The sequence below is a fragment of the Leuresthes tenuis genome, unplaced genomic scaffold (genome assembly GCF_036924035.1).
Source record: "Leuresthes tenuis unplaced genomic scaffold, fLeuTen1.0.hap1 SCAF_8, whole genome shotgun sequence".
Classification (NCBI taxonomy): Eukaryota; Metazoa; Chordata; class Actinopteri; order Atheriniformes; family Atherinopsidae; genus Leuresthes; species Leuresthes tenuis.
In genome coordinates, this window is record NW_027325362.1 from 15,744,834 (window position 1) to 15,868,173 (window position 123,340).

The following is a 123,340-nucleotide window of genomic DNA, read 5'->3' on the forward strand; positions in this document are numbered from 1 at the left end:
TGGAAGACTGGTGGGAAAGTGAAAGTTGGCCTCTGGAATAGATAAAACTATATACTTGAGAGCCAAGGGTCTATTAGCTGCTTTGCAACCCAACCCTTTTCCAACCTCTGATATCAGCTCTGTCTCAAAGAGTCAGTAGAGGAGTCATGTCAGAGAGGAAAAATAAAACTTTGTGTATTGTGCAGGCCAGCAGGGAACTTTCAGGCCATTAAGAAAAGGGAATGAGCAATAAATAGAAACGCAAAATGAAGGTGTTTTTCTCTCTCTGTTTTATTGCGTCTTCGTGTGCCCTCTGTCCTCCACCACATCCTCTGTACTACCAGCGCACTCTTTTATAACAATCAAGGGAACCAGCCATGGAACCAGCCAAGTTCCTTGCTGCTGCCAACCATGTCCCTTTCCTGTCCTTTTCAACAACTCTTCTTCCTTCCTGACTCTTGTCCCTCAGCTCAATTGGCTTCCTCCATCGGGCATTGTTAATTGACAAAGTGTGCAGCAGAATATCCTCAAAACAAATGCATGCAGTGGAGGTGGAAAAAAAATGTAAATCTTTCTTTTAATTGCATATAACTTGTGTAAGTTGTTCCTGTTTACCTGAGCTAATAGCTTTTCAAGTGGATTCAAGTTTATGTGTAAGTGACAGTGGTGTAATATGTGGTAATGAGCAACTGTGCACTTTTTTTTGTCATTAATAAATTTTTTGGTGTCACGCATAATTTCTGCCAGACTATAAAACAAAGAAGTATGATTACAATACGATGAATTGAATTCCAATTGGCTTGAATTGGACTATATCATTTAATTGCCTTGAGATGACATTTGTTGTAATTTGGCGCTATATAAATAAACTGAACTGAATTCAACAATTCAACAATTAAAGGTACTGAAATTTAAACTTTGTTTAGTCGGTTTTATGTTGTTTGAATAGCTTTAAGAAAATTAAAATGGCTATCTGAGAAATGGATTATTTAAATGAAAATCATCTTTGAACTATCACATTGACTCGATCTCGGTTCAAATAGATAGTCAGCTCACCCACCGACTCAGATCAATATATAGCACCCTGGGAAAAATTTAGTCCTAGCTACATGTTTTTGGAAGAAACTGTATTTTTAAAACCTTTTGTCATAGATATAATCTGATCTTTTACATTAATATGAAACATCCTGTAATGTCGTTAGATGCTTTCAATATACATCTGCCTCACTTTTCATTATTTTTGAGGACCGTGTAAGCTTAAAAATAACTTATCTTAAGCCACTCTTCCCTATATTGCTGTATGTGCTTCATATGGTGTCTATTGCTGATTGACATAGTATGTCTTGGTCAGCATTTTCTTGGAATAGAGATTTAAAATCTCAAGAATTTTGTCAAATAAAGATCAAATAAAAAAGAAACCGCAATGGCTCGAAACTTGGTACCTTAAACTTAACAATAAGTTTACTGAGTTGCCATTAATGCTATTATGTTAAGTTCAACACAAAAAAAGGCTTATATGAAAGCTTTTACCAAGTTTAATTGCCCAGTACCCACCAATTTGTGAAAGAATCCCATTGAACAATCATATCTTGACAGTGTCTGCAGCCTGTCACTGTCTTTTGATACATTCTAACAAGAGAACAATGAAATAAGCTGACCAAAGGCCAAACTTTGTCCAAAATTGATTACACTTTATGTTGACATAAGCCTGATGAGGCCGCTTCCTGTTTCACTGTAAGACTCCCAAGCCTGTTTCTTTATTGCTGTATAACAAATCATTTGTATTTGACCTCTGCTGAGATTGATTTTGTTTTTTAGTGCTTTTTTGTCATTTGAATTATCTTTAATCATAGTTTTGCAACAACTGAACTTTTTCATGCAAAACCTCATGACTCCCCCAATCATTCACTATTCCCCTGCAGTTCATGTTTAGATGCAAGTTCCTAAGGTCATGCCATTTTATTGTGAATTTTCAGTGCAAGCCATTGTGTTTCCTTCATCAGGACAATTCTTTATTGTCCAGAACAAGTTTTTCCTCTCTCTGTAATATCCTGAGGGGAGCCATGAGCCCGGTTAATGGAGGTCTTGCTATCTTGCCACATGTTTGTGATGACCTGGAGGGTCTGTTCAGAGTGGACATGCAGGGGAACTCCTAGCTGAGGACAATGAAACACGGTGCATGTCAAAATGGGAAGACTGGGACCATCAGAAGAATGTAACACATCTTTCCACAGTATAAACAAAGTCATTCTTGGAAGAAGTTGGCCGCATCTCTGCTGTGTGTAAACACAGATTCATACTGTTTTTCTCAGCTGATCACATTTCCATTAACGTACTAATAAGACTAACTACTAAGATTTTGACATATCTTTAAAGTTGTGCAACACTTTGTGAGGTGCAATTTTAATATCTTAGATGTTTAGTCAACGCACACTGATGCACTGTGCAGTGAACATTAGATTTAGCGATAGCTGTTGGAGTTTTTGTGAAACGAAATAATTGAAGAATTTCAACCTTGAGGACTTCGAGAAGAGGAAACACTCCCAGCGTTTACTTTCTGCAAGGTCAGCAGAATGCATTACAAAAAAATTTGCTAACGTCACTGAAATGCTCCCTTGGCATCACAGGTGGATGAAAATAAGATTGCAGAGGCTTCCGCAGAGGGAGAGAGAGTAAAAAGCTCATTAGAGTGAGAGGAAAGAACAAAAACATAATTAGAATAAAGATTTTACCTGCATGTCATTGTCCTGCAGTCACCTCTTACTTATCACAATTTGACATTGACATTGATTAACTGTGATATTGATGGTTTGTCCATGTCAGTGTTTGAAACTTAATCTAAAAGCCATATTACTCTAACCATTTAACAACATGATACCTGTGAGTAATTTTTGATTATTTGTGTATCAGTTCTTTCACGTAATCAAGTAAACATTCTACACATGGTTTTTCCAGCCCACAAACTCAAGTCTTTGTATAAACTTAAGGGGGTTGTATAGAAAAGCTCTGTTGCCGTGCAGACAAAAAAACTTAATTTGTTTTTCTTTATCTTCTGAGCCGAATGTTGATACCTTCAAGATCTGCAGCTGTAAGCAGGGGATCACAATGGCACGATGTTGAGTCTCATGTCTTCGTTTGCAGAGGACCTCGGCCACTTTATGCCAAAACTGTTTGAGATGAGAAACTAATCAAACACGTCTTGAACAACCATGACGAAGAAAGGGGGAACTATTCCAGCGAGTCTGTGCTTACAGAGAAAATAAATCTCTATTTATTATTTCAACTTGATCTGTTTTACACACAGTTGCACTTTATCAACATAACTGTGTGAGGTCTCACCTGCTCCTCAGCTCTCATAGCTTGCATCTCCTTGAAATGAGTTTGACAGATGATTACTAGTAAAAAAAACCAGCTGATTTAACATCACTAGCATCTGCTGTGTAGATGGAAATATTTCTAGTTAAACTGACAAAGTTCTGCCTCTCGGAGAAATGAAACAAAGATCATTCTTTTACTTGGTGTGCTCGTCCAGTGTGATGCAATGCATGATTCTTGCTCGGTTTGTCACTTAATAACGATTGATTGAAGTAGTTTTCTGAATTTTGGCACAGTCATATTCTTATCGCTTCAGAGGGTTTGCATATGGTGCTCATAATATCATACAGCTTTCAATGAGATTTTGCTGATAAACTCCTTTCATCAAGAGAAGCATTACCGCTGTAATTGCTTGATGTCCATTGAAGAAAACTTCCAAACACATTTATCGTAATGAAAAGCCGTAAGAACAAAAAATTGGTAGTTTGCCACCTGAGCTTGGGTGCATTTAGGTCTGGGATAAATTGGGTCAAATAATGATATAATCTAGATCCCCATATCTATTTCTTTAGCAGTTAGAAAAGTTCCAAAAATATTTTAAAATTAACCTATGCCTCTCTAAAAGCCTCTATAAACATACTAAGCTGTGTTCTAACTGGCATCATTTTTGGACGCTCATCAAGCGTACCGCATTCACTGAAGAAGCTACCAAGTATGACTATGACTGAAATCTAGAATTTATTGTAATTTATTTCTTTTACATTAAATACTATTTTCTGTTTCATTTTTACAGAATTGTTTTCATTCTGTTCCTCAGGTAGCTCTGTTTCCTGATGTGTCCTGATGTTCTGATGTCTCATATCCATAGTGGTCATTCACTCTTGGCCTACTGTTGTGACTGACAAAATTTGGGGATGTTTTTTTAAATGATTTTATAATTGTTTAAAATAATAGCCCAAGATCCTGCTATCAGCCCAGAAGTTTATTTTGGGAGAATCGAAACAGAGCCAGTGAAACTGTTTCCCATTGATTCCAGTCCTTGCGCAATGTGAAATGTTACTGTTTTAGCCAGCAGTCTATTTTTTACTGACAGATGGTATCAATCTTCTCATCTAACTCTCCTCCAGACAGCGGTGAATACTTAAGGTCGCAAATCATAATTTTGACATTTTGATTTTTTTTCTTTTCTTTTCTTTTCTTTTTTTTTTTAGCACATTGCACAACAAATTTCACACTTAATTCACCAGCAGAAGTGAAGTGTGTCTTTCAAGGGATAAATGCCACTGTGCTTTTGGTTGACTATGTGACCCAAGCTTTTAAATGGCGCTCCCTGTATGGAAAAGATCAGCAGCATGTTCATGTTTTCAACATTGACATTAATATCCACGAAATACAGACAAGGAAAATATATGAAACTATATTAATGACAGTTACATTCCATTAATACCTCTCCTCTAAGCATAAATCACTTTTAATTGGGCATAAAACAGCAAAAGATTTAGTGTGTGTTATTTGTGATAAGAAGGTTTCTTCTTCACACTTGTTTTCCCGTGGCTTGTTGTTGATTCAGCTGGGGTCAGTCAAGTGCTGCTGGTAGACAGAACCTCTCATTTGTCCTGCTGTTATCCACCAGCAGCCCCTAAAACCTCTTAAGCCCGTCTTTATTGTCCTTAACACTTATTGAAGGCCACACTCTGCCTTCCTGTGCTCCTCGCTGTCCCACCTCCTCTGCCCTCTCTTTCCCCTTTTCAGCTTCCCATCATCTCATCCTCTTTATAAATGCATGTGTATCTTTTTGTTAAAATTCGTGAGTGCCCTCTGTGTTTTAAGAGCCCCTCTGAGAGGTTAGAGGTCAGTGGAGTTTCGTTGTCCCGTGATGCCAATTCCCCCAGAAGCGTTTGGGGCTCATAAGACTAAACATTTAAACATCCTCTTTAATGCAAGCAGTTTGTATCAGCCTCAGGGATCAAGTGGTGTGTAGATTTTTACTGGCCTCCTCAACCAAATGTTTTAACGTTGGATTGTGATTCAACACTTTCTCTGATATATTGTGTTTGTGGTATGTTTAATTACCACCCTATGAGCCACATCTTGTTTTGATGCTGTAATTTCAATATGTAAAATGAACCTCACTGGCTAATTACTTCCAACTTTGTTAACACAACCAAGCAGGCAATTTGGTTTATTTGTTTACCTGATGTGAATTCTTACTTCTTTGTTTTTATTCAACTTTGGCCAGAATTTGCAGTCTCAGGCTGCTTTTGTTTTCAGAGTTCCAGTTTTCCTTTCTTTGAATTGGTGCTATGAGTCACTCTACCAGCATGAGCTGTCAACGCTTCAAACTAATCTGATTTAGTATAAGTCAAACATTTTGTGCCCCGTGATTTGTATCATTGTGACTTTCTTTTAGAAATATGATGCATGTTGTCATATAAAACATTAAGATGTTACAAATCGGCACAAATATGCAAAGTTACCCAACTGATCTTCAGTAAACACCCCGAGCAAACCTTTATCCCTGTACTTCCCAGTGTGACCTACAGGGATAGTTATCACCTGACGTGGATGTTTGCTTGGTTGTCTTAATGTTACCACAGTTTATATTTGTTGTACCAGCATCAGCCTGTGGCACTAAACCAACATCTGCTGGTGATGTTTTATTGGATTATGATGGTCAGTGGCAAAGGGCCTCTGGTGATTCCTCTAGACTTAGACTTTGGTGACAGATAATAGCCTCTGTCAGTGAAAGACAAATAAACATCCATCCCAGCACCCCCACAGTTACATTTGAAAACAGATCTCCTCTCTCTCCTGGAGCTACAAAAACAAACTTAATATCTGTTTTAACAGATACCATTCCTCCCCAGAGAGCTCATTCTTCTGTAGCAACGGTGAATCCTGTTCCTGTGTTCCCCGCAGTCAAAACTGCAAATACCAGACTACACGAGAAGCTAGCGCAGCATGTTACATGTGGACATTTGGCTTTGTAATGAGACTATAATGGGAGACAGCATGCAGCACTTTGAAGTTGTACAGGTCATTTACAGAGCAGCAACATGGATGCCTCAGTGATCTGTCGTCGTTAATATTGGCACCTGATCTTCATTTACTTTGAACCCTTGTCCTAATTTACACAAATGTGTTTTTTTTTAACACATACATTTGTCATTGTTCTAGCTGCAGTTTTAGGAAGCTGAAAAATTACCTGAAAATTCATTCCAGGGTAAAAATGTTAAGACCTTACGGCGTAGTGTCAACAGGCCCCTGGCTTGTGATGTCAGAGTGTGAGCTGTCATTTCCTTTATTTACAGGAGCCACTTATCGCAATATAAAATGTGATGCTTTATATCTTCCTAGGAGAATTTCATACTTCCCAGTAGTAAAGTTCAACTGAAACACACCATCAAGTCAGATTTCAAAGGAATCTCACGAACCACAAGCTCAAAAACTAGCATTGTAGTCTCCTGAGAAATAAATGGTGAAAACCTTAGTAATACTCTTCATCAGTCATAACAGTTACCTTTTTTTTGTAACTAGTACTGTCCAATAGTTATGCTATCATAACACCACAGGGTACGTTTTTAGCAATATTGCTAAATGCTAAAGTGTTCAGTTATCAAATCACATGGATTTTCCAACTCTTGCTGGAATGCTGTCAGTTTGAGGGTGACATGTTTCCAGTGATCAGTACCTTACTACATTCCTTTGTGTGCGATACCTCACTTCTTCATACCTTCTATTTTCTTAACTTTACCATCTGACTTCCCTGGTTGATGGAACACATCATTGTTAATGCAGGCCTATCAATCTGAATATATTCATTGCTCTTTGTACCGGTAGCTTCTTGAGCAACTGTCAGTGGGATTAAATGACTATAGTTCACAAATATGTTAATTAATTGTTTAAAAAAGACAGCAAAGTTTGTTCACATTACTACATGAAACATGCTGTTTTGGAAACTCTAACTTGTTAGCACACATGGATTTATCAACTTTTATTGGAGCCACGACAGAGGGTTCTTTGAGATTACAGCACATCACAAGGGGTGAAATCAAAACTATAGCAAGATTTCACTTGTGAAAGTATTTAAAATCAGAGAGCAGTATACTAACAGGCATGATATTTCATTACAGGACCCTGTTACAAGAAGGAACCCCAATCAACTTCCCCCACAAACACTAGTTGACAAAAGTTTCAAATTATTAAAAGGGACGATATGGAGATAACACAGTCTTCCGTCCTCAGGAAACTATGTTTGCTCTACAAAAGACTCGCTTTACTTCTCTTGTTACTTTTCAAAAGGAAACTAAGACTGAAAGCAGCCAAATGTGGCACTAAATTGATATCTTTACGGCTGGCTGGTAAAAGTCGTAACATTATTAAAATGGTTCTTGTACAGCACAGGCATTTTACATCATCCCTGACCAAGAATTCAAAGTCCACATAAAGAAATTGTATGGACTGTAGTTCAAGATATGTGATAAACTTTGGATTTTTAGATGACAAATATTGCTTCATATCTTCAACAACTTATTTACATAGAAAGTCATTAGAGCATATAAAGGTCTTCTTAGTTGGGGTTCTTTTATTTTTGCTCTGTATTTTAGGTAGGTGAGGAAGAAGACCAGCCAATAGTTACAAAATGGGATTCTATAGATGTTTTGGTCATTGATTAAACTCATTATTATAGTTGAGTTGCTTTTTTTTATGACATTGGAGACAAGGCAGTCAGTTTTATATTTCATCAGAATTTTTGTGAATGAAACTAATGTTTGTTCGAGCTTTCACATGCAAATATAACAATTGCATACATAGACATACCTCCATATGTTTTTATACCTAAGGATATCAGATCTTCTTTTCCACATTTTATTGATTTCATACTCAACGTTATATATTCAACAATTTATCCTATAATATATTTTTATATTCAACAATAACCTTTGAACACAATTTTGCAATCTACCCCACTGAATGAAACCGATTTTGTATTTTCTTTGTAATAATGACAAACGAGATCGAGATCACCACCTAAAGCTAATCGATTCTTTTTTAAGTCGTAAAATACAGGTGAAAATGACAAGAAAAAAAACTGTTTAGTTGACAAAACAACTTATTTTGTGAACATGGTAATGATATTTGGTTGACAAAACAAAATGTAATCTCATTCTCATTGAAACATAACATTCCTGGTGGTGGGAAATACATTCTCCCAGAACATGAGAATCCTTAAAAAAGGTCATCATTCCTTGGAGATCATTCTCAGCAGTGCAATTTTTCACCAATTCTTTCTTGCAAGTATATGACCTTTTCTTTTTTGATGCTGACTGCTGACTGACCGAGTTACATGTTTTCACAGAAAATAAAAGATATTGCTTTCTTTCATTAGGGCTTAATCCTCATCTCCTGTGGTGCTCGGTTTGGCTGGAAACCGATGAAGTATTGGTATAAGAACAAACAGCGAGTCATCACAAGAATTCAGCATCTGTGGTCTCCATAAAGAGCAAAGCTAGTGGCCCACAGCTGTGTGTGAGGGTGGATGGGTGCTGGGTATTTCCAGCACAAAATGAAAGAAGAACAACTTTTCTGCCAACAAGCCAACACAGTTCTTAAACACTAATATTTCATGACAGCATATTATGCTCTGTCTTTCTCACACGTAGCTACTATGTATTCATTCAGAAGCAACATTTGTTGTTGCTGGAGATTCTTTGCAAAGGTTTTTTGATGTTGTTATTAGTTCACTGGATCAAAAGAAAAAGAAGAAAAGAGGCATTTTTGCTTTTATAGACATTCCCTCATACTGCACAAGAGTGTTCTGTGATGAAATTATCATGAATCACACTCAAAATCCTAATTCACTTAGCTTTTGCACAAGAGTTTATTTTGTTGGGATAAAGGGATTCTGATAATCAAACTAGAATAATACAGTGTGATTACTGAAAATGTTTAGTACAAAATCAGTCTCAACTGAAACGTGTTATACTGAGCCAAATACTTGGATATACTGCGACTAAATGCAGACCACACCAAATCCTAACTGGAACATGCTTTGGTGATCTGTCTATTCTCTATGCCAGCTGCCACATATGTCCACAACCTTGGATGCTCACACTTCATTTTAAAATCAAGAATTAACTGGAAATGCATATGTATTGTGGGAACAAATCAAAGAACCCAGAGAAAAGTCACATAGAAACCTTCATGCTGAATGCTAATCACTACACTATTGTGCAACCAGCTTTCAATCCATATTCTGAAAATTTTAAACTTGGCACACTATCTCAGGATTATTTTAATAAAGGAATTAAACAATGTCTATGTTCCTATTGAAACACCAGAATTTAGGAAACCTTCTGTAGATTTTTAGTGCTTGATGTTTTGATTTATGCAGTTTCATTCAGAAATTCTACACATAAACATGATATACAATGAGAACAAAGTGCCCTATAACTATGTAATGAGTTTGTTTGCACTGGAAGCAATTTTCAGGTCCATTGGGGTGTACAGGCAGGATAACATGGGTGTAACACTGAACATTTTTTGGATTTCAGAAGAATTACTGATTGGGACAGCAATTTCTGCTTCAATCTCCGCAAATTAACAACCACAAGAAAATGTGAGATATTTTTCCACCTTACCAGAAATTTTACAACATGCAGCCTCACACACACTGGATTTTTTATTTCAAAATCTTACAAAAATGATTCTCTCTGTCTTTCATTACTGAGTTTTTTTGTCTATCTTTTATTTCTTTTGTGTCTTCTCTGTCACTTAAACCTCTAACAGAAAAATAGAAGGACAACACTTAAAATAGACTCTTGCTCTTTGCTCAAATGATATGGACCAGATAGAGTAACACCACATAGTTTGTGCTTTCAAAATACCATGCTAACATTTCGTGATCAGTAAAGCGATGATATCATCTGTGTGTAGAGCAGTGTACTTAACTGTGTTGGCTTTCCCGTGATATGGTGTTGGGGTCAATTCATGTTTTCCATGCTGCGTGTGCAGAATGTCTGTGGGACAAAAATAGCCCCACCTGTATCAGTCTGTGGGGGTCCACAGACTCCTCCAGGCCCCTACACATCCACTGCATACACACCCTAATCAACTGTCTTTTCAAAAACTGATGAACACTTACCAGACAAACAAGACATTGATTAGAAGAAGGAGAACAACTTGGATGCTTGTTTTGAGGAAAGACTGAGTTTAATCCACACGAATTCCAAATTTTCGTTGAAAAAGTTCAAGAACTAGAGATCAGTTTATGCATTTGTGTGGGAAGCCTTGGCACTTTTGACCCAAACTGTAACATAAAAAGAATTGCATGTGCATCCATTAAGTCTCAATTGGATTATGAATGCTGATACGGAAATAGTGAACAAGCCTTTGTTCTTTGTGCATCAAGGCTGCAGTGGGGTGCACATGATGTAAATGTTATCATCAGAGGTTCTCTGCTTACAGTCTTGTACCCAACTTTTTTCTTTACTGAGCTGATGACTTGACTTGTTCACACATGCAGCAAACTTCTTTTTGTTAGTACACAAAGACATTGTTATAAGACCTACCACTTATTCGTGGGGCCTGCATTTGTCAGTGTGTGTCTCCACAAACAAGCTCTGTGACTACCATAGATGTTGGCACACAAACTTTGAAAACCCCCACTGCACCTCTATACCTCACAAACCAAACAAAACATGACAAATTTGACCAAAACACTCTTGTCACTTCATGTTTAGGTTCATGAAATGTTATCTGTTTAGGGTTCGAAAAAGAAAAGAGTCAGGTCTAAATATTTTCTTCATACTATATAACCACCATCATGGACACCATTTTGGTTGTTGCCATGGTTATTTGTAAATATAACACATTACACCAAAACTTTCTCATTTCTGGTTGGCTTTAGTAAATTATATGACTTGGTTAGGGTTACAAATCTATACCACTTGGGTAGGGTAAGAAAATAAGTCTCAATTAGTGCTAAAAAATACACTTTATACAGTGCAACTGTACCATCAGGAGCACCATTTTTACCTTTCAAATGCATTGGTTCTTATGACCACAAGAAGTATACTCTTTGGACATTTGACATTTAACATATCTGCTGGCATGAACAAATGCCACATGGGAACATTTTGGGGAGAAGGACACTCCATCAAGAATGACAGCAAGGTGCGATAGTCAGCTTGGAATGGGCAAAAAAAACCCTACATCTTGGAATCATTACCCAAACCAGATCTTTTTTTTATCACTGCTATGAAAAAGATTCAAGTATGTAATTTAAACCAAGAGTCAATTCTTCTTTTTCTGTGTTAAATGTTGTTGTAGGAGATATAAAGAGCAAACGTGAATTTTGTGATAAGCTATCCTGTTCAACACTGTCACCAGACTAATTTAAACAGCTACTTCCATTGTTGTCATAAAACAAGTATAAACACAACATATTCTATGAAATCTGTCACTGATGGAATACATGAAAGACCTTTTTGTCAGCTCTGATTCTTTTGTGTTAAGTTTTGTTTTGACATATATTAACCACGGCTTTCACTTTTGTGCCAGTGTTATTTTATTTGAAATTTCATTGCTGACATGTTGACAACAGTCATTTTCTTATTACCTCTTGATGGTTGGATGCAAGTAATAAAAACTCGGCTTGGGGCTTTTGGCAGAAACAAGCCGTGTGTAGAGCTAGCCATCAAAAGCAGGAGAATAATGGATGTCACAGCAAGAATGAATTCAACTCCAACAGCTCAGAGAGAACAGAGAGATTTGTCCACAACTGTGAAAATTACAGACCCCTTTTCAACAAGGGAGGGGCACCATTAGAATGCATATGGAGGCTGTGTGTTTATGTCAGTGAATGAGGCTGCTGATGTCAACATTGCTTCTGTTAGTTCAGCCTAGAAAAGCTGGCAACAAGTTTGTGAAAGCTAAATATGGCTGGCTGCTTGGTGGTAGTTTGTCGGATACACAGTCCATTTAGTAAGAATGTTGCCCTAATAAAAGGCATGAGAGCGGCAGATTACAGTGCAACTATAAACAATGTTTCTCATGGTGTTTCATTTAGTAAATTCTACTAAAAACTAAGTTATACATTTATGTGTGTGTATTAACTGCACTGATAAGCATGAGCATGATATACATTTGTTTCTTCCATCATTCCTTCATACATTTTGTATGTTAGCACATCAGAGGAGGCTTTCAAAACGATGCCATGATGCGCAAGAAAGCTTTGTTTCTCTTAATGAGACATAAACTACCCTGAATGTATGATTGCTGAATCGTTTTTTTTTTGTAATACTCACAGCTATTTTCTCTCTACATTTTTAGAATTCAGTAAAGCACTCGTTTTACTTTACTATCCTGCAATCTGCACTTTTTCATGTCTTTAATATAATGCATGTTAGTGTGTAAATAAAGTTTCTACTATCTCATTAATTAAGCTTTTGAATTATATGATGTCAAGGCATATTTTTTCCGAATCTCTGTCTTTCTCTCTCTCTATACACACACACACACACGTATATATGTATATATATATATATATATATGTGTGTGTGTGTGTTTGTGTGTGTAGTCTGTTAAATAATCATTAACCTTCATATAATCGAGTTTTTTCAGCTGTGTCAAGATAATTTAGCTTGTAATCAAGACTCCAGTTGCAGCTGTCACAGATTACTTTTTATCTCCCATAAATATGTTCCTTTTTATCATTTATCATTTGTGGTTTAGTTGAATGTTGATTTGTCTTGAGTTTAGACTTTAGAAAGGGAACTATCACTGGCTAATATTTGTGGTAAGTAGATTCACACTGCATATTTAATGTCAGTCTGGCAGAAACTGTGAACGACTAAATTCAGATTTGGGAAATTTTGGAAAGAACTCAGAGGGGGAAAACAGTCCACAGCTTCTTCCAGAGCCATGTGGGATCCATCTTTGTCATGGCCTACTTTTACTTTTTTTTTTTTGGCTTGCATTGCAGTGTTGTAATACTAAAGTTCATCACTCATTCTTTTAACTCAACGTGGACAGTATGAGCTGTACAACCTGGACTTGTGGGAAGAACACCCAGTGAGAAGCACTGCTATCCATTTTTTTTTACAGAACTAAAATAAATTTTAATAATAATTTTGCTCTTTTTTTTTTTCTCTTAGAAATAGTTCGTTTAATTTATGAGCAGTAGTCAAACTTCATTCCTCTTTTTCTTGAGCAGCAATAAACACATAACATATAGGACCTTCTTTATATTGTGTAATTAATACCAGATTGCGAAAGAATTCTCGTCAGTCTGGGTATCAAAATGCCTTTCTTCGATGTTCTTTGATGTGTTTTATGTAAACTGCAACAGACAACTTGTTTGTCTATGAGGTTGTGTTTTCTTATAGCCTTTTTTTTATAACAATAGATGTGCTTCCAGGAAGGCCTCATTAAGTTAGCCAGATGGATGGAAATAGATTCAGCAGGCCGACTGCAAGGTGGATGGTCTAAATTTTTCTTCTTAATCAACACTGTTGCTTCACGGTTTGTTTGGTGAACCTTCTGTGGTTTCCGACTTGTTGAGTTTATGGCACTCAACAGCAGGCTGAGAAAGACAAGAGATGAAGTTGAAATTGGGCTCTGTGATTTGAGGACAGATGTGAAGTTTGGTTTGGGTGTTGCTCTTAAAACAAAGATGGTACGGATTTGTTATATTGGTTCAGTGACAGAAAAAGACTGGCAAGGCCAATGATATGAATGAAAGTGGAAATACTATTCCAGTGTTTTTCTCTCTAAAGCATTCGGTTTTGATGTTGTTCTCGCCGAGCTGTACTGTGAACACTGATTTCACCCTTTAATGTCCAGATCTATCGTTTGGCACATTTTAATCACAATATCTTAAAAATTTGTCGAAAAACTCCTGACATAACCATTTCAACGGGCTTAGGTTTGCAGGCCGAATACATTTAAACAAAAAAAGCGCCTTTTAAACAGCTCATAGCTTAAAAAAACATATCTGATTCTTGACTCAAGGAATTGAAAAAAAAAATAATCAAACAAACCATTTTCCATTGTTTTTTTTTTCCCTCAGTGCATACAAGACTGACTGTTCATCAATTAATTGTTTTCCTCTTTGAATTATACAGTTATTGTCAGTGCTGTCAAACATCATTGATATACTGGAAGTTTGCAGAGAACCAGAACGCTGGACAAAAAATAAACCAAAACACTCACTCAAATCAATCATCTAAAATCTTCTCAAAATAAGCTTCACTTAAAAAAAAGACGTTTGTACTTACGTTAAATATGCCTGCCACCAAGTCATATTTTCTGAAAAGCATGTAGTACTTTTGAAAAACAGAATTCTCAGATGGTCAAGCTCTTTTAAATAACCTCTGTCAGCTCAAAGCAACACAACTAACCAGCTACCTAATGAAATAAAGATGATGCAAAATATTTGTGGGGTATCACTTACAACAAAATGCCATTCAGATGTATTGTGGGTAAAACTGTTGTTTGTTCACTTTGTTTCTACCAAATTAAATTGTCTGAGGGGAACAATGTTGGTAGATGGTATTAGCCATCAGACCTCCCTGTCTTCACATATGGACAGCATGCTCGGGCACTGAGTCACACTGCAAGGAAACAGAAGGGTCTCTATAATATAATACTCACCCTCATGGATTAAAAGAAAAAAATCTGTGGCACTGAAGATGAGACAAGTACAGTATAGTGGCTTCATCTCAAGATAATGTCATAATTGTTTCTTTTTTCCGATGGTTAGTCACATCCTTTATGGTCTTCAAGTTCCCTCTCTTTGAGCCAAAGAAGCTCAAGAGGCTCTCAGGGTGTCACATGGCATCCATAGCCTCTTACAGGCAAATATTCAACACGCCATTCATCTATAGATCCGCCATTGATGATGTGGGCGATAATCCTGAAAGGAATGGAGATGAAGGGAAACCCAGTGTGTGATATGTGGGTGAACTTTAAAGTTGGTGGTGTTGCGGCTTCTTTAGGCCCCACAGACAGAGGCCTCCTACTGTCCCCTGAGTGTGTGAGTCCTTTGTGTCTCACCCATACCTAACATTCAGTGTTCAGCAGGTTTCTTATTGGTTTGAAAACAGACTCACACTGAAGGAGTTTAGTCCATAGCTGGTGTTGTTATATAGAGAGAAGGCCCCACATTCAAGCAAACATCTGTGTGGAGATGGATGGTGTTGGCACTCATAACCTTGGTAATATTAGCACATGAAAGGTAGAGAGACTGCAGGAGGGCCACTTTAACCACTCATAGGGGCCCCTATATTAGCCCCCCATTCATTCGCAAACAGACACACACATGACGCTGCTGTTACATGTTGCATGTTGGTCACTTTCAACATCCGCTGCAGTTGCTCACTCCTTGAAGAAGTTCAGCTGAGTAATTTTGTCATAATTGTGATTAATGTACTGCTGGGTCACTGGCAGTGTTAGTGCATTTCACAACACTCAGCACCCCCCTTTACACAATCAACAGGTCATTTACAAATCATTACTCGAGTCGTGGAAATGTGCAAGAAGTCATCTGATACTAGAACAGCCACAGCTCTTCTAATGTTTCCCTTTGGGAGCATGAGCTTGGTGCACACAGTGCCCCAGGACAGTGGCCTGGTCTGGGGCAGGGGGGTAAATAACAACTGAAGAAAAGAGGAAGGAGGCTGAGATAGAGCAGGGACTGCAGTTACACACTTTCCAGTTAAAAATCTCTCTGACATTCAAAGTCATTTTAAAAAACTTTCTCAACAGAAATCACAGGAAAAAGTTATTTGCTGCACTGCTGAAGGACGGGTAACATCTGCTTTTCCTACTATTATCCAGCACAAAAGGGCATCCTATCAGAGAGAAGACTGCAGACACTACTAACTGCAGGTTGTGTAAATACAAAAGGCTGAGTTTGTTGATTCAGAATTGATGGAATAATTTAAGAGACATGATAAAAATATATATTTCAGATGTTTCAGACTACAGATGTGAAATAATGTACGTAGTCTTCAGACTGTGCTCAGAGTGAAACTGTTTCCATATCTTAAATTTTAAATAATATAGTTTTCTCGTGACTTTTTCCATTGCACCCTTTCAAGGTTTAAGTGGGGTGCAAAGAATTTTTGGAGACAAATTTTGAGCATGAGAAAACGAAAGATCAATCCCACATGACAGTGTCTGCCCCTCAGTAGCTGACCTTATGCTCTGACCTAATTGGAGAGGGGGTGAAACAGAAAATGTCAAAGTTGCCTTTGGGAAATCAAAAGTAAATGCAAAAACAAGACATTCCTACCTGAAGAAAATGTTTACAAAACACAAAAGAAAAAGATATTGCCCACAAGTCCAGCAGCACATCACATATTTTCATGAATATGCCTTTTTTTTTCAGATGTCAATTTCGCATGGTTTATATCTTTTCATGGAGTGAAAGCAGGCAAGTCAGACTTTCAGTTGGCAACAACTAAAGAGCAGCAGATCAGAGTGATCACATATCCTTGAATTTTATCTGTTCAAACATTTCACAGCTGCTCAGTAGTGACCTGACAGTAATCCCCAAAGCATTATCGCTGAATTATTCCCTCTACTTTTCCTTTTACAAGTCCCAGAGATGAAGCAGTGTCTTTCATTTATTCAAAAGATTGATTATTAGAAGGGCTTTTAAATTGATGTATGTAACAGTCAGATGTACAGATTAGGAGTAAAGTTAATGTCTTGATGCAGAGTTGTACAATGACATCATACTCACATGAGTATACACTGATCATACATACCAATGCAAATACACACCTTAATTATTATACATGTGTGTCTGTTATGAAAAGCAGGTACGAGCTGGAAGAGTCGTGTTCTGTGGGACCCTCTTGAAGTGGCTCTCTGTGACCCCTCACACACATGTACATGCAAACATGATTTTTACATTCTAATGCTTTACATTCATGATGAATAACCGCTAAGTGGAGTTTCATTGGCTGCACATCTGGGAGCCCTTACAGCTAAAGATGGAGGGAACATGTATCGAAAGTTAAATGAGCACAGGCACTCAGCACATCCCTTATTGCTGTCATTACTTTCACATCACATGACACATCTTTATTCATCTATCAAGGTGTCAGTTTTTCTTCTGACATTGTGGTGGGACGTGGAACCCCAACAGAGATTTGAAGGCAATGTATTATATGAATTTCATATGTCTTTTCTTCTCTTGTGCATTCCTCAGCCATTGAGCAAACCATAAATGTCTTGGCTCATGTCGAGGTAATGAGTGTCTGCCTGTTTTTTGGTTTTTCAATATATTTTCAGAAAATTTCACAATTTTGTCAATCTGGGAACCCATTCATCTGAGATTCAATCTGGGAACCCTATTGTCTCATGACTTTGCCTCTGGTAATAACATAGTTGCAGTGCTGATATCTGGCTTCCGGACTAGTCTGGATAACAGATATCAAGGCCAAAACTGTAAACATAAGTAAATGCATTTTTAAAAGCAAAACAAGCGCTAAGTTGTTGTTGTTTAGCTGTTGCAACAGCTAAAGGTTTTGAAATGGTCTAAGCCAGTGTATTTTGTCTTTTTTTCCTCTCTACATGATGTTTTACTGGATGCTACCAAACCCACTCACATAATGGTCAAACTAAAAATACAAGCCAGTTTACTTCAAGAAGCAAAATCATGTCCATTTTGAACAGAATTGGCATATTTACATAATGCAAATATCTGTTTATATAAATATATTCGAATGATAAAACACAGCCTTTAATTCCCTCTCAAAGTGAGTTCTGCATTGGGACAGTTTCTCTTTTTTGTGACTTTTTTTTTTTTAATCTACAAAGTTGTAGCAGGTCACGGATGATTATATCTGTAGTATGTGCATGTTGGTGACGGATATGTGAAAAAGACAGAGTGCAGATCCGCAGTGTGTTTATTTGGGCATGTTGCCCAACTCGGCTCAAGTACCAACACGGCAGTCGGGAAGATCAGTGATGTTTATCTTTCAATTATTCTTATGATCACGATGTTCTGTTCCAGTTCAGCAAACCCAATGTGCAGATGCATTAATACTTTAATACATCTCATTTACTTTCTATAGCCTCTTGTTTAACAAAGACTTTGCTACAGAGAGCTCTTTATATGTTTGCTTTAGCTGTTTTGTTTCTCAGATACAACACTTTTATATAATCAATTAACTTTATAAGCTATATGTAATATTCTGAGGATTTTTTTTGTTCCCCCCAACATACACAGTTTCCATCTAATGTGCATATAAAATGTAAAGTTAAACCTTTTACATCCCCTTTTTTCTTACTCCAGGCTTCATGGCACCATTTACAGCACCTGCATACTTTAACTCATGGGTGTTGGCACCAGCCCCAAGAAAACACTGAGTTATTATCAACTATTATGAATACCTGCGTGCAATTAAACATTTTGTTCTTGTACATGTTGCTCTGCAGCATGCACAGATCAGTCAGCAATAATGTCGTCATGTAAGATAAACCAAGATACTGATGATTTATTTGTCTTAAAACATTTAATTGAAGTAGTCAGTGAACAAATATCTTTAAATGGTCTGCTTATTGAATACAAATGTAAAATATGAGTATCTGTTCCCTCTATAGTTGAATAAAGACAAAGACAAGCTGCCTACTCTTCACATTAATGTTTCTAACTTGCAGACTCCAGCGGTGAAATCCGTTATCGCAGTCACTTAATGCAGAGATTACATCTGATCATTTTCCATTCTTGACTGTTACACCAGAGCTACTGTCCTACTGTGCACCGCTTCAACTGGATTTCAAAGCTAATCAGCTGCATAATGGGCTGCAACTCACATCCCTTTATCTCTCTCTGATGTTTAAATCAGCATACCACTTACTTTACCACAATGATCTGCCTGCCATAATGCCCTTAGAGAAGTTAAAAGTTCATCCCTTTTAGCTCTAATGTTTTCCTAATAGCTGCTTGTTGAGTTAATAGTTAAATAGCAGGCAGGATCATTGTCCTTGCCTTTAATTTGCCCTTGTGAGTAAAGCCAAACACATGTTCTCACATGAAAGGCTTATGTTTACCCTCTGACCTCCTAGTACAGTAAGATTACAGCAGCTGCATGTTGGCCCTGGCAAAGCTTGCTTTACAGTGATTTAAGGAGTACAAGTATGATTAAGTGTGATTAAAAAAAGGCTTATAATATGTACTAGGAAATATGTAAAGCACACATTAAAACTGTAACATTTTTAAGAGTTCCCTTTTCCCTTTTTGTTAACTCACCAGCTGAATACAAGTTTCACAAAAAAAAAATATTGGATGGCTCAGTTGTGAGAGTAAAGTTCCTTCATATAAATGTTTGGATTTAATATATAAATGCAGAAGAGTACAAAAATAAAACATTTGTATAGCATTAATTTTACACATGAGAAGGAGATGTACATGAACTCATGTATAGATCTCCAGATTTAAACAGTTAACTGCAGCTACAGATTCAGTGATCACTAAGAAGAAACAGAACAGAAACAGAACGATAATAAACACAAAAAGCACAACATAAGAAGAAAAATAATGATCAGACTTAGTGAGTAACTTGCTGTGATCGCATGAATACATCAGATATAAAGTGCATTACTATCTGCATGACAGTCGTAGGTAGTCACATCCATCCACACCTAAAAATTGTCAGTTTTGGCACTACTTTCTCTGCAGCTAACAGTGGTACACTCTGTGTTAATTGTGGATGTGGAAACAGCTGTCCAAATTGTTGTGCACCCTTCTTTTAAATGTCCATTCAAACAAGTGAAACTGATACAAAGTTGTGAATGTTGTGTGTCAGGGTTTTTTCTCCCCCTCTTCTTCTCTTCCAGTAAGTTTTAAATTATTTGTTGCCAAATTAAAACTTCTTGGGAACCAGATGTTCAGCTTTTTGTAATGATTTAAAAAGTACACACCAGTGACTCCGGGTCACATAATCACAGCCACAGCTCAGCTCAGGAAATGCTCAAGCTCTTTTGGCATCCTAATTTCCATCACAAAAACATTGTAATTGCCATTTTTATTAGAATCTTGTGCACATCTTATGTTCAGTCTGGGGTAGCTGGCACCCAGTGAAATTCCTTGGTGCCAATTAACTCGAACCTAACTTCTTTTTTAGGGAAGAAACGACTCATTGTTCATCATTTTGGACAATTTTAAAACAGTGACGACAAGGATAAACAGATCTGCAGCTCAGCAGACCAAAGTCTCATTCTTAAAAAAGGGTTGTAAATTCATGTTCATTGCGGACAGACACATTTTCCCTGTTAACAAAGTAGTTCACTCACAGATGTAATGGCACTTTGCATTAATAATATTTGCTATAAGTGTTGGGAGTGGTGATGGTGAAGACGGTGGTAGGACAGATGGGCTGGAGTTCATGGTGAAGAGTTCTGGGTTCATTCCATGCAAAAGGCTGCAGCAGAATAGCGGGGATAAGTGCTGTTCAACATACCAGATGATCTCAAGTTACATATCTGTGATGGCGGTCCAAATCCTCAGTGATGGCTCAGGAGGATCTCTGCAGGCTTTTTAGTTGCCCTGTTTGGATTTCTTCATCCTAGAAAGCAAATTGGATTTAGAAGATGAAATTGGATATGGATACAACACTGTTGGAACAACTCATTAGAGGAATAACTTTGGCAAAGTATCAATATGGACCAACATCAAGATGCTAACCTGTTACAAGTAAACATCGTTTTGAAAATGAGCAAGTATTTGTTTAAGTACAAATTCAGAAAACATCTCACTCCAGGAAAGCAGCTGCATCCCATTTACAGGGCCAAAATGTTGTTATCCAGTAATTATGAGCTTAACTTCAACCCTATTAGATTTAATTTTAATTTTCCATTCTGATTTGATTCATTCCATGTTCAAAAAAGCATTTATGGAGAACATTAATTTGCGAGTGGTATATGCATAGCTCTGCATGAACTGTGTACATTATACCAGCATAAACATTTGAACATGGGTGGGCTGCTTATTTGTTGACACTTTGGAATAACGCTTGGCCGCATTTAAATTTATATAAAAAAGGTAATCACAGTTATGTTTACAAGACTAAATCTGAGCACATAGCACTGGTTAGGACTATGTGCATTTCTACACATTGTAAAACAGTTTATCCTTTGGCCGTATGTGTAATTGGAAACACATTAGGTCTAGACCCATTGTAAATGAGCACCATCTACTCTCTACACGGGCTGTTTTGTTATGCAGAGGGATGTTCACACCTCAGCAGGCCAAAGACTCCACGATCATCCTCAGACAGACAGTCTGACTGCGCTAACACTGCAGGACCGTTACCCTCTGGGTGGATCAGTCACTTGGTATTGGGCAAATTCTGGTTTGATGGAGGGCTGAGTTTTTATTTTTTTAATCCCATTTTCTGCATTTTAAAATTCTTTTGCCAGTTTATTTCAGTTTTTGTAAACATATAACGACAACTTGCTTCTCTAAACTTAATAGTGACATTCTATTTTTTTTAGCAAACAGCCAACTTTCTCAATGCAGGAAGGAGAGAGTCATTGTTGGCAGTGGCTTGAAGCCCCTGAAGTCTCAGTTTGACTTTACAATGAATAGAGATTGCCAAGTTGCTGTATTAATGACAACCTAACTGGCAAAAAAACAAAGCTACATTATTAAGTTCCACAGTTTCTCTTCTTTTTTTTTTTTTACAATATTGTAAAGGTAAATCTTCTTATTAACATAACATCAAAATCCCTACACAGTAAACAGCAAGCATACAATAAATCTGTATTTTATCAATAACTTGTATGAACAGTGACATAAATGAACCCACAGCAGCAGTTAAGATCAGAATAAATGCCTTTTTAAGGTTGGTGCATCATCCCACATGAAGTGGAATTAGTCTCAACTCCCACTTGGTCATGTAGCTGCATGTTTAGAATTTGGGCTCCAGCATAAATTGGGCAATACAGCACTGTCTCTCCCACACAAGGATATTGGTAGATGTCCAAATGCGGATTTGTTCTTTTGCATTCATGCATTCTGTTCTTTAAAATTTCTATAGAGTGGAAGCGATTTCACAGTGCGCCAAATGAGTTACAGATTTAAGCCTGATACCAGCTAACAGAGTCATGTATTGTCTCATTGGAACTCACTTGTTGATAGCATTCCTCAGGTACTGCTGCAGCCACCGAATCTCTGGGTTCACACACACCTCTTTGTTTGTCTTCAGCTTGGCACTGATTGGAAAAAAGGAAAATATTTCAGTACAAACCAAAGCTAAATATTAAATAGTTAATTCTGCAAATTCAGGGTCACTTGATGTTCTGACAATGATCAGATAGACTGAATTAATACTGTCTTGCTAGTTTTATACAAGCAAAAATGTTTTGTTTTTTCTCAAAAAGAGGTTTTGACAGTAATTTTTAAATAACCAATTACTCCTCTAAAGCAATTCTAAAGATATCACCCTTTAGTTTCATAGTTTACGCTTAATTGATATAGCTGGTAATCTTTCATTACACTATGTAACCCCAACCCAAACGCTGAGCTACAGTTTTCTTTCAAATCTGCAATAAATCTGCGGTTATCAAAATAAAGGGTTAAAAATTGGTCAAATGTCTGAGTGGGAAAGCAAGTCTCCTTTCATGCCTGCATCTTGCTCTTGAGTGATGACATGAAATAATTTCTGTCAGTCTGTGCCTTTGTGAGATCTGCCAACTTTATTTTCCTCTCTTGGCGTGGAACTGTTGATGCTGTTCTCCTTCTCATAAGTAAACCATCTTCTGTTGTTAAGCACTATCCTCTGTGACTTTTCTCCACACAACATGAAATAATGATATGGACCAGAACCAAATGCTGTAAGCAGTGTATGAGGAGCATACACAGTTACAAAAGAAAAGATTATTGTTCTCCTGTTGAAAAGTAAACTGCATCCCCCTCTTTTTCAAATTCAGTCGTACTTAATCGGACCACTTCCTGCGGATGCATCAGTGGAGCCAATTGTAAAAACGCCTTGTTTTCTGTGTATATGTGAGTGAGTGACAGCGGGGTGTGGGTGTACATATGTATGCGCAGCTCTTTTCTCTGGCCTGTCACCACTCGGAGATTGATGGTGAGAAATGTCTAACTGGTAGGAAACCTGTTTAAGAGTTTTTAGGAGTGTGAAAGAAAACGTGCTGTCTGAAAAAAAGCAACAACACTCACATCACTTGGAAGGGGCAGTTAGGCGTGTGGATGAACCGGAGCTCTCGGATGTAGCCTCGTGGGACGTTGTTGGTTGTGGAACGACAGTAGCATCGCTCCACCAGACTGATGGGTTTTGCTGTAGAAGCAAAGAAAAAAGAAGTTGCTGTTGAAACTCACAGCAAAGCTTGTTTTCAACAAGCATTAAAACGTTTTACATTACACAAATGATGCCCTCTGAAATTCAGAGATTACATGGGTTCTGTTAAAGAGAAATGAAAATAAACATTTGTCAAGTAAACTCAATGATTTACAACATCTTCTTTAACCGATCAACAAGTTGAAGCATGCATTCGGGCCTCTACAAACTGAAAAAAACGACAGCTCGTGCACTGTACTCTGGATTTGCAGCTCAAGTTTTACACCCATCCATCAACTGCATCATCCACTTGTCTCTTGCAGGGTCATGAAGCCTGCATTTAGACCAGCTTTCTGTATAAAAAAAAATCCTGTTTAACCCGCATAGATTCTTATTTTGATTCCCAACAGAACACACACAGAGGAAGGTGATAATCAGGACTTGTAGACTCACATTGAACACTGAACTCTTTTTGTCAGTATAAGGGTGCACTGTGTGGTCTTTACATTTCATAATGGATGTTCATACTTTCCATTATAGTCTCGGCTCTGGGGGTTTGCACACAGAGAATTAATTAACGTTGGAAAATAAATAGCATTTTTCTCTTTTTCTTGAAACTTTCTCAACAAAGTGCACATATAAGCAGGTGAACTGTAGAAAAATACAAGAAAAGATATAGTATCCGCTCAGTGGTTGTGATTTTAGAATGAATACAGCAAGTTCAGCTGTTTTTGTCTTTCTTGTCAGTAAATAATTCTAAAACCAACTCGACAGCAACGGCCCTCACAACAGATGGTGAGACATGCCTCTGCAGATTAAACCCCAATGCAAATTGTTTTTACACCTGATCTAACGGTATTAACATGATAAAGGGCGCAACAGCCCCAAGTTGGGCCACCGATGACGCCACGTAGACAAGCACAAATCTCGTAATGCCTAACTTGTGCGTAATTAAAGGAAAACAAAGGCAGAACAAATGTTGATCAGTGATCCGACAGGGACTCTCTTCTACACCCAAGAGCCACATATGCAGCCTATAGGCGCTTTACGCACGGCGAAAAAGTAGATTTCCCCACTGCAGCCAAAGCTCAAGCACGCATTAAATTAAGTTAACTTTGATATTTAAAAAAATGATGAAAATAGTCAGATTTATGCTGCTTTTAGGCCACATTTCCAGTTTAACTGTGCCTTAATGGAAATGATTATGTGGAAGAAATCGCCGAGTATTAATTAGCAAAAAATAGCAAGAAAATAGCCTGCAAAGCTGTGCATCCAATTATAAAATTCGTGATTAAATGTCATGAATAACATCACAATAATTGATCTCGGTTACGATGCACAAAAACAACATAAATAAACATTGAGTTACTTTGTTAATTTGTCCCTTTTTTTCTACATTGTCCTGTTCTTTATTTTTTATTTTTTAACTCCACATGATCTGATGTGACAGACAAAATCTAACCCGTGTCACAACATCGCAAACCAGAAAAAAATCCATACCTTGGGATGGAGGTGCATATATCAGCATAGTGAGCGCAGCCACGACTGCCAGCAGCTTCATATCCATTTTGCGTAAAAATCTCTTTGATCCGCTTCCTCACAGAGTAAAGTCCAGAGGAGTTGTGACGGATGGGACGCCGGCGAAGTGTTATAAATTACGCACCAAAGTCAAGTTGTGTAGACGGATTAAGGAAAGGACTTCCGGTAGAAAAAGTAAAAGCCTCAAAGGCACACGCGTCATAATTTCGGACAGTAATCATGTGATAACGGATTAAATTACAACATTAGACAATGTTTTACAACTCTGTTATTTTTCTTGCTTTTATTTTGCAGGAACATGTTCGTCTTTCCTCTTGGGTAGATTTTACTCAAGCCACCAAATCACGCACCAGGGAGGACACGATGCCCACTCCTCATGTGCGCTTGTCAACAAAAAGCAGACCCTCCCAGAACCCCCCCTGAAAATCAGCTGATAACTTTTTCCTCGGGTTTGCATTTATTTAGTTGGGTTTACGACACGTACAAGGGGCCTTTCTGGAAATGTGCTCAGTATTATTCATGGTTTGTCTACTAAAGAATTTGGCCCAAATGGACAAAAAATATTTCAAGCGTAATTAGAGAGGATTTACTTTCTCTTTACTTTCTCTTATGAAGTGTGAAGTTTTCTGTTACTTTGATAGTTCCCGACAGTAAATCAAAAGCGTTGTACAAACACCTCCCAGCTTGAGTTTGAAAATCAGCAAAGTTGTTCTCTGTTTAGAATAATTCTTAAACAATTGCTTTTGTTCTGCCCTGCTTAAAAAATTAATTGTGTTCCTGTGTGTCGACGCACACACCCTGTGTTTTAGGCTATCAATTAATGGAGCATTTAATGGAATACAGATGTGAGTCAGTCTTCAGACGTTCGGCTTTCATCAAACACTGAAGTGTGTATGTGTGTGTGTGAATATCACACAAATGAATGTGAACCTTCGGGATGTTTTCATATGAGAGATCATGTAAGATGTGCATTCTTTAAATGCTAGCTTATGTGTTAATTCCTGGAACAACTTCTTTTCTCTTTTTTTTTTACTACTAAATGTCGATCAACAATGAAAATATAGCCTGAAAGCCTTCACTCAGAGGTCGCAAGTGCTTTTATTTACACAGACTGTTTTGCTACATTTCTGTCTGACTCTCCGAGCAACATGAATGATGTGAATAAATTGCTGGTTTTTGTATTTTCTATTCTCTCTTTTTTTCAGTGATTGGAGACATATCCTCTCGTCACGCAACTGTGGGAAAGCAAGCCACCTGCTGACAGCACGCTTATCATGAAAATGTGTGTGGAGTAAAAAAGGGTGCTTCAAGTATAAATGTTTTATACTTGGGATTTACTGAATCTTTATGTACAAATCTTCTTTTATGTTAGTTTTTGCACAGCATCAGACTAGTGTCTTGAGTGTTAATATAGATAAAAGCTGTTAATGACGAAGTGCCTTGTACAGCAATATCTTATATAAATGTTGGTTCATGATTTGATATCAATGTAAACGGTCTGTGTTTTGGATATTAAACGGTTGTTATAGAAGTAACCATGGAGACAGACTGAAGGAGACGCACACAGGGTGAAATCACTTGACAGCTGAAAGGACGTATTGACTTCTCTCACAGGCCACAAAGGCTGCCTCCAAGTGTGTGTGTGCCTTAAAAACAGAACGATAGAACAAGCAAAGAGTTAAACTTTATTTGAGTAAGATTCTCTCAGTTTGGAGTGAAGTTTAACATCAGAGGGTTCCAGTTCAAAGTGCTCCCATCACAACAACTCAGCTTGCTTGCTCTCACATGGGACCTATACTTTACCTTCACTTCTCTGCTTTTTCCAAGACAGACTTGTGAGTCTGCACAAAAAGCAAATGCATACTGTGGGATTGGTGCGAGCACATTTACAAATGGGAGGGATTTCTCGTCAACACCAATACACACATGCACAAACAGATAAAAGCTGTAAAACAGAGGCCAACCTCCCATGTCACGGGAGAGAAAGTGAGAGCACATTCAAGTAGCTCAACATCTGTCACAATCAGACAGATTTACTTTCTCTCATTGAAGTGAATGAACTTTTGCAGTTTGGTTACATAAGAACATTTGGCAGCACATCCAGTTGCTCGATTGTGTCATTCTTGTTTAAGATCTGCATCTTGTTGAAATGAAACAGGTCTTTTCTCGGTACAAGTGATCATTTATGCGAAATGCTCATTGAGAGCAACTTCATTAAAACTGAAAGTAAAAGACGGTCCTATTCTTACGTAGTTTTAGTGTCCCAGTAACAACGTTGACTATCTGGTATCAGGGTAACCTTTTGTTGTTTTTTGGGAACACGTTGCACACATTTTGAACATATATGCTACCTGTTATGAATTACTCACACCTGTCCACTGTCCACTTTTTCTTTGAGTTGCAGTGTAGTGCTCTGTAGGCCATCTGTTCGTCTGTTTAGGGAGGTCTCACTCCAGGGGTCCATCTCCTGCTCTCTGCATGACACATTTCTTACTGTACTCTCAAAGAGCTTCTTTGAATGCGAGAGTAAATCACACAACAGGTTTTTCTCTGAAGTTCAAGAAGAGTAACAGGTGTTTTCCAGGTCTTGCTAGAGATCCTAATGACTGATCAGCTTTATATTCTTCCCATACATGACATTTAATGACATGTATGGCAAAGGTACACGATGGAAGAAAATGGTGGATGAATTAGAAAAAATAATTGGTTATACATAGGAAGAATAATGATAAAAAAGGCCCAGATTTACCAATGTCTTGTGCTTGTCGCAAACTTGAAAAAAAAAAGTGTTACTGTTGATTTTTGCTGTTATGAGGCGCTAGGAGAGTGTGTGAACTACTACAAGATTTTCATTTACGCTAATTGATTTGGAATGCCATGAGACATCATTTTAGCAGAATATCTGCTATACTATGCTATTCTTTAGTAAGGGGAGAATATCTAGCCTGACCTGCGTTCTCAAAATAGAAGGAGTCACACACAGGAGGCTGTGCATCACCATGAGCTAATGTTGACATGCCTTCATTTTGTAATGATATCTATTTACAGTTGGCTGCAATGAATGCTGGCTGTCAGACAAGTCCCAAAGGTTTTCCTTATTATTGTTATTTGGCGAGATGCTTGGCTTGAATGATTCGTCCTCACTCTTGTGTGCTGTGCAATCCTGAAACATAAAGATACAATAACAAAGGTGAATGTAGTTATGCTGAAGAGTGAAGTCTTCTGACACTGAGGAATTTATTAATCAAAGTAAACCTGATAAATGGTCTTCTTTTGATCTGAGCCAACGGGTGAATCTTAACTGGTAATTGGGTTCATGTTCATGTCCTGTGTTGTAACAAGAAACAAGATGCGTCTTTGTTGTTGGGGAACTACAGACTCTATAAAATCAACAGGCCTGCTTGTTTGCTCCAGTCCTGGTAGACAGTATCAGGATGTCACCAGCTGAAGTGGGCACTCTATTTATGATTTGTGTTACAGTAGCTCAGCACAAAGGAGAGTGTTAGGAATAATTATTTGTTGCAAGTCATTTGAAGCATTCAGCCAGTTACATTCAAAGGTAAATGTACAGATTACTACATAACTTCTGGACAGTAAAGTGACCACACACTGGGATTGAAGTTATTGCTACAAGCAGCATTGGCAAATACTGCACATGTCACATTTATTCAGTTGTAAACATGTCTTCATTTCTCTTTCTCAAACACATACAGTTTATTTCTCACATCGAATTTCCTGTTCCAGCCCCAATTTCAAACCTGAACACATCAAACACTCTAATCATTACAACACTTTCATAGAGCTATTTCTAAAATACTTTTCCATCTAAATACTTGAAAAGCTTATATTACATCCTGGTGTTCATAAACAAATCTGCATGCTGTTGGAGACAAGTCAGAAAAACACAAATCTTCACATGCCAGTAGCTTGTTGAACATTCCTCAAGTGCTTTTTACCTTTAAAAAGAGACTGTGTGCCCAGAGGGGGGGCTGGAGAATGGATGGCTGCACGTATTATGGTGAAGTTGCCAGTTTCCATAGATCAGACTTGTGTCTGAGAACGTACAGGCAACTGGCCCCAGTAGGGGATCGGCCACTACTCCATTGAAGCCGTGAGTGGCTAAGGGCCTGCTGGCTCAGCCTTTTGTCTGCTTTCCTCTACATCCTTGAGAGAGTCACGAGCCCTGCGCCTCTATGCCACCATATGGACCACCTCCATGACCTGTCAACAGAGTCTTTAGCAATGGCTGTCGAATCAAAGGAGAAATAATGCCCTGGACAATGGCTTTCTAATCAATGGTCATTTTTAAGATCCTTTAAGTAGACTGGCAAAAAAAGACATTTTCTGCCTCATTTCACACCATCATCAGAATTTCAAGTCAAATATAACAGGAGAATTTCCCCATTTTTCCCACAACAATTCTTTCTGTTTTCATGTTTTAAAAAAGATATAAACACTGTTAAGTTTTATCTTCTATATCATCCATCAAAGGGGTTTGTGAACCACACAAAGTCCTTCTTGCTTCATAATGCTGTCATCATATAAATATTCACATTTTAATCTATTTCACAGCAAACTAAGTATGACTCAAAATTCTGCCACTGCAAGCAAGACACCAGAAAAAAACAAGCATCAGTGGACTGTCTGCATTCTGATAATCCATGAGATAAAGCAAAAAAGCGGCTCACTTTACACAACGCCATAAAGCCAGATTGAAAGCAAATGTCAGTTGTGATAGTTTTTATGGTTTCAGCTGTAAGCTTATGCCAAAGAGGACCACATCAAACACAGCTGGTGTGGTGCTGGTTGATGGTGAATCCATTGAGTTTGACACCTGGTGCTGTCTGACCACGGGAATAAAAACCCTTCAGCTGCTTCAGTGATGTTGCCGAGGAAGAGCCGAGAAACAGTTTAGAGACACAATAACGCTCACAGAAACACTACTAAATCGGCCTCTTGAGGTCAAGCAGGATGATATACTGTTGTCATGCAGTTAGTTTTTTTTTTTTTTTGTATAAACCAAAGGAATGCTGCTGCGGTACATCATCTTGATCCTTTTCTTAAAGTTTTTAAGTGGTTCAAAAAATATTTTCAACTCACTCACACAAGACGAACAAAAGAAGATTGTAGTTTACAGATTGTGCTGAAAATGTCCTGGATTCAGTCTGATCTGTTAAACACATCGTTGTGGTTTTGTTCCTTTACTGTAGTTTCCTAATTCTGTATAAGTTGCAATCAGTGAACCAAGAACTTGTATATGCATAAGCATTTGTCCACACAATTGTTACTATGTTGCAACTGTACATAAACACACATTGAATACGGGGACAGATACACATATTCAAACACACTTTTTCTCACAAGCAAAAGCTCCTGCAGTTTATTTTGTCACCAGTACTGAAAACCACAACACAAACATAATGCCCCATGCTTTAGTCCCAGCCACATGTTTAGTCCTTGACAAAAAACACTGACATACAATCCCTTTCCACATTTAGCTCCCTTTTCTTTTGGTCTGGTACATTAGTTTACGTGTCCTCAAATAGTTGATGTTTTTGGCAAATCCTTAAACCTGATACATATCCGTCATTTTCAAAAAAGCCTTTGAGACACATTGTGCCCGGCCATATTTCATTATTCATTCAGGTCAGTGTATCATACAGGTAATAGTGTTATGCACTACTCTGTTTCTATCTGTCATCAAGCTGATAAGTGGTCGTGTCCTATAAGGTCTCTGAGTACTGTGCAAGATGCTAAAACAGGTGGGTTAGTATCACAACACAGCTGAAATTTACTCAGACATGTGTTCCCTAGTTTAGGCTAAACAAAGTAGATAACAGAGCTGTGACTTAGATAAAAAATCCATTTAATATCAGATTTCTTAAACAAATCTGGGAGAGATTGTCCTTCAGGGCCACTACTTACACACAGCATGTAAGGAAGATGTTTGTTGTCATTTTTTTTGTTATAACACTTGATAACAATACTTCATTACCTCAGATCTGCATGAGAAAATTAACCCACAAGGCAATAGCTCACAAACCACTGCTTGTTCAGTTTTCCATGGATTTTGCCAATAAAAACATAATGATTCCTTTTTTTCAGCAAATAGGAACATCCCTTATTATACAGGAATACAAGATTTATATTAAATTAACTGCCCAGTCTGTAAAACCACTCAGGTGCTCCAATTTAGCTGCACTTTTATTTAACTTTGACAGTATGATCTAAAGCTCCCCCCTCCCGGAGTCCCGGGACTGATGTGCTTAAAATTTGGAAGTCATACTAGAAACTAATCAAAGGCTAATTAGAAGAGTGGGAAAAATGATGTTTGCTAAAACAGGAAAACTCAGTCCGTCTGTGCAACTGTCTGACCTGCAGATTGTGCAGATTAAAAATGATTATACGTGAAACAATAAAAAACAGCCTTCTGTCTCTAGTGGATGAATTTGCCGAATGCACTGGACATATCGTGTTTCCTAGACTGATCAATTATCATGGAATCACAGCACATTTTCAAAAAAACACTTTCCTCCAATTTAGTCACATCCTACCCCCTTGGCCACCTCTGTTTTGGGACAACCCCCCAAGGTTCTTCTATTCTCAGTCCTCCACTGAACTTTAACATCACAGCTGCTGCTTTTTTACTGCTTTTTCATTCCCAGGTCACTACATAAGACACTTAAAGAGCGTTTAAAGAGAGAGGTTACAGCTGTCAATCAGGATGATAGAGCATCTAAACATTACTGTCACTTTTAAGTGTTCTCTTTGTTACTTAGCAGGCTTTAATAGTAAGCTGCCATGCAGCGCCCTGTGCTTGGGCATATGGCTGTAGCTGCAATCAAAGACCTATTAATCAGACTGAGGAAACAGCACCGTCAGAGGAGCAAAGACAAAGTATCTTGTCCCCTTTCACACTGACAAATATGAGATATTGTTACAAGCTATTCATCCTGCATGGCGCCTTTGAAAAAATTCCCAAGATGGGGAACTGATGGTGATTTGTCATGAGGGCATAAATGAACAGGAGGAGGATTATGTGTACGGATTTGCTTGAATGTGCCTGCACACACACAATGACATGCACATACATACAAAGACACAAGTATGAGTTTATATAGACATAAAAAATGGGTTTCATGCGTTTGCAGGATATAGACAGAGTGGCAAAATTACAAACATTCCTTAACTGCCTGTGCAGCAAATGTTGACATGGTGGCTGGCTGGCCTAGAGGTATTTGCCTCTGCTCCTATGCTATTCCTAATAACCCGTGTGATCACAGAGGCCTCATATAGGCCCACAAAGAGCAACTTACGTATGTCACCAGCATGTGGAGCAGAGTGGGTAACAAATGAATATGGGATGTAAAGGAAAAGACAGAGAAGAGAGAAAACAAGAAGCCGAGTCCACAGCGGGTAAAGACAGAGGAGAGGAGCGGTTCAGATGATGTTGGGAAAGGACAAAGTAACAAGGGGCGAGGGAGAAAAATGAGCAGCCAGCTAAAGGCCTGTTTCCAGAGCTGGCTTTGATTAGTGACTGTAACCAAGCTCTGTTCCTCATTAACTCACCCCGGCGTGGAGGTGCAAAACAGAGCAAGCTGAGTCTTTCTGAGCGGTTACACAACAAGTCTAAACTTCTCTTCTGCATACCCCCCCTTAAACCTAAGGTTACCATAATTCAGAATCAGCTTCTGATCTGACTGGAGTTTCCACTCTGGGATTCACACCTTTTACTGATGATAAATATGTGTGTTGGAATAGTGATCTTTACAGGGGAACCAATGACCTTTCATACGATAAAAATCACAGGCATCTTAATCAATGGCGCAAAGCTGCCAGAAAGATATCCAGTTCTGTTTATCTTAATCTCTTTCTTCTCACTAGTCAGTTGTGGAACAATATTAATTGCAGTGTTGACGACAGAGTCAACCCACTGGTCCTCTTTGGCACACATTGAAATTTCGGAAGTGAAACTGGATGACTGCAATTGAATTTAGCGCAGACATTCCTATTCATAGGAGGTCAAACCGAAATAAAGCTGATAGACAAACAAGCAGTAATCAGGCAATTTTTTGAGGAAAAGAGAAAATTAGTTTTTTTTTGTTCACATTTTATATCCAGTGTGCTTAAAATAGTAGCAATAGTTGTTGCATGCGCAAAATATAATGACACACTTAGTTTGTCCATATTTTAGCACCGCCAAAATGCCAGATTTCTTGGGCAAAAACCTCTGCGGAAACTTCAAAGAAATCGATTCATTCATCATGATGAGGAGGCCAAAATATGTTGAAGTGACAAGTAGTCATTAGTGCATCAGTTGAAGCAGTTTCTTCTGAAATGACTTCAACACTCCCTTTCTGCTGATGTTTTTTTATTTTTAATCCTTGAAAAAACATTTTCTAAAAAGAAAATAACCACAAGTCAAAGTGGTATTTACGGTACATGTTGACCATTTATGGGTGGTCTTTGAAGCAGCCCCATCAGCCACTGCAAGTGCTCTTTTCAACTTTCTCCACATGTGTTCTGAACGCTTGAGCCAGCCTGATCTGTGTTTTTTATGCTTTAAAGGCCATAAACAGCGAGCATGTCACACACCTACACCGAGGAGTCAGTGTTCTGCGCATGCTGGCAGGTGTTATCAAACCCTGTGCTGAAGAGAAACAGAAGCTGGTAAACTTTCATAAGGAGTTCATATGTTTCTGTTGCAGCTCACGATTAGATACATAGCTCCAAGAATCCTTCAAGGCCTCCCTTGAATAGAAACTGAAATAGACTGCTGCGTGGTGGTAAAACAAGATGGCACTGCCATTAAAAAGATAATTAAAAGGAAAACAATAGATTTCTGCAGACGTGAAACTCTGATTTTTCAGGTGAACGTGGGATGTTTAAGATCACCTGCCACCGCTCCTTCTTCTTCTTAAAATCCTGTTTGCTGCAGAAATGCAATAAAAAAGTCAGTCATGCTCATCAGCAAGAAAAAAAAACATATAATACAGTGTTGGTCTTTAAGAGTTTCACAGTTTGTTCACAAATTTACCTTTATTTAACACCCTTTTTTAGTACACAGAGCTAAGTGATGAAGGTGCTCATGTCACAAGTCTTCAGTTGTGTTTTGTCCAGATGAGAACAACCAGAGAATGAAAACAGAGCACAGAAAATCTTTTTAAATCACAAAAAAATTCAAACGATTTTCAGACTAAGTTTGAAATTGCAAGTGCATCATTTCCTGCTGCTTTTTGTTGTCTATCTATGTATGAAGCTTCCCCATGGAAAGTTGTTTCCATAGTATTCATTATTTCAAAGTGTAGAAACACAAAATGTAGCACATCGCTAAGTTTTAGTTTTTTTCTTCTTATTACAATAATGTATATCAACAGCAAACTTACTTATACTTAACTGTATCATATGAGAAGGTGTGGAGGTTCCCAGCAGCTTTATCTCTGCCCCCTAACAACATTATGTTAAACTCAGACTCTCCACACAAAAGCAACTTTGTGTCCGAGGGCTGTTTGTGAGGTGAAAAGATTTTAGGGAGGTGAATGTGAAATCAGGTTTTTTTTTTCTCTTTTCCACTTTTTCAACTGCCATTAACAGGGAATCAACACCATTCAGGAGCTGTATAATGGTAAAGAAGCTGTGATAATCCACTGTTCAGATGTTGGCTGGCTGTTGAAATGTGAGCTGGCTGGAACTGCATGTCTTTCTGTGTGCTGGTGTGGCAGCTATTCAGCAACAGTGGCTTTCACTTGAGTCCTAATAAAGAGGACATGAAGAATAAAAGTACAGAGACCAATCAGCATAGAAAACCTTTTCATTCCCACACCTCAGCCTCCCTTAGAAACCTCAATTTTTTTGTTTTTCTTTGGCCATTGCATCAATAATAGTCATACAGACAAAAGCCACCTCTGCATTTATTAAGTTGCAATCAGATAAGGCTGGAGGGGTGACTAATTTACATGACTCATGTACACCCATGTACAAAAAAATTAGATCCTGGGCTACATGGAGTTAACTCTAGACAAAGCTTTAGTTGTGTGGTCCAGTTAAGATGTCGAGTAAAACTGAGAAACCCTGTGGAGAAAATGCACACGTTAAAATGTCTGCCTTCCAGCAGATAATGTCTGTCTCCCTAACAGCAAGTACCCAGATTAAGTTATATAGAAGACTGAGGAGAGCAACTGATTGCTTTCTGTGGCAACACAGGATTCAATCTGTGGTCTGTTCTCACATCATTAACATCTTAAGGGATTGTTGGTTAGAATTTAGAATCCAGATAAAAACCCTTTGTGTTAATCTTGCTCTTTGATGCATCTCTTCCTTTCCATATTTTACTGATCTTTGCAACCTCCATCTTTTCCTCTGCTTGTACTGAATCGCCATTATCAGGTGAGATTAGTTAGCAGGTCTGTGTCACACTGGGATTTTGATAAGATACATCTTGTTCCCAGGCCTGCATAGGCCAGCATGGAGTGACCCTGTATCAGCTTCCTGCTGTACGTCAGGCCTGGCCAGACCTCAGAACCAGCAGGAGGCTTCTGGGAAGCATCACAGCTCTACGTTGCTATCTTAACCTAATAAAATCTGATAACCTGATGGGAAAGGCCAGTGGAAGAGGGCGTACAAATAGCTTTCACTCTGTTCAATTTTAACAAGTATAGAAGTAGTTGTAAAATGGTTAAAAGAAGATCAAAAGAAGCTGAAATTACACTGTAGACCAGCAGGACTGACTCAGGTACTCACTATAGTCGTTTTTCCACAGACATTGTGGAAAGAAGACTTTGTTTTGCTTACCTTGTGCTTGTATTTACTGACCAAATACAGTCAGATTTACACTTTATCAGTCTGTACTTTCAAATAGCCTCCTCTTTACGCACATACATCAAACTGGCACTATAATCCCCTTTTTACACTGTAGTTGCATCGTTTCTGCATGAAAATGTTCGTCTGTGGTTGTTCATACTGCCTTATCAGAGGCCGATTAGCACCTGATAAGTGTATGCTTCCAAAAAGCAAGCCAGCATTAGGGAATTTGCTGAATGACAACAGCCTTGCAGGTCAGAGCAGCGTGTTCCACCTTGTAAGTATAACTTACATGTGTCTTTTGTTGCTGGGCCTTCAACTGGAATACTTGGATTTAGCGAAGGTTCTATCAGATAAAGTGTGAGGCCACTTTTAGAGAAATGCATGGTTAAGTTGAACCATCCAGATTAAGTGCATTGTTTCAAAATAAACTAAATAGCAACATTTTATTTGTTATACCCAAGCTAATCCTCAGACCAACCCTCTAAATATGATGCACCAGCCAGCAGCCAGCAAACACAACTCCATTCGAATACAAACTCTCATTTTTTTCTAAATTTGTCCTATGTACATTCTAAATATAAAATAACAGTCATGTTACAGGGATTATGTGCCAAACTATTTCTTGAGATGACAGTTTCCTGCCTTTGTGAGGAATTAAGCCACACAATTCAGATATATGCTTATCTGTCACAAGACATCGCATAATTTAAATTGCAAATGTCAAGTTATGTCTTCATGGCTTTTCATAGTAGTATAATGTAAATGTTGTCATCCAGTCCTCTGGATATGCAGTTGAAAAAAAAATCTGTTAACCTTGAGGATAAAAAACATCATTACCATATCTCTTTCATCTTCAGAATATGCTAAAATACTATACAGACACTTCTGGGGGAGATTAGAAAGCTTGTCTTTGACTGGTTCCATATCTGTGGTAGAAGCTCCACTTGGCAGTTTCTGTAGTCTATATTAGGCATCCCCTCCACGTATTTCATGCCTCGGTTTTCCAACTCGAACTGCATTGGCTTATCTGTCAGTGTCTGCCATGGGTTTTAGTATGAAATGAAAGCTATACTCCCCGTGGGTAAATCGTCCATATTTGTGCAGCTGGCCCAGGCTGTGTGGAAAAACTATTATAAGTATTTGGACAGCTAAACAATGTTAATTTGAAACCTATTAACATTCTACTTTGGTTCGGGTTGAGGAAGATATTTTCAACGCTTAACAAGCACTGAGAGCAGCATTTGTTTCCTGTTGAGGTGGCTTGCCTTACATTTTTATCCGTGAAATCACAATCACCATGCTGCACCCCGCCACACGATTTTTAGGCTGAAATGCAGAACAAGAAGCGATTAGCAAACTTCAATTTGTTTGCTCAGTGTCTGTGACAGTATTGTTTTTTTGCTGTGTTATGTAACTGTAGTAGAGCTAATTATTTTTTCTTTTAATTGAATCTGTCTGGGGCTCAATGGACTGATCCTGAAGGATTAGGCTGGTTTCATGTCATCCCTGCCCCCCAGACACATACACCAGTCAGTCCTCTTCTCAAGTAGTTATGACTTGTACTGTAAATACAGCCCAGAGCCATAATAAAAATGACTTTCAAGCCAAACAGCATCAAAAAGTAACTTTCTCTCGCCTGCTGCAGTTTAGGATGAGGATCAGGATCACAGCTCAGGGTGTTAAATGGGCGTTCCAGGGGGACTGTTGTGATCCAGGGGGCCTAAACCCCCCCCCCCACAGATATCATTCATGGTAAGTTTCTAGAGAAACAAAGTTGACTCATGTAACTATGTACTGCTCGGGTAAGTTTACACCCAACACTTGGGTCACTTTAATTCTTTCACTGTTGTGATACAAGAATTGATACAGGGAGTGTGACATGGCTAAATTCTCTAGACATCCAGAAAATTCCAGATGTAATATTATAAATACTTTGCAGAAATAAATCAATACAAAATGTTTTTTCCCATAAGACCAAACAATGATATTTCTGTCATCTACATTTTTGCGACTGGTACTCAGACAGAACATCCTCTGCTCTTGTCTTGTCTGAAAAATAATAGGTCTGCAGAGTTAAAACAATGCAATATTGTCAACACAGTATGGTTTTGATCAATACAAACAAGTAAGAATTTGGTCCTATTTTTCAGGAATGACTGTCGCTAAACCTCTTTATGATATTGATGTAATGGCAAATAGTATTTTTATACATTTTATAAATTTTTCATACATTTAGTCTCTTTGTTGTTGATACATATCTGGGTATATGGTGTGCATTTGCATGTGTTTTTGGTGTCAGAGAGAGATATTCACAGTGGGTTTATCTGTCTGGAATTTGTTTAGACTGTGGTCAGGCTTTTTCCATGGAGTCTTTGGGGAAACATCCCAAACACAGACTCAAGTTTGTGAGTCAAATCTGCTCTTTTTCACCTTAAAACAGAATTGTTTTGCTATAAGTGTACTTGGGCTTTGTTAGGCGTAGGCGAGGATCTACAACAAGCAGGCGGGTTTTGAAGATGGGCCAAACGCCCATTGAAATGGAATAAGTGTTTGTTGTAAGTCATCATGCATCTAATTGCTTTTAATTGACTTGTCAGTCAAAAGTTCCTTTCCAAAAGACCAGCCGTGATTCATACAGTGACTTGGATTCAGGAAAAGAAAAACATTTTGTCATAAACTCATTACAATGGTTTTGTACCATTTTTTTATTTGTTCAACTGAAAAAGTAAACATACAGCCCCATTAACAAAGCCAACCGCTATTTATGATAATGACGTAAAACAGTGTTCAGTCATTTTTTATCATGCTTGCATCATTTGTTTATGTTACAAAGCTGATAACCCAACTGTTCTCATCTCAGACACATTATGCTTTTTTTTCATTATTTTTTTTTCTGCATCTGTGACTAATGGTAGAATTTAGCACTTGTTTTTGTAAGAGAAACCATGACCTGTGCATCAGTTAGCACAAGTCTGGCACATGTCTACGTGTGTATGCAGAGAAGAGGTGCTCCGTGTGTGTTGAAATTCATTTTTGTTAGTGTAGTAAAACAAGTGAAGCCTGTCATTTGCTTAACTTTGTTTGCTTTCTTCTCCTCCCCAACTCAACCTGTGATTGCATGTATTGTTTCCATTATTGTCCTCATGAAATTCCAAGATGATGTTGTGATATTTGCTTTGCAATTTTCCTTGTTTGACGTAACATTCCAAATTAAAGTAAATCCTTCTGTGTGACAGTGTTGAGTCAAGATGGCTTGTGTCTGTCGCCAGTGAAGCTCTAGCTGTGATCCCACATCATGTTTGGATCACTCATTCACCGTTTTTTGTGCGATCGCCAGAGAGCACTGTGTCAAAGGTCAGGACTGTAAGGATATATCACAGTACAACCCCCATCAAACAAAGTAACCATGAAATTTGGACAAGGTGCAGCATCAGGCATCACAAGCCAGCTAATCGACAAATGTGGTATGAGGAGATTTAAAAAGCTTGCTGAATTTCCCTCAAGTCATGGAAAGTCGATGTCGCGATATTATTAAAGTGCTAATAATGAGTTACATTTGATTGACCGACTTAAATACTCAAAGTCAGCTACTAATGTCTCATGTTTCATAAAAGCCATCATTAGTTTTACTTAATTCAAGAAATGACCAACAAGGATGAATGTTAGATAATTATAACAGAGTAGATGCAATTCTATTTCATTTTAAATATCCACATATTGCATATCAGCAAAAATGCATTTTTGTGCATCCATAATTTTGTCCTTCTTGTCCTTTTCCATTGCCATGGCCATAAATGGAGATGAATGAAGCCCCCTTTAAAGTACATAGTCATGCTATCCATTGCAGTGTCTCCAAAACGGTGTTTCTGCCGCCATAAAAAACGTATACTTAAGTGTTACTTTCAGTATCAACTTGTCATCAGTCCAGATAAATAAATATCTAATCTTACTTTACACCATTGCTATTTTTCTTTCAAGCCTTTTTTTCACAATTAGGCTGCTAACTTCCTCCTTCCTGTTTGCACTGGGTCCCATGTGCCTGCTTGATAATCTGGCATATTGTTTTGGAGTTTTTCTGACTCTGTTCTAAAATACTCATCCATCCATTTCTATACCCACTTTTTCCAATTTCCAAACAACCATCCACGCTCACACTCACTCCTAGAGAGAATTTAGGGTCCCCAATTAACCGTGAGGAATCCAGAGTACCAGGACAGAACCCACACATACAAAGGGAGAACATGCAAACTCCCCACAGAAAGGCTCCAGCCAGGAACCTTCCTGCTGTGAGGCGACTGTGCCAGCCACCACAATTTAGTATTTATTGCATTCTGCTGTATGCAGAAACCTTCCTAATACCAACTGTATTTGAGAAACTAAGTTTGGGATGAGAAAAGGATAAACTATACTGTAAGTCATCAGATACTTGTGGTAGTTGGATTTTTTTGTGTTTTGAAATGAGGGGCTTTTTCTCTTTTTTTTTTTCAGGTGGGTTTCAGAGGTGTTGAAAATCCTAATCATTGTAAGTTCACAGAGGAAATCATGACTTGGTGTGGATGAAATCCAGAGCTGCTCTAATCAGAAGCTGACATTTCAGCACTGAAGATATTCAGAGTGGGAGTTGCACCATTGGTTCATTTTATAGTAGAACAAATAATCATGATTTTATTTTTCTTTCCAATGGAAACCACTTTTGCTTTCAGCTTGTGTTATCCGCATTTGGTGATCATCAGCACCTACCGCACTGGGAAACAATTACAGTCATTACCACTGATGTTATAAATGTAACAGGATCGCATTCCCCTTTATTTACTCAACCTTTTACATCTACAGGACACGTTTAACTATTGCGTTTTGTTGCTTTGTTGTGTTAAGTGTGAACACCCATTTCATGCATGACTTATTACTGTGCTGAATTTCTGTTTAGACAAATGGCACTGGCTGAAAAGAGGCCTCAGGGATTTTGCACCTCATATTCACCACTTCCAATAAACATAGAAGCTTTATGCATAATGATATCTGACTGACCTGTTGACCTTCCACCAGTGACTCAAATCGATCCTTTCCTCTTTCTCTTTTACAATCTTTGATTTTTGCTTCCACTACACCAATCCACATCTGTGCTTTTACATTGGAGTATCTGATTATCCAATATCAATCAGGCTTTTTAAGCCACTACTCTCCTTGTGATCTTGTTGCCAAAGCAACTGACCCAAGCAAGGATCAGCCTTGTAGTCAGGGTCACAAGGAGACTGTTAAGAACATCCTTGCACTTATACATATGTCTTACAACATCAGAGCTGGTGCAGCAGAGAGGGTTAAAGCGTGGCCATGATCCTGCTGATGAAGTGCTTCTGTGTGGTCAAACAGGGTCATAGGTTCAGCAAGGACCAGCGAAAGGTTAGGCAGGAGCGATAGGACACCAACGCATCCGTCCAGTGGCATCCATCGTCTCATCCATTTTGCATCAGTTGCCTACTTATTCTTTTATATACCTATACTTATGCATTGAGCATTGATTTTGCTAAGTGTGTGCATCAAGATACTTGAAAGATTTCATACATTTTAGCATTTCTATCTGATGTTCTGGAATGGTCAATTTGAAAATATACATTATGAGCCCCCTCATTATAGATTTATGAAGCATAGAGTGCATCTGTTTTCACTCAAAGCTCGTTAGCACAGCTATGGAGGGGGAATAATTAAAGAACATTCTTCCTGTGTGTCCTCTCGTGTGTCTGATGTGATTTGTGGAGGTGACAGGTGTTCAACAAATATACACACTCTCTAAAATGTTTCTGTTATTCCTATAAAGTCAAAGCACTCATTTTATTAGGCCAGCATGTTTGTCCATGCCAGAATAAATGATTTCTAAATTTCTGTCATCAAATCTGTCTATTCTCATAACACCACAGAGAATTACTTTTCCTAGGAAGTATGTTAAATTCATGCTTTGGGAATTAAAATGTTGGCCAGCATTCAGAATACCATGAGAGAACTGTAGCCCATTGACCACAATATATTTACTTGTTTTTTTTTTTAAACTGATCCAATAATAAAACTAAAAAATCAGTTTCATTATTATGTTTGACTCAACTCTTGCAGCCCCACAAAATGAACCCAAACCCAAAAGTTGGCTGCCTGGACATTGATTGCATTTTTTGAAAATCTCCATTGAGCTCACAAGTGTTAATAAATGGTGCATATTCCAATTCCATATACACCCAAAGCCTTTGAATGCTTACTTGCAAGAAGATTGAGCAATCTGTCTTTCAAACTGTCCTTGATTGAGGCCTCATCTTATTGGTACAATTTGGTAAGCAGCCGCAGTGAGATAAAGCCAGCAGTATGGAAACATTTACCAGGCTGAAGGATGGCCCTCACCCTGACCACCATGCACAAACTCATAAAACACAGCCATGTGTAAAGGATTTGTGAGGATCAAGACTTCTCTTAGCAATGGGCATAACTAATGACATGATGTTTATGGTGCAGCATATAATAAGACATTGTTCCCCTTTCTTAACCTGGATCTTAAGCTTGATCATCCAATTTGTTGCCTGTCTTTAAGCAGAGCTGATGATTGTAAATGTCAGCCACAGGATTAGGGTTTGTGTTTTTGGAGAGTTTCACTAACATGACTGTGGGGTGTCTTTTTTCACTGTCTTGAAGACAAGGAACACACCTAGTATGGTCAAATTGCCTCCAGAAAAGGCATTTTATATCTCCTGGAATCTGAAACTTTGTCAAACATGATTCCATCTAAATCAAGATGTCAAGACGTAAAACAGAAGCAAACTTTGTCTTGGTCCGTTTCCAGTGGCCCTGAAATGCAGAAATACTAGACTTATTAACATCTGTTCAGGCTTCTCCAACAGTTTGATTCATTTCAGGGTTGTGGCCTTGACTCACACACAATGGACAGACAAACGTACGTGAATACTGTACATCATGTCAGGTTGGCTGGAACTGTACAGTAATTTAGAGTCAATGTATGACTGAGGGCATAATGTCAGACTTACAGATTTATCACTGATGATCATTTTTGTGTTGATACCTACATTGTAATGAATACATAATATAAGCTATAAAAAAAATCAGAAGCTGTAAATTTTGTGAGCATGCACACTAGGGCACTTCAAACATCTGGACAGTTACACCTCTGTTCATCATGGGGTCATTCAGGCGTTCCACGGACTTAAGGGAGCTGGCTGGCTACAGTCTGCCCAAAGTCTGATGCTGACGTCTTTGTTCTTATATGTAGTCCCTGTGGAGAGTGTATGAAAGCCATACGGTCAGTTGTAACATGATGAGAGCCATCTTTGTAATAGTATTTGATACATGTATATATCTTTAATGTGAATCTGTTCAACCCAGTCTTGCGACAGAGCATTAAGTTGCTACATTGAGTTACAGTACAAAACATTGCTCATGGCTCAAATATTGTACGATTATTGAATTTCCATCTGACTGTTCCATACACAGACAGGGCTTAAGTTGTGATTTGCCAGCACATCAACATTTTTCATCACCACATCTACATCCCACATCTCCAAACCTGTGCCTACGCAATGACGTCCACTTTCCACACTTGTGTTTGCTGGGCCACAAATGAAGGGCCTCAAACGTTTTACATCACTGACCTTTTTCACACTCTAGACTCTTTTGTGGAAAAATTACTGGTTTGAGTCTTGTATATCTGAATGTTTTCAACAGTCATTGTACTTTTATAATTCACTCCCACTTGTGATTCCTTACTTTTCTACCGTGCGCTCATTTGCAAATGATTTGGGTTACATATCAAAAGTACATGGTTGGGGTTAGAATTGATATAGATGATTAAGTCTACATGTTACAAAACACATGGTTACACAGTTACGAAAGCTTATGTAATTACAACTAAGACATTTTCATATTCATCCTCCTGTCCTGTCAAATAATGTTGCCTGACAGAAAATTAATGCGTATTGGATCAGTGGACAAACATATGCATTACACATTTTCTGGTGAGACTGGGTTGATCTATTATAGATTTACTATACATGTGAGAACTCTGAATGTCTTCCATTTCCAAAACTACCATATGCATGCAACCCTAAGGTTTGCCATGACACTCATGCAAAAGAGATCTTTAATCTTACTGAGAAATCTCCTGGTTGAATAAAGGATGCATAAAAGTCGAGACCAAGTCTGGACTCTTACGCAAAAAGTTTAACCACGTGAGATTATGCTGTGGTCTCAGATAAGCTTCCAGCCATTAATAATAATAAAATTCTATTTTGTTATCTCCAAAATTAGTCTGGTTACAAATACTAAAATACCAGTGGGTAAAAAACATGCGAATAAAGCCAATTACAATGTGTACTGAGATACTGAAGATGATTTATGGTGCCTCTGTGTAACCTTTCACTGTATTATATCACTAAAGTTATCCATTTGGTAATGGTGTACTGCATGTGAACTATGGCTATATTCTATAACTCCCATGTGAACAATGAAGGAGGTTTATTTTCCACTTAAACTGCAAACAGACCCTTTTTGTGTTACTTGATGGGAAAGCAAATATCCAGGTTAGCACTGTGACTCTACACACACACTGCACAATGATATACAACACAATATCATTTGGAAGGAAAAGCCTGTCGTATCGATTGTCATGTTCTGGAAGCATGTGGCACCCAATAATGCCTTCAAGACTTCGGCTTCCACTTATTTTTCTCCCTTTCTTCTCTGAAAGCTCTTTGCTTTGTGAAATACAATGTATGTCTCTGAAGACCTCTTCAGAAACTCTTTTCAGTGAGGCCAAAATCCTGTGAATGCTTTTATTCCAGCTGAAATAATGTGGAAATGAACAGCAGATTTTCAAGGTTTACATATCATTCAAGTTATATATTTTTTCTGTTTGCAATGAAATACTGCACCATCTCAGATATTATCACATTGCAGATTATACTATATGGTTTTATGCTTTGGAAGAAGAATCTTGTGGCATATTTTGAAATGATTTCAGATCCTTCAGTCTGACTTGAATAGCAGAGGAAGACATGTACTGCAAAGCCAACAGGGCCAAATGAGGTTATCGTCAGTCTGAGGGGAACAGGGTTTATGCTACAGCCTCTTGGTTATAGGGCATATACTTGATCGTTAAAAACTTTACACACTACCCACAGAGTAATTGCTCATGGGACAGAAATGATGTCTCTCACAGACAGAAAAAGTTAAAGAGGAAATATCTGAACTTTGTGGTGCTAAGGCCAAACTCTAAGTTATGTTCCCTGGTTATTGTCAGTGTGTAAATCTATTTGTGTGCACACATGTGTGTTCAGGTTTGAGAGAAGTTGCCCTCTCATACCTCATTGCTGAACCTTGCCTGTGCTACACTGTGTGTTAGGATACTGCAGCCCTGTAAATGCTCAAGATTATGGCCTGGTATAAAAAGAATCAGACAAGTCTGACAGTGTGTCTTTTGTCATCTCATTGACCAAAAAAAGGTTCTTCACTGAAACTGACAGCTCATCTAATGCCATTTGTAAGATTCAAAGACTTGCGTTGTTTCTGTAACTTTAGTCCTGTCTTAAAGATGAAAAACAGACAGATCTTTATGTTCAGGGTGAGACAAATTACGAGTAGGATGATGGAAAAATGAGATAACAGTCTCATCATAGTATGCTGGCATTTAAACTAATATGGATAGAGAGAAATTTGCAGTATGGGCTGAATACACAATGCATGGTCATATTTTACTATTGCAGATGATATCACCCTCTAAATTCAGACCTCTTCAAAGCACAAGTTGAACAGAAAATAAAAGTTAGGATTAGTTTTAATTTGTCACATGTCCTCAGTGAAACAGAATTCACCCTGTTCAGAAACAACTGTTTAAAATATAATTGTTCATTTAGATAGGACTGGATAAATAATGCCAGTGAGGTTTTTCAACACCATCTTGTGGTTGATTTAAACCATTTACAATAAAAAAAAAGACAGTTTGTGTTTTACACAATGACCCTTTGGTGCAGTAAGTTCTCTCTACAGGAAGCATTCTGCTTAAAGCAATTTTTTATTTAACAGAGTTAAATATGATTAAGTATTTTCAGATAAGAAAGGATGCTTTAAATTTCTTATGATTTGTTGCAGTGGATTTGATTTAGAACCGCTGACTTTTGAGTACAACAGCTGCAGTATCATAGTAATGTTCACTTTACATTGATAGTAGTTATGTCAGTTTGATGTGATTTCATATTTCTCTCGATGAAGTTATGAAGACTTAGATTAATAAGTAATGATAATAACATTTATTTTGGCCTAAAAAAAGTTTTTTACAACTTAGAGAGAGTTTGCCCCAAGACAAGCTTCCAGTCATTTGCATCCATTTGTTTGTCAGGCATTTTGCAGCCGGACTAGAGTACACAACCATGTAATGCAAATCCCTGTGACAGAAATAAATCATTAAGGAGATTCATCTGTCTTAGATATGTAAACTTTTAGATCTGAACTGCTTACTAAAGTCACCCCAACTGATGTGAAGCATGCAGATGTGACAACTGATGGCAATTATTTGCATTCCTACCATCTCTTTTCATGTCCAGTTACAGCCTAAGAAACACATAGTGGTGAAGCACTAGTTAAAAAGTTTCTGTATGAACAATGCATCATTTGACTACAAGCACATGTATTTGAATCATTCATAATGATGATTCCACCTCTCCATGTACAGGCACCAGCTTACGCTTAATAATAGAATCATAGAATATCTCATTCCATATCTTTTAAACGTTAAAATAAAAACTCCTGTAAGGCATTTGCAGACATGACATCAGTTACGGTGACCTTTCATGTCACTTAGCTGCCTCTCCAGTAAGTCTCTCATCCCATGGATGAACTCCAACTCCAGATGGCATTGATAGTCTCTGGTGCATTTCTCAACCAGAATCTGCACCACATAAAGAACTCACTCAAAAGGCCCGCTACCAATCTCACGGAGGCTGCGGTGCAGAACAAGGGCTGCCATCACACACTGTAATCAGTGGAGATGAATTAGTCTATCCAGACGGGAGAATCACTGGAGAGACAGCTCTGCGAGGACAACCACAGCAACAATGTTGCCAGCTCAAAGACAAAGATTGGACAAAAAAATGGACAAAAAATAAAAAATAAACAAAGCTGCTGACATCCAAAAATGTGTTTGGAATTGCCAGATTGCACAGTTAAGTCCTACTTAAAGTGTTATTTCAGTATGTTTGAAGTGGAATTGGGTGAACTAATTTTGAGCAGTAGACAGTAGTCAGGGTGCTCTCAGTACTTCCACTATTCTTCTTCTCAGAAGAATGTATTTCTAACAACTCAGACCTAAAAAATCTCAAAGATGCATCACTTTTGAACTGAGGGACTTCCATGTTATGTTGCAATGCCTCACTGTATGTATGATGACTGTTGGATAGCTTACTTTTAAAACATTCTACATATTTGAGGACCAGCTTTCTTTTTAAAAAAATGAGCTTTACTTCTTCTTACCTTCTCTTGCCTGTACTCCATTTCTTTGTTTGATGCAGATGACATTTTTTTGTATAATTGTTAATGGTGTTTAGAAAGGAAAAGACAAACACAAGACACACTCTCCAGTTCATTGTCAATGAGTCAAGCTGGTCAATAACCACCAAGTCGCTTCCGGGCTGCAATGTATTAGTATCCTTCTACCACTAGGTGACTCCCTGTATTTGTAAATGTTGTATGAGGCTTCACCACAGCAGTATATCTGGTACATAATCCCACATTTGTGGTCTTACAATCACATTTTGTCTAGCACGGTTTCTGCTCTCCCTTTCCCTTTAGATATAAAAGCATGTTGGAACAGATAAAAAAAAAACAGTAAAGCAGGATAATAAAGCTGCTGCTGTAATTAGGATTATGATTTCACTGGTTTTGACTTGGCACCAGACACTCACCCTATTCAGTTTCTGAGCATCGCAGCAGATGCCGAAGAGGGTGAGGCGGCATAATAAGGGGGTGATTATAGGGTGAAAGGACGTGTGAACAAGTGAGGAAACGTTTGAGAGAAGGGTGAGGGGTCAGGTGGTCTGTGATGCTAAAAGTTGAGAGAAGATGTGTCTACAGCTACACAGAGCAAATCAAAACATGTGAATGTATTTATACTGTAACATGAGATTTACAGTCTCACTAGATGGTAATCTCTCACAATTACTTAAACTGTTCCACCCTCTGGCATAGCCTGATGATTGCAATGAAAACTCACAATCAAGGGCCCTGGATTCATTTCAGAGGTGAAGGAGTCAAGAATTGAATACAACATAACATGAACAACATAAATTTTATGCCTGGGAAGACCAAGACCCCTATATGTTGAGGTTGAAAGACTAGTGCTCTAACATACACTGTCCCTTTGGCTCTCTCATTTCTGGTAGCCATCGCTGTGAATAGTAGTTTGCATGATAGTGCGGTGCTTAGCACTGTTTTCTCAGAGCAAGAAGGTTCCTGATTTAAATCTTGCCTTTTTGTGTGGAGCTTGCATGTTCCTCTTGTGTGTGCTCGGGTTCTCTCCAGGGGGCGAGAACCTGCATGGTAAATTATTTGGTGATTCTAAACTGACCCTTGGAATGAGTGTGAGCATGCATGGTTGTTTTTTCTAATTTATTTTTGTGTTGGTCCGGTAATGGGCTGGCGACCGGTGTAGGGTGCTCTCTGCATCTCTTTTGAAGGCAGCTGGGATAAACTCTAGCTCCCCCGCAACCCTGAATATGATGAAGTGGGCATGGAAAAAAAACAAAAAACTGATTGAGTCCTTGTGATATAAAATTAAATTCAACTAACACAACACAGACTGATTTATAACCATTGGTTATGTTTTTATAAAGCCATTTATGTCATCCAGATTGCCCAACATGACAAATAAGAATACACAAACACTCTGCTGTGGCCATGATGGCATGGTTTAGTTAGCAGTACGCATTCCTGGCTTATGTTCATCTGGTTCATGTGTGTGCATAATGCATAAAGTGTAAATTTGCATGTGATTTAATCAAGATGTTCTCAGAATTTGTCTCTCTTTAGCAATGAATTCATATGAAAAGTGTGGTCAAACCTCTGTGTTTGGTCAAGCCATTTTTTTAGGCAAGTTGTACATGAAGCGCAAATTGGATGGTCAGTCTCTTCCTGCTACTCCTCCTCCCACTGTTCACTATTGAGAGTGGCATTTAGTGAGACGCTGAGCCATCATCTGTGTATCAGCACATTAAGAGTTTGAGAGAAAGAGGCATATTGTAAAGCACAGTAGATTGAATGTATAATTTCAATGCAAGCAAGGCATCCATCATCAAGTAGCTAATCATCCATCAAAATTAACCATCAGCTCTACAATAATAGGTCATGCTCTGTCTGCTGCAAAGTTCTATTTCCTTTCCTTTGGTCATCACTTCTGACGTGTAAATGAAGGGATGAGAGGTAATCTGTAATAAGGGGACCCAAAAGCCAGCTCACAAAAATAACTTTTCTTAAATAAACGAAAACCGCTGCTACGGCTGGGTGTCCAAAAGCAGAGATCCAAAACATAAAGAAGAATGTGGTAGAAATGGAACGAGATTTGGCATGTAGGAAAACTCAACTTAACAATTCACATAAGAACAACAACTCTGAGGTTCCAGCACTAAACAAAGGAAAACTAGTAGAATATATAACGAAAGAAGTGATGATTAATACAATGCAGATGTGGGGCTTTCAGTAACTGGGACCTGGTGTAAAATAAGAGTAGGAAGCAAAACCCAACAAAATAAACCATTTGAATTGTTTTTCAAAATATAACAGGAAATAAGATGGAACGGGGAACAAGGAATAGCAAAGATTAAAAACAAGCACAAAGAGACAAAGAACAAAACAAAACCCATAGACCATAACACAAATGTCAAAGCAGTGGAAAAAAAATATTTTTTTCCTGATTATGGTACCACATGAAAGGATCACCAAGTTTTTTAATTGTAATGAAATGCCAATGAAACTTCACAAACTTTAGAGAAAAGTAACTAGTTAAAGGGATTCCAGCATAGCAACAAAAATTCTCACAAAAATCTATCCAAAAGATGTTATGGCATTTCATCAGAAGCCAAGAGAAAAGGCTGACAAACAGTAATATCAATTATAGCATTACATTTGGTTTTACACATTTAGCCTCAGTAGTTTTGTCACTTACACTCAGTATCGTAAATGCCACAAATATCCTGGATGCTAAGCCGGAAACAAGTGGAACTGGTACAAAAACACAAAAGTGTCTTTGTTAGAGATTTAAAGAGATTTATCTAGCTTACTTTGGCCCATTCCAGGAGTCAATATGTGTTTGTGTATATGTGTATGTGGACTTTGTGACTGTGAGTGCTGGCTCCAATAGGCCTCTGCTGTGTCTGAACAAGCTTACACCTCAGCTAAACTTGCGTCAACCGATTATGTGGGCTTCAGTCCCGTGGAAGTATGTCAAAGGGTTTCTGTTTGTTCATGTGCTGTTTTATCCCACATCCACTGTACTCTTACACCTCCCACAACATGTGCAGTCATTGGTGCGTTGAAGTTAACTGCATATCAATTGGTCTTTGTTTATTATTTTTTCAAACTTGTAGATAACGCTTTTTGTACAGTTGTAGTTTATTTCGTCAATGCTTATTCTTACTGAAACTGAGTTCTGATCCGCAGGTGAAATTACGCAGAAAAAAACAAACAAGAGAAAGTGACTGTGAAGTGCCTGAATGGGGGAAACAGTTGTTTTAGTCACTGATGCTTTCTACCTTTCAGGCTTGCACAAAATTTACTGTCAGTTCTGTTTGTGTATGAGGTTGTTTTCTATTAATGGTCTTCATAGATAATGTTTAACCATTTTTAATGACAAATGTGACCAACTGAACACCCTGACCCTGAGTTGAGCTGTTTCACCTTGATGTACAAGGTAGAAAGTGTATGTGAGTGTGTGTGTGTGCGCGTGTGTGTGTGTGTGTGTGATTAGCAGTTACTAGTGCAACAGGAGCACTGTAACAAGCTTTCTGAGGTGAACTTGTCCAGTGTAAGAGGCTCCACATCATGGCACTGATGAATCATGCAACTTTAGCAGTTTTACCATCCATCCAGCTAACAGTAGACTAAAATGCCAGTGGACTACTACTTGAGAAAGTGTTAGACCACCAACAGTGCTTCAGTTTTTAAAAGCAAAGAGTAAAAAACATATTTTAACTCATGGGGAACTCAGAGAGTGCATGGTGGACTATAGTGGAGTGTGTTTGCAGGACCCTTGGTGTTTCTACAGCAACAGGTGAGATGAATATAAAGATAAATGATTAAATACTAATATTCGAGTAATTTGTGAACAAGAAGAAAACTATTATTGGAATTCATATCCTCTCTGTGAAGTTCTGAGATCACTGCTTTAAATTCACAGCATTTGCAGTTACAGTTTGATGAAGTAAGGCTTGTTCTGACTCTTTTTATTCTCATTCCCAAAATAGAATTTTTTTAGTTTTTTGAAAATTGAATGAATCCAAAATGTTAAAAGACAAATTTTGATGTACACCAACAGTCTTTTTGACCTTAAAGAACACTAATCTGATATAAAGTGCATAAAAATATACATGATCATCTTCTAATATTGTCTTGCCTCCTATAATCTCTTCAGGCATAAAGAGAATGATTGTACAAAATCCATCATGAGAGAAATAGCTCTTTTTGGTTGCTGCCTCCTTGACAAAATATAGGACCCCCTATTTTTAAATTCAAACAGCTGCAGACACTGAGTATTAACTCGGAGACATGTGCCTCACATCATACCAGCACTTAGGCTCTGTATCCAGCTGGGTTATTTGGCCCAAGCGATCAAGCTGTTATGCATTCACACCAACAAGAGCTTTGTGTGCATTGTTTTCATGTGGGTGTTCATGTGTGTTTACTGTATGTGTGCACGTGTCTCTGTCTGACTGACTCTGTGCACACATGTCTGGGTAGCCGCATTAGCCACTGTGTGTGTGTTCTCAATAGAAATTCATGCAGGGGAGCACATGTATGTTAATATCCAGCTGGGATATATGCAGCGTTAATTCCTCTCACTGTACCACCAACCATTTATCCACATTCCTGCTATTTCCCTCTGGTGAAGATTGTATCTTTGAATTTCTGGTAAGCTGGCAGGAGAAATTGCTTCCATGTGTTTGGTAGTGATCACTGATTAATTGTGCTTGTTTCACAGGGAAAGTACTGGTTACTAAAATGGGACTTCTTTTTGATTTTAAAGACTTCGTTACCATGCCAATCTTCATCTTCTCTACAGTATGGTCAAATTTGGAGGATTACCTATGAGAACTGCTGGCACAGTGGCATTCAAGAGTTTGGGCACCCCTTTTAAAGATTTTTGCTGGTGTGTGAAGCTAAGCATAGAAGCTTGACCTGATTTCCAAAAAACAGAAAGAAAAACATTTATTTGATATTTCAAGATGAAAGTGTTGTGTTCTCCTTATGCAATTTCAAAATATGAAAAAGTCTGATGATAAAGGTTTGGACACCTTTACGACTCCTTTTCAAAAACGACCTCTTTGGCAAGTATCACAGCTTTTAAACACTTTTGGTAGCCAACCAAGAATCTCTAAGTTCTTGTTCGGGAGTTTTTCGCACATTCTTCTGTACTGCTGCAATTATATTTATCTATAGATTTTCTTATGATTGTATGTCAGGGGGCTAGTCAAAACCTTAAGATTGTACCATTATTTTCCATTTTTAGGTGTATCGTGATTTTCTCGTTTTAGTTACTGAATTCAATCATTTCTCTATCTGTGCAATGTTCCCTGTGTCATTGGATGCAACACACCCACAAGCTTAGTGACTGTATTTTTTCCCCTGAAATTCAGAATCCTTTTCTGCAAACATACCTCTGCTCATTGTGGCCAAAATGCACCAGGCTTTTGGTGGTAGTAAGGTTTTCTCCTCCATTAAACCCACATAAGAGCAGGTGTTGCTGAGAAGTAGAACAGTGCAGCAACATTCCAGACTCTTTAGTCTTTCTGAACATCTTTTGCATCCAAGTAGTGTATTCAGTTACCCTCTTTTTTTCTTGACCACAACTTCAGCTACCATGCTTGTTAGCAGCCACTTTTTCACATTACAGCCTTTTCCTGCCTTTTATGAATAACTTTTTTACATCATCCGGATGTTATGCAGCTGCTTAAGTAAATGGGTGCTGAAGTTTTTTAAGTCATGACAGCTAAAATCTAGTGGGGTGCCCAAACTTTTCATTAGTCCTTCTTTCCTTCTTTTGCAGACTGACATTGTCTAAAACAAATATGATATACTGCTTAAAATGTTGAGAGAAATGTTTTGTCTTAACTGTATGTCATAGGTTTATGTACTTTAAAGACCTGTGATGGGCTCAAATATTCATTCAAATTAAATTATGTTGCTTTCTGGCACTGTTATGGTAATTGTAAGCATGAGTAAGTTATTATCAACATTTTTCAACCAAGGCAGAAGCAATTACGATAATTACCAAATGACGTGTTCTTGAATATCTTTCATCGGACTGTCATTACACCCTGCCTGATAGACTATGGCTTGAACTTGGCTCTTTTTGTCACTTAAAGTGACTTTTTTTTCAAGACGGAAAAAATGTTTTTCAGCCATTATGTTAGTTAACAAATAACAAATATATAGACTATAATATAAAAGTGCACAAAGATCAGAGCAATAAATATATATTACAAAAGTCAATGTACAATAAAAGCAGAATATTTCAAAGGTGTGTCATCACAGTATTTATCTAGGTTTGAGAACTTTCTCCTCCATGTCAACCCTGCCTCCAAATAATGCACCAAGTCTGACATCTTGTGGACGGAATCTGCTTATCAGCTACTCCAAGAGTAAGAGAAGACATTTTTATCTTGTCTGTTTTTCAGTGTTGTGTGGTGTGGGAATAGAAACAGTACAAGAGGGAAAATTCAACAGCCTTGGAATCTACCTAATGTAAGTGCTTAAGTTATGAGCTACGTCATGGCATATGCCACTGTGGGAATTCAAACCCACCAAAGCTCAAATCTGACCTACTCAGAATAAACTGGTGGCATTCCTACACTACAAATGTCAAACCAAAAGTGCCTGTGTGGCCTTTGGGCTTTTAGAAAACAGTTAATGTTCCTGTGCTCATAATCTGTCAAATGCACACACTTGCAAGGGGATGAAAAAAGTCAAAAGAATGAAAAGAGAAACAGAGGGGAAAAATTAGATTTGCCCTCCTGTGCTACTTCTTATTATCTCTGTGTGTCACAGCTTAACTCCCACAGAACCACAGGAAAACAGCTCCCCAAGGAGTCCAGAAATGCAAGACTGTTTATTCTATCAGTACACACCAAAGAAACATAGATGGATGCTACACACACACTCAAATAAAGAAAAAATCTGCAGTTTTCATCTATGACCCCAAAAACACATACACTGACCTATTTAGATTAAGCTGACATAATTTAGAAAACGGATTGTATCGCTGAGATTGTATTAGTTTCACTTCGCTCACAATTTCTCCCCCCTATAGAGCATCATCAGTTAGCATCATGATGTTTGAGCTGGCCTACTTCCTGGATACTCTCCTGTCCATGTGTCTGCCGTGAGTACACAGCCTTTAAATCCGCTTGCAAATCATTCATGTTTTTAATGGAAAATTCCACAAAGACCTCTTGTCAAATGTTGAGATAGAAATGTTTTGAATGTTTTTGAAAAGTTATTTCAGAAATTGAATTGAACTGTTAGTTTTTCCATTTTGAATATGGTTCCTAAAAATGTCAAGGAAAGATTTTACATTGTCAAAATGGGGGACTGAATCGAAGTGAATTGAAGTTTTAATGTGATCTGTTGGTTTCCTGACATTATGTGAATTTGACAAATTTGGTTTTAAATGCATTTGATTTAATTGAATTACAATTGAATTACAATTAATTTGTAAATAATTGGCTTGAATTGGGCTGTCAAGTGCCTTGTTGTGACTATAGAAATAAAACTGAATAAACTGAACTTTGGAAGTTGCATCAGGCTAAACAACAATAATAGCAAAAGAAAACATCGGGTGCAACAGCACATCTCCTCGGTTAGCTTAGCATCCCAGAAGAGCTGGGTCATTCAGAGGTAAAGATGGGAAGTTATTCACCAAACTGTGAAAGACTGGTCTGGTAAACTGTTCATACAGTCCTCAACATACAGTGCAGTTCATCATCTGCAGTGTATTACATCATTTATGGATTCGGAGAATCCAGACAAATATCTGTATACAGGAAACAAGACCAAAAGCTGGAATCTTCTGTCCCTGAGGTGACATTATATTAAAAACAGACCTGAATCTATAGTGAAAGTCCCAACACTGAATCACTACATAGACTGAGGAGCAGCACTGAAAACCATTGTCGCTCTTTGTCTCTACAGCTGTCCACCAGACTGGCAGCTGTTTCTCTTGTGGGGGAAGATGGCGCGCATTGGAGGCTTCCATAAATTTCTCTATTACTCCATCATGTCAGTTGTGTGCTTCTTGCACCCTGTGTTGATGTGGCATGCAACTATCCCAGGTAAAATGTCACCAGACACAGAAAATATTAACTACAATAATGCTTACTGTCATTTATATAATTATTTAGAAATGTTTTAGTCATGATGGAAGTACACCATTGTCTGATTCTGAGGTATCAGGACATAATAGAAAAAATTATATCTGGTTCTTGTCAGAGCTTTGAATTAGGTGAATATGATCTCAGGTTAACAACAACACATGACACAGTCATTAGTCATCTGACAAAATGTAGACCAAAGTGTTGAATCACTGTGTACAAAAAAAATCAACCTTACTGCCTTTATAGGGATAAAGAGGATAAGTAGTAGTGAGGTGCTGCTAATAAAATGTACTTTATTGACTGACTGTTATGTGTAAGCTCCTCTGTAAAAGTGAGGGTTTGCTGGTCTGTATAAACACGGGTATATCTGCTAAGAAAAGGATGATTTAAGTCTTTCCCATTGTAGTAGCTGGTCTTTCATCAGTGCTCTGAGAGCTAAATCTTACCAGTCCTTTATATATCCACCTCCAAGGGGACACTCATGTGACTTAGAAACATGTCATTACCCTGCAGGCTGTGTTGGACCACAGTTCTTGAAAATCATGACTCTGACAGACAATTAGAGACCACTTATGACTGGACCACAAACATCAGTCCCACACAGCAGGAAAGACAATAAGCTTTTGGCTGTCTTAACCACAGTTAAGAAAAAAAATGAAAAAAAATCATCTCTTTTTGTGCAAAGGTTTCAGAGCCTCATTGTAAGACATTACTCACATGAGGAGACATGGGTTTGTGTAAAGAAAGTGTAAGCTGTGTCCATTTTTGCAGCTTTGACCACAGCAACCTCAGTGAAAATGAGTGTGCACACCCAGATGTTGTGTTCCTAGTTATGCAAGCCATTTAAAACATTAAAAACATTTAAAACACCTCTCTACAACGGTCATTTGGTAGGGGACTGCATGCCAGTTGATCCCTTTCACATTGTACTCAAGAGCCAGATGTTGGCAGATATTTTTGACCAGTGTAAAAAACGTCTTTAGAAAAAGACTGAACAAGTATGGCTTGTTTGGTAGAGTTGCCAAAAGAAAGCACATTCTCTTAAAAAGAACATGGCAGCACAGCTTTGGTTTGCAAATTTGCATCTGAACAAAGCTCAAGACATTTGAATGGATGGACGAGACCAAAGAAATAGCACATAACAGCACAGACCAAATTTCAAGCACGGTGTTGGAGGAGTGATAGTTTAGACATGTTTTGCAGCCACAGAACCTGGACACCTTGCACTTACTGAGTTGACTATTGACTCCTCTGTACAAGAATTTTAGAGTCAAATATCAGGCTGTCCATGTGGTGGATGATCCCAAGCACATCATCACATCTACAATAGAATGACTGAAAAAGTAAAGCATCAAGGTGTTGCAGTGGCCCAGCTACAGTCCCAACCACAACCCAGAGGATATGATGTGGCAGGAGTTTAAGAGAGTTGTCCTTGAACAATTGCCCACAAAGCTCAAAGAACTGAGGTAATGTTGTAAAGTAGAGCGGGAGGAAATTCCTCCTCAATGATGTAAGAGACTGATAATGTCAAACAGAAAATAATTACTTCAAGTTTTTGTTGCTAATTGGGGTTCTATGAGCTTCTGAATCATGGGATAAATCTAGGATTTTACGCACTGCTGCTGCATTTTGGCCTAGTGTGTGTTTAATGAATAACGGCACTACAGTATGTCTTGTGCCATTGCGCCATTGCCAAGGTTGTATTTGCCTAATTTTAAAATATAGCAAGTATGATTTTTTCCTTTAATTTAGTGTGAATTAAAAGCTTAACACTGAAAGAAGGTGTACTTTTCTTTTCATGACTGTGTTCTGTTGGGGGAAAAAAGCCTATTGGACTAGTATATAGTTTCTGAATGCAGGGTCAATGCTTCTGGTGACAGCCTTTTTCAACTTCATACTAAGCAAGAAAACAAAGACCAAGTCTCCCAAAAGCCCACAAGAGAGCAACAGTGAACAAGGGCCAACGACTGTGTACGTGACAGAAAGATCAGGCTCAGACAGCACAGTCTCATTCTTCCATGCGGGGACAGGACGAAGGATAGAGGGGCTGGCCTTCTCTGACAAAGACCGCTGCCTTGGAATGGTGGAGAGGGAGAGCGTCCAGGCCATGTTGGAGCGGGAGCAGACATCCGAACCTCAAGACGCAGACAGGAAGAGTAGGTGGAGGTGGAAAGAGAGGAGACCGATATGGTTCAGAGGGAGGGAGGAGCCTGTGGAGAAGGAGATGGAGGAGATGGATGGGTACAGTGAGCCCGAGCCAGAAACCACCTCAGACACTGCACCTATGATTAAAGACTGAACGTCTGTCTTGCACTCAGATTAAGCTCTTTACTGATAACACACAATAGAAAGCATGCATAATGTATTCCATCATGACTGTGTGCAATGAGCTAATGCCATACAGAATTTCAGCTGAGGCTGCATATTCTTTTTTCATAAATACATATTTTTTGTCTGGCAATTTTGTTTATTTCATGTGATCACGCGTCTTGAATATGAAGATTGTTGTCTGTGTTGATATTTTTAGTGATTTGTATATTTTTCTCAAAAAGATATCAAACATAAATCTCATGTATTTTTTTTTATAGCTATTTGTAAATTCTAAGAAATTAAACCATATGTATCTGCATGTGCATGTGTTTGGCTTTTAGTGCGTCTGTTTTTGCAAACCCGACATTGATTGAAGAGCAGACGTTAATGTGAAGCAATCCAATCCAGTTACGGCAGCATGCATTATTCATAAGGTGATAAATTGGATCAGCTGTTTCGTTCATTCAAAGAAAGCATGTGCAGATGTGTTAGAGAGTGGCAGGCATTAAAGCGTGTGCAGATGCATGTGTTAGTCACATTCAAACCTCCTCATTGTGTGTTTGTCATGTGTGAGCGGTGACCATGGAGACAGGGCTCAGGGAGGAGCGCTCTAGTTATTATGGTGATGAGAGCGATGAAAGATATTCCACCACAAGTCGGTGTTTCACCAAATCATGGATTAATAACATGTCATAACATTGATAATATTAACAAGGTGGGTAAATTGGACCAAACCTTATAAAGCACAATAAAATTTGTGACACAAGCGCTGATAAGCCAGTCTTAACATTTCAGTTGTTTTCTGCAGGTTTCCATCACCGTACTACAAAGGATATGTTCCTCTACACACACATTCCTCTTTTGTTCAGGTCATAAATCAATAGTTTTGTTCTGTCAAAACACACATACAAGCACACACACTGTACTCACTGTACCCCTTAGTCCTTTGTTCACTGAACTGTAGGTATATAAATATATGCAGGCCTAAAAAGCAATCTCTCAGCAGCATCAAAACTACAGGGAGAATCAATAAAAGCAGAGAGCCTCATTCATCAGAAAGCTCCTCAGTGAGAACTAGAGGCAGACAAGTGTGTGCAATGTGTGCAAAAACACATTACTAGCCTGAAGACAATAAAAAGAATTATTTTCTATCTTTGACACAAATTCCATTCCCATTGTCTCATACATCCTCTTCAACTTACTTTTCTTTTTTTTTTTTAACTTTTTGTCACATGAATCCAATCAGGAGGGATGAGACGTTCTGGTATTTTATGGCAAGAACACAGAGAGTCTTTGTCCAGAGTTTTCTGAAGTCGCTCACTGAGCTGTGTTATTATTTTCACAATGATCTCTCGTCAATTAGCAGCTGAGTGATCCAATAATACAACGAGGAAGGAAAAAGATCACCAGTAGCTCCAATCTGCTTCCATAAACGTTGCACCAGCTTTGTCATACCCTTTAGAATGATCTGTTCTCTGTGAGGGAAGTTGGTCAGCTGTTGGAATGACTTACTTCCTCTGTGCACGTTAAATCATAAATCCTATTCAGACACAGGGAGAGAGAGACTTCCTACAGTTTGTGTTTCCATCCAACAATAGTTTCCTAGATGGCAGGTCCAGGCTCAAAAACAGGATGAGTGAAATAAATCTCCATGAGCCACAGGAACTTCTTCCTTTTCTGCTCAACTCACAAAGACAGAGGAAAATACCTTTACTTATTAGTGCATATGCAGTTACACAAAATAAGATACTTGTCAAATTCAAGCATGATCCCAAATAGAAACAGTGGTATGACAGAAATCTGCACTTTTGATCGCACGGTAAGCAGATATTTTCCCATTTTAAAAAATCTGGTGCATTGTAGATACATTTATCTCTAGGCTCCAGTTGCACAATAAAGAATACATATGGCCTAACTGAGTTCACTCACATAAAACATGAATTGTCCTGTGTACACCCTTCATTGCAGATCAAAATGGCAGAGTTGGTTTAAGAATAAGCTAAAAACTAAATGGCCATGACCTGACTTTTGAGACTGTGTTCAAAAAGAGGTTTTTATCTCAGAGGCAGAGGTACCACTTGCCCCTCACGCTGATTGGCTGATGCGGATCGGTATGTTTTTCTATTGGATCATTCTCTGGTCAGTCTTATCCTCAATCTCTGAATACCGCTCTTGCAAGGAGGCATGAACACTGACAACGATAAACGGGACTCATCGCTGGTAGATTTACGGAAGAACACGAGGGACACGCTCTGTTATGGTAAGACACAAACTGATCAAATGTATTGCGAGAGTTACTTTTAATACAAGTCAAATAAGCAGGCAACTTCAGCGACGCTACATAACCCCGAAAACCTTTAAATGCTCCGATGACAACAAATGTTCAGAAGTTGGATTCGGGATTAAAAAATAATAGGATTCCGTTTTCTGATTTTAAGAAAGATCAATTTCGTAAATCGGCTGGTTTGAAAGAAAAAAATCTTCATCACCTCCCATCAGCTGTACTTATAGCTTTCAGTGTTTTTACAGCATGAGCTACAACAATAAGAGATTTCACCGCAACAAGGGGTATGCAAGAAGCTTCTGTCCAGTTGCGTTTGTCACGTAATGTTGATTTGTTTTGTTTTTTAATTATTATTATTTATTTTTTTAAAGGAAAGGTGTTGCCAAAATTGGCTTTGTGTGCGTCTTTAGATCTGTCCCGGATGTTTTACGCGTGGGAACGTTTTTTCATCGGGCGCAGCTGTGAAAGTAGGTGCGATAATTGGATACGAATCTCAGGATGATCAAACCAATTAGAACCTGCAATGAAGGTTCTTTGTCCACCGAGGGAGCTTACACACATGCGAACCATAAAAGAGCTGATGTACTTCTGAATAGAACAGAAGAGAAGAAAAGAGTCATATAATTTCTTCTAAATCACCTCAGTATAGTGACCCCTATGTTCTTCTACCAATAAGCTTTTGGCCTATCTCCTATGCAGATATGTTCAGTGGCTGAATAATTCATTGTAATGGTGACAGACTAGAATCCTTTAAATTATGGAGAATTTATACATCCATTATTGTGTATTAATATGTATGAGAAGTAGGCTGACCATCCCATTATGCTCATATTTTATCAATAGTTTTCTTGGATGACAGTGAAAATGGACAGAGGTCATTAGAGGTGGTGTTGAGTGCAGACAGATGCTGCTATGGCCTCAATTAACATAATTGTTTGGGATTTTAGCTAAGATTATCAAAGAAGCCAACATGATAAGGTTGAATTTGATTAATGAACTGGATCGATATAATAGGAACAGCAGCAGTTTAACTTATCAATTTTTCCTCCTTTTGTCATTCTTATTGTGTTATGTGGAATTAGTGCATCACCGCTCAGTGATCACTTCCCAGTCAGACAGTACTGGACTGTCTATTTCCTGGTTTTTGTGGTGGCTACCATTGCTCATGCAAGCAGTTTTCTTCTTCTTCTTCTTTTTTTAACAACCTCTGTTTAGGTTGCAAGAAATGCAAAATAATCACTTCCTGTGCCTTTTCCTGAGCCTTTTCTTCTGAAGGTTTTAGCTCATTCGCATGAATGAGATTTTGCTGGCCCAAGCTGAAATCAATCGGAATGGTTTAAAATAAAACTGAGGGTATCCGACTGTAACTTTCATTACATAAGCCCCATGTCATCACTTCAACTAATTAACTTCCCCTTCCTGTGACCAAATTATAATCTGCCACTACATGGATAATCTAAAAAAAAAATACTGAGTCTTAACCTATCAGGCACCATAGTTCTGTGGAGTAAAGTTTCCATTATAGTTTTCATGTACCCTGCTAGCTGTGAACCTTAAGGTGCTATCAGTGACTTAAATGCTTTCCCATTAAACATGACAGATCTGCCCATCAACAGAACAGGCCATAAATGATTAAGAAGTGTGTGTCATCTTGTAGACACTAGATGGCACCATAACATCATCAGAATCATGCCTATATGCCTTAGAGGCTAATGTTTAAATAGCTAAGTTTATCTAACATTGATGCTCATATCATTAACTGAATATGTCCCTCATAATTTTTCAGAAGAATAAAGCAAACCATGTATCCATTTACTCCCGCCCTTACATTCATACTTGCACATACACACTTTTCACAACTGCAACATATATACATTTTATTAAGCAACTTAGAAAAAAACTAATAAAAAAAGACCTGGCTTTAGCTGATTTTTTTGTTTTCTTTTTGTTCTTACTTTCAGTTCTGCATTGTACAGTTTGATCATTGTAAGCAGACTCGCTGTTTTCAGTGTGTTTGCTCTATCCTGGATGAGTGTAATGTTATTGCTGCTCTGCAAAAGTGTTTGTTTGTGTTGTCAGGTCTGTCATGTGGGGGAAAGACATGAAGTGGATGTTGTGAATTTGTTATTTTTTCTTACAAGAAAAATAGGTGCTTGTTCCCTCCTGCTCTAAAGTGAAATGCAGTGCTTGGGTTTGGCCTCTGGATTCTGAAAGCCCTTGTTTTTTTTACCCTGTCCAGGTGTGGCTCAACCACAGCATCACAAGCTTTGACAAGGTCTTTGCGAAGGTACGCCATGTCTTGTTTGAACAGTCAGGACAGGGTGTAGATAGTTGGTTCTGATCAACACTGGGACTTCATTTGAAGAATTGCCTGAAATAATCCTGTTAAAATACCCAATGGCTAATAGGGTGCCCAAAAATAGTTGTCATTCACCTTCACTTTCTTTGCCTTCTCCAGTTATGTAGCAGGGTCTGTAGTAAACTATAAACTGATGTCAGAGAATAGTTTTGATAGAGAATATTTAATAGTTGAAATATATCAAAGATTGGATTTACAGTAATAAAGCTTTACTTCAAATAAGACAAGAACCCATCAGTTTGTCATTAATACTGTATCATTATATTGTAAAAGAGACTTCTAAAAATCAATTATTAACCCTTCTCATATGGCTACAGTTTGTGCTAGTAGTCTCTCCATTAGGTAACAAAAAAGAAACAAAAACAACTTTTAGGTGGTTATTGATATTGATCTTTGGATTTCCATGTTTAAATTGGATTGCAAAAGTAGTGGATGAAGTGGAGTAGATCTAGTTTGTGATTTTCATGCTGTGCTGATGGGCACTTAAGTAAATAAACACAAAGCGACACAGGCTGGGGTCTGATGCACTAAAAAAAATAACATGAACTGTCACGACTTTAGGATTTTTTTTCATGTTTTTGGGTTTCTGTTAAGTCATTAGTTTTGCCATTGTTTTCCCCTCGTTAACTTTTGGTCATTAGGTTCATCCACATCACCTGTGTTTTGTTCTCAGCTGCACTCCATCACCAATCGCTTCCCCTCAGTCTTTAGTTTCCAGGTTCTCTAATGCACACAGCGAAATCCTCACCGTCATTTCTGTCATGTCAGGTTTTGCGTCATAGTCAGGTTTTTTTGTTTATCCATCCATCATCTGCCGCTTATCCGGGGGTCGGGTCGCGGGGGCAGCAGCTTGAGCAGAGAAACCCAGACGTCTCTGTCCCCGGCCACTTCTTCCAGCTCTTCCGGGGGGACCCCGAGGCGTTCCCAGGCCAGCCGAGAGACATAGTCTCTCCAGCGTGTCCTGGGTCTTCCCCGGGGTCTCCTCCCAGTGGGACGTGCCCGGAACACCTCCCCAGGGAGGCGCCCAGGGGGCATCCTAACCAGATGCCCGAGCCACCTCATCTGACTCCTCTCAATGCGGAGGAGCAGCGGTTCTACTCCGAGCCCCTCCCGGATGACTGAGCTTCTCACCCTATCTCTAAGGGAGAGCCCAGACACCCTGCGGAGGAAACCCATTTCGGCCGCTTGTATTCGCGATCTTGTTCTTTCGGTCACTACCCACAACTCGTGACCATAGGTGAGGATGGGAACGTAGATTGACCAGTAAGTAGAGAGCTTCGCCTTCTGGCTCAGCTCCCTCTTCACAACGACGGGTCGGTGCAGAGCCCGCAACACTGCAGACGCCGCACCGATCCGCCCGTCAATCTCCCGCTCCATTCGTCCCTCACTCGTGAACAAGACCCCGAGATACTTGAACTCCTCCACTTGGGGAAGGATCTCATTCCCGACCCGGAGAGAGCATTCCACCCTTTTCCGGCTGAGAACCATAGTCTCGGATTTGGAGGTGCTGATTCTCATCCCAGCCGCTTCACACTCGGCTGCGAATCGCTCCAGTGAGAGCTGAAGGTCACGGCCTGACGACGCTAACAGAACCACATCATCTGCAAAAAGCAGAGACCCGATTCTGAGGTCGCCAAATCGGACACCCTCAACGCCCTGGCTGCGCCTAGAAATTCTGTCCATAAAAGTTAGGAACAGAATCGGTGACAAAGGGCAGCCCTGACGGAGTCCAACTCTCACCGGAAACGTATCCGACTTACTGCCGGCAATGCGGACCAAACTCTGGCACCGGTCATACAGAGACCGAACGGACCCTATCAAGGGGTCCGGCACTCCATATTCCCGGAGCACCCCCCACAGGACTCCACGAGGGACACGGTCGAACGCTTTCTCCAAGTCCACAAAACACATGTAGACTGGTTGGGCGAACTCCCATGCACCCTCCAGGATCCTGCCGAGGGTATAGAGCTGGTCCACTGTTCCACGGCCAGGACGAAAGCCACACTGCATCTCCTGAATCCGAGGCTCGATTATCCGACGGATCCTCCTCTCCAATACCCCCGAATAGACCTTACCAGGGAGGCTGAGGAGTGTGATACCCCTATAGTTGGAACACACCCTCCGGTCCCCCTTTTTAAAGAGGGGGACCACCACCCCAATCTGCCAGTCCAGAGGCACTGTCCCCGATGTCCACGCGATGCTGCAGAGGCGTGTCAGCCAAGACAGCCCTACAACATCCAGAGCCTTGAGAAACTCAGGACGGACCTCATCCACCCCCGGGGCCTTGCCACCGAGGAGCTTTTTGACCACCTCGGCAACCTCAGCCCCAGAAATGGGAGGCCCCGTCTCCGAGCTCTCCGACTCTGCCTCTTCCGAGCACGTGTTGGTAGGATTGAGGAGTTCCTCGAAGTACTCCCCCCACCGACTCACAACATCCCTAGTTGAGGTCAGCAAAGCCCCGTCCCCACTGTAAACAGTGTTGACTGTGAGCCGCTTCCCCCCCCTGAGACGCCGGATGGTGGACCAGAATCTCTTCGAGGCCGTCCGGAAATCGTTCTCCATGGTCTCACCGAACTGTTTTGTTTATGCGTTTACTAAAGTTTTCTCCACAGTTAACTTTTTTGTATTGCATCCGGGTCCTAAATCTCCACCACGCCACATACAACCACCAGTTGTGACAGAAGGATTTTGCCATGTGCAAGAGGGAATCTGGAAACTAAATACTGAATGGAGGTGATGGAGTGCAGCTGAGGGGGAAAGCCCAGGTGAAGTGAGTGAACTAATGACGAAGAGTCACTGAGGGGAAACATGGTAAAACTAATGACTTAACAGAAACGTAAAACATGAAAAACCTAAAATCATAACAGAAAAACCAAGAACTAAAAACATAACAAAACCAACCGATGTGACACGAACATAAAAATCATTAAAGATTGTTAAAAATAGATGTCTGAAAGTATTAACTAACTGGGCTTAGTTACATTCATTGATTTAAAAAGGGGTTCTCTTTTTACATAACAGTTATTTTTACAGCTTTCTGTGGACCGGCTATGTCACTATCCTCTGTAACCTGATGCCACATGAGTAATATTCTATTTTCACTCAACCATCTTCAACCGTGTTCACTTAAAACACACCAGGAATGGAAAGTCTCTGTCCATTTACGTCGGTGACAAAGCTAACTTTGTTGTGCAATTTACTTTCACTTTCCAGTTTACCTATCTGTGCTTTCAAGCGTTGACTGGGAGCAGGATCACATGATAGTTTCACAAGAGTGCACAAATCAGTGTAAATAGATTTGTCTGAATGAAAGCAAAGCAAGCTGGTACGTGCTTTAGTGATTCACTTTATCCAGCCAACATCGACATGGGTAAAGGACAAAGTATTCTGAGTGTGAGTGGGGAAGGATTTAGTTGTGTGTTAATACGCACATTTTTTTTGGCTTCAATTGAGTCTATCTGGTCACGTGATTTACAAGAAATCTCCACCGACCATGAAGCACATTGATAAGCCACCATAAAACACTTCACTCCAGAAGCCCCAATTAACCTGGACAATACTGAGTCTATAGTTCATAGTTATAATATATAGTTATAGTATAGTTTTTTTTTTTATAAAGAAACCACCTCTGCTGACTTTCCTACACAGGACTCTGTCATTAAAACAACACAGTTTGCCTCTGTTACAGCTTTGAGTTACAGTATTTTTATGGAATGTGTTTGCTTTGTCCCTGTTCCTGACTCATGTCCTGTAGCATATTAACTGAAGCTGGGGTCTAAGTGACCTATTGTGTCCTGCCGAGGAGGGACTCATCCTCCCCTTCCTTTAACTGTGAAGGAATATCAAAGCCTTGAACAGAAAGTCACACAACCATAGCATTGTTCTGATATATTTATTTAGAAAACAATGTCTCAAAAATTCCCATATTCATACAAAAATAAATAACCAACAAAGTCTTTAGTCAGTCAGATTTTCCCGCTGCTTATATTGGACAGCATATTGGACCATTTTACAATACTTTAAAGCAAAATCTGTCATCTTTTATGACAAGCTTCCAGAGCTTATTTTTTGTTACATTACATCACTCATATGCACAGGACAAAATAAAGCCCCCTGCTGCTGGCCTGGAAAGAGCTCAGACAGAAACTCAGACAAGCATAATATCTGAGCCTTGTGTAATGTCTGTAAAAAGAAAAGTGGCAGCATGCTGTTTATTAACAGTCACTGATGGACTGAATTTACATCAACAGCCCGCAGTACAGTAACAACCAGTCTGTACACATGTTCTCCATGCTGTAGATTTATACCATTTTTCAGTCTTCTTAAGTATTGGGAGTCTGAGAATGATGCTTTTTGTGGTCACGTCTCCTTCGTTGTGGCTGCTGGCGCCGTCCACCTTTCCCTCTCCTCCTCTTCAGACACAGCTTCACATCACGGCCCAACTTTTGAGCTCTAAAAAATACATACAAAAGCATAACGCTTAGCTTTGCTTTATGTATGGGGGTAGAAACTCCATATTTCAGATCAAACCTATCAGGTCAAAGGTGATTCTTTCTCAATGTAAAACCTGCTCTTGAACTATTTAAACTAACTAAATGTTTGGCTATAATGTGCGTGCACTGGCAAACATAACCTTTGTGGAGGAATCCTATTTAGAATTTGAGGTTGTAAGATGAAATCAGTTGATTTCCACTGTTTCAGTACTAACTGACACTCTTTACTGTCTCCCAAGTAACAAAAGCTACACAAAAGATCAAGAAATTGCACAACCTGTTATTACAAGAACTGGTTTGGCAGCAAAAAAGAAACTGTTGGTTATAGTGTATGGGAAATAGACCTATAAGATGGGTTGATTCCTTCTATTGTCACTTTTGACATTTAAGTTGAGTATTGCATATTCCTATTTATCATGCATATTTCCCTTGTATTCTAAATTGAAGCAATGCATTATCCTCTTAAGTGAGTTTCCATGAGTGCTCATCCTCTAAACCCGCTATACAGGTAAAGTTTTCAGAATACAACTATGTTGTGTATGCATGTCATAAATGTGTCTACTACTTTATGATGAAGGGGTATTGATCAAGGCTCTCACCTATTCCAGCAGCGAATCAGCTGTTTGCCCATTGGCCTCTCTGGATCCAGACACACTTTCACATTATTTCTCTTCAGTGTCACCCTGGAATGCACATGGAAAACCACACATTTAGCCCAACACATGTGCTTCAGCCTGTTTGTATGCATGTGGACGGGTGCATGTGTGCCTGCAGCCTCTGGTACTCACATGACTGTGACATTGCTACAGCTGGCAGTTTTTTGTATAACCGAGAGCTCTTTCAGTTGCCCCCGGACACCTGGCTGCGTCCTTGGACACATGCATCTTCCTGGGACAAATGCACTGTTTGTCTCCCGTACTGCACAGAGACGATAACAAGAGGTTAATTCAATACAGCACAACACAGACAGAATTCATTTATATAATGCTCGCATGGTTTGGCAGCTTTGCCCAGGAGAAAACAAATATCTTTGCTTTAAATATAGCATGAATCAATTCTTATATTCTTACCTGTGGTCAGTACACAGTAAAGACTCAGTAAGACGAGCTGACAGACTAGCTGGGGATTATGCTTCATGCTGGAGACAAGCTGGTCGTTTCCACTGAGCTTCTGTTGAACCACATGTTGCTCTTTTATACTGAATCTCCTCCCCCACCTCTCAGAGCTGGGTTTTCCCAAACCAGGAAATTCCCCTAATGCACCTTTCCTTCTTTCCCTCTAAAAAAAAGATATCTTGACATTGAAATCAGGATGTAAGGATCAGGGACAGCATTCTTCTCGATTTTTCAGAGAAGACTTAAAATATTGAAGGCCTCACTGATTAATGTTTCCTTGTTTTCTTCTATGCACTGAAAACAGCACAGATTTGTTTTGTTTTTTGTAGTAAAACTCTGAAGTGTGGAAGTTTCATTTCCATGATGATTTATTAGCAGGTTAAAGTAGCAGCAGTCATCCTTGAATGAGACAAAGACTGCTCTTCAAGGCTTTGTTTAACTTTGCAACAACACAGCGTTTCTATCTCCCAGCTGGCTCTGTGTCAACAACCCCATGTGATTTCTCCTAATTCTCTGCCCCTGCCCTTAACTCTGGAGTAGTTGCTCTCATAGCTTCTTTTAAAGAAGTCTTTCCAGTCCTCTAAAGTTAACAAAAAAAGCATTAGATGATTTTACACTATTGTGCACCTTTTACAATATAAGCATTAGGTACTTTGTAAAATAAGTTGTCTATAATTAAATGGTTTTGTTTATTGCCTTTTTTATTTTTCCAATGGCTTCTCACATAATTAACATTATTTGTACCTGCAAATCATTTTCTATATGATCTTAGACGTTTGTTAAGATTATATTCAAAGACCGTATAAACTTTATTTCTCTTTTTCTGCAACAGCTGGGCTCTAGTTAAAATGGGTGAACAACGATCCTATGTGAAGCTGAATGAAGAGAAGCTCATACCAAAGTAAGTGCTCAGTTTAATCGCTGCACATTTAGTATGAACAATGAAGTGAAATCCAAGTGGAGATTACATGTATTATATTTAATCAATGCTCACTTTGTCTGCAAGTTCTTAGCACTAATCTAGCCCTTGTGTGCATATTCAGGTCTGACATCCTGTCACTACTGAGGACCTACAACTGTTACCATGAGGGAAAAAACTTCCAGCTGAGGACTCGCGAGGTAAGAAGAGCTGAGAGTCGGGGAGCTAGTGCTACCGGAAATAAAAAGGTGAACAGAGGAGTTGTCGCAAACTGGCAGACTGCATTTAGAATGATCCCAAAACACTTTGGACCTGAAGGTAGATAGTGAGAACTGAAAACCTAACACCAGATTGGATTCCCCTGTGGTCAGTTCTGAGCCCAGACCTGTGAATTCTGGGTTGTTTTCCAACATGGCAGGCAGTTGGTAAACCACAAAAAGCCCCCATTTCCCCTCAAAATGAAGATGGAAGGACAGGGAGAGTCTCACATTTCGGACTTAAAACCCTACTTAGCAAAACATTTTCCAAAGTGAGCATTTTGCTGTTGTGTCTGTTGAGCTGTTTGTATAAGTCTGGTTATTTAATTCATAATCATTCTATGGGTTTTATGGTCGGGAGTTCCCCTATGTGTTCACCGGCATTCTTTACAGTGGGAGCAGTTGCATGTATGTTTGTTTGTGTGTAACTGTATAAGGGCATGGCAGAGTGGTCCAGATGTGTCCTTCATTTTTGTCATCCAAGTCAGACCCACTACATTTCCAGTCTACATTGTCACATTGTGGGGAAATCCCCCACAGCCACACAATATGGATAGGAGAAAACCAGGGTTGTCACAATAATGATCTAATATCAACCACAAAGGATACAGCATCTCCGCCCTCTTAAAAAAAATAGCCTTAGCATTCAGTGAGGACAACTTAAAGAGATTTATGTTAATGTGGATTTTATGACAATGACTGAGCACAGATTGACTCAGCACTGGATGGAGTGTACACAGTATGTAGGACAATGTGTCAGAGGCTGTTTCAAGCTTTGATGTGGGAGACTTAAAAAATGTGTCATCGCTCAACTATGCTGAGGATTAAATAAAAGTGAAAGGGTGTTTATGTCATATCGCAAAACTTTGCTCCACTGAAAGCTTCATATCTACACTGGTGACAAATAAAAAGTCACAGCTTGGATTTTCCAAAGCAAATGATAAGGAATTGCTCCAGTTTTTTTTTTCTTGACTGATGGTATGGGTATTTTCCAAGATGAGAATGCCAGGATTCATCCAGCTCAAATTGTAAAAGAGTGGTTCAGTGAGCATGAAGCATCATTTTCACAGTATCTTTGAGTATCTTTGGAATGGGCTGGAGCCGACTTTATGCTGCAGACCAGCTCTCCAATCATTGATACAAGATCTTAGTGTAAAATGAATGCAGTTCTGCAGGGAACATAAGCCAGCTGAAATGATGCCACGATAAATAAGAGCAATTTCCTTCTGTGCATTTAATGTAGAGATAATGACCATGCCATCTCTCCTGGTCTTTTACCTGGCATCAACTCCATATCATCAATGACTGTGGAGCGACCTGTATGAGTGACCTTTTACAGCCTACAGATTTTAGATACAGCCAAAGGGAAACCTTTGCCAAACCCCAAATTGAATTACCTTCTCAAAGGACTTGTATTGTCCTTTCCATTGTTTCACCTGACAGCTTCCTTGTCGGTGCAATGTTTCCTGCCAATCAACTAGGTGCAACAACTCCTTTAACTCTGTAAGCACTCTCTTTCAACTGTACACTTACTTACATTATTAAACTTATGCATGGGTTCTGTCTGGGTAATCCGGTTTACTCCCACCGCCAAAAACATGAATGATGATTCTAAATTGTCCCGAAATATGAGTGTGAGCAAGGCTCTGAGTCAACGACTGTGGACCTGACAGGTTCTTGTGAGTGTGTGGATTTGCCTACCCTTTTGCCTGCTTATAGGTTGCTTGCCTGCTAAATAGTTATTTCTATAGATTGTGATCTACTGAACATGTACAGACTGTGGTCCTTTAAGTGAATACTATCAGACCAACAGCCTGTCCCAGTTGTCTACAGTCAGTCTTGTAAATGTCTCCAGCTCATCATTACAGGCCTTTTAATGTGTATCTTTCAGTCCTAAAACGAACTACACAAAATTCTGTTTTGGGATATTGGCAAATATTTCTAAATCTATATCCTGGAGCTGCAGAAGTTATTCCAAAACAGTTTGATCATCTAAGTGATATGAGATTGAATTAACATTCCAGTGTAAATAAAAACAAGTTTATTCTTGTTTTACTGTTTAGAATGCAGCTTTCGTTCTTCATAGAGTTCACTCTCCAAATGATAAAGCAGGAGCTACTTGCATTTTGGTTCTTTTTCTACAGTCTTCTTTGAATGTTGTCACAAATTAGATTCCTGAGAACTTGATTAGGGTCAACATTTTTTTCCTTGGTTTTTGAAGAAGTCTAAAAGAAGTCCAGGTGCCCTTATTCAAGCTCAAAGGATATTCACATGACCTGGATGACAACTTGACTGAAAATCAACACAAGTGTACATATTAGATTTCACTGGTAGTAGACTTAAGGTAATCTAAGTCTACATGTCTGTCCATACAGTACATAAGCTCTGTACACAATCTATTGTTCTTTACCCATTTGTGTTCTTTTAGAGCTTTGTTTAAGTCAATTTACTCGGTCCTACTCCACCTTCCGGGGCAGAATGAGAAGTGAGAAGAACCGAGTATTGCTGAAAATATTATTGCCTTCACAACCAAAAATTATTAAACAAATTATTTAATCAACCATGAGCCCAATAAAACTCTTTTAAACTTAAAGTTGAGTCCTGACAAATGGCAATTGTCAAGGATCTCTCAACTCAAAGTTTAGCTGCATCTCATTTACTGAGGACTGACTCATTAGATATTTTGTGGGAATGAGGGACAAAACATTACACAGCAGTGACATTCTTTGGTTAGAAGCTTGCCTAAAGACTAAAGTGTGGAAATTCCTAATGACCATTTCTGAATAAATTTGGTGACTATGTGAATGAGACTTGCAGCGTCACCCCAGACAGAGAATAATCAAGATGTCTGATGCAACAGGTTATGTGTGAAAAAGAAGAGGTAGATTGACCCTGCGGGATATTTTTGTTGTTTCAAAGATTAGGCATGACCACATTTTGCAGGTGCAGTCAGGTGACGTGTTAGTCATGTTGAGGGAGGACATGTCAGGTGATTTAGCTTTGCAGTTCACTGTCAATCAGAGTTAACTCACCCCAACCAAGAAAACAAGCTCTAACATGTTCGACCGCTGAGGGAATAACTGCTTTAGCTATTATAATGGACATTTCTTAAATTGTTGGATACTCTATATATTTTCCATTGACTGCAGTAAGTCTGCAGAGTCAGTATAGTTTCACTTTCTTGATGTGGACCAGTTTGGCGTAGTTGATTTTTCTTTTTTTTTTTTCTTCTTTTTTTAAGTGCATTAGATTTATGATTTTTATTATTTTTTTAATATTTTAAGAAGAGAACAGAATCGCATTTTATTAATCTGCATGAATCTTTTTGGCATATTATCCTCAGCAGCTCACAGGTTTTCTTAACAATTTTGGTCAATTTTAGATTTATCCTCGAATACTCAGTGGGTCTACATGATGAGATTAACTCGATTTATAGCTATAGTTGGGTTATGCTCCTTATCTGAGCAAGGGTAATTATCCTTGGATATATGGCGGTGAATAAATCGAATGTCATGTCATACCCCAGTATAACAGCACCCATTTTATCTATCGCTGATAGAGCCACTTCCGGTTGACCTCTTCACCACCAACAACAACAAAAACAGGTATTCGAGAAAGATGGTGAACGTAGAGCAAGATGAAGCTACGTTCCTCTACATTCTGTTTGTGATGAGCATGATTATGGCACAAACACGATGCACAATGGTGCATTCTCCATCACGTTATTTCTTTCTGACAAATTTCTACAATAATTTTGTATGCTCTTATTGCATTACAGTTATCTGTGCATCCTTGAAAAAAGAGACCTTGCTCTGCTTTGTTCTATTCTATTATTTTTACACATAAACCCTGAGTACCTTTTTTTTTTTTTCCAGAATGTTAAAGTCCTATGAGTCATGTCATATGAGCCCAGTCTAATCTGTCACAGAAAAATTGAAAAGTAGAAGTGTGGCTGAATGTGTTTGCTCTGGCTTGCGGTGTGTAGTATCCCAAATATTAGAATATTATAAAGTACAGTCATGTAGCGCTCTCTGGTGGCGATGTCTGGTACTTTTCAATTCAGAAGATCATCACTAGATGACAGTAGAGTGCTGAGATTTCATAGAGTAAATCATCCATCCAACCAACTGGATGGGTTGCCAGTCCATCACAGGGACAGACAGAGACAAACCAGACACACAACCATGCCTCGGGACAATTTAGTCACCGATCAACCTGACCATCTTTTTGGACGGTGGGAGGAAGTGCTAACCACCACACCACTGTGCAGCCCTGGAATAAATCAATGCCAAAGTGATTATAGTTAGCTTGAATTGGACTGTATCTTTGAAGTGCCTTGAGATGACGTGTTGGAATTTGGCACTATGTAAATAAAACTGAACTGAACTGAATTTAAATTAAATAAAAGCAGAAAAGTAACAGCGTGAAATACAATTCAAGTGAGAGGTGAACGCATATTCATTATACAGAATGCTACATATCATAGTATATTTATTTAAACTACAGTACCTTATGTATCTATTGCTTTAATTTGGCATTCCTGGATTTTTGTAATTTAAACTAAAAGAAAAAATATGACATTTTCCCTGTTTGAAGTGGATTGAAATGACATTTTACAGCTTATATAGATGTTGCCCACAGTAGAGAGTAACCTTTGGGTAAATATGGTTCACTCCCCTGTATATGTAAATCGTAAATAGTAGATAAAATAGCATAAATAGTAAAATAAGTAAATTAATAAATCAATAAATAAATGTCACAAGTTTCCCAAACCCAAGAAAATGTCCTCAGATTTGATCTTCTTTCTTTTTTTGAAATATTGTCTGATCAGCCTTTCATAACCTAACAGTGTAAAACAAGTCACAAAATATTTGAGTTCTTAATTAAAAAACAACAAACACGTTTTATTAGAAACCTTACATCCAAACAAAATAATAAACTATGTAAACATATAAACCTGAGTTCATAGTGCATAGAAATAAATACTGTAGTTCTTCACTGTTCTTCTGAGCTATATCGTAATGCAGTCTTTATTCGGCAACGCGTCCAGTGCGTTTCCTCCTGAGGTTCCTCCAGTCTTGTTTGCTTACTCCACCAAAGTACCCACAGGGCTTCCCAAAACAACAATGTAATTTTTCAAGTCTTTATCTGTCCAAACAGCCAGTCTACGGGGTCTTTGCCCCTGCAGTCTCTTTCTCTGCTCATCCTGAGGGGAAAATCCTCTGTGCTGTTTGCGTTCAGACTGGAGGGTCTGGAAGTCCTTAGTGTGCGAGGAGACGCACGGGCAACTGACACTGAGACTGAGACGGAGAGCTTCATCTGACCCTTTGAGAGCTGCCGTAGCCGGGGGGACCTCTGCAGTCTGACAGGACCATAGCTAGGGGCCTCAACAGTACATGCAAGGGCCTGAATGCTCGTCATGTAGTCATCTAGAGACTGGGACCCCTGGGTGGGCTGCATGGCAGAGGGGTGGACAGGCAAGTCCTCCAGCGTCTCAGTAATGGTGGGTAAGAGTGGCAGTGACGACAATCTCTTGTGTTTCATGCTGTAAAAGGAAAGAAAAAACAATTAGGTTTTTCTTCATTTATTTTTTGCGCCGTAGTGAAGTATAAATGCTCCTCCTGCCTTTCATCCTTTGGTTTATTTATTGTAACTATCTGTGTTTCCTTCTTTCTTTTTTAAAGTATGAACTACAAATAAGAAACTGTGTTGAAATTGGTGTCAAAACAGTTAACTATCAAATAATTGATCATGTTGCTGCCACTAATTTATTACCAATGACATGGAGAAACTGTACGTTCTCAGGGAAAAGAAGTATTGTGCTCACCTGTGATGCTTGAGTTGTAGGTCTTGAATGCGGAGATAAACGAAGTGATGTCTAGTCTGTGCAGTTGAGTATGAGTGGACTTCTTTGTGTATCCAGGCTTTATAGAGGCAGGCTGCTGGAGAGCGATTAACTGCTCCTTCCAAAAATAGCCCAGCTGACCTTACTCCCATCTGTGTGAATCAGAGTGTGTGCATGTGAGGGTGTGTTCATGCCTGCTCAGGAAACCCAGGAGTGGTGGGTTAGAAGGGTCGAGTCCTGCAGCTGTGTTGAATGTTTATATTCCAGTAACAATGAAGCTCTGTAAGAACCACCAAAAATGGTTTATGTACTTTTTGATTTATTTTCATTTTTTTACAGCAAAAATGATTCCACTGCAGATTATTAGTTTTTCAATACCTTGCACATTTCTCACTATCAGTCCCCCACTTGTTATAAAACTATGAGAGGCTGCTTAGAATTGTAATGGGGGAAAAAATGTGTCAATCACAAGTTATCCATGTAAATAAAATCACTAACTGTGTAAGAAAAGAAGACGTGCATCTACAGAGCACAACAGAATGAAAAATTAATTTCATTCAACAATCTGTTTGTGTATGAAAATGATTCAATTTTGTGGCTATTAGGAAGCAAATCCTCATGTACTTGTCACATGTTTCAAGAAAGTTCCCTGGTTAAATCCTACCTGCTACAACAATATATACACCCATGTGTATCTTTAATAATTTATGCTGTCTAGATACAATTTTGACTACTCACATTGTTTCCTATAGTTCTTTTTTTTTATTTTATTCAGCTTAAACATGAAAACACCTTTTTCTATATTCGCTTCTTTTTCAGAGATTTTGTGATGCTTTCACTTATTATTTCATTTTATTACCTTGTATTTTGTCAAAAAATGCTCCAGGCTAACAACAACTTTTAATTTGATCAGAATGACTGCTTAGATTTGGAATTTTTTTCTCTCCTATCTTTTTTTGCTTGAGTGTTAAGATCTCTGTGAGGAATTGATTTGGACTTTTCCATCAACGAAAGGTCTGCAATTTATTATGGATTGTTGAATTAGTTGTGGTGATGATATAACAACCTCTGTCAAACAAGGGAAACGTCAGTGTGACGGAAGCCAATTACAACATTATCAACTGTGTTGTAGCATCTTTTTTATTTCCAATTTGGGTGCTCAGGTGTAATGATTCAGGTCTGATGTTGAAGATTATTATAACAACTATTATAATATTTACTGCTTCTGAATGACGTACTTTTAACTTAACGCGTAAACTGTCACAGTTTTTTTTTTCTCTACGCACGTACAACATGATTATCATTTTTACTCTAAATTTAGAGTTTCATAGATGTGAAATTAGACGCCTCCCACTTCATCTACGTGACCCACAGCAGTCATGGCTCTTTTCACTGCTGCCTTCAGAGACATGACCTCACTCTTGTACTGTGGAAAAAAAAAGGGTGGCTCAAACCTGAGAGAGTTTCTCCAAAATGCAAAGGTTCACAGTGCAGCTGTGTGCGACTGTTCCAGCACGTACACCTGATACTGAGCCGCTGTGGCAGCCTGCCAGCAGGATATCCTTTGGGAGCCTGTGAGCTGATAATTATTGTTTTGTGTGTTTCTCTGTGTGTAGGAGGATGGAGAGCTCATCCTGGAGGGGCTGCTGAACATCTACTGGGGTCTACGCCGACCAATAAGACTTCAGATGTACGATGACAATGAGAGATTCCGTCTCAACAGGTATAACCTGATGCAGACTGGCATACAGAGGCCTTAATGGGCTGAATAAATAGATGTGGGCCTTGTAATAAGGAAGCTACTTACAGGAACCTCTCACACATTAGCAGAAAAAGTCAAACACCAGGAACTTTAAACTCACCCAGTATTATTCAGCTGAAGAAGTGAAATTAAGAAAAGATGATTGATACATTTATCAAGAAATTGAAAGGCTAATGAAAAGTAATATAATTGTTTTACTGGCTAGCCATTTTCTTCCGGTCTTCGGGTTGAGGAGCTGAGCTAATCATCTTTTTCTACTAGCATCACATTTTTCTGACAGATATAAATCTGCTTATTCAGCTCAATGGAAAAAAACAAATAAACTTAGTTGAATGTTGAATGATTCTTTGAACTTGGTGTCTATGCACTACATTTACATTTTCCTTTTTTCATACACTTTTTTCCAAAGCAACTTACAAACGAGAAAACACTGGCAACATCCATCCCTTATGTGTCAGCTTCAAAAAGAGTTAACACGTTAGATTACAATGTAAACGTTGCTGGAGACAATAAGACACAAAGATAAAACCTGCCTCTTTCCTCTGTCTTTCTACATCTGAAACAATAGATCTGTTGTGGCAAAGCATTCATCTGCAGAATCGAACAACAACTCCCCGGGCAGAGAACCTGGATCAGCTGGTGAGCATAAACACGTGCAGCCATTTTCACATGCACAGACCTGCTGGATTAAACAAGATTACTTACACACTCACATTCTCAAAGAGATTACAGCTTCACAAGCCCTTCCTTCGGTATGTTTGGTGGAAAGGAAGGCTCACGTGTTACAGTAGCTTTAGATGCTACCCAGATCAGTTCATCAATGCTATAAATAAGCAAGGTGAGGCTACTTACTCATGGCCCTGAGAGCGACCTCTGTAAAGTTTTGGAGTGTGCTTTGATTCATTTCCAACATTTCCAAAAAGATGTAATATAACTCCTTTATCAGTTCATATTTTTTAAGGATGTGGAACAATTTTCATTGACTGTAATACTTACATCAGTGGTTTTATTTCAGAAGATTTGTACCACCTAGACTTCAAAAGTTATTATTTTTTCATTTTTCTGATACCTGCAGTCACTGACAACTTTATGAAGCCAGTATAATGTAATCTACTTTTACTTTGCCTTGTACATTTTAAGATTTTGTTGCCGTGGTGAAAAAGATGACAGTTGAATGCCATGTTTGTTATCGAGGTTATATTGGGTGCTGAACTGGATTACATATAAAAATGTTACTCTTTTTGCAACCACACTCTGTATGTAAATTACCTCAACAGTAAATATAAAGCTCAATTGAATTATGGCCATATTGATGTCTAACTGACGATTAGATGAGTTGACATGAAAGGAACTTTTGACATCTGCATTAAATGTATGAAACAAACAAAAAACTATTTTTTCATATAGTGTCATTGAATGTGTGACCTTGGGTGGTGTTGGTTTTTTTGTTGACACAGATATCTGTATTAGTGATATTAAAATGATTGTTAAAGAAAACAGTTGTTGTCGCAACTGGCGATTTGTCTTGGATATTGGTTAAATTCTACAAATGAAGTGAAACAGAAAAGAAGAGTTACCAGAAGCTTGTGTGGGAAAGCACTGAAAGGCTTTATTGAACGGACAGAAAGATATCACTTCTTGTGCGTGTGTGAAGAGAGATGTGTTCTTGTTTATATGCATCCTGGAGGTGGTGACTCAGGGAGCCAGGAGGAGGAGGACTCCCCACAGCTTCTGAGGACCAGAAGTGATGCTTCCTTCATGCGGGTTCAGAGACGGTCAAACACACACACTGCCAGAGACTTGCAGCGCCTGCGCACACACAGATTCTCAATCAATGGTCACTTCTACAACCACAAGGTACAATGAACCGAACACACAGGCTAGCATACATTAATGTATCCCTTGTTGACAGATCACCAGGTGCAGAGGGGCAGAGTTTCCTTTGACTGTACTTGTGCTGAGCTTCACAATAGCCTGCTGCTGGCTTACTTCATTAATGTGCTACCAAAAACAGCATACACAGAGTGCCTGCATTAGCTTTTCCTGGATACCTCATGTGTAAATGTTGATGTTGAACAAATTCCAGCTGCAGACAGAGGGATTTCCTGTTTTAGATTTCCCTGCCAAAATGTCCAAGGTGTTCAAATAAAGGAATCTATACACAAATCCAAGAGTGTACTCAATGTCAAGTACTAATAACTAAGGACACCGTGTACTCTAACAAGATGTTCACATTTATGTGTCAGCATGTTCCCTTTTTTCTCTTCTCCAGACATCTGTATTTACTCCAGCCTACGGTTCGGTCACAAATGTTCGGGTAAACAGTTCTATGACAACTGGACAAGTCCTCAACCTGTTGCTTCACAAGTTTAGGGTGAGCACTAACTACTGATCTCGCCTTATGTGTAAGTCTGTAAGCAAAACTTGATATCATTTGTATCCTTTTTTTTTTCTTCAAGGTGGAGAATAAATCTGAAGAGTTTGTCCTTTATATGGTGCATGAGACTGGAGGTAAGCCTAGATATTTATTGTGGTAATGTAACTTTTTGATTCTGCGCACTTGTGAAGTGTTTTTCTTTTTGTCTGTGACCTTGTAGAGAGGACCCGGTTTAGGGATGCAGAACACCCTCTGGTAACTCGTGTGCTGTATGGACCCTGTGAGAAAATCTCTAAGATCTTCATCACGGAGGCCGACCTGGGAGAGGAAGTCACATATGATGCAAGTGTTGACCTTGTAGTACAACTCTCTGTTCTGTTGTTTCATGTTGTTCGTGACTCCTTTGCCTTTTTTTCTCTTTATTTTTGTGTAGTTCTAAACATAGCAGCTCAACAATGATACAATAGGCCACTGATAGATAGTTGGGTTAAATTCAGCCGCGTAAAGGAAGATATCCTGTTTTGGGACAGATATAACAATGGGCTGAGATGACTGAATGCATGTTGTGACCATGCTGAGTAATATGACTTAGGACTTTTGCACTGTAACTTTTTCTGAATAGTTTGTCACTCTCATTTATATATAATCTCAGTTACACATGTTTAGAGGTCACTTCTTCCTATTTAAAAAAAGAAAAACAACAAATCGATTGAATTTTGCTCACCTTTAGTAGTATGTAGTTTGATTATAGGTGGATTCATTTTAAATATCTTCGTTATTTCTTTCTCAACCTAAGTGAGGCAAATAAACAGTCGTTTGTGTTACTCAGAGTATTAGAAGAACAAACAACAGAACTGCCTTCATTTTAATAGGAACAACTTTGCACTGAACTCAGGCGAGTTTTTTTAGAAATGTACATTTGTGTTGGCTATTCTAATACAGTTTGAAATATTTTTTCCAGAACTTACTATTAAAAGTAATTCGCTTTGTAATTGAGTATATTGAGTATATCACCCATGCTGACGTTTGAATTTTTTTTCTCCTTAGGTTGCCCAGTATATAAAGTTTGAGATCCCTGTTTTAGACAGCTTCGTAGAGAAACTTAAAGAGGAAGAAGAACGTGAAATTATCAAACTGACCAAAAAGTAAGTCAGGAGTCTCTCTACTCCGCTAAATGAACTGTGTAATGTCATTATGTGAAACTAACACGTGTGTCTCCTGCCAGAATTGTGAATTCAAAGCAAGCAGCTGACCTTCAATGAGGACAGTGTTTATTTGAAATGCTTGTCACTCACTGTTTGAAGGCTTGAGTAATCAGTAAACTTATATGACTGAGATTTTAGTCCACTAAGACTCACGTTGTGTTTTTTATTGCTCTGTTAGTGACATATAGTAACCTACATTATTTCTTAAGTCGTGAAATGTTAGTATAAAGGCTGGATTTAAGGTTAGAGTAAGGTTGTGTTTGGATTGAGGTCAATGCAAGTCTCTGGAAGTTAAATGTTTGCCAATGAAATGATGTAAAAAATATTTAAATTAAAGTACATTCATTAACAGTTACAGTTCAATGTCAGCATCTCAGAACATTGTTGCTGTTTATTCTATTCTTGAGGTTTATACCTTAAGAAGAAAGGGAGAGCACATTCTTGGTTTGGTCTTTCAACACAAATGTGGGATTTAATAAAACTAAGAACATGAACACCAGCCTTAAAGACCTTTATATTAAGCTCGTCTGCAGGTTTGGAATGATATTTGGGGAAGGAACAAGAGTAGGTTTACAAGGTTTAATGTTAAAAAAAGAATGTTTCTCATACAGAACACTCTTTACCCCGTGAAAGATTGGTTTGTTAGTCCTGATGAAACTTTTTTTTTTTTTTTTTAAAGAGAGTACTTCATTAGAAGTTGGACTTTTAAACTTTTCAAGCTTTTTACATGCACACTATTACTCTAATAGCGACATGTTTCTCTATTTGTTTGTATTTTTTCAATTCTCTAGGTACAGTGCTCTGAAGTCTTTGATTCTGCATCAGCTTGAGGGCGGAGCTTACACCAGTGACAGAGCATGAGTGTTTCTGTAGGTGTGGACTGATTAGTGCGCACGTGTGTGTGTGTGTGTGTGTGTGTGTGTGTGTGAGAGAGAGAGAGAGAGAGCAAGAAAGAGAGAGAGAGAAGGGAAGGGAGGGTGCAACCCTAATGATTGTAAATTTACCATGGGAACATTTCCAAATACTTTGTGAATGTAAAGGTGAACATGTGCTACTACTTTTCGAACTCAGTGCTTTGTATGATCTCTATTCTTATTGTATGATCACAGTTTTGGTATCTGCTAATAATATATTCACATTTTGTATGAAATCTCCTACTGCACATATAAATATTTATACAAAATGCTTTTTAATGTTTTTCTCTGACTTAGACCTTTTAATAAAATTGCTTTAGTGTCACCTTTATGGACCTTGTCATAAGTCATTCTAGTGTTGTACTTATACTTAACCTCTACTGACAACAAATATAATACCCACAGCAAGTTTCCCACAAAAAAGAAAGAAAGACAGATTTTTAGTATTTCCTGTACTTCCATGGACTGAGCACAGATTAGCATTGTTCTTGAGCAACCTGCTTTGCCAGCTAGTTCCCATGAGCTTTATGCGTGTGTGTATCACCATTACACAATGGGGGTATCCTGAGAGAGGAGGCTGGTTCCTTTTTCCCACAGTTTCACAAACAGAAAAATTGTTGTATTATTAGATGGACCCACCTTGACCATAAACACAGACCTACAATCAGATGACCAGCATTGTTTTTAGATATATTGGATGGTAAAAAACACAAGCATGCGCGCGCACAATATTTTCAAGCTGTGAAAAATGTGGATCTTTGTCAAGGGCACAAGTCTGAAAAATCATGCTCAAAACACTGCTTTGTGAAGAAATTTAAAGGAATGAATATGCTAAGCTAAAGAAAATCTATGTCTTATGAACATTTCTAAACTAATGATTACTGAAGTTGTAGTGTATAGTTATGTACTGTTGGGGTCTGGAAACCTAAGATTTTCAGCAGAGTGCAACTTTATTGTTTATACTTAAATAAAACTAATCAAATTGGCAGTTCATTACAAGTGATGGATTAACAGATAAAATGGTCTTTTGGAAAATCAGCCTGCCACCCATCTCACTGTGACAATACTCCAAGTGGCCATGACAATACGTATTAAAGCACAGGTGATGCAAGTCTTGTGGTATTGTTAAAGGACCTCAGAAGTTACAAGGAGAGGAGCTTATACATACTGCAAACTCTTAACTAGAATATTAGATAGCTACCTGAAGGTTTTATGAAAACAAGTTTAGTAAATGTACGTAACATGAAGTGACTTTAACAATCTGTTTGATCAAGAGTTAAGAACTTATTTGCTTTCCAACAAAGCTGCAGTCCATAACTGCTTCTCTTTAGCCCAGGGAAGCCTAAAAGTTAACAGCCAAGTGACCTTTCTCTCTCGCTAACTATCACACTCACAGCGGAAGCCATGTTCTCTGCGGCTGGATTTCTGGGCATGAGGCAGAGTACATGGAGAAACTTCCTGAGCAGGAAGTCAGGCGCGCCATCACAGAGCTCATTCATACATTCACAGGTGAATGTCACATCTAATCGGAAAGAAATCCAAATTACTGTTGTGCTGGTTTTGATTATGGGAATGACATAAATTCACATTTTATAGGTCAATAAGTATCAGATATTACTCTTAATATCTTTCCAAATCAGTTTTTATGGAACAATACTATATTTCCAGTGACAGTTACATACATAATGAAACCCTGGCTGCCTTTTCTTTTTTTTTTTCTTAAGGTGTAGTGGATAAATCGCCTTCTAATTCATGATGTGTGCTTAATTTCTTGCAATGTTGATGCTTTTAAAATGTTAGAGCCTTGGTCATTTGAGGATGTACCATGTCAGCATAACTGCATGTTTTTAGGGGACTGCACCATCACACCAAAGAGAATCCTGTGTACTCGGTGGTTTCACGATCCCTGGACATGTGGCTCTTACAGTCACCCGGCAGTAGGTTGTTCAGCGCAGTTGAAGCGACTTGGAGAACATGACGGAGCCCCTGCCTACGAAGGGAGAGCAGTCGCAGGTACACGGATGAATGGGATTTTAGTCGCACACTATTACATACTGTATTTGCGTACAAAATATTGCTTTTTTGTTGATATCAGTGTCTTGGGTGTGCATCAGCCCCTGCAGGTGTTGTTTGCTGGAGAGGCGACTCATCCCTGCTACTACTCCACTGTCCACGGGGCACTTCTCACTGGGTGGAGAGAAGCTGATAGACTCATCTCTCACAACTCTTCTGTCAATCCATGGAACGACTCAGACCAGAAAAGTTGAAGAGCCCCACACAAAATTGTCTTTCAGTGTCTTTAAATGACATCAAGTGATACTGGATAGTCAGCCTCTTCATCCATGTTTGATTCTTAAGCCTAAAGCTGCTACTCGTAATCCGCCCAAGTCTGCACCTGCACTGTCTTTAGAGGAATTGCATTGACGGTAAATTAGTACCAGATTTCAGAAATAGGACAACGTTGTGCAATAAAAACAGAACAAAAACAACCAGGTAGTCAAACACAATGGCCAATCAGACAGGGACTAGATGGAAGTGGATCAGTGATAATTATGTGGGGTTAATGTGGGTATGTTAATCAAGTAACTGACCTCTAACCCTGATGACATCTGGAAAGGGGTTACTTTAGGGAAGTGTTGGGATCTGTGGTGATAAACAAGTTCCCACTGGAGATAAATGAGTTGGTGAAACTAAGAGCAGTCCACGCAGATTGTTTCCACATATACTGCCCCCAAGTGGCACCTAAACCCTGTAACATGTACACGTGCATTTGCAAAGCCCCAAGTCAGAAAGCCTGCAGAGTTATGTGTAAATGTGTGAAAGGGATAGAACAATGAAATCAGTGAGGTAAGAAACAGGTAACACTTTTTTTATCCCTAATTGGTTGGAGCTGCAAATGATTATCCACGTATCCCCCGATCGATGATCTCAATTGTCCGTGTACCAAAAAAAATCAAATGAACTGTAAATTAAGTTGGATACAGAAATGGTACCAAAAAAAAAAATCAGATGTACTGTAATAATAAGACGAGTAATCGATTATAACTAAATGTAAAATAAAATATTGCTTGTTCTTCTTTTGCTGTTTTGTTTGCTGCTGTGATGCCACTTTGAAGGTGAAAGGGTCAATGAAAAACGAATAAAACTATTAGATTAATTTTAGGAAGTAGCTGAAAGTGACAAAGAGGTCTGCCGGCGTGCTTGTGTCCTGTTATGTTAGCAGTCTTTTCTGAAGAATTAAAAACTCCCATGTTATTACTATTTTCTATGTAAATGAAATAATGTTCGGACCTATGCAGGACTCTGCTTTCATGTCTAATTCCAAGATCTACAATGGCTTACTGTACAGAGGACTGATCATAGTCCTCATTTAGCGTCTCCTCGGAGACTTCTGTTCATTTTTATGTACCATTATTTGATACAGATATTATGCCATGCCAGGCCACAATAAAGGCAAAAGCAAATGGGAAAAACTCCAAAACTAGATTTTTTACTGACTTGCTTATTCTGTCACGCATCACATTTATGTTATCACTCATTTATTTTCTGTGCTATAACTGTGTTGGAGTCCCATCTCTCCATAAACATCATTTAGGATCGCAGTTCAACACATTTGTACATTCAAAGTCTCTGAAAATGTAAGCTTATTTTGAAATTCTGGACCGGAAAACGTTGCAGTCGTCCTTTTCGTTTTGCTGAAGAGGAAGTGGAACCCTGTGCAGCGGTAACAAAGTGTGTCAGCTATGGCCAGTGGCGTGAACGCAAAGGTAGTAGTAGTAGGATGTGGAATATCAGGGATAGCAGCGGCGCAAAAGCTCGTTAAAGCCGGATTTCATCATGTTAGGATCCTTGAAGCCACTTCAAGGTGCGGAGGACGAGTCAAAACGGGCAAATTTGGTGAGCGAAAGTGCAGTCACAATAACCGATTATCATCAGCAGTAACCAAAATGTTTTGGGGTTTTTTTGTTGTTTTTTGTACTGTCGATTCTTAGCAGAACGGAAAACCACAGTTTCTGGCAGGAGTTCAAAGGCCACGACAGAATTTTAACAGCCCTGGATCCCCCGCAGGCTGACAGTGGCATGCAGATGTGCAAAGTTACAGAAGCTTATTAAAGTGATCACAGCTCGAGCGGGCGCAAGTTGGGCTTAATGATCAGCTCAGGCTCGGGTTGTAGAAACCGAGACCTTAGGACAAAGGGCATGCAACGATACAGAGTAGATAAAAGTGCAAAAACCAAAAAGAAATATACGAGCATTAATATTCAGTGTCGATGTATTGAAATATCCACACCAGAAGAATCTGATGTTCATTAGCATTTTATCTGTTTGACTTTACTGTTTGACGGCAAGGAAATCAAGAAGAAATTAAACATAAAATGAATCCTAAAGATCCAACTGCAGATGCTATTTTTTAAATTAGTTTGTGTATCCAAACCGAAACGAGAGGTCATACATGACACCATAATGGAAGGGTTACAACACTATGGTAACTCTCTCATGTAAAATGGAAACAAAGCTGCTGTGGGGGACGTTTTAAAAAAGAACAACCCATCAACTGTTTTTATTTGTCCTCTCAAAATATTTCTCTCTTTAGGTGATAATATTGTGGAGATCGGGGCAAACTGGATCCATGGACCGTCCGAGGAGAACCCGGTGTTTCGTCTGGCCCGTCAGTACGGGCTTCTGGAGCCAGAGGCCCTCACCCCAGAAAACCAGGCTGTGGACATCGGAGGACACCCCCCCTGGGTTCCTAATATCTTCAGCAGCTCAGGTTGCCAATTGTAGATTAAATATGAACACTTAACAAACAGAATAAAAGCTTGTCATAGAGGGGATCAAAATGTCAGACACTATAGAATTTGAATGGTCACAATTCCATGGAAACTATATAAAGATTGACAGGTTCTAGACCGGATTGGATTTGAACTACAAATGTTTTTTAATCACTGCATTCAATGTTGCAATTTTTTCTTCTTTTTTTTCTACTAAGACTTACCAGTAATTTCCTCCTGTAGCATGCAATTGAGGTAATAGAGGTTGGTGATATGGAATGGTATTTTTTCTAATCGGTGTCCTTTTTAATGTGTGCAGGTCAGAAGCTGAAGGCCGAGGACGTCTATCCAGCTCTGGAGATGTTTGCCGAGCTGCTGGATGAGAGTTCGGAGTTTCAGAATCAAAAAGGAGAGCCGTGTGCCAGTGTGGGAGATTTCATACGCACCCAGGTCTTCTGCTTTCAGTGATGAGAAAAACATGACTGCCAGCTGTGTGTGTTGGTTTTGATCATCTAAGACGTTCTTGCAGACTCTCACAAAATTTAAGGCCTTGTTGTGTCTCTCGCTGTCTGGAGGTGAAGCAACGAGCGGCGGAGAAATGGAAAGACGTCGACGTGGCCACCAGATCTCTGCGACTGTGTGTGATCAGTAACATGTTGAAGGTGGAGTGTTGTGTTAACGGGGCCCACAGCATGAATGAGGTGGGTCTGGGAGCCTTTGGACAATACAAGACTCTGCCTGGACTGGACTGTACATTCCCAGGGTTTGTACATTATAAGGCAGCAACCTTTTTTATTTATTTATTTATTTTCTTGTCTGTAGTTTCACCTTATGCATGCAGTAAAGAACTACTGCATTCAGTTTTATTAAACATACTAATGAACTGAATGTTTCAGCACACAGGCAGTCTTTTGGACACTGGTTTAAAGATTGTTCTCTTTCATGTGCAGTGGCTATGAAGGTCTAATCAAAAACTTGATGTTGGAGCTCCCCGATGGTTTAGTGACCTACAACTGGCCTGTGCGATGCATCTACTGGAATAACTCAGAGAAGAGAGAGAACCCTGTGATGGTTGAGTGTGATGGCGGGGAAAGAATCATTGCAGATCATGTTATCGTCACAGTGCCTTTAGGTACTTTGAATTGGAGGTTCAGTCATTCTTCCTTCGAACACTCACACATGTATCACAATAAATTATCATTTTTTCATAGAATTCTCTTAATTTCTATTAGAAACTATGTCCTGTCATACACTGCAGTCTCAAGCATTATCTTTCTGCGTGTTAATCAGTGTTAAACCTTTTTTTTTTTGGCAACATGAGGTCCTAACCTATAATCGTTATGTTTTGTCAGGTTACCTAAAGAGACACCATTCGACCCTGTTCCACCCTCCTCTCCCACTACACAAGCTGCACTCCATCCAGAGGCTCGGATTCGGAACAAACAATAAAATATTTGTGGAGTTCGATGTGCCATGGTGGGATGCTCAGTGTGAGGTCATTCATCTGGTGTGGGAAGATGAGGTGAGATGAACAGTCACAATCTTGAATAGGACTGCTTTGGGCTGCAGAAATGTTGTGATTCAGCAGGATTACACCTAAAGACCTCTTTTGTCTCTTGTCAGGATGCCATGGTAGATCAGGTGCCAGACACACAGAGATCCTGGATAAAGAAGTTGTTTGGCTTCACTGTACTCAGACCCACTGAAAGGTGAACAGCCACAAATACCACTCAAAGCTGACACTCTCCCAGCTTGTTTATGCTGTGATTGATGGTGAATGACAGTGAAATCGTGTTTGTGGTTCAACCTTTAGGTATGGCCATGTCCTCTGTGGCTGGATTGCCGGGCATGAGTCAGAGTATATGGAAACATTGTCGGAACAGGAGGTCACACAGGCCATTACGCAACTTATTCGCAGGTTCACAGGTGAGTTTTGATAAGACACAAGAACTGAACAACACCAAACCCTTGTAGTGAGACCTTTACAGATTCATTATAGTCTGTGACCCAGCAGTGAATATATTATCCGTACCTTTTCTGATACATCAACTCTTTCCTTTTCTATCTTATTCTTATAATGCGGTAAAATGCTTTTAAATGTGCAGCAAGCAGAAGATTTTTTTCTCCTGGAAAAATCTTTTAAGCATGCTTTTGACGATCAAATCAAGTTGCCAGTGTGACTGCGTCTTCTGTCTCCAGCTGGCCTGCTTGGACCAATCGTTGCTGTTTTGAGTTACATTCACTAAAACTGTTTCTTAGCCCTATAAAATGATCTCTGTTCCCCTCATGGACTAACACTTTGTGTTTAGGGAACCCTACTATAACCCCGCGAAGAATCCTGCGCTCCCAGTGGTTTCATGACCCTTGGACATGCGGATCCTACAGCCACCTTGGAAAAGGCTGCTCCGAGCAGGACCTAGACAACATGATGGAGCCACTGCCACCAAAAGGATCACAGTCACAGGTACCTAATATGTTCATACGCAAAAACATAAATATGTGCCCCGTGCATACACTCCACCTGACACATGATTAAAGGGTTGACTCTTCTTTCTAACCATTCAAACTCTTTCAGTCCATGGAAGTCTTGTTCGCTGGGGAGGCCACTCATCCCTGCTACTTCTCGACCGTCCATGGAGCGCTTCTCACTGGGTGGAGAGAAGCCGATAGACTAATCTCTTACTATTCCTCCATAAATCCAGCTGAGGCTCTCAAGTCAAAGCTTTAAAAAGAGCAGTGCTGCTGTGCCAGGAATTTCACAAATTCACTGTCAGTTGAGCTTATCTTCAATTCAATTCAGTTTTATTTATATAGTTCCAAATCACAACAAATGTCAAGCAGAAAGTTCTGAGTCACCCAGGTCTTTATATCTTTAAGACATGCTTGAAGTCTGACCAACCTATTGGTTTCATCTGGTTTCATAGATGGGTACAGCTGAGTATCATCAGCATAGCAATGACATTTATGCCATGCCGTCTAATAATAGACCATAATAAGTGAAAAGAATCATTCCAAGCACAGAACCCTGTGGCACTCCATGACTTACTCTGATGTGCGAGGAAGATTCTTTGTTCAAAGGAACAAACCGGAATCTGTCAGATAATCTAATCTTCACATTTTATGTGAAATAACCAAATAACAAACAAACTATATAGTATTAGCTGATTTTTACAATCATGTGAGAACCAGTGTTTATTTATTGTAAGATGCAGTCAATGATGTGTGATCATGCTGATTGTGTGTCCTTCATTGCTGTAAAATACAAATAGATGTCACTGGTTCTGTCAGCACCGGCATTTTGATGAAATTCATCAGATACAGCTTTACACATCCATGAATATACCATGAAGTCTTTTTTTGTATATATACATTTTTTAAGAATACACTCGTGGTCCTGATTATAAATCTCAACTATATAAATTTGTATAATCTTTGTAACGTCACTGTTTCAGCACAATTTCCCGTTGGGATAAATAAAGTATTTGCTTCATTTCATTGATATTGATTGAATTCTTAACAGTTTTGCTAAGTGCTTCACTTTGTAAGTCTGATTATTGTTCATGAACTGATGCAATTAACGGTGAATAAAAATTTTTGATTGAATATTTATTGATAATTGTTCTATCTTTTGTTGATTATCTTTTCCTCTCTACAACACTCACTAAGACAGAGTGCAATAAGAGCAATTTATCTTATTGGACCACACTGGATTTTCCCTTAAATTGTTACTATTCTTTATTCAGTTAAAACACCAACATATCTCTATGACTGTAGGGAATGGGTCGATGTTCCCATCAACCTTTTACAAAGTGAAGCAAGTAATTAACGTTTTCGCCAGCAGAGGGCAGCATTAAAATTGTGTAGCGGAACGGAATATTTCGACAACAGATTTAAGTCGGTATGTAAACAGTGGAGCACCCGAGTACGACTTTCATGCAGCTTGTTGGACAGGATGCGTATTTACCTACGACAAATGACAGCCAGGTGTTATCTTGTGTAGACTAACTGTAACCATGAAACTGTACCAGGTTCTCCGTAATGCCGACAAGTTCAGGACCGTTTTCGATTTTGGTGGACGGGATGTGGCCCACTGGTTCCCCGGACACATGGCTAAAGGTGACACACGGTTTAGTTACTTCCAGAGTAAATCAAGTGTCTGTTGCTCGTCGGGCGCAAGCACTCAGATTTGTTATACAATGTCCCGGTCACGTATGCGTTGTAATAATGGTTGTATTCTGTAGGTCTAAGGCAGATGAAAGCCAGCCTCAAGAATGTGGACTGCATCATAGAAATCCATGATGCCAGAATATCCTTTTGTTTATGAATTATGGGTTCAATTAATAGCCTGTGAATTAACCCAGTTTATGTTATTATATAGTGTCAGTAGCATCCTTTCAGTCCACAGTTCATGCGTTTGCTCTAAGTTGATTTTTTTCCCTTGTTGCTCTATATTTCAGTGTGACGGACTGTGCCGTTTGCGTCACACACGTGTCTTTAAGGTTCTTTTATTGTTTACAAATAAACATTTTTGCACACAAAAAAACTTCAGATTTTATAGAACCTAAAAGAGAACTTAGAAACACCAAATTTGTCAGTGCAGCTGCGAGGATTGGTGTTATTATTAAGTAGTCAACTGACAGACAACTTGCAACTATTGTGAACATTTTTATAAATGGTATTTTCACAGTAATAATTCAAGTCAACTTGTGCAGAAAATAGTTACCAGATTGATCCATTTTGTTGAAGCAATCAGAAATCACATTCTCATGCATTTGATTAAGCTCAAAGTGAGCTTCATCTTTACATTAATATATTAATAATAATGAAACAAAGGTTTATTATTTAATACTGTAACAGTCATATGACACATGTTTCTGAATGGATGATTACATTATAATAAAGTAAATATGTACTCTTACTCAAATAACATTTTCACTAAATTGTCCATTCTTATATGGCACCTTTTCATTTCTTTAAGGTTTTACTAAGTATTTTAGAATGCGTTTCTCGTTCATCCGTTCAGACATACTCAGAGAGCACTTCTTCTTCTGTACATATAATACTGTTTCCTCTATCATACACACTCCCTCACATCGATTTAAACATTGGGTTCAGTGCTTTGCTAAAGGGAACTGCAACATGTGGAGGGTCTAGGCGTAAAAAAAAGTTTTCAAAGAAATTTCCACATTGTAAATTTGTGTTCAAGTTGTCTTGTGGAATTAAAGTGTCCACAAGGGTCCCAACCGGTTGGTCTGAGGATTGTTGCTTATTCTTTGACATAAAGCAAATCCCCATCTCTGGAAGAAACCCTGTGTTTCAGGACACGCTGCATGTGAAACCACATCTGCTCATTCTCAACAAGATGGACCTGGCTGATCTGTCCAGGAAGCAGGTCAGAAGTCTCGCTGGAATCTTCAACAGTCGCATGTCAGCAGCATTTTAACATCAATTCACAAACACAGAGTTTGTTTTTGTTGTTGCCTGGTTTCGTTGCTGCAGAGAATCCTAAAGAAGCTTGAAAAAGATGGCATGAGGAATGTTCTCTTCACGGACTGTTTAAGGCAGAGAGACGACAGCATCAAAAAGGTAAAGCTGACTTCACTAGATACAAAATGTTTGACTGGCTGAAGCTAAATTAAAATTATGTGCGTAAACATGGTTGTCTCTTTTCTTTTTTTTTTTGTAGTTGATTCCAGCAGTGCTGGAGATCATTGAGAACAAACCACGCTTTAACAGAGAGGAGGTATGCTTATTTGGTGGGGCTTTGTTTTTGTTTTATAGATTATGTTCAGATTTGAGACAAATTAGTTCAATTCTACACAATTTCACATCTGTCTTTGCTCATTGTGGCAGAATCTGTCTTCTTTCCCTGTTTCTAAACAACCTCAAATGTTATTTCCTGTCACTTTTCTCCAAAAAATTGAAACAACGACATGCTAATCTACTTAGAAATAACATACAAATGCAAAAGTAACACCAGTCATACTCTCAGAAAGGTATTAGCGATGCTTATCAAATGATATAATGCCTCTCTCCTTATCTGATTTGGCTCTTTAAAGAGACATAAAGGCTCATTTCATGCATAGGATGAGATTTGTTGCAACATAACAGATCAGAATAGTAGATAAAATAGTAGATAGTTGATAAAAAGGATGGAAATGAAGGTCCCCTTTAAATTTTCCACACTACATCTATCTAAATTAAAGTTCAGTTTTAGCCAGAAGTATGAAAAATAAGATTTTTTTTTACTCTATGCTAATGTTTGAGTCGTTTGGGGATGAATGTGAACAGACTCACATCCTCATATCTTTTTCATGCAAAACTTTCAGAGCACAAATTACTGCCTGATGGTGATCGGAGTGCCCAATGTTGGAAAGTCGTCACTTATTAACTCAATGAGGAGAACAAACTTGAAAAAAGGTTTGGAGAGAAGAGTTGATTGTTTATGTTATTGCTAATTATTGCTAATTGTCTTCCGAGCAATACGTTCTGTGATTTTTGCACAAATTTCAGGTCGTGCATCTCGGGTGGGTGGAGAGCCAGGAATAACTAAAGCTGTCCTGACTAAAATTCAGGTGTGTAGGGGACATATTTGTTTGCAGGGATCTGTTTTCATTCATTTATTGTGTGCGTGCACCCGTACCTGTACAGTATTTCTTGCTCTCGTTGTACTCAGGTGTGTGAGAGACCCTTAATGTACGTGCTGGACACACCAGGCGTATTACCTCCTAAGATTGAGAATGTAGAAACGGGCATGAAGCTGGCTTTATGTGGTGAGCAGAACGTTGTTTGTTTAATCTTTCTCTGACATGTCAAGTACTGTCATATAGGCAAATTAATGTGGACAAGTGATTGTGTTAGAATGGCTGGAATAACTGTCACACTTGTCTTTTTTTGCCACCAGGAACTATTCTGGACCATTTAGTGGGTGAGGACGTTATGGCTGACTACTTGCTTTATTCCTTGAACAGACTAGGGAAGTTTAGGTGTGTTTTTTTTTTCTCTCTTTCTCTCTAATGGTCTTGTAAACTTGTCCTTTTTGCCTTACATTCTTCTAATTCTGTCCTGTATGTGTGTTTGTGTGTAGTTATGTAGAGAAATATGATCTCCAAGCGCCTAGTGATGACATCCAGCATGTCCTCAAGCACATAGCTGTAAACCTCAGAAAAACTCAGCGAGTCAAAGCCATCACTGGAGTGGGTAAGAAAGGGCAAATCCTGCTCTTGCACTTGCTGCGTGGAGTATTTTTGTCTTGCTATTTCTGACTTTACTCGTTCCACTTATTTACCTTCCTATGGGAGAGTAGCACTGATACTGCTGTACAGTGAGCATTAGGCCAAAGCCAGCAATATTTGAGTTATATTTGAAATCACTCTTCCTGCAAAATAAACTGCTCACCAATGTTAATGATTATAATAATAATAACTGTTCCTCTATACCCCTTTTAGGAAATATCACTGTCACCATCCCAAACTACACAGCAGCAGCTTATGATTTCATTAGAGCCTTCAGGAAAGGAGAGCTGGGACAAGTAATGTTGGACTGACCCGAGCCACGGTTATTTGCTTCACTACTACAGTGTCATCAAAAGCAGATAGTCTGTCTGCCCTGATGTGATGCAGTGATCAAACCCCTTCTTTTTGTTTGTTGGTTCAGTAGGGCACACGAGGCAGGTGACTGACATGGTGTAAACAGGATATTTATTAGCATAAAGACAGTGATAACACACTTTATTTAGTATGTACATACGGGTGGCAGAATATAACTGAGTGCACTTATAGCTATGGAACAGTCTGTTGCTCCTGAGTGTCTTATACATGGATGACGAGGTCCTTTGGGATGATGGAAACATCGGGAAAACCAGAGACACAAATAACTGAGAGCAGCTGCTTGTCTGCCAAACTCTGCTCATACACAGCTTTGAGAAAGTGATTTGCTAAATTCAAGGTGTTAGAAACAGTTTTTAAAAAGATGATCTAGCTTTTCTCTGATTAGCCAATCATCCTTATGGCAACGCAACAGGCTGCCGTCATTAATCATTCAGGAAAATGAACATGATCTTAAAACCCAGCCCTGAAATTACGTTGAGTGGAAAGAAGGAAAAAAGGCCATGTTGTTCGAGGTTGGGCGATTACTTCCCTGTCTGAAAGCAAAATCTCAAGTTTAGGGTTTTAGTGTCAAACAGAATAATGTTTAATGGAAAGACAGTTCACCTACAATCCAATAGTGTGTGTAAACTGCAGCGAATTGAGCCTTTTCATTTAAGATCAAACCCATATAAAAAGAATGTTTGGTCCAAACACAGCCCACATTTGGCCTTGAATGACAGTGCTGACTCAGCCACTTATCTGACAGACATGGTCCAAATCTGCATTTGCTTTGGGCCTTTGTGCCACATCAGGCCCTCAAAACACTTGCTGTAGCCATGTAAACACCAGTTCATGACATCTAGCTCACATCTGGCCCACTGCAGTAACCCAGATTAGACCCCAGTGTCATTTTTCTCAGGCGCACAAAACTGCAGTAGAAATCACTTTGCTTTTTTTTCTTCTTTTTTTTTTTAAATAATAAAAATAGAGGGTTTTTGGTTATATAATATAGTCGAGTTTGTTAAACACTGTTAACTATGGCAGGATATTATTTGATTCAACGGTTTGTGAGGATATTTTTACATGATACGGGAATCAAACTTTTTTTTGTCACATAGGGTAAAACAGTTTTGACAAAGGTCCACTCTTCAACAGGTGAAATGTGCCCAAAAATACAATGCTGGTAATGCATATTCGTCCACTTATATCAATGACTTTGTGTAAAAACATACAGTACAGTGATGTCTTTGTGATTGTATCCACCACGGTGTCGCACCTCTAACCGGTCTTCCCAGCGCAGCTTCTGTCCTGGGCTCAGTTTGAAACCTTATCTTATAGTTTTATCCTAAGATTTTAGCTTGAACATCTACAGTATATAGTCCACTAGTCCATATTTGGGGGAAAATGTTGCAATAATGATGGAAACCACTTGAGAGAGAAAAGATCCATTTTGAGTCGAGCTTGACATGAGCGCGTCAAAATAATTGGTCCTGTTGTAGTAATCTAGTTCCTCCGCGGAGCTGTCGGCGTTGCTGCGGCGGTAGGCGGACGCGTACCATTTGTCCGCCGTCAGTGCCACCGCTGCCCCCGCAGCCGCAGCTGCGGCCACCCTCACCGGCGACGACCGCCCTGCTGCCCTGAAACGGGAGCGAGTCCCACCGTAGGCGCCCCCTCCTCTGTAGCTCCCAGCTGTGGAGCTGCGAGAGGAAGTTCCACGCGAAGATCCCCGGGACCCCCCACGGCCTCCTTTCGACAGCGCAGGCTCAAAGAGGAAAGCAGAGAGCAGGAGGAAAGTCCAACATGTTGCAACCAGCTGGTTCATCCCTGACATCTGCACGGAGAGGAAGCAGTGAATGCATCCATGTATTATAAAGAAAACATCAATGACAGAAATAAACAGATTATTTTTCACTTTGGTTTCGGGGTGGTGCAATATTTCAACAAACATGAAAACTGGCTCCTACTCTGATGTGCACTGCCTCTAAACTCGGGAGGAGCTCGGGTTGTATCTGATGTGATGGAACACGCTCTTGTGCTCAGTGTTGCTGAATAAATTCACGGAGATTGTTGTGTTGCACGGTTCTTCTCTCTATTAAAGTGGGTCACTGCAAAAACAAAATATTCTCAGTAGATCATTTCTGTTTTAGGTCAAGATCAACCATACATTTGAAATGCGTGATTGTGTTTTAACAGGTAATTGGGTCATTAAGTAGAACTGTTAATTATACATTTGCTATTGGAAGGATTTACCAACGTATGGACAGTGCAAATAGAAGCATGCATGCATTAAGGTTGTCTCGCTGTATTCTCATAAATTAGCCTACAAGCTACCATTGCAGAATGAATGGATCGATGCATTTTTTAACATTTTTAATGAAGAAACGCATTGCATACATACACGCAGAGCCGTGTTAATGGCAATCTCCTAATGGCTGCTGCCTACCTTATTGTCGTCTATTATCCTTGCTGATGTTTTGGCCCACGGAAGAGAGATGAAAGGCAATATCGCAGACGATGCCAGGTTGCTCACGCAGACGTTTGAGAGAACGCGCAGCGCGCCCACACAGGCGCGTCCGAAGATTTAAAGTCAGTTGTCAGATAGCTTTTACACAAAGAATTTCACTAGTCTGTTACCTTTCCTGAGTTAAACCATCTCATCTGGTCATTTTAAGTGTCGTTTCTAGTCGTTTTGCATGGCTTTATGATAAGTTTGCAAATGTGCTGCAAGCTCAGTATCTGTAGAGATCAGACATCCATTTGTGGTCATTTTGCATCTGTAAGGTATTGTGTCTGTAACCATTTTGCTTCCCTTTGCCATCGTTTTGTGTCTGTTTGTGGTCATTTTTACATATCCCTGAGCATTTTTACAGCTCCTTGTGTTAATTATACCTTTTATTGTGACATAGCATATCTTCCCTTTCAGTGTCGCGTCTGTTTATGGTAATTTATGTCTGTCGTGACAGTCTCTAAAGACGGACGCCTTTGGTCTCCCATCAGCTCCCGCCTCTCGTAGGCCAGTTTTGTACATTTTTACCAATGATACTGTCATGGAAAGGTACGTCAAAACGACAGGCTTAAAGAATTAAATAAAACTCTGGAGTAAACAATAAAAAAAAAGAAAGCGTGCTTCAGAATTTGCATTAATTTAAAAGAGATTATTGATCATTAGAGTTTTGACTATGGTAACTATGGCAACTACACTCCCTGTCTTACCCTACGTGGCCGCCAGGTGGCGGTAAGGTGACTCGCTCGAACATTCCGCATTGATAAATACCAACAAAGAAGACTTTCCAGGGGGAAGGAGCTTTCTGCGATTCTGAGGCAAAGTTCAGTGTCATTCTGCTGTCATGGCTTTTCTCTGCAGAGGTGCCGCTGTCCTCCTGAAGCCCTCCAGAGCAACTCCGGCTCTCCTGTCCGCTGCCCGTCTCTACAGCTCAGGTGTGTGGTCAGAAACCAGCCGGAGGTCACTGTGTTGTCGCTGCCTGACCTGCTGGCTTCACCACAATGCCAAGAACCCCGCGTCACTGAATGTGTGACGCGTGGAGCACACAAACTGCTCTTGAACTTAAGTTTGTTGCAACGTTTTATTCGTGTTATTTTTACCCCCAAAAAACAGTGCTGTTCACAGCTAGACGCTAATGTAAAACTATTTCGTGTTTCTTGTATAAGCATCGCGTTGGTACAAGAGCCCGACGTGTGTGACGGGAAATTGCACTGTAAAAGTGTATTTACATGTGTAATATAAATTACATCGAATGGCTCAGAAGTTCAAGGCAGCTGGCTTTTTATTGTCAGAAAGTGTCCGAAGTCCAACAACTTGCAGGATAACGTTGCAAGTTGCAGCACGAGAAGTGTGAATGCAGTGAATGATAGATTTTATGTCCTCCCCTCATCAAATCATCAAATCAAGTCCACTCCTGAAATGCCCAAGTATGCTTTTTTCTTTTTTTTTTTGCAAGTATGACCTTTGCAGTGATGCTTTTTGTTTAAATATCTGTAGATGTGTCTGGCTTATTTTTTGTTAAAAGGTTTCCCAATTAGTGAGACAGTTGCTGTAAATACTGGATGAACTGCGTACAAAATACTTCTTGACAGATTGAAACAAGTACAAGCTCATCTGATCATCATGTTGGGTTTTATCGTTAAAGGTGGCCAGTATGAGTACATTTTGGTGGAAAAGCGAGGCGAGAACAACAACGTGGGTTTCATTCAGCTGAACCGGCCCAAGGCTCTCAACGCTCTGTGTGACGGGCTGATGAAGGAGGTGGGACAGGCACTGGACACTTTTGAAGCCGACGCGGATGTTGGAGCTATTGTCATCACTGGCAGCGACAGAGCCTTCGCTGGTAATGAACCGAATATGTTTTCTGTTCTTCTGTTGGCAGCTAGTGTACATTATTAGGCTGATTATAATGATACACAGTCTTGCTTACTTCAGCTGCTGTTTTGTTTTTTTGGGGGGGTTTTTTAGCCGGAGCAGACATCAAAGAGATGCAGAATCGAACCTTCCAAGAGTGTTATGGCGGGAACTTCCTGGCTCACTGGAACAGAGTGTCAACGGTGAAGAAACCCGTCATCGCAGCTGTCAATGGATTTGCTGTAGGTGTCAAATAGCTTTACATTTGTTGTTGTTGTTGTTGGGGGTGAGTTCAGGGTTCAATCACAAAAAGCAGTTTAACCAAAAATTAACTTCGAGCTTGTCAAATTCTGCCACATTAGACTGAAATATTTAAGAACCTTAAGTTATGCAAATAGGTGCAAATGTGTTGAAACAAAAAAAAATTCTACTTGTATCATTAAAAGAGCTCCAGAACAAAAGAAGAGTTTCCTCTAACGTCTGAACTTGTACTCTTGCTTGCAGCACATTATTCAGTTTTATTTACACAGGAATTTTGCACTAAGTCAAAATGAGGGTACGAGACAATAAAATCTCAATTTCATAGACTTCCTCGTCCTGTTTTTTTGTGTTCCTGTCCCAGCTGGGTGGAGGCTGTGAGCTTGCCATGATGTGTGACATCATCTACGCAGGAGAGAAGGCACAGTTTGGCCAACCAGAAATCCTGCTGGGGACCATTCCTGGTAAAGATCACCAGCTTTACTGCACAGACTTCACTGCTTATGGAGCAGCTCTTCACTATTTTTCTCCCTGCAGGGGCGGGCGGCACCCAGCGGCTGACTCGTGCAGTAGGCAAATCCCTGGCGATGGAAATGGTGCTAACAGGAGACAGAATTAACGCTCAGGATGCCAAGCAGTCAGGTAACAACAGTGTTAGAAGGAGAATTTACTGAAAGTATTTTGAGTAGCTTTTCCATTCCAGGTACAATTTCACTCTTAAATTCTCAAATGGTTTAATTTCAAACTGTTTTTGTTCGCTATAAGTGCAACTGTCCTTTTTGGATATTGAATGAAAGATCTTTATTTGAAATTAAACACTTTCTAAAAGCCATGTTGGTGCCTTGAGGTATGAATAAGTATCACGACCACAGCTGGGTAACGGAGATGCTAACTGCCGACAGAACACTGCTGACTTGCACTTCACTAAACATGGAATGCTGTATAAGCCTCTTTGATTAGTCTGTACCTGATAAACTAAGAGTTTTCTGTGTGTTTGCCATATGTGACTCTGCTGTGTGTGCTTTCTAGGTCTGGTGAGCAGAATTTATCCCGTGGAGCAGCTAGTACCTGAAGCAGTGAAATGTGGGGAAAAAATTGCTGCAAACTCCAAGCTGGTTGCTGCTATGGCTAAAGAAGCTGTCAATGCAGGTGTGTGAAGTTTGTTATGCTCTTTTCAAAACTGACATATTTCAGTTTTGTCTGACTTGTTCCTCTGTGCCTCTCCAGCTTATGAACTGACTTTGGCGGAGGGGAATCGCTTGGAAAAGCGTTTATTCCATGCCACCTTTGCAACGGTGAGGATAAAAGCCCACTTTATTCTAAGCAAAAAAATGGCTGATTCTGATTTTGAAAAATAATCTGTGATGCATGTCTGTTTTTTTGTTTGTTTGTTTGTTTTTTTTCCATGCAGGATGACCGTAAAGAAGGCATGACTGCATTTGTGGAGAAGAGAAAGGCTAGTTTCCAGGACAATTAGAAGAACACGAACTTTCTAATATCCGTTGATCACTTCTTCGTCAGAGATGCATTAAATAATGTATAAAATCCTGGCTGTCGTGGAGCAGACAGGTTGTTAAAATCTAGGATCTTTGGCACTGAGTGAGTGCACAAGAGTGTCTTTTCACAGTGAAACCCTGCGTGCTGCGGCCCACTATCAAAATCCAATGTAGTCTGGGTGCAGGAGGTTTGTCTCCCGAGTATGATTTGAAAACTGTTCCAGCCTGTCTGCAGCAGGTCGAATCAATGATTTATACTAATTTTGCCTTTTCATTTGTTAAATGTTTGAAGCAAGTTATTCTGTGTACATTTTACAAATAAAGCTAAAGAGTGATTTTCAGCACTGTAGCCAAAGTGTGACGAGGCATGGGAGGATATGATATGAAGGCCGATGTTGAAGTTCAGTAAAAAGTACTTTACGCCACTAGATGGGGCCCTTGTGAGCTTTAAGAAAGGTGGAGAAACTTCAACGGAATAGAAAGTCAATAGACTTGTTGCACAGATTAAGGCTCAGTTTAGGCCTGTAATAGAAAACAGCAACTAAACAAAGTTGAATGGCTTACAAATTTAGATTGATTCTAACAAAATGATCCAGTTTCATCAGTTCAGTGGAAGAAAGAATGCAACATGTAATTAACAAAATGATCAAGACAAGAAAAACACATTCAACAAAAAAGTTTAGCAAATAGATGCATTTTAGCTAAAGGAAAACACATTAAACATATATTTTAAAAATCACGAGAACATTTGTGATTTTGTATTGAGATGTGTTTCACAATCCAAGGCAACTGTGCATTAGCCTATCAAATAAGTGCTTTTGGTGTGCTTTCTCAACTTAAAATAACAGCACTCTCTATGTTCTAGTGGTTGACCTTTGGATAAAATTCTAGGGAAACCTCTCCAGTGGAGTTGCTTGGTGTAAAATGTTCCTTTATAACTGGGTTTGCCGAAAATGATCATAATCTCAACATAGGTTATTCAAATGCCATGGCTTTTATTGAAAATACAAAAAATAACCACACTGATCAGCTCATAATCTCTTGCGCCTTGTCTGTTGGTCGAAATTGTGCGGTGTGACATTCAAATGTCACTTCGACTTCAAAGAGAACACCAGAACAAATTTGGTTAGTGTGCGCTTTCTTTTGTTGCTCCAATCATCAGGAGGCATCTTTTCTCTCTCTGATCTTCACACGGCGGCGCCCCATATCTTCACAAGGCCATGGCCTAATTGATTTTTTTTCTTTTAATTCAATATTCCCCTGAAGCTTGCTCACTTGTCAGCCCCCCGGGACAAAAACTTTTAAAAGGGAGGAGAGAAAAAAAACTCGTCTTCTCACTCTGCGGGAAAGCACGAAAGTTCGCAGAGGGACCCCGAAAAGCAACTGCTCTTTGAGGCTGCCGAAAGGTCAAAATAATAAATGTAGACTCAATTGAGGCGCTCCACGCACACAAAGGAGGCAAAACGTTACAATTTGGCAGCGCGGACCCTCATAGCGTGATAAACTTATTTAAAGAAGCCGAAATAAAGTGAGAGCAGCATGGGTCCGGAGAGGGGGAAGGGGCTTCCACATTTGGCAGACAGGCCCGGCTCCTGCAAGGTTCCTTTCTCCTGCCCAGCAGAATCCAATCTCTAACCCAGAAAATACTCTCACACTTCGAAACAACACTGCAGCTGTGACACTTAGTCATGTTGCTGACTTTATCTGCGCTACTTTAGCCAGTGTGTTGAGGAAAAAATTCATGTCCTTGCCCTAAATCCATATTGGAGAGAAAAGAGGTTAATAAATCATATATATATACAGTGAATTATATATAAATGAAAAAGGTGTAGTGAGGTGTGAACAATTTCTTCCGCAAAGTCAAAAAAGAAAAAAAACTGTAGCATTACTCATAATTATCATCCTTAATCCCTAATGAATTGCTGTATAACGGCTTGCATAAAAGCTTTTACAATATATTCCCCTGTTCATTAAACAGAAGCTACATGACGATTGTTAACTCAATAGTCCAAATCCTGCAAATGGGACTTTTTAAAAAAAGAAAAAAAAAATCCTTCATAAACCCAGATCAGCTACTTCTACCTTTTAACAGCTCATGCTCTGCGGTCATGGAAAGGATTCTTCAGCATTTCTTTTTTTTTTTTTCGCCATCCAGCTGATAGTTTTTCTGGCTCGGAGGAAACGGGCCGGGTGGCGTGGTTTTCATCTGACATATATTTTCATTATCTCACATTCTTGGCACGAGACAGCGTGTCGGAATAACACATTCACCGGAATCTGTTTTGAATTATGCCCACCCAAGGGTGGGATCAACGATTCACTATATTGGACTAAGAGGACACCCTTTTCCATGTTCAGATGAGATACCAATGGGTAAGTCAGAAAACTACCTTTTGCTCAGAATAGTTCCAAACGAGACGGCAAAATATAAGCTACATCTTAGCCTCATGTAACATCTGTCAAGGAAAGTTACACTTTTATTGTGCAACTATCTTTTGCCAAATGTTCAAGCCAATAGTATTCGTCTCCATAACTAACCAATCACATGTCACGTTTCCCTACGTACAGTGCGTCTGCTTCCGTCTTTTAAAACAATTATTACAATGTCTTTCCAACAACAGAAACAACCAGAAATTTTGGCTTTAGAAAACATCCCATGATAATAAATACAGTATACTCGATAAAACAGCTTTTTTTCGTTTTCTGTTCGGTGCTTATTTTTCTAGAAAGCAGAGTTAAAACGAACACGGAAGTTGGTGGAGTAACTCCTCTTGCCTCCCTTCAAAGTCCACTTTACTGAGCTGTCAGTATGGTCGTCCTGAAAGGAATCCCCTCTGTTTTGTCGCCTGACCTGCTACATGCCCTCGCAAAAATGGGCCATGGGGATGAACTGGGTATGCTTTCCAATTGCATACACATGGTTTGGATGCTAACAGCGATTGCCTATAACCTTTGAACACTACTGAGCTCTAAGCTAATGTCGCTGTCAACAGAGATTGACAGAATCATTAACAAGTAGCGACTGACTTTTGGTGAATGTCTTTTTTTTCCTTCTTTTTTTTTCAGTGCTTGCAGATGCTAATTTCCCAGCATCTTCTATTTGTACGTGTGGCCCAAAAGAGATAAGAGCTGATGGTATGTTAATACACTGACCTGTACACAGAACTGTCAGGTGAGTGTGTCTTTGCACATCATTGTTCTTATTGTGTCTTATTCTAATGTAGGTTTGGGAATCCCACAACTATTGGAGGCCATTTTGAAGCTGTTGCCCCTGGATACCTACGTCCCCAGTCCGGTACAGGACCAATAAAAAGTCGTGTGGAAAACATACACCCTCTTTCAGCGCCAAGGTTTTACATATCCGTACATCATGTGAAGTCATTTTGTTCCTACCACGGTTTAAGATTAGGTTAAGAAAAGTTCGGATGAACAACAACAAATATTACACCTGCCTGGGTCCTTTGGCTGCAAAACAAGCCCAAATCATCGGCTCTCCACCACAGTTGGTATACGTTTGTGCTGATTCACTGTGGGTGGTTTTCTACAAATGTAGTGCTGTGCATTGTGACCAAACCTCTCCACTTTACTTTTGTCTATCTCAAGGACGTTGTTCCAGAAGTCTTGTGATTTGCTCAGATGCAGCTTTTCAAAGCTCCTTTTAGAGAGAAGAGGCTTTCTCTTGGTAACCCTTCCAAAAAAGCCATATTTGTTCAGTCTATTCAGCACCTGGCTGAATAGACTTGAAGGGCTTAGTTTTTGACACATTGCTTCTGCGTTTTGGCTTCATTTTTGTTAAATGAATAAGGATAAATAGTATGTCGGGCTGTTGTTCAGCTGATATTGTACTTAATTAATATTAATACTTAGTGGGGAGCAAATTATTTTTTACTATGTCCTCATTAGGGATGCACCCTTTGTGAAATTCTGGGCTGATACCGAGAGTAATGCCCATGTTGTAGCTGACACTGATTGTTTTTGTCATTTATTTTCTCTTTAATGGCAGGGAAAGTATGAAATATGCATTAGAAAAAAAAATATTTGAACATTTCTATCATCTTTTCGTCCTTTATTACACTTCTATCTTTAAATGGGCACAAATGATTTCAGGGCAAAGTCGATGCAATCCAACCAGAACACACCAAATGAATATCTTCCACTGGCATCTTGATGTTATCTTATAATTGTTTGCAGACACTGATATTAGGCCAACATATCTGCGCATCTCTGGTCCTGATGTGTGAAACTTTAGAATCAGTGGAGATTGTGCTTCCTTTTTCACGTCTGTATGCCATAAGCACTGAGTGTTGTGTTCTTATGTTTCTTTGTTTGCAGCTGCCTTTCTGTGGATCTTTTTTAAAATGATTATTTCACATGTTCAGTCTATGTTGACATGTTCCCACAGGCAGCAGTCATGGATCTGGTAGACAGTGACAAACAGAGATGTTTAGCTGTCCCCGTGTGGGCGACTTACGCACAGCTCCTGAGCGAAGCGGGGTCTCAGGTAGGACAGCCCGTCTACTACGTGTTTAAAACAGTAGGCGAGTAAAAGAAAATGAATTTGTGTTGATATCATTTCTGCCTGCATACAGACTCCTCTTGAGAAGGTGGAAAGATTTTCCTTCTACGAACGAGCCAAGAAGGCGTACGCAGTTGTAGCCACTGGGTGTGTATTAGCTCTGCCTTTTTTTTATGTTCACCTTTCTGTTTTTTAATATTTACCTGTTTACTTGTTTTTGTCAGGGAAACCGCTCTATATGGTAACCTGATACTGAAGAAGGGAGTCATTCCTGCTGAGCAGCTACAGTGAAGCACAAAGATCTTGATGTAATCATAATTTACTATTTTTGTTGATCAGAAAATAGTTGTTTTTTTTTTAAATTGCTGTCTCACCTATTTCGTTTAATGACACCAGTTAGTTTCCCTGTTTAAATCAGGTGAATATTTCTGCGTAAAGCAGATTTGTGGATTTGCTCAGCTTCCACAACAAGCTGAGAAATTAAGATATCCTTTTGTTAGTTTATAATAAATCATGCGGTAAATATCATCTAAATACTCGCTTTACATGAAGCAAACATGATTTTGTATTTTTTTGAATGACCTCTGCAGTGTGTGTTTGATTAATGGAATAAAACATGAAGTCAATGAGTGTGTTAGAATTATTTTTATCATTAAGATGCAAATGTATGACACATTCAGATCTTTGTGTTCCAAGGTATTTTGATAGAATCAAATGACACATCTGATGTTGCAACTGCACTGTGTCAGCCTTGTGTTTGAAATGATTGGGATCTACCCGTGTTGAGTTGTCACAGGATCACGGGTGGTAGAGATCATCCATATCTTCCTCTGGCTCACTGTACTTTGCTTGAAACGGCACAGCAGCGGCAGCTCTTGGCTCCTCTTGGTAAAGGGCTGGCATGAAGGGGTCTTTGTGGTAGAGATCATCCATATCTTCCTCTGGCTCACTGTACTTTGCTTGAAACGGCACATCAACAGCAGCGGCAGCTCTTGGTTCCTCTTGGTAAAGGGCTGGCATGAAGGGGTCTTTGTGGTAGAGATCATCCATATCTTCCTCTGGCTCACTGTACTTTGCCTGAAACAGCACATCAACAGCAGCAGCAGCTCTTGGTTCCTCTTGGTAAAGGGCTGGCATGAAGGGGTCTTTGTGGTAGAGGTCATCCATGTCTTCCTCTGGCTCAATCTGCACAGGTGAAAGCTGGTCATCATCCTTCTCTAGTTGAGAAGGAGAATCCAGATTTTGAATTTGATCTTGGAGCTCCGCCAGGGAGGGATGATACAGCTCATCCAAGTCTTCTTCAGCCTTCAGGGGCTGTTTGTCCTGTCCACTGCCTGCCATGCTCTTCCAAAACCTCATTCTGGGGTCGATCTCATGGTGAACCCCATCCAGGTTCTCTGGAGGCTCCACCTCCACTTCCAAGGACAGCTTTCCGTTGTCATCTATAGACCTGAAATAAGGATAATTCAGTGTCCGTCTTCATTTCACAAGTCCAAAGATTATTTCCTTATAGTTTAGGGATAAGGCAACTTACAAAACAGCTTCCTGGAATGGCTTGTCTGCAGGTTTAATCTGAAAAAGAGCAAAGATATATAAACAAATTTGAGACTGTAACTGCAGTGCAACAAAGCAGACAATCACATGCAATATATACATACCCAGGGCTTTGCTGTGACGCAAACTATCAGTGAAACGCTCACTATCAAAGAAATCCTGTGAGTGAAGAGACTGGATTAATGTTTAGTGCTCATTCCCATGTATCACAAACATTATAGACTGTAACAAGTATAAAGGGAGTCTCAGCTTTCCTACCTGAACATGATGTCTTCTTATGTTTTCAGTTCGACGTTTTGGACGGGAAAGTCTCAGTTTACCTGCTGTGGAAAGGAAGGGGCAAGGTTCCATCAATAAACCTGTTGTGTTTTCTTGACCTTTGTCTTCTCCGAACACAAGGATGTCAGCTTAAAGTAACACACCATACGTTATGTAATCTGCATGCATAAAAAAATGAGTTTGATAATTTGAAACAGTGAAAAGGCCTTCAGCAACATTTTACTGGTCCCATTTCAGTCATTAACTCACAAACATGAACATACTGTACCCACTTTCAGGGTCACAAGGGAAACTAACTTGTTTTTTTCTTCCTTCCCACAGAAAAAACCCAAGTGGTCATAGAGAGAACATTCAAACACCACATAGAGAGGCCTATTACTATTTGGACAGTGAAAGGTCGAACAAAGTCTTATTCATTTTGTTCATATCTCCCCTGAAAAATCTTAACCACACTTAACTGATTAAGTACAGGTAATAGTAATAATAATAATAATAATACCTTCGTTTTATATAGCGCCTTTCAAAACACCCAACATAATATCTGTGTAAGTGTGTGAGAGTATGTAGGTGTGTGCTTATGGTCACTAGAAGCCAAAAGCCTCCAAAAAGAGGTGGGTTTTAAGGTGTTGTTTAAAAATGGCCAGTGAAGGGGCATTTTGAATGTGGTTGGGAGGGTTATTCCAGAGGAGTGGGGCAGCTACATGAAAGGACATGTAACATAACATCATAGTATTTGACTTTTTCTTTTGTGTCCAATACCCAAAGTGACTGTGAGTTATGCTTATAAGGCTGAGCCTTTCTCTAGTACTTCTCCCATCAGATTAATTCGACTACTTGGCTAACGGTTTATTCAAAGGTGGAACATTGCGCACAGAAAGGAAAATCAGTTTTTGCATATACACACCGTGGTATTACAGTAGGGTGAAGCAAACATACTCTGCATCCTCGGCTTGCTCTGAAGTAGCTGATTTTGTCATATGCAGACAAGAGTTGTTTTACTTTCATCAATTTGAAAAGACAAATTACCCTTCAATTACACATCTACTGTAGGAGGACAGATTGCAGTCAGGTGATCAGTATGTAATTACAGTGAGAGGCACCACACATACTGAATCGATCCGATCGCACTCTAACACTGCTTCAGAAAAGAAAAGCTTCATGTATAATAAACAGAGTAAGACGTTTTAATTACAACCCAGTTATGATTATACAAGTCAACTCTGAGATTACGATGAACCTTTAACAAATTTAAGCATGTGTTGTCATTGCTGCCGTGAGAACTCTTCACTGCACCTCCTTCAGTGTCCATGCAACTTCAGGAGAGCCTTTAAGTTGATGTGTAAGTTAATAATGTGCAATGACAACTGGATTCAGCTCACTGTATAACAGAGCAGGAGCGGTAAGACACACCAGACACTTCCTGCTCTGTTCAGGGGATGGCTCCAGCTCGTCTGCTGCTTATCTGCCCTCTCTATCAGATCCATATGTACGAGTCCAATATTGCTTCTCGACCAGTCTCTCTCCCAGGTCACTCAGTGGTCTGCTTGCCCAAAAAAGGCAAGAAAATGCCAGACATCTGTAAGACAATCTGTGAAATATTGGCAGGGAAATGAGTGCCGTTGGATTCTATAATATTCTACTCTTGTATTTATACTATAATATCACATTTTTGCTCATTCACTTTGTTGCTCAGAGCTAGATGTAAAAAGATAGATATGAAGCTACAGGCATCTGCAAGACTGGATATCAATAAGGGATTGTGGTCATGGAGGCAATCTTAAAACATTATTGGTAAAATCATTCTGCTAACAGACATGCACTGGACATCAAACAATGTTGAGACCTGAGGAATCTTTCGAGGGACTTATGAGCAAAGTGTACAGAAGTTTCTACCAATCGTCCTGCATTATTCTGAAAACGTCTTTCATGTGAAAGTAGCTGCTGCCGTACTCAGCTACCAGCAGGGATGAACTCCAAGAATGTTCATTGATCTTCTGAGATCACAACAGGTTTACTGGAAAATATGCTCCTTTATAGTGTATCTTGCAAGCAAAACGTTCAAAACTAAGGGAATTATTACTTTAGAGTAAGTTTAGAGAGCTGATTTCTCACTCTTAGATTTGTACTTTTTTGTGACACGGGAACAGAGATTAGATAAATTGAGCCAAAGCAAATGAAAGATGAGTTTTCAGATTAATGTGTTTCTCATGCAAACACACAGCCATGAAATGGATATTGAGTTTCTCAGTTTCTCAGCAAGAAAAGTTGTCAGTGTGCTTGCAAAATGTCAAAGACTTGAAATAATTTTGTAGCCACTCACACTTCCAGGTCCAGATGTTGTTTTACAGTCTATTTGAACAAATTAAACATAAAAATGCGATATCAATAACAACATGATGATTTATCACTATGATATAAAAATTATATTCACCAGTTACCTTGTTGGCAGTGAAGACATTCTGTTATTATCTAAGATTAGAAGAAAAATGTGCAAATTGTGGTGGTGAAATATTTCTTAATGAGCCTTTAACACCCGCTGAGCAACTGGTGCAGATTTCTAACAATATGCCAAATGCATGAAGAGCAAATCTGTTTTCATCTTCCCATCACAATGCAGAACTCTGCTTGTATCCCATTTTTACCAAGTTGTGGTGCAATATATGAATGTGTATGCGCTGCATCGTGTTAATAAAAAGCCTTTTAGAGAATGTAAGCAGTAAGTAATGTCAGCAAGTAATGACTGCAGTCATGAAACTATAAAACACACATACGCACACACAATGTTATTGCACAAAAAGCAAATACGAGCCAAGAATAAATTGCTTTTCTGTAACTGTTTAAATGCGGCATTGAGGCATGATTTATGCCCAGAACTGAGTTAGAAAACATGCTCTGAATGTTGGAGCTGGCAGCACTTAATGGGGGAGACCACCAAAACGAATATTTGACTAAGCTCCCATTCTAAAATCAATGATCCAGGGTTCACTTGCCTTTATATTTCTGTCTTGTATTTGTTGCATATGTGTGTGTTTGAGGACAAAGGCAAGTGTAGACAGTTTTCAGTACCACATATCTACAAACATGCACAATGTGTATCCAGAAACAGTAGATTAATATGTCACAGCAGCACTGACTTATTAACCTTCTTTAAATAGTAATTGCGGTGCTGGATCTGATGCCCTGGCATTTCCTTAAATCCAATGACAGTTTATTGCTGCTTTCAGGAATGCAGCTGTCATGTTTCCACGTGACTTAAAGAGGCATTGTTATCTTGATGTCTCCAATTAAAATGGAAACAAATAGAGAACATATTATTTAACAGGTGACAATCAACTGGAGACATCAGACTCCACACTAAACCTCGGCACATTATGAATCGCTGTTTGAAATTGAACCAAAACAGAAAAGTCGCTCCTACATACTAAAACAATCATCAGCACCGACACCTCATCATCACCGCCATTACTATCAGTAAATCCCATAAAGGTCGTTCCAGAGCACAGAGCTGTTTTTGAGGCTAACCACCCCCCCCCGCCTCTGCACACAGTCTTCTTTCACCTCCCCCACACTTACAACATTTAGGAAAGCTGGGGTTTTTGTAAATGACTAAAATTAAGTCAATGATCTACAATTAACTTAATTGATGATTCACCAACATCCATTAAACACACATCTACATCTAACAGTGGAGTTTATGGTTTGAATTACAGGGCTGGGGGGAGGACCTCCATGGAAGAGCAAAGGCAAAGATGAAATTGAGTGACTATTCTTTTATATTGCGATTTCCTTAACAGAAAACGTTCTCATCAATGAACAGGTGGAATTTGAAGGAGGTAAAATGAGGGGAGTGATGATCCAGTCAGTCTGGGGTCTGGAGCCACCTGATTATTTGGCTCCATATGTAATACCCAGAACAGTTTTCCGGCAACAATGGTGCTGACGACAGCCGAGGCACAGGAGAGGAGAAGGACCAGGAGCTGCACAGCCCCACAGGAGACAGATAGTGGAGTCTGTTATGTAACTGATGAAAGAACAGTGGGAAGCGCTTTGTTTGGAAGGAGACACAGAAGAATGTGGTTAACCTTTCTGTTCAGGGCAGCTAATCTGAAAGGCTGATGTGAGTACCTGCATGAAAGATGACTATTAGCTATGCTAGCTGCTTGAGTTGACACAGAGCCAATACACTGCTTTAACAGTGTGTGTCACACATGGAAATCATACATTAAGGACACAATAATGAGAGGGAAATCTCAGGTGGTCTCTCTTTTTCTCTCTCACACACACAGGCATGCCGTACACCCTTCTCCTCCCTCAATCACACCCCTCATAAACACAGTAAACATGTGGGAGCTGTTAAAGTAAGTTTAATAGCTATTTACTGTGTTTTGTGCGCTTCTCATTAAATAGATTTTCCACTCAAAGACAGCTAATGTTTTGGAAAACTCTGTTTAATGAAACACACTCCCTGCCAACTCTTGGCACATGTGGCTCTTGTCAGTAATTAAAAGATCTGCCAACTACTGGAGAAACCAGGGAAATGCAGAAACTTGACATTTGACTTGTCTGTTTCTGCAATAACATTTTTTTCATGAGTTTGGGGAAGCAGAAACAATTTGTAAATATGTAACGACGGAATAAATGATAATTTTTTAAGTTGGCGTGGCAAACATTGGCCACCAAAGTTTCTCTTACTGACTTGGAAGGAAAGAGTTAAACAGGAGTCTTCAGCTGGTTGCAATAATTAACTTTATCACTAGATGTGACTTAAGTTGGTTTCACTCACAATAGCTGGACATAAACTGGAGAATGTGCGGACAATTTAATCCAGTCTCCACATGTACATCACAGCAGGAGTTTCACTCTCTCAACTGGAAATGCAGAGAAGAGGGTTGAGGTGTACGGGTGTCTCTGGAGCAGATGAGGTTCTTCTTGGGTTGATACTGCATGTATCAACACGCATTCACAAAAGCAGAGAGCAAGCACAAATCAGCATACAGGTCAGCAGAAAGGATACTTTCACATGCACACTCACAGAACGGCTGTAAAAGCTCAGAAATATTTGCTGACATTCATACATTGTCTCACTCACTGATTTTGCAGAGATTTTATTAGGATTTGGGAGGAAAATATGTGCAAGATATCTAGAGCAAATGTTGCAGTCTTTGGTTCTCACATGCCACCGCTATGTATAATTTCTCGAAATATTTAAGGACCCTAGTGTGTGTGTGAAAGTGGCTTAAGTCGAGCACACTTCTCTTAAGTCAGAGGACGCTCGCCTGGTAAAACCCAATTTGAGATATTTAGGCAAGGTACACTACTTTGTCTAATGTAGTATTTTACTTATGGTGTCGTGATGCCTTTATTCCCATATGTAGCTGGCTTATAATTATACAGCTATATGCAAACAAAAAGTCCTTCTAACAAGAGAAACACCAACATGGCTAAATTTACTAAGTTTACAATACTACCATTTACTGTTTGGGTAGGTTTAGGCTGCAAAATAACTTATTTAGGTTTAGGAAATAAAATTATGGTTCCAAAAAAAAGAAAAGACAGCTTTACAAAACCTGTATGGGTCTTACATAATGAGAGGTCCCACTGTGAGAGTGACCCTGGCCTCTGTTGACAGAGAATCATTGAGACTATATCAACCACTGAGGAGGCATATGAAGGCAAGGGCCTTGCAACCACAACGAGCAACAACTCAACTAGAAAACCATGGTTTATCCTATAGAGATCATCTGCAGAGGCTTTGTGGGAAAGTCAACTACTAGGCTGTTTAAAGGGATATTTTGTCTTTTTTTTTAAGTAGGGTTGTGTGATGTACTTATGAATAGTCGGTGTCTAACCAGCAGTAGACAACAGTCAGAGTGCTCTTAGTTTCTTGAAGTGCGAGCTAGAGTTAAAAACTACTGAGAATAGGGCCAGAAATGTAGCTTTAAAATGTGCATAATAAATACATTGTGCCATTGGCTTGATTATCATGGTGACGAAAGAAGAATTTTATTCTTATTATTATTCTAGAGCCACGTTATGAATATTTTCTCTGCCTCTGATTGGAGGCTTTTGGTGGTCTTTATACGACTTCGCCTGAATCAGGGAATTGGTTATAAAGCTGCCAACTGACTTTCCATTGGCATTGTTTTTGTGGTGCTGCACTCAATTTAATTTGATTTAATTTAATTTAATTTGGTGTACAGTATTACCTGTTATGAGGTTTTGGTCATTTAATAAATTCCTGTGAGACCAAATTGGGAAAGTCAAGAGATAATTATCTGTTTATCACTATCAGTGGCCCCTGTTACAGAGAAGTTGTCATGTTCTTCATTAAAGATCTCAATTATATCTGCTTTAATTTAAGGTAATCAAGCTTCTTTACAATATCTGCTTTTTTCATATTAATTAACATGCAAGTGCTGCTATGATTCATCCCAGAAATGAGAAAGACCCTGAGGGTGGAGTACAGCCAACATTAAACCAGAAAAGACACAGCGGCAATCTTAGCCCTCCCTGTCCTACCCCAGTAACTTAATGCCTACTCAGTGGAGTCTGATGTGAGCCTAGCTGCCAGCTGGAGTACCCCCTGACCTTTAACCTCTGACCCCCAGCCCCACAGCATTCACCGCAGAGCCATCAGCTGAATGAACCCAGAGGGGAACCCATTCTGAAAAACCCTGAGCGAGCACAGGTGTTAACGAATACAGGTGTCACGCCACCACTGCCCTTTCCCTGATATCCACAACACGCTGCATCCAGAGACTTCCTCTCAGTGTTTGTCACGCTCTAAATTTCTGTGTGTCAGAGTTTGCGTGTCACAGTCCCATCTGTTCTGATGCTCCCGCTTTAAAGAGAGGATCCTGCTGTTCCTTGATGTAAAGCTGCCTGCTACAGAAAGATCCGATTACAAGAGCGCCGCGCTTTCATCCTTATTGAAGAAACATGTGCTCGCTCTCAGCAGTTATGTCAACGGATGAAACTTTTCATGCTCTCTGCTTTTAATACAGACGGAATTTTACACAGATTTGTCTGATGAGAATATGAGAATACGAATTAGGAAAGAAATGTTATGTATCTTCAAATTTCAAACACCATCAGCTCACAGACTTGTTGGTGACAAAGATAATCAATCTGAATTAATTGAGGTAATCATTTTTAGTCTTCACTTATAAATACACTAACTGGGGAAGAGACTTTACAAAAGAAACCAGAGAAAACTTTGTACTGTCATATAAAATTTTCAATCTTACCCAAAACTCTGAGATTACAGGGCACCACACATATTGTAAAGACAACTGTGATGATGAAAAAACAAATGAATAGTTAAAAATAATTCTATGATTTTTTTATTTTATTTGATTAATTATGCAGCTGGGGGTTTGGTCAACCTTACAAACATGAAGATATATCAGTGAAACATGAAGTGTATACTATCATGCTGTTTTTTTATTGATTGTAACCATTTATTTGCTCCTTTATAAACTTTAGAGAGTTAACTTTTTCTTTTTATGTTGTGTAAATGTAATTTGTAACAGTAACAGTCTTTTTAAAGATATTTTATGTTTCCCACATCAACTGTAGCCCTTACAGCATGTTTTTTGCATGTAAGAGATTGTAGTCTCTCATTTCACATGAACTATTCTCAGCCCAGTCAGAGGATGAATGAATCTACTCCACGGCAGACTGATGATTGTCTATCTGTGCAGGGTGTAGTCACCACGCAGCCACTGTGCTCTCTGACCTCTGCTCCCAGACCCCGCTTTGTTCCCACACTGTGCCCCCTGGAACGTCTGGCTCCAACCTTTTCAAACCATAATTGCATACCTGCAGAACGCAGACGACAGCAAAGTAAAGAGAGGCACAGCATGAAAGACAATGGGTTTGCCACTGGTGATATGTGATAGCTCACTGCCACTTACTTTCTGCTGTATCTAATTGATGTTAAAAGGATAACAGTGTATAAAATAAACTTTTTTTTAATTTGCTGCTTTATTGGAGTTTCAATTAACTTAATTAGAAATATTACTCTGTTGTATACAGCTTGTCATTGATGAGATTTATTGCTGACTTATTCACCTCAGGTGGATAAGACTACAACAGGGTGCTGCTTTGTTGAAAATTAATATCTGCTGCACTTTTTGTTGTACTTCTAGATGAGAGTTTAATTAATTGTTTTAAGCATCTGTTTACACACCTCCTCCTCTTTACACACTTGTCCCACACCAGCCCCTGGTGTTATGCTTTGTTTAGTGGGTTGTATTTGGAACTGTGTAGCTGCTTGTCTGGAGAGGGAAGAAGAAGCCTGAAAGTCATATTAGTAATACTTAATCTCCTCCTCTTTGATCTATTCATCATGACTTATCACATGAGATGAGGAAGAAAAAAGTCTGATATCAAGAACTCAAATAAAACCTCTGACTGGTGCACAATGCAGGGTATACACTTGCTGTTTGTACTGGCTTTTATGACCTGGCTCCTGGGGAGCGAACTTAGCAGAGAGAGAAAGGTAGTAGAGTTTATAGATAGAAGGATTGTATTTCAAATAGTATAAGTGAATCTCCATAGAATACAATACAAAACAATTAGAAGGAAAAGCATCAAGGCCATGGACTTAGCAGCAAGAATGTAGTATACAAATACAGACCGCTCAAAGCCTGTCTTCCATCCACACATAGTTAAGTGTAAACGATTTATGGACCACTCCAGCAGTTATTTATTCCCTAAAAAAATTATCTGTGTTCCATCTGTGTTCCCATATGTCCATTTATTTATTTTTGTTGCCACGGGGAAAAATAACAACCTCTAATGGCTTTGAAATACTTTGGGGATCCGTGAATAGAAACTCATCTCAGTGGCTCTCACTCAGCCAGGCCGAGTCCTGGAGGCTAGAGCCATATTGTTAAGATAGGCTAACCCTGTCTAATTTCACTTTATAAGCTTGTTCATTTCTGATTTCATCAGTTCCTCATAGCACATGCGAAATATATGTTAAACCTCACCCCATAAGTAGTTAGGTTTGGATCCTTCAGTCGTGTATATGAAACATGAGGACTATCTCACATCCTTTAAAAGAGCAAAGCCTGTGTATTACACATTACTGTCCTGTCATTGCGAGGTTACTGTGGGTGCAGAGGGCCATAATACGGCCTTCTCATCACTGAACAGGAACATTAATGGAGATTTTTTAACACGCGTAAACTATACTGTATGTGTCTTAGCAGCTACTGAAATCAGGCAATTCATTATTTTACCAGGAAAGGTTCAATTCAAGAGTCATTGTGAGTTAAACTAACACAATAGTGATGCTGACTGTGTTCCCTCAAATTAAGCCATCACAAGATGATGTTACATTACCGTTACATTATTAGTTTACATAGCCCTATGAACTTATCCCTGAGGAAAGATACTTGCCAGAATGGGATTTTACTAATGTCAATAAATAACTCTGAGCTGTCCCTATTGCAGGAAATGCTTATCTCTCCTCAAAACCTCAGAGTATATGAACTGTGGTGCATTTGTGTGTATGTCTTTTCCTCAGAACTTATGCTGAACTGAATTCCTTAGCATCCTCCACGGCTGTGGTCACAGTCTGGCTGGCTCTCGTCAGTCTGTCTGCAATGCAATCAGAGAATTCTCCACTTGACCTTTCGAATCTGGTCAACTAACTTCAGAAGGAAAAGTCACTCTTGGCTTAAGAAGGTGTAAAGCGCGTCACTGTCAGAGAGCATTGATTCCATAATGATGGCAAGGTCAGCCACACAGTATTTAAAGGGTCTAATAGACATTTGAGCAGGCTTTGGTCTCGTGCTTGTGAAAGCAGTTTAGCAACGAGGCAAACAGCCCCAGGGCCAGAAATAACAGAGTGGAATTGATTAGAGGAGAAAAGGGAAGGAGGGAGAGAGAAAGAGAAGAGAGAAAAAAATAGACAGGCACTGATAGCATCTTTTTACTCAACATAATTAAATTAGACAGCTAAAGAGTCCATAATCTCTCAGATGATGTGCTGTTTAAAGTCTCATGTGAAATGTAAACAATAACAAAATAGTGTACTCTGAAAATATTATAAAGCCATTTTGGAGTCTGACTGGGTGTTATCGTCATAACTGCAATAACAATAACCATCATTAACTTTGATGGGAATTCTTCTGAAGTATTAATACTCCCACAAAAGTAAAAAGAAAAATCTCACTGAGGCATAGAGATTGTCCTGTTTTACCAGGACCAAATCCTTAGAAGAAATATACAAGCAGAGTTTAATATTTAACTTTGAGATAAGAATATTTTTCTTTAAAATAATGAATTTAGAGAAAATGCAAACATTTTGCCATGTTCCAACCTCCTATTGCTGTCTTTGTCACTCCTTGCATTGGAAAGTTTTGTTGTATTTAGTGTACATGAACACGAACAAAAATTAAAAGTCATGTCCAATTCATCCAATCATTGCATTATATCTGAGGAATATTTATATTGTATTAGTTGTGACACAGTGTCAGTTGTTCAAGAACATAAAAAAATCATGATGTATCCATGGAGGACATTACTCACAACATTATTAGTAAAACAGTATACAATGCTGAATTATTGTTCTATTGTAATTTGTTGGTAGAAACTCAAAGAACAGGAATGGCAGGTTGCATTTGTTTGGTTGTTTTTTTCAAGTTTGACAGCATGTTGCACTGAATACAAAAGACAAAGGATAACCAGAGATAACCAATTTTCCCCTCCATCATTGCTCTTCTCTTTCCCCACATTTATAAAGCACCTCACAACCTCACACACCCCATCTCTCTATTGCCAACTCTTCATATGTCAGTGAAAGCTGTTGCTAATAAAAGCTAAAAAGCAAACTGTGAAAAGGAGGTAACGCGGAGCAGAAGGAGGTGCATTCTTTCCTGCCTGCATGGAAAGAGCTTTGCAAGGCAAAAGGGAGTCCCAGTGGTCTGGGACAGGACTGGAGGAGGGGGTGGAGGAATAAGGGGTGTGTGGATAGGAGTGTCACCTCTGTCACCCCGGGACATGGAAGAAAACATTAAGTTTCATTAGATTTCAAAGGCGCAGCAATTACAGCGGGGATGCTGGGTGACAGGACACCCTCGCACAGCAGAAGCAAGGCCAGAAAACGCTGAGGGTAAAGAACCACGCCTTCAGAAACTTAAAAGGAGGGGGGACTCATCCTCTTCTCTCTTTTCTCTCCTCTCGTCACCTCTCCTCGACATGGCTATAAGGAACACTAAAGCAGCACCCCAATAGCTCATCTCCATCTTCTCTGTGTCCAGAGAAGGCAGCCATTGTGTGCCTGCTCCTCTTTCCCCAAGTCAGTTTCCTATTGAGACTCTGAAAAGGCCTTTCAGGGGCCCTGTTTTTGGCTGTGCAGCTCACCTGCAGAGTGGAAACTTTGGTTCCATTCTAAAACTCAGCAGCTGCCAGGGCAGAGAGGCTGGCACCCGGTGGGAGAGAGAATAGCAGCCACAGAGCCTTTCAATATGAAGCCACTTAGTAACAGAAGGCATGTGCCAAGCCTGCAAAGCCAGAATGAAGAGTCATCCTTTGGAGTACACCAAATATCAGAGTAGATATAGGCCATCTCCTCCTTTCTCACTCATCCACAATGTCCTATGTCTTTCAGGACTTTGTCTGTCTTCAATATTTATAGAATAATAATCCAGTAGATTACACGTAACTACGTTAAACTGGAAGATAAATCAACAGGTGGGATGGTAGGATAGGAGAAAAGGTTCACATTCTTATATTGGACAAGCAAAAATGCTACCCTTGTTTATGTCTAAAGAGTAACCACCAAACTTCTTGCTGTGTGACATATAGTGCTCTGAGACCACTGTGAAGATCTCAGTGGCTGCAGGCCTTTAAAGATGCCTTAACCACACAAAGCCCCCTTTCTGTCAGCAGGCTAGCTCCCACACTGGCGCTAATTTACGATGCCCTCACAGCAATTTCCACAGTCAGAGAAGTTCAATTGTGTTTTCCAGCTCATTAAGCATCAACACAACAAAGCTTTCATCTTCTCCTTCATCTACTTTGTCCCCCTCATCTCTCCCTCCACACGTCAACCTCCCTTTTTCCCGCTGTACACTAATCTGCCGCTTTCACACCGCATCCAGTCTAAAAAGATGAAGTAGTAAAGGTAAAATGGGCTTCCTTATCGGAACCATTTTTCCTTTCCCTACATTTAATTCTGTTTGTGTCTGGCTTTTGTGTTTTGGTTGGTTTAAAGCACAGCCTCTACTCTGGAGAGTCCCCTCATACCAGCACAGGGAGAATTTAATGGTTGTTTATTCAGGGGCCTCTGCTATGCCCTCCCATCCCTTTCAGAGCTTCATGAGACGACGTGGAATCTATTGTAATCTCAGAAGAATCAACCCGGCGTATTTGTTCAGGCTGTCACTGCACTGAGATCACAGACCAATGCTCAAAGGCAAAAGTTATTGCCCTAAATATCTTTTAATTGAACAATATTTCTGGATTAAATCTGTACTAATGTAAGATGGGCAAGACAGCTAAAGTTCACTTTTCTTCAACTTAGAGAATTAGGCATATGACCAAATCATTACACTGAGGGAAAGTAATTACAGAAGGCATTTCCCACTATCTGGAGCAAGTGCACAAATATCCAAGAGAAAGGCATGATACCCCATTTAGTTCCAGTTTTGGCTTCTTCTAATGTAACAAATATAATCAGAGCAACTGGTAGATGATACCATAAATTACTGACATAATCAATGTGCCTGGAGCATCTTTTGAAGCCAGTGCGAACATATTGGGAAATATGTAAGTGGCGAAATATGAGTATGTCAACACTGGCAGCAATATTGCTACTCAACACAAGTCTCAACTTGTTATATTAGCAGTTACACCAATAGTCATAAATGTCTAAAACATAGTTAGTCAATAAATACACATCATGATTTCTACTTAGAATGGGATGTATTTAGCATGTTTGACATTTAGTGTTGTTAAAATCAAATTATCTTATTAAACAGCACTGTTTAGTTGTGTTTAGGTTTCAGACTGTTTAGTTTTGTAAAATACTTTGTCCCATAACCACAACACAAAGTAAACAGAAGAGAATATGACACAGCTATGAATAATGCATTTTTCCAGAGTAATCTGAGACTGATTAGATTTGCTCATTTTATGTAATCAGATTATGTAATCCCAAAAACATGTCACCCATTACTCAACCTTGCCTAAACACCCATGTTCAATGTCAGATAATATCACAATTGAGTCGACTTTGGTAACATGCACATAACTGTGTCTGCACATTTGGAGAGAAAAAGAAACAGAATGATCAGGCCAAAATACAACATTAAGACCACCTTGCATAGTCTGATAATGATTTCGCTAGCTTTTTAAAATTGATTTGCATACAAATAATGACCAGCACACAGGACATGAAATCTTGGACAGCTGGCTATGCCAGAAACTCCAAAGCTTTGGCTGTTGTTCCTAAAGGAGTGGTTGGCAAATGATAACCGATGGTTTCCCAGATAGCATTAAATATGAAACTGTGGCCAGCAAATTTAATCTTGATCCAAAGGCTGGGAAATAACTGGCCTGGCTGCACCCAAAAACAACAAATGTTGCCTATCAGCATCAGCTCGCTGACACATTATATACTGTTATGTATTATACTAACAAATTGATGTATGAAAAGAAATGCATCATGGTGGATAGATTTTATTACCTTTCAGTCAACTCTATTCTTCAAGCTAGGTCAGGCTAAACAGCTGCAGGTCAAACAACATATTAATCACACAGAAATAAGTGACAAATAAATTGTCCAAAGTGTTTAAGTATTCCTTTTTTTTGTCTTCTCATGATAATTAACATAATTAGTAGTCAGCCCACATTCCCACAGTTTTTTTCCCCCCGAGTTAGATTTTCAGCAGATGTCAACCTGGTTATTATTGTTTAGACTTGAACTTCACATTTTAGAATTGCATTACTTTGTTCAGTGAAATAGCATCATTTTCATTTGAATTCAAAGAGGTACAATCGAAACCTTGAAAATAGTTCAAAAAGCTGAATGCGTCAAGGCCAGTCAACTTCCAACCGATGCTGTTTTGGGATTCGTCACAGTTCAGTTGGTCACAGCAAGTTAATGTGCAGCTGCCATCATATGAGATTAACCTAATTTCCACAAATCAGCGTGCTTCCACTAAGTCAACAACAAACAGTGTTGTCTCCACTGTGCTTTGGCCTGACCTCACTTCACAATGAGGAAAAGATAGTAAAGTCATGTTGGGGCAGAGTCATCTGTGCGGCGAAACTCTGCAATCGACTCATGAAACTTATAAGAGGGAGAATGACCGTATAGAACGTTCATTACATAATTATACTGTGTGGTGACATCCTTCAGTCATTCATATTACCACAAAGTTGCTTCAAATACTGTTAGAACACACCATTTCTCTGTAACTCACTGTAATGCTCCTCTCATTATGCTCAGACTTCTTCAGTAGTCTATAATCAAACATCTGTGTATTTTAAGACACCACATGGGAGAGTTGTACCTAGTAGCAGCTGTGTGTTTTCCTGATGTGTGTGTCAGGTTTGTCTTGCTTCCTGCGTTGTCCTCCTCCTCCTTTCCTGTCATCATCCTAACTCTAATGATGCCTACATCTATCATAGCCAGAAAATAAAGAGCCTGCAGTATCATAACTTGACATGACATTACCAGTCTGTGTTTGTGGGTCATTCTCCAGCATCATCTTCATCATAATTTTCACTGAGTGCAGGCTGCCATCTGAGTTCCCCTCTGCTGTCAGCACCGCCACAGAGCTCACTCTAACCCATGGCTTGTTCCAGGTCCAGAGAGGGTGTCTGGTTCCCTTTATCCCTCTCCATTTCTTCCAAACCATAACAGCACAGCAACAATATCTCTGTGTTCACCTGTTAGCGCCTGGCACTGCGGACAAGGCTCCCTGCAGACGCCCTGTCAGCCAGAAACTCTGCTCATCTCTGTCAGACGCCATGTGGGACGCGCCCTCTTGTCACCAGACCCGATATACTACATACAAAACACACAGTGGCATAATAAACCACTCTCTGCTCACCTGTCAACACCTTTCCCTGACAGCCCAGTCATGCCCACATATATTAGATAAATGAAAAGCACTTAACCAATCAGCAACCCATCAGGCAATTACAAAGGTTTATCTGCCTTGTGAGTCTCCAGTGTTTCCTGCTCAAGAAGGAAATGACTGAAATATTGACCTCAAAAGTAATCCTTGTAAAAAAAGATTATCGTAATAGTGTCATATCACATCATATCTTTTTTTTTTCTCACAGCACTTCAGCTTTTTTGGAAATCGTGTTTTTTTGTTTGATAAAACTACACAAAACTTTGAAAAATGTCCGTCTGTGTACCAAAACCCAAGATGAAATTTTCCATCCGCAACCTAAAGATGTATAATTTACAGTCATCTTGCTTATTACAGTACAGAGAAAATGGAAAATATTCAAAGAATAAGATGATTACAAGATTAGAAGACGCTGGAATCAAAGAATCAAAGCTTCACCCATTTGTTTGACTGCTGTCATTGCATTTTGCTGCATGATGCCAAAATACAGTTGAAGCTCACTTACATCATTCCGATTTTACCCTGTGACACAATGACAAATGTTCTCAGGTGATAACATCATCTGAGGCGTGTGTGAGACAGGTGAAAATGTAAGTTTTAATGGTTCAGTGGGTTACTGTTAAACTTGAGTGAGGATAGAGGCAATAGCAGCTGTCACGACACAACGTGCTGACAGTGGAAAAGATGACATAACTAATTGAGACTGACATGTCGATGCAGTTCCATTTAACCTCACATCAGATAAGGAGAAACATCCCATGGTAGACCTCAGGCCCTCCACATCCGCTTTGGCTGGTTGGCATGATTGGGCCTGAGTGAAACAGAGCAGGAGCCAAGTGAGCTTGTTCGCTTCACTTTATCATTCCAGAGACTGATGTAACACCCACATCAATCATCCAAATATATACCGTAAATGCTGCAAGGTGTTAGTGGTATGTTTAATACAATCAATGACCCCTGTTTATCTTATGAAAGCGGAATTTTTACAGAATTTTGTTTTCAATCCCACAGTCACCGACATTTTGACATATCACTGTTGGCAGGTCCACATAGAGAGGAAATAATGTTGAGTTCTGCTTAAGCAGCAGGTCTCCCATCTCCTTTAAAGATGATACACTTTGACCACTACAAGTTCCCCACTGTGTGTGTCATAAATGTTTATCCCTGTGACTCCAGCCCCCTCCCCAATGTTTGCTTAGGATAGCCGTAGGCCCTGCCAACTCCAATGAGAGAGAAAGATTTACAAAGTGAACTAAATAGAGCCTGCTTTAACATGTCTGATTGGAAAGAAAATGTCGTTTTAAGAAAATTTATTGATTCTTCAAACCATTGTCAAGCGCATGCAAGCAGGTTTAGAGGTGTGCCTGTAGATTTGTGTGCAAAAGAAATATAAGGTTTGTTTGGGTTTTTCACCAACAGATAAATGTCCACTCTCAACCTGCGAATTATCTCAACATCTTTGGCCTAAAATGAAACAAAGTGGTGGCTGTTTCTACATGATGAGTTCTAACTGACGTGGCCTACATTAATGGCAGCATGAAAACTCATCTCAGTGCAGTCAAAAATGATCTGGTTTTGACAAATAATCTGAAATATGAAAAAGAACTACATATAAAAGGGCAGGTACACTTTATTTTTCATGGAACTTTAGAGCAGTTACTGTGCTATGAATAGATTTTAATGTCAGATTTGACTTTTCGGGCGTGTGAGCTCAACTCAAGAAAAAAAAAAAAGAAAAAGTAGGGAATATTTGTATTTAAATTCTGAGTCCTTCATTATAAAACAATGGAGAAGAAACAAAAGATTACAGACAGCACAACATCTCCTTTCGAACAGACGGCGGGTGAGAGTGGTAATAGTGGCAGTAAATAGAGGAGAATGTAATGTTGCACTAAATTACAGTCATTGAAAGCTTGTATGGTAACCCAGCAATCTATCACTGTCACAGAGAGGGGGAGAGGGGGAGGCAGAGCAGACAGGCGCCAGGCGCAGCAGGATCAAAGCA

General features: G+C 39.2%; 10 protein-coding genes and 2 long non-coding RNA genes across 14 annotated transcripts; 7 read left to right on the top strand and 5 right to left on the bottom strand.

The window, feature by feature from the left end:
• Positions 1-18,802: 18,802 nt before the first annotated feature.
• On the bottom strand, positions 18,803-25,251 carry cxcl12a (chemokine (C-X-C motif) ligand 12a (stromal cell-derived factor 1)). Its single transcript, XM_072391069.1, has 4 exons — positions 25,110-25,251; positions 23,492-23,609; positions 22,441-22,524; positions 18,803-20,876 (listed from the first exon to the last, which is right to left on the bottom strand). Exons 1-4 carry the CDS (start codon positions 25,174-25,176, stop codon positions 20,849-20,851), a joined length of 297 nt encoding a protein of 98 aa, XP_072247170.1. The 5' UTR covers positions 25,177-25,251; the 3' UTR covers positions 18,803-20,848.
• A 25,581-nt stretch (positions 25,252-50,832) lies between these two features.
• tmem72 (transmembrane protein 72) lies at positions 50,833-58,421 on the top strand. 2 transcript variants are annotated; one of them, XM_072391061.1, is made up of 5 exons: positions 50,833-51,255; positions 53,879-53,945; positions 54,511-54,582; positions 55,392-55,531; positions 57,433-58,421. In XM_072391061.1, exons 1-5 carry the CDS (start codon positions 51,180-51,182, stop codon positions 57,870-57,872), a joined length of 795 nt encoding a protein of 264 aa, XP_072247162.1. In that variant the 5' UTR covers positions 50,833-51,179; the 3' UTR covers positions 57,873-58,421. The 2 variants fall into 2 exon arrangements, with proteins under 2 accessions (XP_072247162.1, XP_072247163.1); XM_072391062.1 differs by lacking the exon at positions 53,879-53,945 and having other exon boundaries at positions 51,189-51,255.
• Positions 58,422-59,976: 1,555 nt separating this feature from the next.
• Positions 59,977-81,744, top strand: rassf4a (Ras association domain family member 4a). The gene is made up of 11 exons (XM_072391065.1): positions 59,977-60,143; positions 68,967-69,035; positions 69,178-69,253; positions 76,772-76,878; positions 77,486-77,556; positions 78,605-78,774; positions 79,190-79,291; positions 79,377-79,428; positions 79,515-79,636; positions 80,342-80,439; positions 81,291-81,744. The coding sequence occupies exons 2-11, from the start codon at positions 68,983-68,985 to the stop codon at positions 81,358-81,360; spliced, it is 921 nt and encodes a 306-aa protein (XP_072247166.1). The 5' UTR covers positions 59,977-60,143; positions 68,967-68,982; the 3' UTR covers positions 81,361-81,744.
• On the bottom strand, positions 66,405-68,205 carry LOC140313100 (platelet basic protein-like). The gene is made up of 4 exons (XM_072391063.1): positions 68,090-68,205; positions 67,808-67,937; positions 67,619-67,702; positions 66,405-66,978 (listed from the first exon to the last, which is right to left on the bottom strand). Exons 1-4 carry the CDS (start codon positions 68,154-68,156, stop codon positions 66,849-66,851), a joined length of 411 nt encoding a protein of 136 aa, XP_072247164.1. The 5' UTR covers positions 68,157-68,205; the 3' UTR covers positions 66,405-66,848.
• LOC140313103 (uncharacterized) lies at positions 74,199-75,278 on the bottom strand. The gene is made up of 2 exons (XR_011917018.1): positions 75,138-75,278; positions 74,199-74,855 (listed from the first exon to the last, which is right to left on the bottom strand). It is a non-coding gene; the product is annotated as an uncharacterized lncRNA (long non-coding RNA).
• Positions 81,745-82,808: 1,064 nt separating the features above from the next.
• Positions 82,809-83,977, top strand: LOC140312603 (uncharacterized). The gene is made up of 3 exons (XR_011916987.1): positions 82,809-82,922; positions 83,265-83,426; positions 83,528-83,977. It is a non-coding gene; the product is annotated as an uncharacterized lncRNA (long non-coding RNA).
• Positions 83,978-85,115: 1,138 nt separating this feature from the next.
• On the top strand, positions 85,116-89,686 carry paox (polyamine oxidase). The gene is made up of 10 exons (XM_072391064.1): positions 85,116-85,310; positions 86,008-86,184; positions 86,505-86,635; positions 86,761-86,948; positions 87,136-87,317; positions 87,538-87,707; positions 87,809-87,894; positions 87,999-88,111; positions 88,495-88,649; positions 88,761-89,686. The coding sequence occupies exons 1-10, from the start codon at positions 85,157-85,159 to the stop codon at positions 88,911-88,913; spliced, it is 1,509 nt and encodes a 502-aa protein (XP_072247165.1). The 5' UTR covers positions 85,116-85,156; the 3' UTR covers positions 88,914-89,686.
• Positions 89,687-90,085: 399 nt separating this feature from the next.
• Positions 90,086-95,016, top strand: mtg1 (mitochondrial ribosome-associated GTPase 1). Its single transcript, XM_072391067.1, has 11 exons — positions 90,086-90,301; positions 90,427-90,490; positions 91,472-91,577; positions 91,685-91,771; positions 91,872-91,928; positions 92,515-92,605; positions 92,699-92,760; positions 92,862-92,958; positions 93,090-93,171; positions 93,273-93,385; positions 93,634-95,016. The coding sequence occupies exons 1-11, from the start codon at positions 90,199-90,201 to the stop codon at positions 93,729-93,731; spliced, it is 960 nt and encodes a 319-aa protein (XP_072247168.1). The 5' UTR covers positions 90,086-90,198; the 3' UTR covers positions 93,732-95,016.
• Positions 93,820-96,670, bottom strand: sprn (shadow of prion protein). 2 transcript variants are annotated; one of them, XR_011917019.1, is made up of 3 exons: positions 96,218-96,670; positions 95,739-95,879; positions 95,516-95,605 (listed from the first exon to the last, which is right to left on the bottom strand). XR_011917019.1 is itself a non-coding variant. In XM_072391066.1 (2 exons), exon 2 carries the CDS (start codon positions 95,603-95,605, stop codon positions 95,141-95,143), a length of 465 nt encoding a protein of 154 aa, XP_072247167.1. In that variant the 5' UTR covers positions 96,218-96,346; the 3' UTR covers positions 93,820-95,140. The 2 variants fall into 2 exon arrangements, 1 of the variants encoding a protein (XP_072247167.1); XM_072391066.1 differs by lacking the exon at positions 95,739-95,879 and having other exon boundaries at positions 93,820-95,605; positions 96,218-96,346.
• A 364-nt stretch (positions 96,671-97,034) lies between these two features.
• echs1 (enoyl CoA hydratase, short chain, 1, mitochondrial) lies at positions 97,035-100,226 on the top strand. Its single transcript, XM_072391068.1, has 8 exons — positions 97,035-97,212; positions 97,923-98,120; positions 98,246-98,373; positions 98,754-98,853; positions 98,927-99,031; positions 99,419-99,538; positions 99,617-99,684; positions 99,801-100,226. The coding sequence occupies exons 1-8, from the start codon at positions 97,122-97,124 to the stop codon at positions 99,864-99,866; spliced, it is 876 nt and encodes a 291-aa protein (XP_072247169.1). The 5' UTR covers positions 97,035-97,121; the 3' UTR covers positions 99,867-100,226.
• A 2,240-nt stretch (positions 100,227-102,466) lies between these two features.
• fuom (fucose mutarotase) lies at positions 102,467-105,027 on the top strand. Its single transcript, XM_072390379.1, has 6 exons — positions 102,467-102,779; positions 102,952-103,020; positions 103,110-103,180; positions 104,288-104,386; positions 104,475-104,548; positions 104,626-105,027. Exons 1-6 carry the CDS (start codon positions 102,695-102,697, stop codon positions 104,690-104,692), a joined length of 465 nt encoding a protein of 154 aa, XP_072246480.1. The 5' UTR covers positions 102,467-102,694; the 3' UTR covers positions 104,693-105,027.
• Positions 105,028-105,134: 107 nt separating this feature from the next.
• LOC140313507 (uncharacterized) lies at positions 105,135-106,221 on the bottom strand. The gene is made up of 4 exons (XM_072391615.1): positions 106,214-106,221; positions 106,060-106,114; positions 105,936-105,973; positions 105,135-105,851 (listed from the first exon to the last, which is right to left on the bottom strand). Exons 1-4 carry the CDS (start codon positions 106,219-106,221, stop codon positions 105,200-105,202), a joined length of 753 nt encoding a protein of 250 aa, XP_072247716.1. The 3' UTR covers positions 105,135-105,199.
• Between the last annotated feature and the right edge of the window lie 17,119 nt (positions 106,222-123,340).

Coding starts and splice junctions, on each gene's coding strand:
- cxcl12a (XM_072391069.1), bottom strand. CDS start 25,176: ATGGATATGAAGCTGCTGGCAGTCGTGGCTGCGCTCACTATGCTGATA. Junction 23,610..25,109: donor ATATGCACCTCCATCCCAAG/GTATGGATTTTT, acceptor TTGCTTCTACAG/CAAAACCCATCAGTCTGGTG. Junction 22,525..23,491: donor AACTGCCCCTTCCAAGTGAT/GTGAGTGTTGTT, acceptor TTTTCCAATCAG/TGCCAAGCTGAAGACAAACA.
- tmem72 (XM_072391061.1), top strand. CDS start 51,180: ATGGGGAACTCAGAGAGTGCATGGTGGACTATAGTGGAGTGTGTTTGC. Junction 53,946..54,510: donor AGCCTTGGAATCTACCTAAT/GTAAGTGCTTAA, acceptor TCCCCCCTATAG/AGCATCATCAGTTAGCATCA. Junction 55,532..57,432: donor GTGGCATGCAACTATCCCAG/GTAAAATGTCAC, acceptor TTCTGAATGCAG/GGTCAATGCTTCTGGTGACA.
- LOC140313100 (XM_072391063.1), bottom strand. CDS start 68,156: ATGAAGCATAATCCCCAGCTAGTCTGTCAGCTCGTCTTACTGAGTCTT. Junction 67,938..68,089: donor TTACTGTGTACTGACCACAG/GTAAGAATATAA, acceptor GTCTCTGTGCAG/TACGGGAGACAAACAGTGCA. Junction 67,703..67,807: donor TGTAGCAATGTCACAGTCAT/GTGAGTACCAGA, acceptor TGTGCATTCCAG/GGTGACACTGAAGAGAAATA.
- rassf4a (XM_072391065.1), top strand. CDS start 68,983: ATGGGTGAACAACGATCCTATGTGAAGCTGAATGAAGAGAAGCTCATA. Junction 69,254..76,771: donor TCCAGCTGAGGACTCGCGAG/GTAAGAAGAGCT, acceptor CTCTGTGTGTAG/GAGGATGGAGAGCTCATCCT. Junction 79,429..79,514: donor TATGGTGCATGAGACTGGAG/GTAAGCCTAGAT, acceptor GTGACCTTGTAG/AGAGGACCCGGTTTAGGGAT.
- paox (XM_072391064.1), top strand. CDS start 85,157: ATGGCCAGTGGCGTGAACGCAAAGGTAGTAGTAGTAGGATGTGGAATA. Junction 85,311..86,007: donor AGTCAAAACGGGCAAATTTG/GTGAGCGAAAGT, acceptor TTCTCTCTTTAG/GTGATAATATTGTGGAGATC. Junction 86,185..86,504: donor TAATATCTTCAGCAGCTCAG/GTTGCCAATTGT, acceptor TAATGTGTGCAG/GTCAGAAGCTGAAGGCCGAG.
- mtg1 (XM_072391067.1), top strand. CDS start 90,199: ATGAAACTGTACCAGGTTCTCCGTAATGCCGACAAGTTCAGGACCGTT. Junction 90,302..90,426: donor CCCCGGACACATGGCTAAAG/GTGACACACGGT, acceptor TGTATTCTGTAG/GTCTAAGGCAGATGAAAGCC. Junction 92,606..92,698: donor GAGAACAAACTTGAAAAAAG/GTTTGGAGAGAA, acceptor CACAAATTTCAG/GTCGTGCATCTCGGGTGGGT.
- sprn (XM_072391066.1), bottom strand. CDS start 95,605: ATGTCAGGGATGAACCAGCTGGTTGCAACATGTTGGACTTTCCTCCTG.
- echs1 (XM_072391068.1), top strand. CDS start 97,122: ATGGCTTTTCTCTGCAGAGGTGCCGCTGTCCTCCTGAAGCCCTCCAGA. Junction 97,213..97,922: donor TGCCCGTCTCTACAGCTCAG/GTGTGTGGTCAG, acceptor TTATCGTTAAAG/GTGGCCAGTATGAGTACATT. Junction 98,854..98,926: donor CCTGCTGGGGACCATTCCTG/GTAAAGATCACC, acceptor TTCTCCCTGCAG/GGGCGGGCGGCACCCAGCGG.
- fuom (XM_072390379.1), top strand. CDS start 102,695: ATGGTCGTCCTGAAAGGAATCCCCTCTGTTTTGTCGCCTGACCTGCTA. Junction 103,021..103,109: donor AAAAGAGATAAGAGCTGATG/GTATGTTAATAC, acceptor ATTCTAATGTAG/GTTTGGGAATCCCACAACTA. Junction 103,181..104,287: donor ATACCTACGTCCCCAGTCCG/GTACAGGACCAA, acceptor ATGTTCCCACAG/GCAGCAGTCATGGATCTGGT.
- LOC140313507 (XM_072391615.1), bottom strand. Junction 105,974..106,059: donor GCGTCACAGCAAAGCCCTGG/GTATGTATATAT, acceptor GCTCTTTTTCAG/ATTAAACCTGCAGACAAGCC. Junction 105,852..105,935: donor CCATTCCAGGAAGCTGTTTT/GTAAGTTGCCTT, acceptor TCCTTATTTCAG/GTCTATAGATGACAACGGAA.